Source organism: Pholis gunnellus, assembly GCF_910591455.1.
Source record: "Pholis gunnellus genome assembly, chromosome: 1".
In the NCBI taxonomy this organism is placed as follows: domain Eukaryota; kingdom Metazoa; phylum Chordata; class Actinopteri; order Perciformes; family Pholidae; genus Pholis; species Pholis gunnellus.
Genome location: NC_136528.1, coordinates 512,676 through 630,364, shown reverse-complemented (window position 1 = coordinate 630,364; position 117,689 = coordinate 512,676). Strand labels below are relative to the sequence as shown.

At 42.6% G+C, this 117,689-nt stretch overlaps 7 protein-coding genes across 9 annotated transcripts; 3 read left to right on the top strand and 4 right to left on the bottom strand.

Moving 5' to 3' along the window:
- The first annotated feature begins 1,004 nt into the window (after positions 1–1,004).
- On the top strand, positions 1,005–4,425 carry agrp (agouti related neuropeptide). Its single transcript, XM_079186481.1, has 4 exons — positions 1,005–1,020; positions 1,636–1,842; positions 4,016–4,113; positions 4,237–4,425. Exons 2-4 carry the CDS (start codon positions 1,716–1,718, stop codon positions 4,420–4,422), a joined length of 411 nt encoding a protein of 136 aa, XP_079042607.1. The 5' UTR covers positions 1,005–1,020; positions 1,636–1,715; the 3' UTR covers positions 4,423–4,425.
- A 316-nt stretch (positions 4,426–4,741) lies between these two features.
- On the bottom strand, positions 4,742–7,369 carry LOC306694110 (chymotrypsin A-like; the record flags this gene model as incomplete). Its single annotated transcript, XM_079156826.1, has 7 exons — positions 4,742–4,954; positions 5,039–5,172; positions 5,314–5,494; positions 5,587–5,665; positions 5,758–5,837; positions 5,964–6,067; positions 7,318–7,369. The coding sequence occupies 7 exons, from the start codon at positions 7,367–7,369 to the stop codon at positions 4,793–4,795; spliced, it is 792 nt and encodes a 263-aa protein (XP_079012952.1). The 3' UTR covers positions 4,742–4,792.
- A 4,179-nt stretch (positions 7,370–11,548) lies between these two features.
- Positions 11,549–19,183, bottom strand: LOC306696584 (transmembrane protease serine 9-like). The gene is made up of 14 exons (XM_079160241.1): positions 19,097–19,183; positions 18,677–18,780; positions 18,503–18,582; positions 17,972–18,053; positions 17,692–17,872; positions 17,213–17,346; positions 16,968–17,120; positions 13,462–13,597; positions 12,781–12,884; positions 12,565–12,644; positions 12,394–12,472; positions 12,121–12,301; positions 11,846–11,979; positions 11,549–11,761 (listed from the first exon to the last, which is right to left on the bottom strand). The coding sequence occupies exons 1-14, from the start codon at positions 19,146–19,148 to the stop codon at positions 11,600–11,602; spliced, it is 1,662 nt and encodes a 553-aa protein (XP_079016367.1). The 5' UTR covers positions 19,149–19,183; the 3' UTR covers positions 11,549–11,599.
- Positions 19,184–24,785: 5,602 nt separating this feature from the next.
- Positions 24,786–33,089, top strand: galr1b (galanin receptor 1b; the record flags this gene model as incomplete). Of its 2 annotated transcripts, XM_079156722.1 has the most annotated exons (3): positions 24,786–25,481; positions 27,762–27,827; positions 31,578–33,089. In XM_079156722.1, 3 exons carry the CDS (start codon positions 24,786–24,788, stop codon positions 31,893–31,895), a joined length of 1,080 nt encoding a protein of 359 aa, XP_079012848.1. In that variant the 3' UTR covers positions 31,896–33,089. The 2 variants fall into 2 exon arrangements, with proteins under 2 accessions (XP_079012848.1, XP_079012847.1); XM_079156721.1 differs by lacking the exon at positions 27,762–27,827.
- A 4,785-nt stretch (positions 33,090–37,874) lies between these two features.
- On the top strand, positions 37,875–63,557 carry LOC306696573 (transient receptor potential cation channel subfamily M member 1-like; the record flags this gene model as incomplete). Its single annotated transcript, XM_079160230.1, has 29 exons — positions 37,875–37,958; positions 41,930–42,006; positions 42,123–42,315; positions 42,569–42,782; positions 42,932–43,056; positions 43,556–43,727; positions 44,431–44,605; positions 44,799–44,922; positions 46,417–46,489; positions 46,651–46,751; positions 47,865–48,029; positions 48,175–48,309; positions 49,613–49,663; positions 50,157–50,297; positions 54,373–54,402; positions 54,503–54,792; positions 55,247–55,475; positions 55,563–55,694; positions 55,791–55,934; positions 56,216–56,344; positions 56,681–56,932; positions 58,219–58,393; positions 58,847–58,867; positions 59,192–59,336; positions 59,886–60,088; positions 60,498–60,630; positions 61,967–62,340; positions 62,803–63,290; positions 63,339–63,557. 29 exons carry the CDS (start codon positions 37,875–37,877, stop codon positions 63,555–63,557), a joined length of 4,794 nt encoding a protein of 1,597 aa, XP_079016356.1.
- Positions 63,558–65,733: 2,176 nt separating this feature from the next.
- tppp3 (tubulin polymerization-promoting protein family member 3) lies at positions 65,734–71,424 on the bottom strand. Of its 2 annotated transcripts, none has more exons than XM_079156753.1 (4): positions 71,265–71,349; positions 69,379–69,611; positions 69,099–69,252; positions 65,734–66,920 (listed from the first exon to the last, which is right to left on the bottom strand). In XM_079156753.1, exons 2-4 carry the CDS (start codon positions 69,564–69,566, stop codon positions 66,726–66,728), a joined length of 537 nt encoding a protein of 178 aa, XP_079012879.1. In that variant the 5' UTR covers positions 69,567–69,611; positions 71,265–71,349; the 3' UTR covers positions 65,734–66,725. The 2 variants fall into 2 exon arrangements, with proteins under 2 accessions (XP_079012879.1, XP_079012880.1); XM_079156754.1 differs by having other exon boundaries at positions 65,735–66,920; positions 69,379–69,582; positions 71,265–71,424.
- Positions 71,425–77,066: 5,642 nt separating this feature from the next.
- Positions 77,067–86,261, bottom strand: zdhhc1 (zDHHC palmitoyltransferase 1). Its single transcript, XM_079156686.1, has 11 exons — positions 86,070–86,261; positions 85,013–85,235; positions 84,732–84,907; positions 82,137–82,238; positions 81,367–81,491; positions 80,762–80,917; positions 80,557–80,681; positions 79,282–79,370; positions 78,419–78,497; positions 78,101–78,173; positions 77,067–77,808 (listed from the first exon to the last, which is right to left on the bottom strand). Exons 2-11 carry the CDS (start codon positions 85,232–85,234, stop codon positions 77,255–77,257), a joined length of 1,701 nt encoding a protein of 566 aa, XP_079012812.1. The 5' UTR covers position 85,235; positions 86,070–86,261; the 3' UTR covers positions 77,067–77,254.
- Between the last annotated feature and the right edge of the window lie 31,428 nt (positions 86,262–117,689).

Sequence of the window (117,689 nt, the reverse complement as noted above, 5' to 3'; positions counted from 1 at the left end):
AGCATCATTAGTGAGCTCCACAGGAACCAAAACAGGAATCCAGGAGAGATCTGTTGTTGTTCACTTTTGTAGTTTATATCATGTTTCCTGATTTGAGTTATTGGGCCAAATTAAGAAATGTTTAACTTCAATCACTTCAGAAATCAGTTTTATACACTTTACATGGACTCAGGTGGTCTCCGGTGGACTCAGGTGGTCTCTGGTGGTCTCCGGTGGACTCAGGTGGTCTCCGGTGGTCTTTGGAGGTCTCTGGTGGTCTCTGGAGGTCTCTGTGGGTTTCTGGATGTCTAAAGTGGTCTCTGGAGGTTTCTGGATGTCTAAAGTGGTCTCTGGAGGTCTCTGGTGGCCTCTGGAGGTATCATGTGGTCTCTGGGTTGATCTGCTGACCTCCTATCCTTTGTCTCATCTAATTTCCTGTCCTCTCTTCTCTAATAAAAACCAACAGAACCCTCCTTCAGGTGGAGGGTTGGGTCCTGGTGGGGTCTCCTGGGGGAACCATGAGCGCCAGGTGGGGGTTCAGAAGTGACTGCAGAACCCTAATGGATCCCTCTGTTGGAGCTCGTCCTGGACAGGGAGCTCACCTGGGACTGGGTCTCCACTAATGGGGGGTCAGTCTGAAGGGACCACATGGTCTTGGCTGTTGACCCCGGTCTACCAAAGCCAGATGTTTTGAACCGGAGCACACGGAGCCTGAGTCCAGGTCTCAGTTTGTTACAACAATTTCACAGGATGAAATAAAAACAAAGGTGGAAATATTAAGTACATAATAAACTAAAAACCAGGAGTTTAAATAAACATATCAAATAAAAAATTATCAAGAATAAATTCACTCCCATGTTTATATGAGTCTAATTGATCTGTTTCTGTGGCCATATAAATAAAGATAAATAAGAACAATGACATAATTATAATTAGATGATGTCATCCCTCCTCCCCCTCAGCTGGTCATGTGACCTCCTCCCTCCTTTAAATCACCCGTCGTCCCCTCGAAAGACAGACAGCGAAGAGTCACAGCTACAGGTAAGTCACCTCTGCTCCTCTGTCTCACTCTCTCTACTACAACTTCATGGACTTTGACTTCATTTAAAGAAACTTATATAAAATGTTATAATACAAATATGATTTATTATAATTTGATATGATGTCATTCAACGTTTATTATCGTTATATTTACAACAAAACATTGTGTTGTCGTTCTGACATCAAAATAATTTTAAAAGCACACGATAAATACAACAAAATAATGATACAAAATTAACCATATATAGTATATATTTATATACGTATACTGTAAGTACATATTAATATTATATTTAATTTAATTTCACTGTTCTTTTTCTGATTTGAGATATTATATATATATTACATATATATTTGTGTGTGTGATCAGGTCATTACTATACTAACAGACAATACTATAAATTAAATTAAGTTAGACAGTACGAAACACGATTATGTGTATATAATTCAACTTTTTATAACCTGAATATTTCAGAAATGTATGTGAATATGAATTAATATATATTAATGAAAAAAAATCATATTCAAAAAATGAATCTGTGAGATCACTTCAGACACTGAACTCTTATAATTAATAACTAAACTGAGCACTAATCCGGTTTCCTTCTTTCACAGGCCCTTGGAGGAGAAGCTGAGGATTGTGGGAGTTGTGTTGTAGACGATTTCTTCTTCTTCTTCTTCTCTGTGACAGCAGGATGTTGGGCTCTGTGCTGCTCTGCTGTTGGTCCTTCAGTCTGCTGCGTCTCTCTTCTTCTCTGGTTCATGGAAACATCCAGCTGGACGACGGCCGCCGCGGCGACACCTCCTACCTGTCTGACATCGGTCAGTAAACACCCGACCAATCAGAGAGCTCGCCTGTCACCTGACACGCCACAGCAAGGCTGAAAGAATGAGCCACTATTCAGTGACACAAACGTTACTGTGGGGGGGTTATTTCAACACAAACAGAAATAATATCAGAACTGAACTTTATTCAATTTTGTATAGAATGAAGCTTTGAGTAAGATGAAGTACTAAAGATACGACCCTAACTAAGATGTTTTGTTGTTTAAACCTAACTAAGTAGTGTTATTGTCTAAACCTAACTAAGTAGTTTTGTGTCTAAACCTAACTAAGTAGTTTTGTGTCTAAACCTAACTAAGTAGTTTTGTGTCTAAACCTAACTAAGTAGTGTTGTTGTCTAAACCTAACTAAGTAGTTTTGTTTCTAAACCTAACTAAGTAGTGTTGTTGTCTAAACCTAACTAAGTAGTTTTGTTGTCTAAACCTAACTAAGTAGTGTTGTTGTCTAAACCTAACTAAGTAGTTTTGTTTCTAAACCTAACTAAGTAGTGTTATTGTCTAAACCTAACTAAGTAGTTTTGTGTCTAAACCTAACTAAGTAGTTTTGTGTCTAAACCGAACTAAGTAGTGTTGTTGTCTAAACCTAACTAAGTAGTTTTGTTTCTAAACCTAACTAAGTAGTTTTGTTGTCTAAACCTAACTAAGTAGTGTTGTTGTCTAAACCTAACTAAGTAGTTTTGTTGTCTAAACCTAACTAAGTAGTGTTGTTGTCTAAACCTAACTAAGTAGTTTTGTTGTCTAAACCTAACTAAGTAGTGTTGTTGTCTAAACCTAACTAAGTAGTGTTGTTGTCTAAACCTAACTAAGTAGTGTTGTGTCTAAACCTAACTAAGTACCTAACTAAGTAGTGTTGTTGTCTAAACCTAACTAAATAGTGTTGTGTCTAAACCTAACTAAGTAGTTTTGTTGTCTAAACCTAACTAAGTAGTGTTGTGTCTAAACCTAACTAAGTAGTGTTGTTGTCTAAACCTAACTAAGTAGTGTTGTTGTCTAAACCTAACTAAGTAGTGTTGTGTCTAAACCTAACTAAGTAGTTTTGTTGTCTCAACCTAACTAAGTTGCTTAGTCGTCTAAACCTAAGTTGTTTCCTGTGAAGACAGAAGTTTATTTTGTAAAGACTGTTTTCATGTAACAAGCGGAAATTTACACGTGTTGCTGCACTTTAGCAGGAAAAAGCACGAAAAATAAATTGTATTGAGTTTCCTTTAAGTGAAATTATGGAATTTGAGTTCTCTCTGATGAACAGCTATGCACTGTATATGTCTAGTGCTTTTATTGGGAAAGGTACGAAAGAAAGGAGTTCTGGTCAGCGCTGTCTTTGTCAAGGTTGAAAGGAGAAAAAAAGTTTGCTGTCTTGGTTTGGATTATGGCGCTCTGATGTTGTTCTACACTATAGTTTACATATTGAATACGTCCGTTCCAAACAAACAAAGCGATGCGAAAGCCTCAGAAAAATCAACCGAAATAATAACGCCACTCTTCATCACTTAATATTCGTGTTCTGCGTGAAACTACTTATGACAGAAACAAAAAATATATTAAAGTGGTAAAGGCCTTAAGGAGGAGAGCGTTGTACATAGTGATGAAGACTTTCATCTTTAAAGATGCCTTTGTTCTGCTTATTGGCCACAAACCAGACGAGTTCATGAAGACCTCGGTCTCATGCAGCTTCCACAGAGTCCCACCAAAATAAGAAGACCTGGTTGTAGATATGTTAACCCCATCACCAACACATTTTTTTTTTTTAGAAAAATGCTTGGATTCAGTTTTTGGGGATATTTTATTAAGTCTTTCCACATCATCCGTTAGTCACTCTCTCTGAATATATAAATAATATATAACTGTATCATCTGTATACAGGCGGATTATGTATTTTGTCAGCTTTGTTGAAAGGTTATTCATCGATGCACTGTGTTATAGCGATTGTATACTGTGTTTTTATATATATATATATATATATATATATATATATATATATATATATATATACGACTGGATACTGTGTGTACTTTGTATGATATCATGTTAAGTCTTATTGTGAGTCAAATCATCTGTGATCTGGTGCAGCTGCCATTTCTTTAGGAATACAAACAGCAGATGCAGTTATGAAGGTGGACGGTAACCCATGCAGGTGTGTTTTCTCTGTCCTGCAGAGAGAAGCCACTCCCCCGACTCCCCGCATGACCCCGCCCTCTTACCTGTCGACTCAATGGAAGATCACTTCCTGATGGACGCAGTGTCTTACGACGAGGTGGGTGTGGATTCTTTCAAAAGACACAGTACGCTCTAATGATTTTGTTTCAAGAGCACAAAAACCTGAAGCAGTGAATTCATCAGTTTCCTGTTTCAGTACATCTGCATCTCTCTGTTTTAGGACTCGTCAGCAGCCTTGCAGCTGCAGGGTCGGGCCATGCGTTCGCCGCGTCGCTGCATCCCTAACCAGCAGTCGTGTCTGGGTTCCCAGCTGCCCTGCTGCGACTCCTGTGACACCTGCTACTGCCGCTTCTTCAACGCCAACTGCTACTGCCGCCGGGTCGGCCTCGCCTGCCCACCCACCTGACGACGCACCTGAGGCTGAGATGCTGCTGACAGGAAACATGTTGATGTTCCTTCTGTTACTCGTTGGATAAAATGTGTTTTGTGTGTAATAAACGACTGCTGAGGAAAATAAATATAGTTGTCAAGTCAATTTAACGTGTTTTGTGTCAGTAATCCTGAAAAGACAACATGTCAACATGGTTATTAATTAATTAAGAAATACATATTAATTGATTAATAAACTTTAGATGAACTTTGAGAAATGCTAGCTGAGAGAAAGAAGAGATTTCACAAGACGTCAACGTCTTTCTTTACATTACAAATGACAACAACAGATCCGGTTCAGAGTTTCTGTGTTTTATTGATGATCAGGTTTAAACTGTCTGAGGTGCTCAGTTGGCAGCGATGGTCTGATCCATCCAGGCGCGGAGCTCAGTGACGCGGGCGTACACGCCGGGCCTTGTGGTAGTGCAGGTTCCACTGCCCCAGGACACGATACCGACCAGAGTCCAGGATCCGGCCTTCTGACAGACCAGAGGACCGCCAGAGTCGCCCTGAAAAACAACAACAAACAAATAAACATCACAAACATCAGGATCAAACCCTGTTACATCTGTTTTTACGTATGCACCACCCACCATGCAGGAGGAGGCTCCGGAGGCTCCGGCGCAGATCATCAGGTTGGTGATCTTGTTGCCCCAGAAACGACGGCACTCGTCGTTGGTCAGCAGGGGGAGGGCGGCCTGCTGCAGCAGGGCGGGGGTGTCAGGAGCTGCAACGCACAAACACTTCAAACATCAACAGACATTCATACTGACACAGTCTGAGCTGGAGGTCGACATGCTGCATGCTGCCCCCTAGTGGTTAAAGGGCCCCGCCCCTTACTCTCCACTGATTGGTCAGGTGGTCTCACCGTTGTAGCGAGTCAGGCCCCAGCCGCTGGTCACGCACTTCATGCCTCCGGAGAAGTTGTCCGCGGTCTCGGCGACACACACGGGGGAAGTACGCATGTTCATCTGGGCGGGTCTGGCCAGCTTGATGAGCAGGATGTCGTTGTTGATGGTGTAGCCGTTGTAGCGGGGGTGCTTGAACACCTGACAGGAAATGACATCGTTACGACCAACGAACACACACAGGTAGACGTTGCTGTGGTGAGACCAGATGCAGACGTTTGTTTGTCACCCACCTTGCCGATCTTCATGACCTGGGTGTCCTCAGCGTTGGAGGAGCGGTCGTGTTCTCCGAGGATCACACGGTGGGACGTCCTGCAGGGGAAAAGGACGGATACATGAGGCGGCCATTTTGTTAAAAGAAATCTATAAATATTGCTGAATAATTCCCTGACAGACGCACTTACTTGACATTGCAATGAGCGGCTGTCACCACCCAGTTCTCATTGACGAGAGAGCCGCCGCAGAAATGGAAGCCGGTGTAATCCTGAAACAACAAGAACAACAAGAGTGAGATCACGTGTTTATTACCACAACCTGTGTGTGTGTGTGTGTGTGTGTGTGTGTGTGTGTGTGTGTGTGTGTGTGTGTGTGTGTGTATGTGTGTGTTTACCTGCAGGGACACCTGCCAGGGCCAGGAGTGAGGCACCGCCTCCACACCGTTCACGATACGAGAGTAACCGGTGATGACGGGAGCGATGGCGGGAGAGCCGCAACCTGGTGACATCATCATGACATCATTTACAACAACAACATCAAGGTGAAAGTTCGATCCTGACATTTGGGAATTACCTTTTTATTAACTTTTCTACAACGTCCCGTGTCCACTAGCTGGTGCTAGAGAACACACACTAATTATATGTCACATGGTTGTGTGCCGTGTGTAGACCACATTATATAATAAACATTATCACATAAGGCTGACTTCCTGTGGTAAGTGGGCGGGGCTATGACGGGCCTGTAAAAACTACAAGACCACCTGGTTAAAGCTGAGAAAAACTTGAACTAACCTGAAAGCCAAACGTCGTGGGGAATTTTTTCAGCACCAAAACTGGTGAAAATCAATATAAAAATAAAATATGACACAATCCCATCGGAGCCCCAAATAAAAAAAACTGTGTCCATCTCATCACATTTAAACAATGTGGTTTACAATATGTGGGTGAAACCAGCAACACATATCCTCGTTAGATTCACTCTAAAATGGGTTAAATATAAATATTATGAAAAGAGAAATATACATATACTCCATTAGTACAACACTTTCCTCAACATGGATGGAACTTTGTTGAAGCCACAGTAATACAGACCAAAACATGTCTGAAAGGCAAAGATCTGACTTTGGATACCAAAATGAGATACCATCCATCCCGAGGGCCTCAATGAGCGGCAGCAGCGTCATCGTGTGGAGCAGTGATGGAGAGTGCATTGGATGATGCAAAGCCAAGTTCAAGACGCTACGGCCACTCCATTGTACAAAAACCCAAAAGCTTCTCAATTTGGCATTTTGAAGGTCTTGAGATTATTGCAACCAAACTTGAGATGGATCTGTTGATTCCTCTAAGAGGAGTTTTGAAAAGATCCATTCCTGTTAAGGACCAAAATGTTTGTCACAAGACCTATGACATCATTGTTGGAGTAATCGACTATTCCTTCTCAATTAAGTGTCAGATTAGTTAGAGGATTGTATGAACAACATTTGTAACCAATCCAATCAATCCTCTAGGAGGTGTTCAAAAATGTTTGCATAAAATACATGAAAAAAATCATTTGAAATGAGCTGATCTGACTGCAGCCACAGCGCCCTTTGCTGGTTGTTAATGAAACCAATGAATCAATACGTCTTAGTTTACTGTTGATTGAAACAATCTGCAGCTACAGCTCTGTTCAGACTTCAGCCTCTCTACTTTACCCAGAATGCTTCACTCCCCTCAACTGTTACTTTGATGTCAAAGATTTAGTCTCACCGTAGGCGGCGCCGGCGAAGGCGAGACAGGAGAGGATCCACAAGAAGGCCATGACTAGATCGTGTTGAGACTGCGTGAGCGAGGAGCTTTTATACAAGCAGGAGGCGATGTGATTGGACGGGACAGGACGGGACAGGACAGGACAGGACGGGACATCTTATCAGAGACGTGGGAGTCAGAACAGGTGGAGCTGACAGAGAGTTTTCCACCAGATGAGGCTGGAACATGAAGGTTAGAGACATGTGAATGACTCTAACATGTTAGTTTAACATGTTAGATTATCAGAGTCCAGAAAGCTCTGTTCAAATGAGGTCTCTTCAATCTCTCCAGCTGATTCAGAATGCTGCAGCTCGTGTACTGACAAAAAACTAAGAAAAGAGATCATATCACTCCTGAATTAGCTTCTCTGCACTGGCTCTCTGTAACATCTAGAATATCATTTAAAATCCTTCTCCTCACCTACAAAGCCCTAAGGTCAGAAACCATCATATCTTAAAGAGCTTATTGTACAATATTATCCTACTAGAGAGCTACGTTCCCTAAATTCAGGGTTACTTGTGGTTCCTAGAGTCTTAAAAAGTAGGATGGGAGCCAGAGTCCTCAGTTATCAAGCTCCTCTTCTGTGGAATCAGCTTCCAGTTTCAGTCCGGGGGTCAGAGACACTCACCACAAGTAAGAGTAGGCTTAAGACTCTCCTCTTTGATAGTGCTTATAGTTAGGGCTGGCTCAGGCTTATAGTTAGGGCTGGTTCAGGTTTATAGTTAGGACTGGCTCAGGTTTATAGTTAGGCCTGGCTCAGGTTTACAGTTAGGCCTGGCTCAGGTTTATAGTTAGGCCTGGCTCAGGTTTATAGTTAGGGCTGGATCAGGTTTATAGTTAGGCCTGGTTCAGGTTTATAGTTAGGCCTGGCTCAGGTTTATAGTTAGGCCTGGCTCAGGTTTATAGTTAGGGCTGGATCAGGTTTATAGTTAGGCCTGGTTCAGGTTTATAGTTAGGCCTGGCTCAGGTTTACAGTTAGGCCTGGCTCAGGTTTATAGTTAGGCCTGGTTCAGGTTTATAGTTAGGCCTGGCTCAGGTTTATAGTTAGGCCTGGCTCAGGTTTATAGTTAGGGCTGGATCAGGTTTATAGTTAGGGCTGGTTCAGGTTTATAGTTAGGACTGGCTCAGGTTTATAGTTAGGGCTGGCTCAGGTTTATAGTTAGGGCTGGCTCAGGTTTATAGTTAGGGCTGGTTCAGGTTTATAGTTAGGGCTGGATCAGGTTTATAGTTAGGGCTGGATCAGGTTTATAGTTAGGGCTGGCTCAGGTTTATAGTTAGGGCTGGTTCAGGTTTATAGTTAGGGCTGGCTCAGGTTTATAGTTAGGGCTGGCTCAGGTTTATAGTTAGGGCTGGCTCAGGTTTATAGTTAGGGCTGGTTCAGGTTTATAGTTAGGGCTGGCTCAGGTTTATAGTTAGGGCTGGCTCAGGTTTATAGTTAGGGCTGGCTCAGGTTTATAGTTAGGACTGGCTCAGGTTTATAGTTAGGGCTGGCTCAGGTTTGCCTTGGACCAGCCCCTAGATAAGCTGCTATAGGCCTAGACTGCTGGAGGACTTCCTAGGATACAGTGAGCTCTTCTCTCCTCTTCTCTCTCTCCTTCTGGATGAATTCATGTCTCATTAATGCTCATTACTAACTTTGCTTCTTCTCCGGAGTCTTTGTGCTTTCTCACCTGGCAGGGTTCCATGGATCCTGGTTATATCTGGACCCTGGTCCTGCCTCTTGCCCTGGCCCTGCTGACACCTACTGCTACTACCATTTTTATTACTAACATTATTAATTATATTACCGATACCATTAATGCTCATTACTAACTTTGCTTCTTCTCTGGAGTCTTTGTGCTTTCTCGCCTCACTCAAATTTGTGATTTTGGGCTATACAAAATAAAGTTAATTTAATTTAATTTAATTGAAACTCATAGGATTTTATTTTTATTCTAGTAGAGATCAAAAAGGTTTCCAAAGAAAGGCTCCTACCAAGGACTATTTTCACTATTAATGAATCTGTTTCGTATTGTGTCAGCTAATTGATTATTCTGTTTCATAACATATTGAAACACTTCTGTCTCAGCTCCTGTAGAGTCCAAGATGATGTCTTCAAATGTCCAACAGTCCAAAACACGAAGAGATTCAGTTTACTCTGATACAACACAGAGAAAGTCAGTTCATTATCAGTTTTCAATCAACTAATCAATGACATAACTAATTATTTCAATGTTGCGTGACTCTGGGTCAGAACTGAAAGAATGAATTAAGTCTGTTTATGTAACACTTTTCATGCAGCACAAAGTGCTTTACAAATCCGCAGGAAAAAAACGTTGAAAAAAAACACATAATAAGGAAGGAAGCAAATGAGTGTTATGATTATCTAGAAATAAGAGAAAGATAGAATGTGAGTTGTCGTTTAAAACTGTCCACTGCGTAGAGGCTAACAGTAGCATGCTTCAAAGGGTTTTGTGGTGACTTGAGGAACAGTTCAATGAGCAGCTGAGGAGGATCCAAGGGTTTGTGGAGGAGCATAAAACAACAGGAGGTCTGTGATATGAAAGGGGGCGGGGCCATTAAGAGCCTTAAAACCTTGAGTTATATGATTCCTCATTACAGTTTTTGTTAAAACCCAGACAGCAGCATTTTGAATGTAATGCTGCAATGGCTGCTCTTGGTAGGCCGATATGAAGAGCGTTAAAGTAGTCAAGAGGAGTAGAAAGAAAAACATGAACAAGCTCTCCTCCATCCTGCTGCCTCAGTGGAGGTCTCACCTCTGCACTCATGATAAAAGGCAGTTTTGGTCAATGACTTGAAATGAGCTTTAAATGAGGTCATAATCTAAAATGACACTTTTCTTTGCGGTTGTGTCTGCGAGGCCAGATGTCCCAGTTTAGCAAAATCAGGATTCCTCTTATCTTTTGGGCCAACTAAGAGGATCTCAGTGTCATCTTCATTGAGCTTTGAGGAAGTTCTTGCTCATCCACTCGTTGATGTAGAGTCGGTTTATTTGAAAGGAGCATTTGGGTCATCTGGTCTCTGGTAATCAGAAGTAGCAGGATGTAGATTGAGAACAGCAAAAGGTCCAGAGGTCCTGCCTTGGGCCACACCGTAGTCAATGTTAAATTACAAGACATAAAATAATACCACATGTAAATATAATCCCAGATCTGCTTCGGAGTTCTTTACAATCCGTCCAACAAAAAACAATGAAATGTAAAACCTTCATGTTACAAACAGAAACGAGTCATTGCTGCATACCACAAAACATATGTTACACACAAAAGAATACAAATACATTATATCTAAAGCACTTTGAGCTTTCCATAACCCCCTTTAGTTTTTTTCTGAGTTGTAAAGAACTGTATCATCTGCATACAGGTGGATGATGCACTTGGTCAGATTTGTTGGAAGGTTATTCATTTCTATGTGGAATAGTAAAGGTCCAAGTATTCCTCCCTGTGGTACATCATGAGAGAGCAAGAGGCTGGACAGAACATGTTGAAAGTCAACCAACTGACTTCTTTCTTGTAGACGGAATTCAAACCATTTCATTGTCACAGATTAAAGCCAGGCTTTTGTGGTTCCACAATTTTTAAGTTTCGAAAGACATTTTAAGTGGAACACAACACAGCACTATTAACCTACAGAGGGTGTCATATTTGTTTATGTATTTTGTGTCAGTAATTCTTGAAAGACTAATTAATTATCAAGAAACATACGGAAGTTAGTTAATGAGCTTTAGATGTGTTGATAGGTATACTTTGACCTTTGAGCAAGGCGAACTGTTTCCCCCTGCCTCCAGTATTTATGCTAAGCTAGTGTAGTTGCTATAGTATGTCTGCTCATGGACTGAAGATATCCGGATCTGCAGGTCTATTCTACAAGAGTAGCATGGGGCAAAGATCCTCCCATGCTACATCCGGTAACCAGGATTTATGAAGACATTCATTCACTTAATATACCGTTGGCAATATATAGGAATTTTGACTTTATGTCACAAAATATCAAACTGAGAATGTTCAACAAAATATAAATGACATGATCGACATATTGACACAGCTCCACTCGGCTAACTCATTCTAACTCTGTACTGAACTCAGTGTTCAGGCTGATTTCTATCTGACGGTCTCACATTCAGAGAGAAAGAAGAGATTTCACAAGACGTCAACATCTTTCTTTTCATTACAAATGACAACAACAGATCCGGTTCAGAGTTTCTGTGTTTTATTGATGATCAGGTTTAAACTGTCTGAGGTGCTCAGTTGGCAGCGATGGTCTGATCCATCCAGGCGCGGAGCTCAGTGACGCGGGCGTACACGCCGGGCCTTGTGGTAGTGCAGGTTCCACTGCCCCAGGACACGATACCGACCAGAGTCCAGGATCCGGCCTTCTGACAGACCAGAGGACCGCCAGAGTCGCCCTGAAAAACAACAACAAACAAATAAACATCACAAACATCAGGATCAAACCCTGTTACATCTGTTTTTACGTATGCACCACCCACCATGCAGGAGGAGGCTCCGGAGGCTCCGGCGCAGATCATCAGGTTGGTGATCTTGTTGCCCCAGAAACGACGGCACTCGTCGTTGGTCAGCAGGGGGAGGGCGGCCTGCTGCAGCAGGGCGGGGGTGTCAGGAGCTGCAACGCACAAACACTTCAAACATCAACAGACATTCATACTGACACAGTCTGAGCTGGAGGTCGACATGCTGCATGCTGCCCCCTAGTGGTTAAAGGGCCCCGCCCCTTACTCTCCACTGATTGGTCAGGTGGTCTCACCGTTGTAGCGAGTCAGGCCCCAGCCGCTGGTCACGCACTTCATGCCTCCGGAGAAGTTGTCCGCGGTCTCAGCGACACACACGGGGGAAGTACGCATGTTCATCTGGGCGGGGCTGGCCAGCTTGATGAGCAGGATGTCGTTGTTGATGGTGTAGCCGTTGTAGCGGGGGTGCTTGAACACCTGACAGGAAATGACATCGTTACGACCAACGAACACACACAGGTAGACGTTGCTGTGGTGAGACCAGATGCAGACGTTTGTTTGTCACCCACCTTGCCGATCTTCATGACCTGGGTGTCCTCAGCGTTGGAGGAGCGGTCGTGTTCTCCGAGGATCACACGGTGGGACGTCCTGCAGGGGAAAAGGACGGATACATGAGGCGGCCATTTTGTTAAAAGAAATCTATAAATATTGCTGAATAATTCCCTGACAGACGCACTTACTTGACATTGCAATGAGCGGCTGTCACCACCCAGTTCTCATTGACGAGAGAGCCGCCGCAGAAATGGAAGCCGGTGTAATCCTGAAACAACAAGAACAACAAGAGTGAGATCACGTGTTTATTACCACAACCTGTGTGTGTGTGTGTGTGTGTGTGTGTGTGTGTGTGTGTGTGTGTGTGTGTGTGTGTGTGTGTGTGTGTGTATGTGTGTGTTTACCTGCAGGGACACCTGCCAGGGCCAGGAGTGAGGCACCGCCTCCTCACCGTTCACGATACGAGAGTAACCGGTGATGACGGGAGCGATGGCGGGAGAGCCGCAACCTGGTGACATCATCATGACATCATTTACAACAACAACATCAAGGTGAAAGTTCGATCCTGACATTCTGGAAGAGCTTCTTTCAAAAAATAATCGAAGGTCCGCTTACAAAAACCAGGCATGGTTGAAAGCTCCAGACAGCAAAAGATCGTAAGTGACCTTTGAGGTCATCGCGATTACTTCACTTATTGGATTACATTTTTTTATCCTTCAGTAAGTTTGCCTTCTATTATTTTGTGACCATTTAGCAAACAGTGATTGAAGTTTAGCATTAATAAAATGTTGAATGTATTCATTTAATGATTTTAAGAATGATCCCTCGACTGTATGAACCATTTTTATTCAACGGTTTCTTTACTTCACATCCAGTGAAAAGAAAGCGAAATATAAATAATTCAAAAACATGTATCAACATGTAAACGTGGTGTTTTCCTTCCCTGACTGCCCTCTACTGGTTTTTGAATAAACCAATAAATAACTAAGACATAATTTACTCTGTTCAGACTTCAGCCTCTCTACTTTACCCAGAATGCTTCACTCCCCTCAACTGTTACTCTGATGTCAAAGATTTAGTCTCACCGTAGGCGGCGCCGGCGAAGGCGAGACAGGAGAGGATCCACAAGAAGGCCATGGCTAGATCGTGTTGAGACTGCGTGAGCGAGGAGCTTTTATACAAGCAGGAGGCGATGTGATTGGACGGGACGGGACGGGACATCTTATCAGAGACGTGGGAGTCAGAACAGGTGGAGCTGACAGAGAGTTTTCCACCAGATGAGGCTGGAACATGAAGGTTAGAGACATGTGGACTAACATGTTGGTTTAACATGTTAGTCCACAAAACTCTTTTTAAACTCACTGAAGTTTATTTTTTCATCACCTATTTAAGGCTGATTTAAAATATTGAACCACTTCATGCACTGCAGACGCTCTCACATTCATTTACCTGAAACATCTTCCAGTGAACATCCAAAGTGCACATCAAATCATTTTACAATGAGCTGACACAACATGCAGCACTGTTGTCTCTTTCAGTAGTTTCTATTCATTTATTTATTCAGCATGAATAAGATTCTACGACAACAGAAAGACGATGACTTCTGTGACCTCACAGTTTCAATGAATCAGAAATGCTGCAAAGCTTAATGTGAGTCAGAGATTGAATGAAACTGAAGTCATTCAAGTGATGTAATAAAAAACTATACAGATTCACTGAACTTACTTTTATATGAGAGCGACATATAGAAATAACACATTTAATAACAGTCATCTCTGCCTCCTGCATTCAGCCACATCCCCTGATGTCGCCTCACTAAACCTCGTGGGAAATCTTTATTTTGATCTTCTGCAGCTGTCGAGACATCCGGCATTTTACTTTATTTTATTTTTTTGATGTAGCAGAAAAAAAACTAGAAAATTGCAAGAAATGTTGACAGTGTGGCTTCTAGTATACACACACGGCGATGTTACCGGTAGTGTCGTTCAGGTTCTTTTCTCCATTTTAGATAAAACTCCTGCCTCCTTTTAACAAAAGGTCTGAGTGCCAAAATATGGATATCATGAGAAAGATAAGACTCTGCCGAACGCGCTGATGTGGTTTTTATGTTTGTGGTGTTAAACATTTGAGCTCCAGAGCAATAAACAAACCTGGTACCGTCTGCTTTCTTTGAGAAATGAGTGGTGAGGTTTAACATGGAGTCTAATGGAGCAGCTGGTTGAGTTCATGTCGCTCTGCGGCTCTTTGAGCCACATGTGTAAATCTGTTGGATTCCACAGACACATGACTGCGACCAGCACAACATTTCTATGCTTTTGGCCAAAAATGGTGTATAAAGAGTAAAAATTGTGGGAGCTGGAGCAATTTGTTTGGAAGAATCACAGAATATTTTCCTGCTCCGCTCCACTCTGACCGTGATGTCATCACTAGCTCTTAACGCACACTATTCCCGGTCAGGCCGCACGTTTTCATGTGTTTTTTGCGCAGGTGTTGGCAACGCTGTGTGAGGAGAAGCGCGCCAAACCTTCTGGATAAAGATCATGATGAAGTCCGATGGATTATATAACAACGTCTAGTTATAGTAAAGTTTTCTTACATTTGGTTTTGATCTTAAATTTCACAGTTTTGACAAAAGTAAATGAACATGAAGTTTGGTTTTGTGTGTGTGTGTGTGTGTGTGTGTGTGTGTGTGTGTGTGTGTGTGTGTGTTTCCCAGCAGCAGGTTGTTTATCAGCAGCAGCTTGACCTGAAGTTTCCCATGTTGCATCATGACTTAAAAACCTGCAGAGACACGTGGACGTCTGAATATCTATAAATATGTACAGAATACAAAACAGTCTACATTCAAGATGGCAAAATGTGAAAAACAGGTTTAATATTGGCATTCAAAAGGATAGACCACCAGGTCTAGATCATTTTTGAATTTGTTATTTAGAATTTCTTAGAATTGTTGCCAATTTAATTGCTCGTCCTCTTTGTCATAAAAATGGGAGATTTTCAAAGAGTCAATCTGAACCATTTTCTTTTCTTGTTTCCGCCCTTTACGTTCGTTAGCAGCTTTAGGAAATGTAATGTTTTTGTTCAAATACAAACCTATTCTGATGTTAAAGAATCGGTAACAAACGTCTTTTATGTCAGTTAGAAGATGAACTGACGATGAAATTAAAGAACATTACGGATTGAACAAGAACAAGAGACACGACTCCTGGAGAGAACCTTAGATTATAAATGAGCATGTTCGAAACAAATACAATAAAACATCAGAACAAATGGGAATCTTTAAGAAGACTTTAAATTTAAAATGTTTAGATGTTAGGTCTGTTTGGTGATTTGTTTGCTCACTGCTTTGTTCAGCTTAGTCAGAAATGTTTTTAAGACATACATGTAAAACTAACAGTAGAACCTCTCCCTGAGGATGAAAAAAAATGTTTTTCAATGGATGAATGAATTATTAGGACATATAAGACATTTAGACATTTATGTTTATTAAGAATTACTGTTTATTACATAAGAAGAAATAATTAGTTTGCAATGAATTCTTGGCTTAATGTTTGTTAAAAAATATATCAATATAGTTTCTCCTACATACTTTATTGTTAATCTGCATACATATATATATATACTCTGCATATGTGTATATATATGTTTAACTGTACGTATGTGGACACCAGGAAGAATAGCCAATGCTAATGCTAGTGCTAATGGGAATGCTAATAAAAAAAAGAAACATTAGGCTGACGATGTCATCAGTCATGTGATGATAATTGAAGAGGTCAAAGGTCATGGTTCTCTGCCGTGAACAACCTTTGTGTGTTAAAGCTGCATTCTCTCTAGTGTCCACCAGGGGGCGACTCCTCTGGTTGTATAGAAGTCTATGAGAAAATGACTCTACTTCTCTCTTGATTTATTACCTCAGTAAACATTGTAAACATGAGTTTATGGTCTCAATCTCTAGTTTCAAGTCTTCTTCAATACAGCATGATGTTCATTTAGTAAATGATGGTCCATTTAGAGTCACACAGACCATAAAGCAGGGGATGCTTTAGGGGCGGGGCTACACAGTGATTGACAGGTCTCTACCAGAGACGTATACGGCGTCTCTACGTCACTCCTCCTCAGTCCAGATATGGTCACTTCCTGTTCACTGGTTGAGAAGAAGCCGAAACATCAGTCCACAAACCAACGGGTGACGTCACGACGACTACGTCCACTTGTTGCAGTCTAGATATAAAGTTCAACACACACACACACACACACATGCAGGTCTGACCATCAGTCTGGGGTTCAGTGTTTTTTCCACAGGAGGAGTCGGGGATCAAACCAGCGACCCTGTGATTAGATCTGCTCTCTGCTGAAGCCTCGCTAAGCTAACGTTAAGCTAACAGTTGGAAGTGCTCAAACCCTCCACCTGTTTCTACCCAGAAATCTACCCAGCATGCATTGTGCTGTGATCTAGCAGCATGTTGAAACAAAATGAAACAAACGACCAACACAATCAGTGATGTTCAGTGTTTTTATTTTCATTCACCGTCCACACACCCGTGGAGTGAAGGTGGAGGGGTTTGGGGGGGTTCGGGGTTCTTTAGTTGGCGGCGAGGATCTGGTCGACCCAGCCACGGAGCTCGGTGACGCGGGCGTAGACGGCAGGTGTGGAGGTGGAGCAACGGCTGCTTCCCCAGGAGACGATACCGACCAGAGTCCAGGCGTCGTTCTGCTGGCAGACCAGAGGACCGCCGGAGTCGCCCTGAAACACAACGACAACAACATCTCTTAATACACATCTGAGTGAGACAGGTGAGAGAGAGGTGAGACAGGAGGTGGTGGGCGGGGCCTCACCATGCAGGAAGTGGCTCCAGCTCCTCCGCCACAGATCATCACGTCCGTGATGTTGCTGCCCCAGTGTTTCTTGCACTGCTCGTTGGACAGCAGGGGGAGGGCCGCCTGCTGCAGCTTGTTGGGAGTACTGGGAGCTGTGGGAGACACACACGCACACACACACACACACACACACACACACACACACACACACACACACACACACACACACACACACAATCAGACACGTATCCTCCTCCCCTTTCAGAGTAAAAGCATGGTTGTTGCAGAGTTGAAGAAAAGGCCTCTTTAATGAAAACTGCAGAGAAGTATTTGAGGATGTGTTGTGTAGATTATATTATTATTATTATTATTATGCCAAACCTTTAGCACTTTAGCAACCAATGAGGCCGATCAGCGAGACTTTCTTTCTTTAGCCTCTTTCAGAGCGCAACATGGATTCATGTGCCCGTGACCAGCTCTTAGACCTGATATCTCACCGTTGTAGCGGGTCAGACCCCATCCGCTGGTGACGCAGGTCATGCCGGCGGCGAAGTTGTCGGTGGCCTCGGCGAGGCAGACGGGGGACACGTTGGGTCCCAGGCGGGCGGGGGAGGCCAGCTTGATGAGGGAGATGTCGTTGCTGATGGTCCTGGGGTTCCACTTGGGGTGGGTGAACACCTGTGGAAGGGAGGGGGAGGGGTCAGTGGTGGTGGTGTGAGTGTGTGTGGGGGGGGGGGGGGGCAGGTGTATTCTGATTGGCTGACGGGTGGTTCTCACCTTGGAGGGCTTCAGACGCTGGACGTTCTCGTTGGAGCCGTAGCCCTTATCGTGCTCTCCAGCGATCACAACGTGGTAGGTCCTAACAGGAAACAGGAAGTACTTATTTAAAGGGCCAGTACTCTCAAAACAAACATCCAGTTTACTTCAATGGTGTAAAAACAGTCGCACAAAGGTGATTTTCTTTATATTTCATGATGTTCAGACTCAAGTATTCTGATATCATTAAAACTGATCAATGAGCCTCGCTGTTCTTCCTTCATCATCATCATCATCATCACACTGTAGTTCCTTCTGACTCAATCCTACAAACACTCACGAGAGCACCAAATGTGGATTAAACCGCCGCTGAAAATAGTTTGTTTAAATAAAAACTACAGAGAATCACTGATGAATTTTATGTTTTGTGGATTTTAAAGATTCCCGTCTTCAGTAGAAACCAATGACATGCAGACAGGAAGTCAGACAGGAAGTCAGACAGGACGTCAGACAGGAAGTCAGACAGGAAGTCAGACAGGAAGTCAGACTGACCTGACGTTGCAGTGAGCGGCGGTCACCACCCAGTTCTCGTTGATCAGAGATCCTCCGCAGAAGTGGAAGCCGCTGGATTGCTGAGAGAGAGAAAAAAAACAGGAAGAAGAAAAGATGGAATAATAATTCAAAGAAGAAGAAGAAGAAGAAACAGAGGAGTGTCAGTGGACTCACCTGCAGGGACACCTGCCAGGGCCAGGAGTGAGGCACCGCCTCCTCGCCGTTGACGATGCGGGCGTGGCCGGTCACCTGGGGGGCGACGGCAGGGGTGCCGCAGCCTGATTGGACGACAGGTGACGGACTTTAAAAAGGACAAAGAGGCCAAACTGCTTCTGATGTACGATATCAGACTGAGCTGTAACTTCTATCATCAATTTAATATTTGATCCTAAAGAATAATCTCACGTTTATCATCAGAGAGTCACGACGAAACACTCGTTTCTTCTTCTGTGGATGTTTTTCACAGACTGAAATATGTTCTATATAATAATAGATAATATATAATATATAATATATAATAAGTTCTTCAGTAAATTTAGAATCAGAATTCACAGACGAGTCATTTTCTAAAAGTCTAAAAAGTGTTTTTCTCACCGTAGGCGGCGCTGACGAAGGCGAGGCAGGAAAGGATCCAGAGGAAGGCCATGGTGAGGATGAAGGTGATGAAGGTGATGTGCTGGAGGACCGAGCTGCTCTTTTATCCCTGAAGTCTGCCGGGCCTCGGCCAATCAGAGCGGTCGGTGGTTCGTCCAGCTGGTTATCAGACCGGAGGCGAAGGCGACGTTCTCACGGGTCACACGCCCCGAAATCCAGCTCTCTGATTGGCTGCTGACACACACACACACACACACACACACCAGTCTGCACATGTGGATTTCATCTCAACTTTATTTTAATTCAGATCTCAGATTTGTCACAAATATAATGTTACAATTATAAATACAAACATAATTTGCCTTCACTAAACAACAAAATAATACATTTTAATTATGTTCACCAAAAATAAAACAACATTCACAATTCCCAAAAAACGTGTCCTGTATAATAATAATGATTATAATAATAATAATAATAATAATAATAATAATAATAATAATAATAATAGAGAATCAGCATATTACTCATTAAACTGCACAAATAAAAATGTTTGAGGTAATTCTAGACTATAAATGCTGTGGTTAATAATAATAACAATAATAATAATAATATAATAAATACTACTACTAACATTAATATTAATATGAAATAGATACATTTAGGTTTTATACAGATGATAGTGTATTTTATGGTAATATATAAATGTGTGACGATGCGTAAAGGTGTAATAAACACTGTGTCATTACAATGTAACGAGTTAGCTTTCATGACGTGCCAACACATCTCAACACACACAGCTGTGGTCGGAGCGCGTTGAACACACTTATCGTACGTCTCTTTGATAACAGCGTCTGCTAAACGACTGTCATGTAATCATGTGATGTGATGTCACTGCTCAGTCCAGATGTGGTCTCTGAACATCTGCTGGGTTTTAATGTGACTCTCATTATGTCTCATTGTCATTTACATTATTATATATCATAAAGATGTGTTTTTATTTCACACAGCAGTCTGTAACGGGAAGAACACCTTTAATGAAGCTGCATAATATCCATCTCTAATATTTATGTCATATTTCATGATATTCATCTTTTCACTGGAATATGTTTCTGTTGTAAAGCTAAACTTATTTTCTTTGTATGAAATGTTTGTAGTTTAAATCTTTAAAGAGTCTAATATTATACACACACACATATATATATATATATATATATATATATATATATATATATATATATATATATATATGTATATGTGTGTGTGTGTATAATGTGTTTATATACAGATCAAATCATTTCGCCTTTTGTTATGTTTACATTGTTGCTCTATTGATAGAATTCAGTTTTGGATTAATGAATTCATATTTTATGAAACTTGATCATTTTATGACATAATATTATGTTGTGTTTTGCTATAACATATGTTATATGTAGATATATCTATATATCTACATATATATAGATAAATATATAATGTATATATATATATATAAACATATCTGTGAAACATTCATGTTCATGTACAGATTATCTTCACACAGATTGCTGACTGTACAGAGTGTGTTATCAGTCAACGTGTGTCAACATGGCGCACATTAACAGACACACATGGTTTTATATATATATAGATATATATATATCTATATATATATATCTATATATATAATCAAAATGAACCTCGCTAGTAATTTCCTGTGAATAAGGAAGTTTATTTTGAAAAGACTATTCCAGTATCAAGCTGAACTTGACGTGTATTGCTGGACTTTTGTAGGAAAACACACAGAAAATGAGTGTTAACTTTTAAGATATCAGACGAACTGTTGATGAGGATACGTTGAAATACGTGGTTTTGTTTGAATTTACAACGTTTACCGAGAACGTAGTGGAGCTTCACAGTTCCGCTCGCCGGTCTACCCGGTGTACCAGAATGTGACGAGTTGGGATGAGAAACACTAAAGTTGGTTGTGTTTGATGAATACACCACATGAGACATAAAGATTCACAGAAACATGGAAAAATAACGTGTGACGCATAGAAGTTAATGAAGCTTTACGTTTCTTTACGTTTCTAAATTCAAGCATGTCTAGTGCCTCCACTCTCACTCTCAACATGGCGACAGCTGAGCCAGTGGCTAGAAGCTAACGGTGCTAACAGCTAATGGTGCTAACAGCGCTTACAGTATTGGGCAATTTGTTAATTTTTAACAGAGGGGAGGACCCGGTTCGGAAAAAACCTTTAAACAACAACTGTGGCACCTTCTGGGAATCTCTGCAGCTGACAGGCCGCCATGTTCCCCTGCAGCTGGTTAATGATTGGTCAGTGTGAAGCAGGTAAAGGAGCTCAGTGATTGGCAGGAGAACACCTCCGGTTCTTTAAAGTGAAGCCGGCGCTTCACGTGTTAAAGCTGCATTCTCTCTAGTGTCCACCAGGGGGCGACTCCTCTGGTTGTATAGAAGTCTATGAGAAAATGACTCTACTTCTCTCTTGATTTATTACCTCAGTAAACATTGTAAACATGAGTTTATGGTCTCAATCTCTAGTTTCAAGTCTTCTTCAATACAGCATGATGTTCATTTAGTAAATGATGGTCCATTTAGAGTCAAACAGACCATAAAGCAGGGGATGCTTTAGGGGCGGGGCTACACAGTGATTGGCAGGTCGACACCACGGCGTTGTCTGGTCTGAGAGCTGTCCGTGTTTTTTCGTCTTAAAACTTTGACTCTGTTACAGTGTGTTTTCATTTCTTCAAAGTTAATTGTAACATTTTGGTCGCCTAATTGTTTTATGTAGCTCCGCCCTCTTGTTTCTCTTCTGGTTGCAAAAAAACAAGATGGTGACGGCAAAACTCGAGGATCTTAAACGTCAGTCCACAAACCAATGGGTGCTCCGTCCCCTTCTTATAGACAGTGCATGGTGATTGGCCAGTGTGAGACAGGTGTTGCCTGATGCAGTTTAGGGGTTTAGGTTCTCTTTGTATAGATCTTTGCTGACACAAAGTGAACTCAGTCATCTATTAAACTCATTGTTTGATTCAGAATTAGTTCAGAGCTGCACTGAAATGGAAAATGTTGTAAAACGTCATGACTCATTAAAGCTCCTCATTAGTCTCATTTTTCTCTCACTAATTTAATTTGTTCAGAAGTTTCCTTTGTTACAGGAAGTGTAGAAATGAATGTGGGAGAAGAAGAAGGCAGATCTCTGAACTAACAATTAATCAGAAGTTGAAACAAGTGGTCAACATAATGGTGTCTTTAGTGCTGCCGCCCAATATAAAGGTCATGAGGCGGTTTGTCACCGGAAAACTCTCAAAAGAACCAAATAGATTAGCAGGAGTAATGCAAGAAACATTTATTAACAATAAGTTTACTAAAATAAAGTCCAAGAATGAAATCTAACAGTAAATTAGACTGAAACTAAACTCCTGCCCGACTCCAGTGAACAGGATTTTACCTTCTCGGCCTCACGTGACTGGAACCACCTGCCTCAACACAGTCCACTTACATTAACAATGGCTGTTGCAACACACAGTCATAAACATGTTATTAATATTTGATATCATAAATCATCATAGAGGAAGCTAACTCTGTTGTCTTTAAACAGTTCGTCCAATCACCTTCTGTTATCTTTCATACGTCTGATGTTGTACAACACTGTTTATTCACACGTTAACATCCTGAAGTGACTGTACGACCTGTACTAACTGATGGTAACTAGTAACTACCAACTGTACTAACTGATGGTAACTAGTAACTACTAACTGTACTAACTGATGGTAACTAGTAACTACTAACTGTACTAACTGATGGTAACTAGTAACTACTAACTGTACTAACTGATGGTAACTAGTAACAACTAACTGTACTAACTGATGGTAACTAGTAACTACCAACTGTACTAACTGATGGTAACTAGTAACAACTAACTGTACTAACTGATGGTAACTAGTAACTACCAACTGTACTAACTGATGGTAACTAGTAACTACCAACTGTACTGATGGTAACTAGTAACTACTAACTGTACTAACTGATGGTAACTAGTATCTACCAACTGTACTAACTGATGGTAACTAGTAACAACTAACTGTACTAACTGATGGTAACTAGTAACAACTAACTGTACTAACTGATGGTAACTAGTAACTACTAACTGTACTAACTGATGGTAACTAGTATCTACCAACTGTACTAACTGATGGTAACTAGTAACAACTAACTGTACTAACTGATGGTAACTAGTAACAACTAACTGTACTAACTGATGGTAACTAGTAACAACTAACTGTACTAACTGATGGTAACTAGTAACTACTAACTGTACTAACTGATGGTAACTAGTAACTACCAACTGTACTAACTGATGGTAACTAGCAACAACTAACTGTACTAACTGATGGTAACTAGTAACTACCAACTGTACTAACTGATGGTAACTAGTAACTACTAACTGTACTAACTGATGGTAACTAGTATCTACCAACTGTGCTAACTGATGGTAACTAGTAACAACTAACTGTACTAACTGATGGTAACTAGTAACTACTAACTGTACTAACTGATGGTAACTAGTAACAACTAACTGTACTAACTGATGGTAACTAGTAACAACTAACTGTACTAACTGATGGTAACTAGTAACAACTAACTGTACTATCTGATGGTAACTAGTAACTACCAACTGTACTAACTGATGGTAACTAGTAACAACTAACTGTACTAACTGATGGTAACTAGCAACTACCAACTGTACTAACTGATGGTAACTAGTAACTACCAACTATACTAACTGATGGTAATTAGTAACTACCAACTGTACTAACTGATGGTAACTAGTAACTACCAACTGTACTAACTGATGGTAACTAGTAACTACCAACTGTACTAACTGATGGTAACTAGTAACAACTAACTGTACTAACTGATGGTAACTAGTAACTACCAACTGTACTAACTGATGGTAACTAGTAACTACCAACTGTACTAACTGATGGTAACTAGTAACTACCAACTGTACTAACTGATGGTAACTAGTAACTACCAACTGTATTAACTGATGGTAACTAGTAACTACCAACTGTACTAACTGATGGTAACTAGTAACTACCAACTGTACTAACTGATGGTAACTAGTAACTACTAACTGTACTAACTGATGGTAACTAGTAACTACTAACTGTACTAACTGATGGTAACTAGTAACTACCAACTGTACTAACTGATGGTAACTAGTAACTACCAACTGTACTAACTGATGGTAACTAGTAACTACCAACTGTACTAACTGATGGTAACTAGTAACTACCAACTGTACTAACTGATGGTAACTAGTAACTACCAACTGTACTAACTGATGGTAACTAGTAACTACTAACTGTACTAACTGATGGTAACTAGTAACTGTAGTAACCATTATTTGATGGACATTTCAATTTAAAATCCACTCATTCATGTTTCTCATGTTCTGGTTCCTTATTTAATTGACATACTGGCAATCAATGTTTTATTTTGAAATCCCTTGACAGGAAGCATGGCACCGTGCCTCCGTGCACTTGACGCGTCTCCAGCAGCTTGTCGGGTCCGGACTCCGTTGACAGACGTGTCTGATCCGGATCATGGACCTGATCTTTCAGTCAGTCAGTCGCGGTCTTCTTCAGCTCCTCCACCCAGCTTCCCCCGCGGAGCTCCAACATGCTGCTGCCGGGAAACAACTCCTTCGGCTGGGCTGAACTCCTGGAGTCGAACCGGTCCGAGGCGGAGGGCGACGGTTCCGGGCCGGAGGCGGCGATCGTGCCGGTGGTGTTCGGGCTGATCTTTGTGGTGGGGGTGGTGGGGAACTCTCTGGTGATGGTGGTGATCGGGAAGGTGAAGTACAACGTCGCTGGGAGACTTGGTGGGCGAGGAGGGGGGAGGCGCTCCAGCAGCCCGACCAACATCTTCATCCTGAACCTGAGCGTGGCGGACCTCAGCTTCCTCCTCTTCTGCGTCCCCTTCCATGCCACCATCTACTCTCTGCCGGAGTGGGTGTTCGGAGCCGTCCTCTGTAAGTTCGGACACTACTTCTCCACCGTCAGCATGCTGGTGAGCATCTTCACGCTCGTGGCCATGTCCGTGGACCGGTACATCGCCGTGGTGCTCTCCGCGAAGTCCCCGTGCGTCCGGAGCCGCAGGAACGCGCTGGCTGGAGTGTGCGTCATCTGGACGCTGTCCCTGGTGTGCTCGGTGCCGGTGGCCCAGCATCAGGTCGTAACCAACCACCCCAGCGCCCCCAACAGCACCTTCTGCTGGGAGAAGTGGTCCGGAGCCTCCAAACACACGTACAAGGTGACCATCCTGCTGATCGGATACCTGCTGCCGCTGCTGCTCATCAGCTGCTGCTACTCGAAGGTCAGTTCCCTGAGCAGGATAATGTTTGACTCCCCGCTGCTGTAAAACACGCATTCATACCAGCGCAGAGGGGCCAAAGGGCGCGCACAAAGTCCTGACGGTCATAAAAACTGTGCGTAAAAACCTGCTGCAAGCGCGCGGAGACAGCGAGAAGCCGGGTTGAAGTTTCAAAATAAAACACATTATTTCCCCAAAATGTGATTCTTTTTTCTTACATTTTCTTGCATTTCTGTCCAACAGACGAAATGATCAGAAATATTAAATGAGAAATATTTTTGACCAATGGTATCGTCGGCGCTGCTCCGCTCTGTCTCCATGGAAACACCTGTTGAGGGCTTTCTTCCTAAAATAAATCCTGGATGGTTTCTTCTGCTCTATGTGTTAGAATATCAAAGTCCTCTGAAGTGCCCCGTGTCCCAGAGCTCTTATTGTGAAGGCATGCGTGACCTCCTTCTGTGTGTATCCAACTGTGAGACATTAAGGCTCTCTGGACTTTAGCTCAAACCGCTGCTTCAGCAAGAACACTGACCAAACCACAGAATCACCACGTCCAGGTCGCTTGATGCCCCAAACGACTTCCCCCACAGACCTGCACCGGCACCCTTTTTTAAATCATTAGGTCCTAAAAGTTGTAAAATAGCGTACTTGACTTAATTTGGCATTAGTTATTTTCAGTTATAATTAGTTATAGTAAGTTATCATCAGTTATCGTAAGTTATATTAAGTTATCGTCAGTTATCATCAGTTATCATTAGTTATCATTAGTTATAGTAAGTTATTGTCAGTTATCATTAGTTATCATTAGTTATAGTAAGTTATTGTCAGTTATCATTAGTTATTATCAGTTATAGTAAGTTATTGTCAGTTATCATTAGTTATCATTAGTTATAGTAAGTTATTGTCAGTTATCATTAGTTATCATCAGTTATCATTAGTTATCATCAGTTATCATTAGTTATCATCAGTTATCATTAGTTATCAGTTATCGTCAGTTATCATCAGTTATCATTAGTTATTATCAGTTATCATTAGTTATCATCAGTTATCATTAGTTATCATCAGTTATCGTCAGTTATAGTAAGTGATCATTAGTTATCATTAGTTATCGTAAGTTATCGTCAGTTATAGTAAGTTATCATCAGTTATCATCAGTTATCATTAGTTATAGTAAGTTATCATCAGCTATCGTAAGTTATAGTAAGTTATCATCAGTTATCGTAAGTTACAGTAAGTTATCATCAGTTATCATCAGTTATCATCAGTTATCATCAGTTATCATTAGTTATCATCAGTTATTGTAAGTTATAGTAAGTTATCATTAGTTATCATTAGTTATAGTAAGTTATCGTCAGTTATCATCAGTTATAGTAAGTTATAGTAAGCTATCATCAGTTATCATTAGTTATCATCAGTTATCATCAGTTATCATCAGTTATTGTAAGTTATAGTAAGATATCATTAGTTATCATTATTTATAGTAAGTTATCGTCAGTTATAGTAAGTTATCATCAGTTATCATCAGTTATCATCAGTTATCATTAGTTATCATCAGTTATTGTAAGTTATAGTAAGTTATCATTAGTTATCATTAGTTATAGTAAGTTATCATCAGTTATCATCAGTTATCAGTTATCATTGGTTATAGTAAGTTGTCAGTTATCATCAGTTATCATCAGTTATCGTCAGTTATCGTAAGTTATCGTAAGCTATCATCAGTTATCATCAGTTATCATCAGTTATCATTAGTTATAGTAAGTTATCGTCAGTTATCGTCAGTTATCATCAGTTATCGTCAGTTATCGTAAGTTATCGTCAGTTATCATCAGTTATCGTCAGTTATCATCAGTTATCATCAGTTATCATTAGTTATCATTAGTTATAGTAAGTTATCATTAGTTATCATTAGTTATAGTAAGTTATCATCAGTTATCATCAGTTATCATCAGTTATCATCAGTTATCAGTTATCATTGGTTATAGTAAGTTGTCAGTTATCATCAGTTATCATCAGTTATCGTCAGTTATCGTAAGTTATCGTAAGCTATCATCAGTTATCATCAGTTATCATCAGTTATCATTAGTTATAGTAAGTTATCGTAAGTTATCGTCAGTTATCGTCAGTTATCATCAGTTATCGTAAGTTATCGTCAGTTATCATTAGTTATCATTAGTTATAGTAATCATAAGTAATCATTAGTTATAGTTATCATTATTAATCATTAGTTATCATTAGTAATCTTCCGTTATCGTTAGTTATTCACATTGTTGATTTTTTTTTCAGGTTTTGTTTCATCTTCATAAAAAGATGAAGAACATGTCCAGGAAGTCTGAGCGCTCCAAAAGAAAGGTGCACTCCTCCTCCTCTTCCTCCTCCTCCTCCTCTTCCTCCTGCTTAACTTCCTCCTCCTCTTCCTCCTTCTCCTCCTCCTCTTCCTCCTGCTTAACTTCCTCCTCCTTTTCATCCTCTTCCTCCTGCTTCTACTCATCTTCCTCTTTCTCTTCCTCTTCCTCTTCCTCCTCTCTGATGCTGTTTGTTGCTGTGCAGTTTCTGCTGTCGATGTTGATGAAGATGAAGATGAAGTCGAATGGTCAGTGTGATCCTGTCAGAGAGCTGTGGATCTTCAGACTGTGATGATGATGAGCAGCAGCTTCTTCTTCTTCACACAGTTACCATAGAAACACATCTGACTTCAGGGCTTTCTGCCAGAAAGGGTTCATTTTGACCTCATTGAACCTGGTACACCTGTTTAATCTGTTTTAAGCTCTTATAACCTGGTATATTAACCTCGTTTAACCTAGTTTGAACTCCTTTAATCCAGTTTAACCTCATTTAACCAGGTCTAACTTTTTTAACATGGTTCAAACCAATTTTAAACCACTTTAAACTCCTCTAACTTGGTATATCAACCTGGTTTAACCTTGTTCAAACTTCTTTGAACCGGTTTAAATTCCTCTAACCTGGTATATTAACCTGGTTTAACCTAGTTTAAGCTCCTTTAAACCGGTCTAACCTCCTTTGAGCAGCAGTATCACCACAGAGATGTTTAGCCAGAGCTGTCCAGGTGTCCTCAGACAGTGTACTGGTGTGAAGGTTTTCTGAATGATCAGAAACTTGATCTGAATCGTAGTACTATTTGTGGTAACGTAGTACCATGTACGGCTCCTTTGTACTCTGAATCGTAGTACTATTGGTGGTAACGTAGTACCATGTACGGCTCCTTTTGTACTCTGAATCGTAGTACTATTGGTGGTATCGTAGTACTCTGGACCTCCAGGGGAAAGCTGGCTGATGGGCCTCACTGAGGCCACCCTGGTTGACAGTGTGCAGACGTCCTGTTACAGCTGATCGCAGAACAAAGGCTGCTGGGTAAATATTTAGACAACAGGACTAAGAATAGAGGAGATTCGCTCAAAGTCAACAGAGGGAGTAACGTCCACAGTGGACATGTCTTAATACTTTAGTTATTAATACTTTTACAACACTGATGTTTGTTTTCATCAGGAAATGTTTTTCATAACCTGTAAATGAGTTTTCCTCCAGTGGAGACTCTTGAAGGTTTTTATGGTTCTTTATTGAGCAGCCAAATCATATAAAACACAAACTTAATAAAGAAGGTGAGATCAAGGTGCAGAGATATCAAATATCACTGTTTTAGTATCTGAACCTGAACACAGGTGTGAGTTCATCAGGTGAAACTTTATAATCAGACTCGTGGAGCAATCAGGGATTAAAAAAAGGTAATATAATATACTACCATGCTTGTATATGTACACACATGACGACACAAGTCTCTGTCCCTTCCAAAGTAAAATGTTAGGGCCGTAACTCCCCCCCCCCCCCTGCAGCCATGTGCTTCTGCATCCGTTTCCATAACAAAACAGCTGGTTCGAGTTAAAATCAAATGGATTTATTATCCTGCAAACGCAAGAACAGTTACAAACCGAATCACACGATTAATAATCTAATGTTCCATGAAACAGAGGCCTAATCCGGACTGGTATCTGGCCGATGGCCCGCAGCGAATCTCCAGATGTCCGAAGTTACACTGTCCCATAGTCTCTCATGTGCCTCCGAAGTGTTCCGTATCAGCTCAGTGATTGGCTGAAATCCAATAAGCTCCTCCTTGGCTTCATGACTTGTTCTTCTGGTCCGGCCCCCTCTCCTTCCTTAAAGCAACACACTCCACTCGTTCATATGGTCGTCTCTGAAAACCCTAACTAACCTAACACTTAATACATTTCAGCAAATCTTCACAGTGTTTAATACATCCAATGACGATGCTTTTTGGTTTAAACTTCTATAAGTAAATATACTGTAACATTTAATATCCACCACTAGGGGTGCTATTAAACATACTTATTAATTCCTCACAAAAACACATTGCTTTTACTGCTCCACACCTGTTTGAATGTGTTCTTTCTTAATGTGTTTTGTGGTGACCCTGTGGTGAAGAGTAGCTCTAACAATCCAGTTGTTCTACAGGTGTGGCTCGTCTCTTGTTTCCTGGTCTCTGACCTGCCTGTTTGAACCTACCTGATCTTTGGGTTTTGGATTCTCTGCCAGCCCGTTTGATTTCCTGTATGTACCAGTTAGACTATAAAAACCTTTGTGCCATTTGTCGCTGCCTGTGTGACAGAGGAGGCCTTCTTTTTATAACATTTCTGTAAAGTGGCACAAACAGAGCAGTTGGAGGATTAGCTTTGGAGTGCTTTGAAACATTTGTTGTGGAGGTTTGGAGCCTGAAGTCACAGCTGTCTGTGTAGGAGAAGAGTCTGTTTTTTAAACAGATTAAATATAAATCTGGACACAGATTGTACACATAACCGGTGCCACCGGGTCCAGAGTTTGTGGGTGTAAATATGATGGTGTCAAAGTTGGATGTGGGGAGTCTGCAGATGAGTCACAGGGATACAACAGAAAACTCTTTGCACACCACAGACTCAAAGCTGCATTCAGACACAAAGAATGAACTCACTCAAAAGGGAACGTTTGGTTGATTAATTCTTTAAATTTTCTTTCTTTTCTATTCTTTTATGACATTTTCTTTTCCTTTTTTGAAGTTTTTGTGTTTACTGATGTTGTGTTTGTATGGGCAGGAAGAAGGAGGGCAGTTTTTGGGGAGTCTTGACTATATTTGGGTAGTGTCCTGACTGTATTTGGGGAGTGTCCTGACTATATTTGGGGAGTATCTTGACTATATTTGGGGAGTGTCCTGACTGTATTTGGGGAGTATCTTGACTATATTTGGGGAGTGTCCTGACTGTATTTGGGGAGTGTCCTGACTATATTTGGGGAGTGTCCTGACTATATTTGGGGAGTGTCCTGACTATATTTGGGGAGTGTCCTGACTATATTTGGGGAGTGTCCTGACCGTATTTCGGGAGTGTCCTGACTATATTTGGGGAGTGTCCTGACTATATTTGGGGAGTGTCCTGACTATATTTGGGGAGTGTCCTGACCGTATTTCGGGAGTGTCCTGACTATATTTGGGGAGTGTCCTGACTGTATTTGGGGAGTGTCCTGACTATATTTGGGGAGTGTCCTGACTATATTTGGGTAGTGTCCTGACCGTATTTCGGGAGTGTCCTGACTATATTTGGGTAGTGTCCTGACCGTATTTCGGGAGTGTCCTGACTATATTTGGGTAGTGTCCTGACCGTATTTCGGGAGTGTCCTGACTGTATTTGGGTAGTGTCCTGACCGTATTTCGGGAGTGTCCTGACTGTATTTGGGGAGTGTCCTGACTGTATTTGGGGAGTGTCCTGACTATATTTGGGGAGTGTCCTGACTATATTTGGGGAGTGTCCTGACTATATTTGGGGAGTGTCCTGACGGTATTTGGGGAGTGTCCTGACGGTATTTGGGGAGTGTCCTGACGGTATTTGGGGAGTGTCCTGACTGTATTTGGGGAGTGTCCTGACTGTATTTGGGGAGTGTCCTGACTATATTTGGGGAGTGTCCTGACTATATTTGGGGAGTGTCCTGACGGTATTTGGGGAGTGTCCTGACGGTATTTGGGGAGTATCTGGTCAGTGTTTGGAGCGACCACAACCAGCAGATTCAGCATTCAGACTCTTCTTCTCTGTTGTCCTGCAGACGGCTCAGACTGTCCTCCTGGTCATCACCGCCTTCACCATCTGCTGGATGCCCCACCACATCATCGCCATGTGGGTGGAGTTTGGCACCTTTCCCCTGAATGAGGCCACCTTCGCCTTTCGTATCGTTTCCCACTGCCTCTCTTATGGAAACTCCTGCGTCAACCCTGTCCTCTATGCCTTCCTGTCTGAGAACTTCCGCAAGGCCTGCCGCCAGGTCTTCACCTGCTGCTTCCTGTACCCGCCGCCACCCACGGGCAAGGTGGTTCGTTTGCGCATGGAGAACTTCTCCACCACGCACTCAACCACCAACATATGAAGCACTCGTTTTGCTTTGGTAGAACAGAAAATGGAGGTTCATTATTGACAGAAAACTGCAGGACACTTTATTAACAAGTGAAGAGTCTGTATTTTATAAATAAACAAAACATCAGCCCAAGCATTTTTCAATTAGTCCTAAAAAATAGTTTTATTGAAATATATCATTCAAATATAGCTGCAGTATCATCAATATCATTTAGGTTAATACTTACTCTCCACCCACAAAGAAACAGAGGTTTAGCATACGTTTCACTTTATTTGTAATGTGTTTAATATATTTTATTATGTGTTGTATTCAAATTTGTGTGTTCCGTGTTTCACCTGGTGAAAGAAAAACTTCTCAATGTAATGGTTTTCTCTGAACAGCTACAGCTTGCTTTCGTCACAAGTCCATTACAATTTTATTTTAAGATTGCATTCGGACATTCTGGACATTCAGGGTTTGAAGACAGTTTCAAAGCTGTCCTGATATTCTACGTTACATTAAGTACTTGTACACAAAACACCTTTAATAACAAATATACAGACGACCAAACCTGACTGATTACAAATAAATAACTCAACAACCAAATTAGATAATTCATATTATATATAAGTGTTGGTATTAAAGTATTTTCTGTCGCCTCAGGATTTATTTTATATGTAAGTGAATGTGTGCCCTCATTCATTTCGGTTGTATATAATAATAAAGATCTCTCAGATATTTAACAATTTGTTTTCATGTTTTCTGACTATTTCAGGGATGAAACATTCAAAGATCGATGGGAACAATTGATCAATAAGTTGTGTACTTTATAATAACTTGTTTATATCTATAAATAATATTGGGAACATCCATTTATAAAAACATATAATCATGTCGGTTCAGAATATAGATTTACAGCTTTTATTGATGATTATGTTATTAAACATATACTTATGTTTAGATTAGTCATCAGTCACTAATGCTTTTGAAAACTACATGATGTCTGATTATTCATCACTGTCCGAGTCCGTGGCATTATTTAAACTTCTGTTCTTCTGTCTTCTGTTCACTCAGGTTAGGTCGTCCACAGTCCGACTCAATGTTTAGTTCATTTTAGAGATAATAAACCTTTTCAAACCATAAACGGTCAGCAATGAGCACTTTAAACGTGTATTTGTACACACGGACGTGATCAGGTTTAAATACTCCTCGTTACCACGTACAGACTGGGATCCATGTTTGATCACATTTTTACAAACGTGAAGGCTTTTTGTGAATAAAATGTTAAATGACATCAGAGGCTGTTTGACTCTTTTCTTGTGATGTATATTTATTCTGTGTGTTTCAGTGTCATGTATTATGAATTTCTGTTGATTCTAGCGTTAGGGCCCCAATTCTCAGTGATTTGTTTTCTCAGCAGCCTCAGAAGAGCCTCCTCTGAAGCAGAGTATTTCTTCAGGTCAAACACGTCCAGATCTTCTTCTGATGACAGTAAGATGAAGACCAGAGCTGACCACTGAGCAGGAGACAGTTCATCTGTGGAGAGACGTCCTGAACTCAGGGACTGTTGGATCTCCTCCACTAGAGAACCATCATTCAGTTCATTCAGACAGTGGAACAGATTGATGCTTTTCTCTGGAGACACATTCTCACTGATCTTCTTCTTGATGTACTGGACTGTTTCCTGATTGGTCTGTGAGCTACTTCCTGTCTGTGTCAGCAGACAGGAAGCAAACGTGCAAACGGGTCGGACGGCCGACGGGTTGACCAGCGTGTTAGGTGCGCACGCTTGTCCCGCTTTCCGAGGAACCTATTGCCGCGACGGTTAAACATTATCAGGGACTATGAAGACCGAACCAGAGATGTCAAAGTGGAGACAAAACTAAATCCGACAAAATGACCACAGCAGCTTAAAAAGAGGAGAACCGGAGCACAGTGTGTGTGTGTGGGTGCTGTGAGATCAGTCCGGTTATTAAGAATAACCGGACTGAGTGCAAACCATTTGCTCCTACAGGGAGAAATAATGAAGTAGTGTTCCTGCAAACAGGGCTATGAGACATGGGGAGGCTTAGAGTACTCCCACTGCCTGAAGAGCTGGAGGAAGCTGCACAAAGCGCCCTGTGTAGAGCAAAGAGTGGGAACAAAACCAACAGATTGTTATGGAAGCCCATTCCCACCAGCAAAAATAAATAAATAAATAAAATATCCACCCAAAAAATAAATAATATATATATCCACCCAGAAAAAAAAAAAAGGTTTTTTTTTTTAGCCGGAAAAAAGTAAAAAAAAAAAAAAAAGATTATGATGTTTTATTTTTTTGCTAGCAAAAGACATTAGAAGTGCGCATGCGCTTCAGTGACGATCTCCTCACAGGTCCCTTCATCCCCTCGCCAGTCTTTCCATGAAAAGTCTTTCTACATATTAATACTTATAATGATATATAACATCTAACATTTACAAAAGTCACCAGTAATAGTTACCTTGTGTAGAATTGCATGTCGTATTTTTTCCGGCAAAAAAAAAACTTTTCTTTTTTTTTTTTTTACTTTTTTTCCGAAAGAAACACGACATGCAAAAAAAATCTTTTCTTTTTTTCTGGGTGGACATATATGTAATTTTCTTTGGGTGGATTTTATTTAATTTAATTTTTTTCGGGTGGATTTTTTATTTTATTTTGCTGGTGGTAATGGGCTTCCATACAAAACGAACAGATTGTAATACCAGAAAATGAAGCGCACAGAATTTTATTGACTCTCCACTAATCACTCGGTGACATAAAAAGACAAATGTAATATTATGTAAAGAAGATGCGAAGATTGCGCGCTAAAAAGCGGCATGCCACGCATCAAATGTGATATGAGGCACATTCAAACTCATACAAATGGAGAAGACTTTTCGGCTGACGTAGCGGGACCTTTAATCACATCTGCCCTGGGTAACAAGTATGTTCTAGTTATCACAGATAACGGTGGAGATACAGAAGTGTATCCTTCTCGTACCGCAATCGCAAGAACTGTCAGCAGATGTATTGCAGACTTTTTACAGGCAAAGCCCCGTTTCTCTCAGAATGGATAACGGACACATTTAAAAATGAATACAGGTGAAAACTTTGCGAGCAGTGATAGAAGGCGTCCACCAGGGGACGCCCCTCGCCCTCAAAGCATCTCCCGTGAGCAGAGATGTTCAGCGCGAGATGATGTCAAAGCGCTCATTATGTCGAGCGGCTCTTTGAGTAGCACGCGTGGATCTAGTTCATGCTCGAGGATATTGACAGATATTTGCCTTCATGCAATCAGGTCGATTTAGTTCAAGTTGTATAAATATCATCAGATGATAACCTGCAGATGTTCCGTGTCTCGTTCTCTCCATCAGATGTCTGTGAACTGGAAGTGGACACAAACACAGTGAACAGACACCTCAAACTGTCTGACAACAAGGAGTCAACCAAATATTATCCAATAGCAGGACAGAATAGAGGAGCCTTTATCTTAATAGGGCAAAAACACACATTTGAAGCACATTCTACTACATGACCAATTACCTTTACTAATTACCTCTATTATATGGTAAACATTCTAAAGGGCATAACACTAATACTATTGCAATAAACATAAGATACAAAAAACTGCTAAGAATACAAACTGGCTCTTACAGTAGGTGTTTCTCCTTCTGACCAGAAACGTAGGCTTTTCTTTTGGGTATTCATCTCTAAGAAGTGTTTTTAGTTTGGTCGTAAACAGGAAAAGAATCTGTGTCGCAAACTTCGGTAAAAATTCTGAATGAGCTGAATTCGTGTCCAAAGAACGCTCCTGAAACCAGAATAACATCACGTCACACACGTCTTCATCTGAAAATGCTCCTTTCAGAACGAGACCTAATTCTGAATATCCAACCTGAATATGCGGTCTACATGAAACCTATCAAATTCTGAATATCGTCACATTCTAAATAATTGTAGAAACGAAATCGACCGCTTTTAGCCCGAGCTGTTCTGTAGCAGCGGATCAGTGAATACATGTTGTGTCTCGTGGACTCTCCAATCAGCACAGAAGTCTCATCAACTGAGGTTCAGATCCAACGTGAACTCTCAGAAATACGTTGAATGTCCTCTTCACGGCACATTGCGCGGTGACGGCGCGTACCGGTAGAATGATGTGCTGCCACCGAGGAAACCATTGAAGATGACTCAATGGTGACTTGAGTCACTGGGTGAAAGTCCCACGTTTGTCCTTTCAACCGTGGCAACTCTGGAAAAGGAGAACTTTTAGAGCCTCTACAAAATCTACAAAACTGGTTTCCACAGCAGCAAAGGCCTCTCGGTATATATATATATATATATATATATAATATATCAGACTTTGATGTGTACCTGGACTAAGAGGTTCTACAGGAAGACCACTAGGTGGCCCTGTTTACCTTCTTACCTAAAACTAGATCCCAGCGTCACAGCGTCCAGTGGAAGACGCACCGTTTCAATGATCACATTAAGTCTTCGTCTGCATCATTTCAAACCAATAAAAGTGATTTTTCTTTTTCTTTCAGGCGAACCTGAACATTTTTAATTTGAGCTGTGTGTTCTATTCATTCAGCATTAACCAGTAACATATACACTGATATGTACACATATAAAAACAACTATCACCAGTGTTATAATTCCATTGAAGTTATTCAAATAGACCTTGTAGTTAGAGAGATGAGCCCCTTTCAGGGCGGTAGGACATTTTCAAGCAGAGGTCTCAAAATAGGCCTAGAGGTTTAAGAGGTTAAGTCATTTATTTAGTACCTGAATGATCCATCCAGTATCTCTTTCTGAAGCACCAGGACCACATGGATCATCTGAAGCACCAGGACCATCATGGATCATCTGAAGCACCAGGACCATCATGGATCATCTGAAGCACCAGGACCACATGGATCATCTGAAGCACCAGGACCACATGGATCATCTGAAGCACCAGGACCATCATGGATCATCTGAAGCACCAGGACCATCATGGATCATCTGAAGCACCAGGACCATCATGGATCATCTGAAGCACCAGGACCATCATGGACCAACATTTTAAATGATTTCCACGTCACCTCCATGATGGGACAGTTTCCGTTCTGGTGTAACATGTAAATGAGCTGCTGATGAACTCATAACAGTGTTGGAGATCTAACAACCTTTAATCTTACTGTCAACTCTTTTCTTACGTTATCATTTCATGAATGAACTCTTGTGTTGACAAACGTCCCTCTGAGGACACGAGGACAGCGTCATCATGAGCATTAACCCCTCAGCTGCTCCAGCAGCAGAACAATAATCCTCACGGTTTATAATCTGAATCATAAAACAATTGTGTGTGTGTGTGTGTGTGTGTGTGTGTGTGTGTGTGTGTGTGTGTGTGTGTGTGTGTGTGTGTGTGTGCTGAGAATCACTTCAATCCTGTAGCTTCCTTAATAATTTACAGTCGAACATTCAATCGACATTCAACCGACAGATAAAAACCTGACAGATGATTTATGATTCATGAGGACAGACGAGGATTATTCAGTTGACTTCTGTCTGATGTCTTCTTCTCTAATGTCTTCTTCTCTTATGTCTGTCTCTTCTTCTTCTCTTGTGTCTTCGTCTCTCTAACCCTTTGACCTTTTTCTCTGACATGAGCTACAGAAGAATAAAGGTCTCATGACAGATGAAACCGTCCCGTGTCTCTCTGTCTTCATGACATTAGAGCTGCTCATCTCATCGCAACTTTAATGCAATGAATCATGAAATCACAATGTCTGTTTCTCGTCAAGTAGATTTACGTCCAATCACCATTTATTAAATCTCCATCCATTAAAGAGCGCCCCCCCCCCCCTCAGCATCGTCCACTAATCCTTATTACAGAGGGGGAGAAGAGGACGGGGTCTCCGCCTGTCACATCCCACCACTGAAGGCTGGACCACGGGAGAACCACAGGAGAGGACGGGGGACAGAGGAGACACGGGAGGATGAACGAGGAGGACAGCTGATCTTTTACCAACATGGAGGGCAGAGGGAGGAGAGGGACGAACGGGTCCTTCAAACGGTCGTCCATCAAACGCAGCGCGTCGTCTGGATCTCAGAAGGTAGGACAGATTCAAACCCACGACTTTCTTTACATGCTAAAGGAGACGGAGCGTCTCAGGTGGATCAGATGTGAGTCTGGTTCAGTGTCAACTCATTCCAGATGTTTAAAGGTCTCTCAAAGACACATCTGTACGGTTCCTCCTCCCACAGTCTGAGACCTGATCTCAGACTCCAGGACAGAAAAGAGGAAGTTCAACTTTCTGTCCGTCTTCAAAATCAATTCATGAATCTCATCTCTCAAAGTCCATCCCTCCTTTTCTCCTCTGTCCTCCTCCTCTACCCTCTTCTCTGCTTCTTTCTCCTCATCTTCCCCTTTTCACCCCCCCTCCTCTTTCTTCCTCTACCTCGTCCTGTTCTTTCTCTTTCTCCTCCGCCCTCCTCTTACAACTTCTACTCCTTTTATTCCTCCTCCTCAATCTCTTTCTACTCCTCCTCCTCCTCCTCCTCCTCCTCTTCCTTCCTCCTCGGGTCATGTGATCAGTTCAGGGTAATTGACTTCATGTGATCGGCTGTTTTTTTTCAGACAAACTTGTGACTGAATTTCTTTCTGGAGAATGTTTCTCAGCTTTACGATGTAAAACTCTACTTTAAAGGTTTATGAAACCGCTGCAGAGCTGAAACATCCTCCTCCTCCTCCTCTTCATCTTTACAACTAACATCTGTCGATAACCAAAAACCTTCACGATAAACACAAATCAATAGTAGAACCTTGTATATAACCACATATATGTATTTATAACGTCACCTTTATTGTTTTCATTAATTAATACAGTTTTGATTATGGTTTGACAGAAGTACTCAATCAATAAACTATTATTTATATATATATATAATATATCTCAGAGTGCAATACACATTCATGAGTCAACAGAAGCCTGATGGTCTTATTGATAATCTGCTGACACGTTTATACATCTGTTTCATTCTCAGATGAATTAAAATATTTTGTTGTCTGAACCTAAGAAGTGTTGTTGTCTAAACCTAACTAAGTAGTTTAGTTGTCTGAACCTAACTAAGTAGTGTTGTGGTCTAAATCATAATCTAAGTCATTAATTGTTAGCTTTAGACTAGTGTGACGCCATGGGGAAAACATTAACATTATCAAGAGTTTCGCAAAGTGAGGCTCGTTACCACGGTAAAGTTAGCCAGGACATTTCTTCCAGTATTCATCATGGCACTCAACATGTTATGACATTTTAATGTCAACATGACTGGATGCTGCAAATTCAAAATAATAACCTACATCATTGTACAAAACATAACTCATGAACGAGCACTGCTACAGCCTGCATACCTCGTCCATCAGGGTGAAATAACACGTTTCTACCAGGCGACAACCTCTGGTTCTAAAGTGAAGCCAAAGCTTCACGTGTTAAAGCTGCATTCTCTCTAGTGTCCACCAGGGGGCGACTCCTCTGGTTGTATAGAAGTCTATGAGAAAATGACTCTACTTCTCTCTTGATGTGGTAGAACATCCCGGTACTTTTTCAATACTATGTATGAGGACATTCTGAAGGGGAGAGGAGGAAACATGGAAATAGATTAATATATAAAACATGTTGAGCCTCTTGTGGACATTTGGACAAATGTTGGATGCATAGTTTATTTTGTTTGCCATTTTGTGTCTAAATAAATAACCAAAGAAATTCAACTTTAATGATTGATGTCATTGTAAATGTGTTATTCTGCACTAAAGATGTTCTAGTTCTACTTCTACTTATGAATGTTCTGTTTCTATAGAGGAGCAGGACTTTTACTTTGAAGTGAAAAATCAAAGCCACAGAGAGTAAAATGTGACCGGAGGGAAAAACGCCCCGAAACTGCTTGAGGTTCAGAGAGTTCACACCAAAAACACAAGAACATGAAGAAATCAACCAGAAAAAAACCCTGAAAAGTCAAAACAGAAAAATACAAACAGGTCAATACATAACTTTATTTTCAATATTCAGAACTTGTTCTGACAGGAAGTCGTTCTGTGATGAAGTTCACAACGTTCAGTGTCGGTTGATTCTGTGTTTTATCTCTGAGCTCAGGGCGTTCCTAATATTCTGACCACTTTGTGTTCGTAAACAGGAAGGACAAAATAATAGAAACACCTGGTCCCTTTTTCTCTGTGTTCGTTCTCAGTGAATCTCCTTTAGACCGCCGGTCGGAACAGATCAAACATTTGAAGACGTCATGAAGATGAATCATTATTTCTGTCATTTTACAGATGAAATGATCTAATTATCAGATAAAACAGTTAAAACATTTGTTACTTTTAGCCTTGAACTCAAAAAACTCAAAAACTAAATGGATCCAATAAAGTTGTTGTTTTTCCACCAGAACATTTCCAAAATATGCAGAAAATAAAGATGAACATTCAAATGAATGATCAACATATTTGGGATAACATTGTGTTGAGCTGGACTCTGATCTGATGGTGGTGATCTGAACTGGACTGAAGAAGACTCCCTTCTGTTGAGACTGTGGAGGAAGGATCAGCTGGAGGTTTGGAGGGATTTTCTCAAAGCAGATTTGTTGTGAATGAAAACACTCGACGGGTCACGAGTCTCCCTGAAGGATTACCTCGGACTGGAGTCATGAGACCGGCTGCAACAAAGAGCTCCGCTGCCTCACATGCTCGTCATATGAACCCGCTCGGCTGCATAGAGTCAACTCTGTTCTTATCTCCGGAGCTGCACCCACGCTGCAGACTGAGCCGGGTCCTGGTTCTCAGAGGGCAGCTGGGTCCTTCACAGAGCTGCTGGTCCTCTGCAGAGCTGCTGGTCCTCACGGAGTTCTTGGACCTCAAAGAGCAGCATGGTCCTTCACAGAGCTGCTGGTCCTCAGAGAGCTGCTGAGTCCTCAGAGAACTCTTGGTCCTCAGTCTGGCCCAGTTTCAGGACGAAGACGTCTGGACGTTGAGGTACAGACGGTAGTGTCCCTGCTGCAGGACGACCTGTCCAACACAGATCCGTGATTCTCGTCCTGCTGCTTGTTCTGAAGATGAAACGTCTCGCAGGTTGGACATAAAAATGATTAAAGCATCAGCTAGTTTGGGACGTTTTGGAGTTTAGAAAACAGGACAAACCAAACTCCTGTTTTCTTCTCTGTCCAATCAGAGGACAGCTCTGCCAGGACGGCTTCTGATTGGTCCATTTATATGTAGAAATCCCCACAGTCAAAATCAGTGGGAATAATTCATGTGGGTTTATCTCCGCGTTTCATTGAAATGATTTTCACATTTGAAGAGAAACGTAAAAGTAAATCAAATCGTTTTATTTCATCATCTTCATTTTACAGATTATTTCCAGTGATTCTGTCTTTTTAATTATTAGTATTAGTATTAATAAACAATCACATCTAACCGTCATATAACATCCGTTATGTTAACGTCCACACCGTCAGTCCTGAGACCTGAACAGAGACCTGAACAGAGACCTGAACAGAGACCCACAGAGTCCTCAGGCTGGATCCTCTGTGTGTTTTCTCTGCAGCAGCCGGATTAGATCCACTCTCCCAGTAATTAGCCAGATGCATCCAGCCATGAACAGTTAGTGGTGCTTTAATGTGGAGCTACAGATTAGTGTAATCCGCCTCTTCTGGTTTATCTGTCTGTTAAAGGATTCGTTCAATTTGTTGTCAACATCATTCTGAGATTTAAAGTCTGATCTTCGTTTGGAAAGATGATTTTTTGTACAAACATTTATGAGCAACACTTCCTGTAGAACACTGATCATTATTATCACTGTTTTTATGGGTCTGCAGTGCTTAATGCTTTGCATAACAGACATTACACTTCAGATTTAATCTGTATTATGAAGAGTCTGTGTTTCTGTGTTAGCGCCTCCTGCAGGTCAGAGGAAGAACAGCATCGCTGTCTTTATTCTTCATCGTTCGTCTTCTATCAGTTATTTATTTGAGGAAATGAACGACATTGAAGTGTTATGTTTGTGTGTCCTGATGTTTACTTCCTGTTTGTCTTCAGACTCAGAGAGCGTGGATCGAGAGAACCTTCCAGAAGAGAGAATGTTTCCAGATTATTCCCAGCAAAGACGCCAGCAGGTACTGAAGACCCTCAACGATATTAACATTATTATTATTATTATTATTATCATATATTCTGTCTTGTTTCTCTGCCGTCTCATTAAGGTTTTGTCCGTCTTTGTCGTATCGTCCAGGTGCGGTTGTGGTCTGCCGGTGACGCAGCACCCCTCCGTCCCTCCGGGGCCCAAAGAGGAGGCGGCCCCTCTGGTTCAGCTGGAGGTCCAGCCTGCAGAGAGATGGAGCCCCCTGAGACACACCCAGACCTCGTCCACCGACGCCTACGGAGTCATCGAGTTCCAGGGAGGAGGACACGTCAACAAGGCCATGGTGCTTCAAATATTCAATAGTATTATAATGAACTATATTTAATTTAATTACATTTTAATAGTAATATTTTTTTCATTGGAATATTTTTTATTTTGTATTTTATATCTAAATATTAAATATCAGATTTTATATATTAAACATCAATGTTTCTGCTGCTTCCACATTGGATCAATAACAGCTCCTCCTCTTCCTCCTCTTCCTCCTCTTCCTCCTCTTCCTCCTCTTCCTCCTCTTCCTCCTCTTCCTCCTGCAGTACATCCGGGTCTCCTATGACTCCAAACCGGACCAGCTGCTCCACCTGATGGTGAAGGAGTGGCAGCTGGAGCTCCCCACGCTGCTCATCTCGGTTCACGGAGGTCTGCAGAACTTCGACCTGCCCCCCAAACTGAAGCAGGTCTTTGGTAAAGGACTGATCAAAGCCGCGGTGACCACCGGAGCCTGGATCTTCACCGGAGGAGTCAGCACTGGTACTGAACTCTTTCTTTAAGTTAACAGGATGAACATCATCGAGTCAGTTAATATGAATATGTACAGCTTTATAAAATGATGTTTGTGAGACTACATGACAAAGCAGACCTGTTCCTCTGACTGGATCCTGGTCTCCGTGGTGTTTCAGGAGTGATCCGCCACGTTGGAGACGCTCTCAAAGATCATTCGTCAAAGTCCAGAGGGAAAGTCTGGGCCATCGGCATCGCACCGTGGGGGATCATCGAGAACAAGGAGGACCTCATCGGGAGAGACGTAAGATGAACCAGACCAAAACCAGACTGAACCAGAGTCAGACTGAACCAGAACCAGATGAACCAGACCAAAACCAGACTGAACCAGACCAAACCAGACTCAATCAGACAGAACCAGATAAACCAGACCGAAATGGACCAAACCAGAGTGAACCAGAATCGGACTGAACCAGTTTTATTGCCGAGCCCTCAGCCAGCTCTACTTCCTGGTCCTCTCATGGTGGTCTGAGGACAGACTGGACGCTACAGAGACTCACTATCGCCTCTCCAGGTTACAAGTGGTACTACAAGACAGGACGGGCTAGCTGGTTAGCATGCTAACATCAGTAGTTATCAGAGATCTGCTCCCTGCAGTAACGGCATGGACCAGGAGAGGTCCACATGTTCAGTGCTGTTTAGTAAATCATTACCACGTTATCATAAAGACGTAACATCTGACTTGAGACTCAATTGTCACTCCTCCTGATTGGACCAATCGCGTCGTTGTGTGTGCGTTCCAGGTGACTCGGCCCTATCAGACCATGTCCAACCCGCTCAGCAAGCTGTCGGTCCTGAACAGCAGCCACTCCCACTTCATCCTGTCCGACAACGGGACCAGCGGGAAGTACGGCGCCGAGGTCCGACTCCGCCGGCAGTTGGAGAAGCACATCGCTCTGCAGAAGATCAATACACGTGAGTCGCTCACCATGTGACACCATGTGACCTGTTTCAAGGGCCAGATCACGCAAACCACTACCAGTACAAAGGTAGATTTCATTGATGATGTCTTGCTGCATTCTCTCTAGTGTCCACCAGGGGGCGACTCCTCTGGTTGTATAGAAGTCTATGAGAAAATGACTCTACTTCTCTCTTGATTTATTACCTCAGTAAACATTGTAAACATGAGTTTATGGTCTCAATCTCTAGTTTCAAGTCTTCTTCAATACAGCATGATGTTCATTTAGTGAATGATGGTCCATTTAGAGTCACACAGACCATAAAGCAGGGGATGCTTTAGGGGCGGGGCTACACAGTGAGACCAGCCAATCATGTGACCTGTGGGTTTCCCTTTGTCTTCCTATGCCTGGAGGTGTCTGTAAGGCAGGGACAGCAAAGGGAGGCTCAGCCATCACTCACTTCAACCAGGAGAACACCACACCGCTAACCAGAGACACGAAAGACACTGGAGACAGACCAGAGCTAACCAGAAACACCAAAGACAGACTAGAGACACCAGAGACACTGAGAAAGATGTGCTCCTGTATTGTGGTCGTTACTGTTTTCGTCGTTGTTGTTTTCGACGACGTTGACGTTTTTGTTGTTGTTGTTGTCGTGGTAGCGGTCCTTGCAGGGTCTCCCCCCGTTACAAATACTGAATGTGTGTCCTGTGTTTCAGGTCTGGGTCAGGGCGTCCCTGTAGTGTGTCTGATCCTGGAGGGGGGTCCTAACGTCATCTCCATTGTGTTGGAGAGTCTGAGGGAGGACCCTCCGGTCCCCGTTGTGGTCTGCGACGGCAGCGGTCGAGCCTCCGACATCATTTCCTTCGCACACAGATACTGCGGCGAAGACGGGTGAGTGACTCTCACGGACTTCAGTCCGGATACACGATTCAGACTGTTAGACCGACTCTGGTTTGTCGGATTTCTGCAGATCAATCTTTCAAGATTCTGGACTCATTGAAGACCTGTTGAGGTGTTTCATTTCTAAAGTCCTGCTCTCACATTCCTCCTGGTCACCTGACCCTCCGCTGTTCCTCCTGCTCAGGTTGCTGAGCGACAGCGTCAAAGATCAGCTGCTGGTCACCATCCAGAAGACCTTCAACTACAGCCGCAGCCAGGCGCAGCAGATCTTCCTGATGGTGATGGAGTGCATGAAGAAGAGAGCTCTGGTAGGTTCGGATGGACTCGTGCCAGCGTTTATTCATTCATGTCCGTCTTCCATCATGTGCAGCAATATAGCTGCTGTGTTTATTCATCACTTGTCCTGTGATTCATCATCATTAACCAACCACCTTTATATCTTACTGTGATTGTTTTCCACTGATGTGATGACAAACGTAATCTCTGCCTGGATTATGTTCGGAGGAAGCATTCGTTTGACTGAATAAAGCGACACGTTTATGTCACAGGTTAGAGGTCAGGGGGGGATGGAGGGTGTGATCAGCTCTAGACAAGGAGGCAAACTCCGGTTCGTCAAAGCTTCATGTGTTGAAGCTGCATTCTCTCTAGTGTCCACCAGGGGGCGACTCCTCTGGTTGTATAGAAGTCTATGAGAAAATGACTACTTCTCTCTTGATTTATTACCTCAGTAAACATTATAAACATGAGTTTATGGTCTCAATCTCTAGTTTCAAGTCTTCTTCAATACAGCATGATGTTCATTTAGTACATGATGGTCCATTTAGAGTCAAACAGACCATAAAGCAGGGGATGCTTTAGGGGCGGGGCTACACAGTGATTGACAGGTCTCTACCAGAGACGTATACGGCGTCTCTACGTCGCTCCTCCAGCAGGGCGGACCTGCTGTGACATTAACATAATGGCCGCGGTGTGACTTTCGACCCCCTGAACTGCGCCTCTTAATGGAGATTGTTCTGTGATCCTCCCGCCCCTTTTTTATTTAATCCCACAATCCTCTGCTTCGTCCTGAGCTCAGCTGCTCCGTCAACTCACATAAAATCACATCAATTCACTTAAAACGATCCGTCATCAGATTAAAAGGCTGCAGGTTCAGATGTTTCTGCACAGATCTGAGATCAATATGTTTCTCTCAATCACGTGGTCTCCGTCCGTTAGTTTGGTTTAGCCCGTTAACGGCAGCGTGTCTCTGTGTCTGTGTGTGTCTTTGTCTCTTGTGGTATATTGTCCTAAAATAAAGGATTGTTTAGCACAACAGGATTTATAATACTTCCAAAACAAAGTTACCAGTTAAAGGTGAAGAACCAGCTTCATTTCTCTGTGATGATGTCAGACACTTAAAATAACAACAACCAGCTCTGTTAGTGGACGGACCCTCAGCGATCACATTACAGTCCGTCCTCCATCAGTACTGATTAAAGGTACTGGATCAGATTGAAGGTACTGGACCAGATTGAAGGTACTGGACCTGATTAAAGGTACTGGACCAGACCAGATTGAAGACATTGTTGTCCTCATTGATCTCTGAGACACAGAAACATGAGAAAATGAGGCTGAACGATCCCAAAGTTCCTCTTTGACTCTTTGACTCTTCTTCGGTGGTTCTCCTCCACCGTCCCTTTAGTTCAGCAGCTACTGAGTAACATGACCTCCACTAGTGTGTAGATCAGTGTGTGTAGATCACAGTATTGTGTGTTGTGTGTAGATCAGTGTGTGTAGATCACAGTATTGTGTGTTGTGTGTAGATCACAGTGTTCAGGATGGGCTCAGAAGGCCAGCAGGACATTGAGATGTCCATCCTGACAGCTCTGCTCAAAGGTAACACACCAACATTCCTCCAGTCTCTCTCACACACACACACACACACACACACACACACACACACACACACACACACACACACACACACACACACACACACACCTGAATAGAATAGGAGGTTCTGTCCTCACCTGTGTTGTCTGTTGATGTGATTTCAGGTACGAATGCGTCGGCGTCTGACCAGCTGAGTTTGGCTCTGGCCTGGAACCGAGTGGACATCGCTCGCAGTCAGATCTTTGTGTACGGTCACCACTGGCCTGTGAGTTCAGACGATACGTAGAATATGATCTCTGATCCATCTGTTGGGGGGAACGTGGACCTGGATCTGGTCCAAACTTGTCAACACTACCATCATCTACCTCTGTTTGTTTTGCAGAATGCATTTTTTAGGAAACAGTTTGTCTGTATTATTTTCTTTATGAACATCTTTTACAGTCGAAGATGTAACGTTCAGGTACCACACAGAACGGTGGATGTTTGGACTTTGATGGCAGGTTTACGTACTAAAACTTTAGCGTATCAGTATTTATCACTAAAGCAACAATCAAATCACAAAGAAAGTAGTTTTGGTAGTTTTCATGAAGAGTTGAACTCACCAGCATTTACCTTGTTCAGTATCTAACCATAAAGACCTCCATCTCTCAGTCTGCAGTATATTCTTTCTTCTTGTAAAATAAATCCCATGATCCCGTTAAGTATCTTCAGCACCAAATATGAACAATAATCCCCCAGAAAGTCGGTATTTCCTCCTGTTATTTTGATTGAAAAACTACAGCAACCAGCTGTTTTAATAAAACAAAAGTATTAAACTATTAAACTATAGCCTACAAAGGAGAGTGGGGCATCTTGTGACATCACACTCACTCATTTTACATATTACATAAATTAATAAAATCTAGTGCATAAATGTATAATTTCAAGATTTATACTTTTCACTTCAATATAGAGTATAAATGGTTACATTTCTTGCCCCCATCTCTGGGTAACTTGTCACACATTCTATACGTAGTAAATTGTCACATTATACGTTTTAACAGATAAAGGTAGAGGCTCATTTATACAGTTAATAGTCTGTGAACAGTGATTCATTTAGACAGATATTTGTAATACCATCAGTATCCATGCATTCAAAAATGTAAGTAAATATAAACGTGACCGAGAGGCATGACGACGTCTCTTCCCTCTCGTTAGAGTTGGAGGAACAGAAGGAGGAAGAAGATGGTCCAGAAACACTCAAAGACTTAGACAAGCAGAGAAGTTCATTTTCTCCATGAACGGATCACTTGTTCCCTCGGTTCACGTCTACGGTTGGAAGCGTTACTTTGTTCATGTCTGGTTCACTGACTGTGTGTTGATGGTGTTTGTTCTGCAGCCTGTGAGCTCATCATCCACCGACCGGCCTAAAAGTCCGGTGGCCCAGCGAGCGCCGACGGGAGGAGGCAAAGGAAAAGCCCGAGGAAAGAAAGGAAAAGGAGGCAAAACCAAACCTGAACCACCTGAAGAGACCGACCCCAGGAAACTAGAGCTGCTCAGCTGGGTGAGACGCTGGAATAAAACCGACATCATGATCCTTGATGGTGATGATGGTGGTGATGATGGTGATGGTGATGATGATGGTGATGATGATGGTGGTGATGGTGATGTCGATAATGATGACGATGGTGATGATGTCGTTGTTGCAGGTGAACTCTCTGGAACAGGCCATGATGGACGCTCTGGTGTTGGACAGGGTGGACTTTGTGAAGCTGCTGATCGAGAACGGAGTGAACATCCATCACTTCCTGACGATTCCTCGTCTGGAGGAGCTCTACAACACGGTGAGGCTCACCTGAAGACACCATGTGGTCCTCAGGGTGAAACATCACCTGTATTTAAACACCTGAGTCATTTCAGAGCAGTAAGGACACTGTGGCACGTTTAAATGTGTGTGTGGTCAAATTAAAATGCTTTATTAATGTGAAACAGCATTTCATAGTGATGACTTCAAATATGTGCTTTTTACATGAGACAACAACAACAAGAATGAATGAAATAAAATATTACATATATAAATAAAGAGATCAATAGATTCAGATTAATTCACCGGTACAAAATAAATATTCAGTGTTTGCAGCAGATTAGTTTACTGATTGTAGAGCAGCTTTGAAACAACATAATCTAACTTTAGTGAAGTGCTCTTCTTCTTATCGCAAAGTGAGACGTTCAGAGCTGGTTAGCCTAGCTTAGCATAAACCAGGGAGCTTTACATTGAGTGAAAAGCTTCTTTGTAAATGTTCGTATTTATTGTGCTCAGTAAGCTGATGTGGAAAATAAACCTCAAGTAGAGCTGCAATCATTAAATGAATACACTTTATTATATTTCTACACAGAATGAAAACTGTGGATAGAAACAAATAAAGAAGAGAGGAGCTCCGCACAGAAGAACTCCGTTAATTCAGATTTAGTTGAATATCTTTCTGCACAAGCTGCTGACCTACCTCACAATAAAGCTGTATTATTTCACTAGATAATGATCATTTATATGTAACATGAATATTATGTATTTTATGTGGTAACAGTTAGAATAAATCATACAACTGATGATATATAAATGATATGAACTCAAACCAGAGAAAAGGTTCACTTCCTGTTCATGAACAGTTGTGATGATGAGTTATGAAACAAAAGCTTTTAAACATTGACATGTTTATCTGCAGCTTAACGTCCATCTTGTGTTATATCACCGCTGTCTCTAATCTTCATCTGCTTCACTCAAAACAAGTCACGTTATTGTCAGATTAGAGAGGAGCTCTCTGCCGTCTGTGCGTCGCTACACTTATATTATTATGTCTCATTATTATGATGTTCACACAAAGTTAAACAAGTCCTATTAGAGAAACACACGTGTGTGTAATCACTCCGACAGCTGCCGTGTTCATCAGTTATCATGTCATTAATCAAGTATAATACTAGTATAATATAGTATAATACTAATATAATAATTTATAATATGTATACACAACAGGACGGAGCCACGATTCAATGTATTGTGTTTTAATTATATACATAATGAATGAAGGTCATTTATACAGTGGATCACAGTTCACTGCATTATTAATATTCATCGTTTCTCTCCTGTAGAAGTTGGGACCGACCAACACGCTGCATTTTGTGGTCAGAGACGTGAAAAAAGTGAGTTTTGTGTTATTTAAACATTAAAAAGTTTTTTTTTTATTTCTCCAGAACAATTTTAATGTTTATCATCTAAACACTAATAATGTATTTATTGATCTCATGAGTCTCCACAGGATTCAGTATTTATGTTACTCAATAAACTTTAATGTTGTTTTTTATAAGTTTATGATCTGATCATATGATCTTATATTACATAACTGCTCCCGTTTATAACAACAAGATATACACACAATAACAACAATGATCTATTATTATTATTATTATTTTAACAATGATGTACACGATATAAATAGAGTATTCTATGTATGTATTGTCTTTTTAATAATAAATCACTTTCAGCATTATCCTCATGTTATGAAGGTCAAGCTATCATTGATTAATAATGTTCTTAATCAGTTTTAAATAAATACTCATTTCACTTGTGATTTATTCGTAAAGTGTTTATTGTAAAGTGTTTGTTCATGTCCTTGCTCTGTGCTCTGTGCTTCAGGGGAATCTGCCTCCAGACTACCAGATCACACTGATCGACATCGGGCTGGTTCTCGAGCTGCTGATGGGCGGAGCTTATCGCTGCAACTACACCAGGAAGAGCTTCAGGACGCTTTACAACAACCTGTACGGCCTCAAGAGAGTGAGTGAGCCCACAACTACAGGATCATGTTAATATCATACAGGGTCATGTTAATAAAACTACAGGATCATATTAACAAAACTACAGGATCATGTTAATAAAACTACAGGATCGTATTAATAAAACTACAGGATCATGTTAATAAAACTACAGGATCGTATTAATAAAACTACAGGATCATATAAACAAAACTACAGGATCATGTTAATAAAACTACAGGATCATGTTAATAAAACTACAGGATCATGTTAATAAAACTACAGGATCATATTAACAAAACTACAGGATCATGTTAATAAAACTACAGGATCATATTAATAAAACTACAGGATCATGTTAATATCATACAGGATCATATTAATAAAACTACAGGATCATATTAACAAAACTACAGGATCATATTAACAAAACTACAGGATCATGTTAATAAAACTACAGGATCGTATTAATAAAACTACAGGATCATGTTAATATCATACAGGATCATATTAATAAAACTACAGGATCATGTTAATAAAACTACAGGATCATGTTAATAAAACTACAGGATCATATTAATAAAACTACAGGATCATGTTAATATCATACAGGATCATATTAATAAAACTACAGGATCATATTAACAAAACTACAGGATCATATTAACAAAACTACAGGATCATGTTAATAAAACTACAGGATCATATAAACAAAACTACAGGATCATGTTAATAAAACTACAGGATCATGTTAATAAAACTACAGGATCATATTAACAAAACTACAGGATCATGTTAATAAAACTACAGGATCATATTAATAAAACTACAGGATCATGTTAATATCATACAGGATCATATTAATAAAACTACAGGATCATATTAACAAAACTACAGGATCATATTAACAAAACTACAGGATCATGTTAATAAAACTACAGGATCGTATTAATAAAACTACAGGATCATGTTAATATCATACAGGATCATATTAATAAAACTACAGGATCATGTTAATAAAACTACAGGATCATATTAACAAAACTACAGGATCATGTTAATAAAACTACAGGATCGTATTAATAAAACTACAGGATCATGTTAATATCATACAGGATCATATTAATAAAACTACAGGATCATGTTAACAAAACTACAGGATCATGTTAATAAAACTACAGGATCATATTAACAAAACTACAGGATCATGTTAATAAAACTACAGGATCATATTAATAAAACTACAGGATCATGTTAATAAAACTACAGGATCATGTTAATAAAACTACAGGATCATATTAACAAAACTACAGGATCATGTTAATAAAACTACAGGATCGTATTAATAAAACTACAGGATCGTATTAATAAAACTACAGGATCATGTTAATAAAACTACAGGATCATATTAACAAAACTACAGGATCATGTTAATAAAACTACAGGATCGTATTAATAAAACTACAGGATCATATTAACAAAACTACAGGATCATGTTAATATCATACAGGATCATATTAATAAAACTACAGGATCATATTAACAAAACTACAGGATCATATTAATAAAACTACAGGATCATGTTAATAAAACTACAGGATCATGTTAATAAAACTACAGGATCATATTAACAAAACTACAGGATCATGTTAATAAAACTACAGGATCATGTTAATAAAACTACAGGATCATATTAACAAAACTACAGGATCATGTTAATAAAACTACAGGATCATATTAACAAAACTACAGGATCGTGTTAATAAAACTACAGGATCATATTAACAAAACTACAGGATCATGTTAATAAAACTACAGGATCATGTTAATAAAACTACAGGATCGTATTAACAAAACTACAGGATCGTATTAATAAAACTACAGGATCATATTAACAAAACTACAGGATCGTGTTAATAAAACTACAGGATCATATTAACAAAACTACAGGATCGTGTTAATAAAACTACAGGATCATATTAACAAAACTACAGGATCGTGTTAATAAAACTACAGGATCATATTAACAAAACTACAGGATCGTGTTAATAAAACTACAGGATCGTATTAATAAAACTACAGGATCATATTAACAAAACTACAGGATCATGTTAATAAAACTACAGGATCATATTAACAAAACTACAGGATCGTGTTAATAAAACTACAGGATCATGTTAACAAAACTACAGGATCATGTTAATAAAACTACAGGATCATCTTAATAAAACTACGGCTCATATTCATAACCTGCAGCATCACTTTCAAATGAACGTTCACAAACTGCAGCTTCACGTTGAAACGTTCCGTCCTGTTTGAATCCGACGTGTCTCCTGTGAAAAAAGCCGCCCTGTTTTTAGACCTTTGCTCGAAATTGCATACCCATACAGAAAAGACTGTAATTATGTAACTACAGGGTCTATTTTAATAATTTTGATGTTATAATAAAAGGTAACACTGGTGAGATTTGATCAGCTGTTTAAATATCAGTGTATATGTTACTGGCTAAGAGTAAATTAAGATGGCACACAGCTCAAAATGAAGTTTCAGGTTCGCCTGGAAAAAAAAGCACTTTTATTGTTATTTTTCTTGAAATGAGGCCCTGGCTAGCCTAAAAACTCACAAATCATAGCACAACATGTTAGCAGTCTTTCTGCAAAGTTTGACTTTGATAAAGTGAAGCAGAACGACATGAGAGATTTTAGTACAGAGAGGTTAGGCGTTTCCAAAATGTGCATTCGGGCACATTTGGGCACCATGTGTGCCATTTGAATTTTCTCATGTACCAAACTACATATTTCACTTGTATATTACTAATGGTGTTCAATACATCCCAATACAGCAGTTTTGGGCTTTTTTGGGGGTAAATTCAACCAGACATCCATCTTTTCCCATTCAAAATAACACAAATCAACTGAATATTGAATCCAAATGGAACAACACCCAACACTACAAACTACAAGCAGACCATGACTAGGCCAGGATTTTGGCCTGAGAACGCTAAAAAGATCGCAAACTCCACAACAATAAATCAATAAACCATTTATAAGAGAATCCATACAGTTTTATGCCTCCATCTCACACACACACACACACACACACACACATAACGATGCCAGGATTTTGGCCTGAGAACGCTAAAAAGATCGCAAACTCCACAACAATAAATCGATCAATAAATCGATCAATATAACATTTATAAGACAATCCATACCTTTCAGATGACGGAAGACGGTAATCCGAGTCACTCGAGGAGTCCTGTGTGTTGGCCGAAAACACGAGGTCTTCGTCGTCCGACGAAGAACCAGCCGGAATAAACTGACTGCTGGGATCTTCGTGCAGCAAATCCAGGACTTCCTCTGCGGTGAAACGTGTTTTGCTTCCTCGTTTCGACATCTTCGTAAAATTTAATGCCAACGTCTTCAAACAAACCGTAAAAACGAGGCTAAAAAAAGTCGCTGCGAGGCAAAAACAGGCGGAAGCGGCGAGTCAACAACGTGCAGGTGCTGTGAGACAAAAGGTGCTGCGCGTACCTGTGGTAGCGCGCGTACCTGTGGTAGCTGCGTCATCGCGATTCTCGTCTTGCTGGCTATTTTATATTTACGCGTGGCAATATCTCCCGAACCCATTGGTCGAGCTCCATGGTACATACCTCCCTTGAATTGTTAGAGCCAATAGAATTGAGTAATCCTGTTGAGAATGACTGACAGTACTGTTAGCCAGTCAAAATCAGCAAATCTCCGTAAATTGTGACGTGATGCTCCGAAAGCAGGGAGAAGGTTCCTCCCATCTCCCTCGCTCTAAATACCCTCCCAAGGAACAAGAATGAGGAATATATTAGACAGGAAGTCCGTTGAACTTTTACCGGCGAAAAAATGCGGCGATATATGCTTTTTCTTCATGAAAACGCCAAAGTTGAGGCATTTATATAAGGAGCCCCCCATCTGGACGGCCCGAGGTTTAATAAGATCTGCGACGTCGAGCATCAACAGAGGATTTAAGTAAAGTGTTGTTTTTTAAACATTAAATATCACGAAGCTTTAATATTAGTAGACTTCTGGAATAATGATTTGATCTTTTCATATTTTCTCTTCCAGCCCAAAGCTCTCAAACTTCTTGGAATGGAGGTGTGTTGTTGTTTTTTATATTTCTGAATCTCTGATATGAAAAGTATAAATAGTGGACTGAGTGTCTGATTGGTGGACTCATGTGGACCGGTTCCTGCAGGACGACGAGCCCCGTAAGGGCAAAGGGAAGAAGAGCAAGAAGAAGGAAGAGGAGGTGGACATTGACGTGGACGACCCCGAGCTCAGCAGGTTCCAGTACCCGTTCCACGAGCTGATGGTCTGGGCCGTGCTGATGAAGCGCCAGAAGATGGCGCTGTTCCTGTGGCAGCGGGGCGAGGAGGCCATGGCCAAAGCCCTGGTGGCCTGCAAACTCTACAAGGCCATGGCCCACGAGTCGTCCCAGAGCGAGCCGGTGGAGGACATCTACCAGGACCTGGAGAACAACTCCAAGTGAGTCACGCAGGAACCACGGAGACCAGGTCCCGTTCAGACCAGGGAGCCCACCGCAGGTCTGTGGCAGATCCAGACTGGGTCCATTAGACTGAACGTAAAACATAAAAAGTCAAAGAAAAGAGAACTTGAATGTAGAAATAAGCAGCTCATGAATCTGCTTCTAGCTCTGTATAGTTATAGTTAAAATAATAATCATAACACATTATAAAGCATCCTATAAAGCTGTATAAAGTGACGAGTCATAATATAATGGATCATGGTGTATTATAACTGCCATAGTCATAATGACCACAGAGAGTAACTTATAATCACTTTATAACGCGTTATAACACTGATTATTGTATATTATCTACATATTATAATGGATTAAAACTATGCAGACAGTGAACAGTGTTGTGTGTAGTGAAGCTGGGATCCTGAGGGGGCGCTGGTGAGTCTCTTCTGTTTGCAGGGAGTTTGGTCAGCTGGCCTACGAGCTGCTGGATCAGTCGTATAAACACGACGAGCAGGTGGCGATGAAGCTGCTGACGTACGAGCTGAAGAACTGGAGTAACTCCACCTGTCTGAAGCTGGCCGTCGCCGCTAAGCACCGAGACTTCATCGCTCACACCTGCAGCCAGATGCTGCTGACGGACATGTGGATGGGCTGCCTGAGGATGGGCAAGAGCAACAGCCTCCAGGTACCACACACACACAGGGAAGATAATCATTAAGAATGACATTTCATCAGCTGTCAGATATGATACTGAGGTGATTTATGTCTCCAGGTGATTTTAGGGATCGTCTTTCCTCCTGCGATTCTCCTCCTGGAGTTTCGTTTGGGAGACGAAGCTTCGTATCAATCGTCCAAAGAGAACGAAGAGAGCAAAACCAAAGAGGACGACAACAAATCCAGCAAGGTACCAAACCAGCGGATCAATAATAACTTCATTATTGATCAACAATAACTTCATGATTGATCCGCAGCAGGTTGAGTGTTTGAGGGTTTATTTCAGGACGCCGTCTCGAACGTCGACGCTACGTCAAAGAAAGGAGAAGAAGAAGAAGAAGACCAGAGTAAACACAAGAGGAGAACTCCCATCGGGAGGAAGATCTACGAGTTCTACAACACTCCCTTCACCAAGTTCTGGTTCAACACGGCAAGTTTCAAATATTACACTCAGTAATATCAACTGTGTTTATTTAAAAAGTAACCTCTGTGTTCTTTTGAACCGTGACCCTGTTTTCTCACGTTTCTAATGAGGACAACAGGGTTTTAAACTGTTGAAGAGAACAAACTGTAATGTAACGGTTTTATTTCAAGCTCAACTTGAAATGATGTGACAAAATAAAATACAACAATTATACCTTGTGTTGTTAGACAGTAGGGTAGTTTAGCATAATATTAATATTATAACCTGTGTGTGTGTGTGTATGTCAGATCTCGTACCTGGTATACCTGGCGTTGTATAACTACATCATCCTGGTCAAGATGGAGCGATGGCCGTCTCTGCAGGAGTGGATCGTCATCTCTTACATCATCACGCTGGGACTGGAGAAAGTCCGACAGGTAAACATGGAGACACACCTGAACCAAACCTTTACTGTTCACATCAGGTGAGACAGCTTCAAGTCCTGAGAGCCAAGTATTTCAGCTGTTCAGCTATGAACAGAGGTAATAATGATGCACTACCTAGTTGAGGTTATAACGCTGTAACCTTTGAAAACAAATCACGGCTGAGGCAGCGTTCTCTTCTCTAAAAACCAGCAGCCATATAAGAAGAGCCTAAAATCAATGAAATCAATAACTATTTGATGAAAGAATAAGTCAGACACTTTATGGATCTGATGAAACGGAGCTGATGTTACTGATGTCCAGTACAGTTAAACTCTGTCCCTCCATCAGATCCTGATGTCGGAGCCGGAGAAGCTGAAGCAGAAGATTAATGTGTGGCTGGAGGATTACTGGAACATCACCGACCTGGCGGCCATCTCCGTCTTCCTGCTCGGTTTGCTGCTGCGGCTGCAGAACGAGCCATCGATGGGCTACGGACGCGTCATCTACTGCGTCGACATCATCTTCTGGTACATCCGAGTCCTCGACATCTTCGGAGTCAACAAATACCTGGGACCCTACGTCATGATGATCGGCAAAATGGTACCGTATCACGTAAACCTGAGCCAGCCCTAACCATAAACCTGAACCAGCCCTAACCATAAACCTGAACCAGCCCTAACTATAAACCTGAGCCAGCCCTAACCATAAACCTGAACCAGCCCTAACTATAAACCTGAACCAGTCCTAACTATAAACCTGAGCCAGCCCTAACTATAAACCTGAACCAGCCCTAACTATAAACCTGAGCCAGCCCTAACTATAAACCTGAACCAGCCCTAACTATAAACCTGAACCAGCCCTAACTATAAACCTGAGCCAGCCCTAACTATAAACCTGAACCAGCCCTAACTATAAACCTGAACCAGCCCTAACTATAAACCTGACCCAGCCCTAACTATAAACCTGAGCCAGCCCTAACTATAAACCTGAACCAGCCCTAACTATAAACCTGAACCAGCCCTAACTATAAACCTGAGCCAGCCCTAACTATAAACCTGAACCAGCCCTAACCATGAACCTGAACCAGCCCTAACTATAAACCTGAACCAGTCCTAACTATAAACCTGAGCCAGCCCTAACTATAAACCTGAGCCAGCCCTAACTATAAACCTGAACCAGCCCTAACTATAAACCTGAACCAGCCCTAACTATAAACCTGAACCAGCCCTAACTATAAACCTGAACCAGCTCTAACTATAAACCTGAGCCAGCCCTAACTATAAACCTGAACCAGCCCTAACTATAAACCTGAGCCAGCCCTAACTATAAACCTGAGCCAGCCCTAACTATAAACCTGAGCCAGTCCTAACTATAAACCTGAACCAGCCCTAACTATAAACCTGAACCAGCCCTAACTATAAACCTGAGCCAGCCCTAACTATAAACCTGAGCCAGTCCTAACTATAAACCTGAGTCAACCCTAACTATAAACCTGAACCAGCCCTAACTATAAACCTGAACCAGCCCTAACTATAAACCTGAGCCAGTCCTAACTATAAACCTGAGTCAGCCCTAACTATAAACCTGAACCAGCCCTAACTATAAACCTAAGCCAGTCCTAACTATAAACCTGAGCCAGCCCTAACTATAAACCTGAGCCAGCCCTAACTATAAACCTAAGCCAGTCCTAACTATAAACCTGAGCCAGTCCTAACTATAAACCTGAGTCAGCCCTAACTATAAACCTGAACCAGCCCTAACTATAAACCTAAGCCAGTCCTAACTATAAACCTGAACCAGCCCTAACTATAAACCTGAACCAGCCCTAACTATAAATAAGACCATGAATGAAAGACATAAATGTCTCTGGTCCCATTGTCCTCCAGATGATCGACATGCTGTACTTCGTGGTCATCATGCTGGTGGTGTTGATGAGTTTCGGCGTGGCTCGACAGGCCATCCTCCACCCGGACGAGGAGCCAACATGGCGTCTGGCTCGAAACATCTTCTACATGCCATACTGGATGATCTACGGGGAGGTGTTTGCAGACTCCATAGACCGTAAGACTAGAGTTCATAGTGTGACCTTCAGTCAGTCAACTGTTAGTCCTCACCTGCTGTCCTCAAATCCTGTGTTATGTGTACATTGAAAACATGAAGCTTCTGCAAGGTAGAAATGTCCTCATGAGGTAGAAATGTCCTCATGAGGTAGAAATGTCCTCATGAGGTAGAAATGTCCTCATGAGGTAGAAATGTCCTCATGAGGTAGAAATGTCCTCATGAGGTAGGAATGTCCTCATTAAGCAGAAATGGCCTCATAATGTCCTCACTTAAGTTCACGAACACAGTGAAAGTGAACATAATGGAGATAAATGACTTATATTTTGTCGTTAATCCTCAAAATATCTTTTTTTTATTCTTCATATATTTATATATATTTGATATTTTCTGTTCATGTTGTTGTTATTTATTATTTCTGTCTCTTCTCTTGTCTCTCCTCTGACTGTTGAACAGTTTATGCGATGGAAATCAATCGTAAGTAACTAAATATACGTAAATGTACTCGCTAACAGCTCGTTGTTTAATTCTACCTGTAGAAAGAGGAAGTTTAGACAAATACATTGTGTTTCCTGTGGCTCTTTCATAATAAAAGCCACTGAATGGTTCAAAATAAAAATAACTACAGTATAGAGAGACTCTAAAAATGGAGTCTGACAAATTTGAGTTTTTCCACTTAATTTTACTTTCACTTTAAGTACAGTTCTAACTCAAACTACAAGAAATAAATGTCCTGTTCTGAGATAAAGACGTGTATAAAATGGAAGTTAACGGGAGTGGGCGTGTTTGTTTGTGTCTCAGCTCCGTGTGGCGACAACATGTACGATGAAGACGGGAAGAAGTTTCCTCCCTGTATCCCCGGAGCCTGGCTCACTCCGGCCCTCATGGCCTGTTACCTGCTGGTGGCCAACATCCTGCTGGTCAACCTGCTCATCGCTGTCTTCAAGTCAGTGTCACACACACACACACACACACACACACACACACACACACACACACACACAGAGGCAGACCTCAGATCAGCTACTGCTTAAACATCAGCAGTCATTTGAAATGTTCCCAGTTTGTATCATAAATAATCTGCATTTTAATCAAGTTTCAGTTAAAAATGTGTCTCCATATTACCTCTTTTATTCTAAATGGCTCAGGTATTAGCATGCTAACATTAGCTCTGTCATTTTACTGCCATCAGCTACATAACAGTTCCTCCAGCAGTTAGTGAATGTAAATATTTAGCAACAGCTAACAGCTACAACAACAACCTGTTTTTTATTTACCGATAAAAACTCTTAATAGTGGACGTGTAGCTAACTCGCTGTAGCTAGTTACTAACAACTCAAGAAGGACTTCACACATAAAGTTAGGAATGGATTCATGATAAACTGGTGAGAAGAGACAGCGAATCAGAATCTTTAAACAAATAGTAACTTAATTCAAATGTGTCTTTTTCGTCGGTCACAGAAAGTCAAACCTTCGTCCTCCTTCCTCTCCGCAGCAACACGTTCTTTGAGGTGAAGTCCATCTCCAACCAGGTGTGGAAGTTCCAACGCTATCAGCTGATCATGAACTTCCACGACCGGCCCATCCTGCCCCCCCCCCTCATCGTGCTCCCCCACATCTACATCGTCCTGCAGAGGCTCTGCTGCCGCTGCCGACGGAAGCCGGAGGGAGACCGGGACGACCGCGAGAGAAGACTCCGTGAGACCCGGTTCCTACCCGACCTCTGACCTCAGACTAGAACAAGAACCTGGTTCCTACCTGACCTCTGACCTCAGACTAGAACAAGAACCTGGTTCCTACCCGACCTCTGACCTCAGACTAGAACAAGAACCTGGTTCCTACCTGACCTCTGACCTCAGACTAGAACAAGAACCTGGTTCCTACCCGACCTCTGACCTCAGACTAGAACAAGAACCTGGTTCCTACCTGACCTCTGACCTCAGACTAGAACAAGAACCTGGTTCCTACCCGACCTCTGACCTCAGACTAGAACAAGAACCTGGTTCCTACCCGACCTCTGACCTCAGACTAGAACAAGAACCTGGTTCCTACCCGACCTCTGACCTCAGACTAGAACAAGACGATTTAACCCCGTTTGTTTCCTCAGAACTGGTGCTGAGCGCCGAGGAGCTGAAGAGTCTGCATGAGTTCGAGGAGCAGTGTGTGGAGGAATACTTCAGAGAGAAGGACGACGAGAAACAGTCGTCGAACAACGAAAGAATCAAAGTAACATCTGAGAGGTCGGGAAGAAACGTACTCACATCACACTGATTCAAATATAGTATTTCCAAAAAAGCTATAGATTATGTCAAAAAAAGGTTATGTATGGTATTTCCAAAAAATGTAATCTATACTATTTCATGAAACTATCATTCTAATGCATGTCATAAAGAAACCATAGTATTGCACAGCAAACACATTGTATAGTGTAGAGTGTCAACAAATGTCATGGTATAGTATGTCAAAGAGTATGTCAGAAAGAAATTAAGTATTTCCACAAAATGTCATAATAAATGATGTCATAAAACTGTCAGGGTATAGTATGTGTAAATAATTGTATAGTATTGTATGTAAAAAAAAACTTCACAGTATGACAAAAATAATAGTACAGTAGGTTTAAAATAATGTTATAAATAAGTCAGCATGTTGTTTTCAAAACATGTCAAACTAAATTTTGTCAATAAAATATCTTAAAAATATGTCATTGTGTAATATATCACAAAAGGTGTCATCAACAAATATGTCATATTATAGTATGTCGAAAAATGTCAGTTCAATATGTAAAGAAATGTCTCCTGCCAGATGGAAGAGGCATGAACAGGGTGAGAGGGGTCGGCTACAATCCTCCTCGCTCGCTTCAGGGTCCTCGTAGCGCCGCCTACCCTCAAGGGGACATGTTGGTCGGGTTTAGGAGTTCCTCAAAGTGCTTTTCCACCGCCCGACGATGTCCTCCGTCCGGGTCAGCAGCTAGAATATTTAAAAAGTAATATTATAGTATGTCATCAAAATATAAAAAGGTCATAGTTTAGTAAATCATGTAAAAGGAACAAATATGTCATAGAATACTATAATTATTGGAGTCATAGTGTCGTATGAACAATCTTTAAAAAGTAATTGTATACGTCATCAAAAATATAATAGTTAAGTATTTCATGAATAAGTCATAATATAGTATGACATCAAACATTTCATAAAAATGTCATTTTAGTCATCAACAATGTGAAAGAATACATAGTGATGTCATACAAAATGTAGTAAAACATAGTATGTCATGAAGAGTAAAAGAAATAATAGTATACAATGTCAAAAAAAGTAAAAAAAGTCATAGATGTGAGTCACACGAGTCATCGTCATAGTATATCATACAAATGTTTTTAAAAAGAGAAATGCACAGTATGTGTCACGGATGTTCCATAAAGAAAAATATTAGTAAATTAATAATATAAAGTTATTTTAATCTGTTTCAGGGTTTTAAAACTTTTATTTTTCACCACCTCCTCTGTAGTTACTGCTCTCTGCCTCTAGAGGGCAGATGTGTTGAGTTAAGTGAGGATATGGTTCTTTCTACGTTCTCAGGGTGGAGAACATGTTCATGCGTCTGGAGGAGGTGAACGAGAGGGAGCACTCCATGAAGGCCTCCCTGCAGACGGTGGACCTCCGCCTGGCTCAGCTGGAGGAGTTCTCCGGCCGCATGATGAACGCCGTGGAGAAGCTGGCGGGCGTCGACCGGGCCGAGCTCGTCCGCTCGCACTCCCGAGGGTCGTCCGTCTGCGAGCCGGCCGCTCTGCTGCGACGCGGCAGCATCAACAGCAGCGACGGTTACAGTCTGTACCAGTACCAGCTGGAGCACGAAGACCGGATCTCTGTCTCCGGAGACGCCGAGGGAACCGACAGGAGGGTCCAGCTGAGTCCAGAGAGACCCCCCATCGTCCAGGGAGGAAACACAACAGGTAGGACGACACAAAAGAACTAGTGAAGCTGATGCTTCATGTGTTAAAGCTGCATTCTCTCTAGTGTCCACCAGGGGGCGACTCCTCTGGTTGTATAGAAGTCTATGAGAAAATGACTCTACTTCTCTCTTGATTTATTACCTCAGTAAACATTGTAAACATGAGTTTATGGTCTCAATCTCTAGTTTCAAGTCTTCTTCAATACAGCATGATGTTCATTTAGTAAATGATGGTCCATTTAGAGTCACACAGACCATAAAGCAGGGGATGCTTTAGGGGCGGGGCTACACAGTGATTGACAGGTCTCCACCAGAGACGTATACGGCGTCTCTACGTCACTCCTCCTCAGTCCAGATGTGGTCACTTCCTGTTCACTGGTTGTTAAAAAAGACTAAGATGTGATGTAGACAAACTGAGACACCTGCTGGTGTTGATGTGAACTGTTTTTCCTCCTGTTTTCAGGTGATGTGAAGGAGTTCGGGTCGAGTCTGGAGGTCACACTGAAGTCGAGGACTCAGTCTCTGTCCAACGTCGACATCCTGATCTTTCCCTGCGACCCCGACCGCCGACACCCCCCCACATCGGGGGCGACGGCTTCGCCTCAGTCCGATGTGACGGACGCCAATGTGGAGAAACTGGTGGAGAAAACCCGGCTGGAGGCGGCGGTGTCCTTTCCTCTGGAGAGGTCAAAAGTCACACAGTACGTATCCTCCCCCTCCTCCAACAGGAAGTCCAGCTGCAGCAGCATCGTCTACAGCCCCACCCATCAGGACCAGGAGGGGCCGACCGGTTTGACCCCCCCGGGCTCACGGCGGGCTTTCGGATCTCCCAGCATGCCTCACCTGGGAGTCCATTCCTCCCTCAGAGTGACGGTGGAGAAGAACAAAGGCGACGAAACCAAACTAAAAACGGAGGAAATGTCGATCACGCCGGAACAGGGGGGTGAGACGGTGGACCATACCGATGGTAACAGAGGAGGGGAGGAGGAGCCGGAGGAGGAAGAGGAGGAGCTGCTGGTGGGGGAGGACAGGATGTACCCGACGCTGCGCTCCAAGAGTCTGAACGCCAACCCTTGGAAGATGAGAACGAAGAAGAAGGAGAGCGAGGAGACGCTTCACTCGGCCAGCAGCGTCAGAGACCTGGCGTCAGCGTTCAGCGGGGGGGCGGCGGGAGGAGGGTCACGGCTCAGAACCAGGTCCAGAGACTCTGACAGCTGATCCTACAGGACAGAGGTGACGCTGAACTGTAAACTCACACGGGGCAAAACCACCACAAATAGATTCCAAATAACAACGAACAGACTGAAAACGACCACAAAGAAACAAAAAACAACCAGAAAGAGACAAAAAAACAACCGCAAAAAGAAAAAAACGACCACAAGACGACCTCAAAGAGGCACAAAACGACTTCAAAGAGACAAAAGAACGACCACAAATAGATACAAAACGACCTCGAAGAGACACAAAACCAAATACAAATAACCAATAAAGGGAGCAAAATGACCTCAGGGACTCCAAACGACCACAAAGACTTTAAATTTGTCTGAATCTGTCGACGCCATGCACCACATATTTTATGTGTCAATATATTTACTGCTTGTTGTGAGATCTCTTGTGAGGGAACATAAATATCCTCATCGCTTGTAGTAATTTTACCAACAATGTTAAAAGATTAATTGTTCAGTTTTTGATAAGAACTATTTTTAAGACGTTCTTTCTTATAAAATATGTAAAGCAAAGATGCAACAATAGAATTAATTTTAGTAGAAATAAAAAATGAATGTAGTCTGAAACTCATCCCAGCTGTTAATTAAAGATAAAATCATTTTTTTATTTTTTAACTTAACGGATCAGGACACTGAACGTTCAACCTGATACGTTATTTGATTATATTATTTGTGTTTTTTCTTGTCATCTAATTTTCCACGTTTTGTAATATTCAGCATTAAAACGAGTACATTTAAACAATTTTCCTTTCATGGATAAAAAGGAAAGAGCTCACAATGTTTCATCAGAGTATATTTTATGAAAAATGCAAGAGAAAAATTCTGGAAGGATTAAAGGGAATAAATTCTACCTCTGAGTCATTTCTTCTGAAAATAAAAGACTGAATCATAACTTTTCTGAACTGTCTCCTTGTTTCCTTCACTTGTGTCCTTTTCTCACATCATGTGTTTGACTCACAAATGAAGGTCCCTCTAATCAAAGGCCAGTGAAATATCTGACAAATATAACAAAAGTACATGAAAAATATTAGGAAAAATTAGAAAAAATATACAACAAATATTAGTCCAGAAATGTGAAAAATATCAGCTTAAAATCCAAAATTATTTAATAAAAACAAATATCAGTAATACATCAAAAAAACCTCAGTACTATTTTGAGTATTAATATGAAAATCTTTGCAAAATATCAGACAAATATTAGTAAAATATTGGTTAAATATCCAACAAGATACACAAAAATTCTTATTAAAATTGTATCAGTAAAATTCAGGTTTTTAGATTTATATTTTAGATGATGATAAAAAACAAGCTAACCAATAAAATAATGATGTAATAATGTCATAATTGGTGGTCTAACAGTGAGATTAATAACGTAATATAGATAATAGAGATTATGAAGACTAATATAAAATGTTTCCCAGATCTGGATCTGATTAGACCAGTATCCAGACAGACACTGAGACCTGACCCTCAGCTGTTGTGTTGTCTCTGTAGATGCCATGACAACAAGGCGCTGCATCTGCTTCCTGTTTCTGGTGCAGTGGATACACACACACTTGTTTCTATGACTTAGGGGGACATTTAATCGATTTTCAACCTTGTGGGGACCTGATTTTTCTAGAGTCCCCACAATGTGATGTGTAAAACGGTATTTGTCCACACACACGCACACACACACAAATTCAAAAGTAAAGTAATATAAAAATGAATGAAGAATTCATTGAAAAATCTAAATAATTATTAAATATGTCAAAGTGACCTAAACTCAGTTTCTGTTGATTCTTAATGAACGATAAAGAGTTTAAGTGCAAAAAATAAAATGAGCAATGTCCTTTATATTTTTAGGATCGTCGGTTAAAGACTTGTTTTCTGTCTTTTAATAAATAATGTTAATAATGGAAAAAACAAACTATGAATCTTAATATATATTCACCTTTTATTTGTTCTTTGTTTTCTAGAATAATTCTCTTTCCTTCACTTTAATAAATAGATAAGAAGTTGAAAAAGTTGATGAGGTCATAATGTTTTGTTTCTGAGTGTCATGTGACTGAATTACACGCATCATCATGTCGTTAATCACCACCAACATTTACTGAACTCTCAGAAGAACCTGTAAAGAAACATTTCACCAACTTTACCTCGTTTGGAGAACCAAGGGTTCTAAAACATTCATGAGTTCCTCAAAAAGTTCCAGCAGTAAAAACAGAGAGAACAGAAAACATTTATTTAACCTTTTATTATTTAATAAAGTAACTTCCACTGAAGCTACGGTCCAGTTTCTGCTCCTGAATGAAATCCAGACATCAAAGCTTAAAATATCATTAATGCAGAACAAGAACAAGAACAAAACTACAGAATGTTAAAAAAACTAAACAAAGCAACAATATGCAGGATGAAGAAATAAAATGAAATCCCCAAAAATGTCCCAAAAGTTTTGAAACAGTGAGCTGAGAGGACGTCCGGTTGCTATGACAACAGCTCCATTCAGACCGGATCAACACATAGCTCATCATTTGCTGTAACCATGGTGACATGACAGGATATTATGGTCTGTAATAGACGTGGATACAAACATTCATAAAGACAAAAGAAGTGTCATGTCTTTAAAGGAACAACGTGTAACATTTATATGTAATTATAATATTAATATTTATTTATTGGTCTATAACCACCTAAAAAATAAGACGTTTTTTAGTTGGTTGTAATCTGAAACTTCAACACCAGATGGCGCCACATTCTGCACGCTGGCCCTTTAAGATGTATTCAGAATCACAGTAATCAGCTGATAGTTGATGGAGACACTTTGACTTCATGTGAACTAAAAAAAAAGACTGTTGTTCACAAATAGGTCGATACGTCGCTGTTAGCATGTTAGCATGTTAGCAATGAGCTGAAACCACTAACAGACAGAATCCAGTCTGAACGGAGCTAACGAACTCATGAAGACCTGGTGCAGCACAGTCCTGGATGTGATCCTCCAGACTGTCTGTCCGATGGGTTTATAGACTTCATCAGTCTGAACATGAAGCTGTGTCCAGTTCAAACACACACACACACACACACACACACACACACACAGACACACACACACACGCACACATAGAGGGGGGGGGTCAAAGTTCAAGGTCTGGTCCCAGACTTAAGGAACAGGTACTTCCTGTTACTTCTCAGCCTTCTGCTTGTCGCCGTACGTCCCGGCGTTCTTGTATGCTCCCACGTAGCCCGTCTTCTCCACGATTTCCTCGCGGCCCTCGCGACCTTTCCCCTTGCCGCTCTCGTCGAAGCGCTCCTTGTGAGACCCGGTGTAGCGGGACGCGTCGGTCAGCCGGTCCACCGCCTTCGCCTTCGCCACTTTCTGATGGAAACACAGAGAAAAGAAATGAGACTAAAGCTGCGTTTACAGGCGTTTCTCCATGGAAGCCGTTATCAACTTAAGCCATTTATTTCCTCCATCAACCCATGAAAGAAATAACCTCTATTTCTGCTTAGTACTCGTTGTAGAAATCCCAGATATCCTGAGAAACTAAACGTCTTGTCTGGTTCATAACATCATCTGGAAAAGTTTTGCCTGTATCTATCCAGACACACGTCGGCTGGTTTACTGCTGCTGCATGAACCCAAAGTAAACAGATTTTCCTGTGATTTAATTACAATAAACAGATAAAAGGGATGCTGAAATAACTACATCATGATGATGATTTGTAAAAAGTCTAAATTCATGTTTTGCTAGTTCTCTCCAAAACTTTGACAAGTAAATCACTTTTAAAATACTTGTTTTCTGAATGGAGTTTGGATCGATCTGTGTCATGCAATTTTTCACAATGAGGCTGATTCCCGTATTCCGCGCAGTTCGCTACGTCCGACTTTGGATGTAATCTACTTGCACGAAACATTTGCGCCTCGTTTGGTGTTAACACGGCATAAAGTCAAAGCTCCATTCAGCCTCAAACAGGTTTTCTTTGTATAAAGTTATTTATCCTTCTGGACTTATTCTTTGAATTTATCTGAGTGATTTAGCAAAGTTGTGATTGTTGACGTTACACATGAAAAGACAAGAACGTTTTCCTCTAAACGCATCTTTACAAAGTTTGAAATAAGCGACTAACACTTTAAAAGACTGTTTGCTGGGTCTCCTCTGTCTCAGTGTTTAACGACCCCAAGATGAACCAAACCAGCTCCTGGCCTCAGACTCTGATGACTTCATTATGATAAGAAACCCGTCTGATGAGGGTCCAAACATTTAGAGCAGAGTGAGACGTCTGTCTGTGGAGCAGCTCTGGACTTGTTTCCTGCAGCTGAACCATGAGACCTGAAGAAGAAGTAGAAGCCCGGGGGGGTGATGAACCTCCGTCATGCTGTCTGATCACGTCTGGAGGAAGCTCTTTGAGAGACAGACAGCTCAGCTGTCTTACCAGAGTTTTAAACGGCAACGCACAGCATCAGTACGTCGACATCCGTTTCTATGCAGATGACACACAGGTGTTTAACGCCTCAGGCTCCTCCCCCTCAACCCTCAGGGGTCCAGACTGATTCAGAGAAGGGGGGGGGGCATAAAAAAACGTTACATTATTAATAGTTGCAATGTTTTACTTTTTGTTATAAATTGTGGCAAATCAAACTAGAAAAGTAAACTCAAAGTCTAGATGGCGGCAAAAAAAACGTGATTTCTACAACTTCTTTTCGTGGATGTCAGTTGTGTAACAGACTAGTACGGTTTGTGTTAAGCCAAAGCAGATTGCCAGAAAAGCCTTTTAGCTACTGAAGCAGTTGTTGATCACTTGCGGCCCCTACTGGCCCTTTGGGAGAAGTGAGGAGTTAGCGGTCAATAAAATCTGTTTTCAAAAAGTTTGAATCTCGGCAACCGTGAGAGGTCCTTGAACTAACAGCGATGAATGAGCACAGAAAACATCAGGCCGACGGGTCCAGTGGAATGAAAGATTAGCCGTGGACAGACAATCAGACACACACACGACCCGGACGCATGAAGTAAGAGTCAACGATTAAGATACTTTGCTGCTGTTTTATCTAATCTATTTAAAACTATCCAGCTTGTATTTGTTTGATTACTTTCTCACCAACAGAGCCATCCTGGAACCTCTTCTGTTCATCTTATGAATGATTCACCGTCGGCCTGAACACGTGTGAAGTTCACTTGTATGCAGATGATGCTGTAATTTATATCCATGTGTGACACCCATCAAAACAGCTGCACCCACTGGTTTCTATGGAAACCTGAGCTCCAGCAGCATCGGGATGCAGATTCTCAGATTACTGCCTTCATACGTGTGAGACGTGTCCAATAACACCGATCAGAGTCTGGGAGGCCTCTAGTTCGATTTCAGTGGACTTTATCATTTTGAAAAAGTTCTTGTTTCATGTTGTGTTCATGTCAAAACATCAGAGACACAAAACAACCACAAAGAGACACAAAACAATGTCAAAACATCAGAGTTTTGCACATTTCAACAAAGAAAAGGTCCACAATCACTAGATAAAGAAGCTACATCTTTCAGATAAAAGCTTCTCATCTCACCGTCACTCCCACGTTGGTGGGCTCTCGGCCTTCCACCAGTTTGTAGATGGACTCCAGCGCCTCCTCTTTACTTTGACCTTTGAACCTCTTCGGGGCCAACTCTTCCAGAGCCCTCTGGAACTCCTCGTAGGTGACGACCCGAGATGTCTTCTGTCTTCACACAGAGGCAACAAAAACAACAGCAGAAATTACCAAACTGGAGTTACTGTGAAACAAGAGCTGCAGCTAATAACAACAACGGGATTAGCGTCTGTTCTGGATCCTCAAACTGTAGACTCACTTGACTTTGGAGAAGACGATGTCCACGTCGGTAGCGGTTACGTTCTTGCCGTCGGTGATCCTGCAGTCTTTGCACAGTTTGGCCCAGTTCTTCCCGTTTAGCTCCTTCCCCGTGGCCTTTGTGTCTCCGTGGACGGCGAACTTCTTAAAAGACGTCAGGAGCTGCTCCATGTCAGCGCTCTCCGCCATGACGGCAAAAATATATCTGCAAAAGACAAGACGAACAAAACAGAGCTGATGATACGTTAGAAAGGTTCCTCTCAGAATGGAAACAATCATCAGACAATATGTCACAGAACCACTGAGACAATGAAGAAGTAAACTCAGAGTTCTGTTTTATGACCATAGAAAGAGATTTTAGTGGTGACAGACGGACGGATAGAGGAGGACACCAACCACCAGAGATTGTCCTTTTTTCAGACAAGACATTTCATTATAAATGGTGCCAAAGAAGAGAAATGGCGTGCAACTGGCTGAGGATCCGACAACGTCCATAGATGTATAAAGAGAACTGGACACAGAGTCGGGGACAGACCAGGACCAGGATACCTGGCAGAGTCCTCGATGCCTCTGTGATCAGCACCACGTTGGCTATGATGACACACACACAGATCCACACGGAGAAAACAATACCAGTGTAGATGGTAACAACCACAAAGAGACACAAAACAACCACAAAGAGACACAAAACAACCACAAAGAGACACAAAACAACCACAAAGAGACACAAAACAACCACAAAGAGACAAGACTGGTTTATATTTCTGTCTGTACATTTTAAAAGGTGTTATATAAATAAAGATTTTGATCATGTGTGCCGTGAGAGCAGCAGCTACTGTTTGTGTGTGTGTGTGTGTGTGTGTGTGTGTGTGGTGTGTGTTACTCGGGTGTGAGACATGACCTCACTCTGGTTTCTCAGTCTCGTGTGATTACACACATTGATGCAATGGTGCAAACAGTGGTTGTCACAGTAACGGAGTCTCTTGACATTTATAATCCAGGTGTGTGTGTGTGTGTGTGTGTGTGTGTGTGTGTTGAGACGTTTAGGTTTTCGGGGACACCCCCCCCCTTAATATTTAGAACAAGTGCATTTGTACCCCCCCCCCCCATTTCAAACATTTCCAAAAATAGTTTGCCTCTCCGAGACCTCCCCCCTTCATGTGTCTCCCCCAATGTTGAAAGGAAGCCGACGCCCTGTGTGTGTGTGTGTGTGTGTGTGTGTGTGTGTGTGTGTGTGGGGGTGGGTGGGTGGGTGGGTGGGTGGGTGGGTGGGTGTGTGTGTGTGTGGGTGGGTGGGTGGGTGGGGGTGGGTGGGTGGGTGGGTGGGTGTGTGTGTGTGTGGGTGGGTGGGTGGGTGGGGGTGGGTGGGTGGGTGTGTGTGTGTGTGTGTGTGTGTGTGTGTGTGTGTGTGGGGGTGGGTGGGTGGGTGTGTGTGTGTGTGGGTGGGTGGGTGGGTGTGTGTGTGTGTGTTTACACTCAGGTGTCAGATTCCAGACAGTTGAGACATTTTAAGTTTCAGTTCAATGAGTTAAACTGAGTTTGTCCTCATTAAACTATGAAGTAATCCATCACCCGTCTGTCTCTCTCACCCGTCTGTCTCTCTCACCCGTCTGTCTCTCTCTCACCCGTCTGTCTCTCTCTCACCCGTCTGTCTCTCTCTCACCCGTCTGTCTCTCTCTCACCCGTCTGTCTCTCTCTGGACCTTTGAAACAGCTGATTGAAAACATCATCAATAATCAATAGAAATCTTTACCTTTAGATTAATAACAATAAAACAGCTTTTTTATGTTATATTTTTACTGTGTGCTGTGTCAGTATGTGTGTGTGTGTCTTTGTGTGTGTTTGTGTGTGTGTGTGTGTGTCTGTGTCTTCAGAAGCAGTTCTTACCCGTCTGTCTTCTGTGTTCCCGTCTGTCTTCTGTGTTCCCGTCTGTCCTCTGTGTTCCCGTCTGTCTTCTGTGTTCCCGTCTGTCCTCTGTGTTCCCGTCTGTCTTCTGTGTTCCCGTCTGTCCTCTGTGCTCCTGTCGGTCTCTTCTTCAGCTCCGTCTCTCTCGATCTCAGCGGCGGTCGCAGGATTCGAATGAGCTCTGCAGCGCTGAGGGCTTGTTGTCATCTGTTTACCCTGTTGCCATGACGACATCCTGTCCCACATCAGGGAGGGCAATAAAAAACGAAGGAGGGAGGAGAGGAGAGAAGGAGAGGAGGGGAGGAGAGAGGAGAGGAGGGTGGAGTGTTTGGTCCTCCGGTAGCTCTGTCATGGAGGTCAAAGGTCAGAGGGAACATTTCAAAGTGCTGCATGTTTCAACACCAATAAATCATCACGACATTAATACTTATATACACAAAAAGTGATTTATGTACGAATATAAAACACGTTACTGACAGATAAACATTATAGTTAATGAAGTAAAATCATTATTGAGCTCAATTCAGGTTAAATACAACAGAGAAAACAAGCAAAACAAAGAGTAGAAAACTAACAAAGAGACACAAAACCACCACAAAATGTAGAGAAACTACCACAAAGAGAAGAAGCCGCTGAATGAACCTTTGACTCTCAGACCTGCTGACCCGGTCTGACCAGGTCTGACCCGGTCTGACAGGACTCTACCGGACTGGTTCACCTGAGGAACACAGAAGCTTCGGGTTTGTTGACATTTTGTTAGTTTAAATAAACTGAATCCCACAAACCACATCGCTGTGTTCTGTGTTGTCACGGCAACAGAGAACACAAACAGTAGAAACACGTGTAACGGTGTGATGTCATCAGGAGGAGACAGGAAGTACTTCAATGTGAGGGGAGACAGGAAAAATGCTCCAAAGGTCGTCTGTAAGGGAGGACGCTCCAGCCTGTGACCTCTGTTTAATAAAGATCATCTGTCTTTATGGGATGTAATGATTAAAGGTTTATAAATACAACAGTGTGCTAACACACACTCTCTCTCTGAGGACCCGGGAGGATATGACCTCATCGTCAGTGGGTATGTCAGCAGGAAGCAGCTGTCAGTGTGACAGCACATGTTGTTCAGGGTGGGAGCGTCTCCAGAGACCAGAGAGTCATGTGATCAGGCGGGGGTGCAGTTCTTTCTCTGTGAGTTATCAGAGAGACCGATGGAAGGAACCCAGGGCACTTCCCAAGTCTCCTACTTGTCGTTTCCTTGCTCCTCGCTTGAACTGGAAGTTGTTCTGCTCCTCCATACTGACGGCCGTCCCAAAGCTCTTATGAGCGAGGAGCGAGGAGAGAGGAGAGAGGAGAGAGGAGAGAGGAGGGATCTCTGAGGAGCCATGAGCGAGGACCCACGAGAACAGACTTCCAGGAAGTGTTTTAACGGCCGACACGCCCCCTCTTTGTTCATCTGTCATGTGATTGGACGCTGCAGCCGATCGGACTGATGATGTTGTTCAACATGTAAACAGTGAAGACAGATCAGATTAAACTCTAGTTGTTGGAATGCTGTTAAGCAACTATTGTTATCCTGTTTCCGTCCCCCTTCCATTTTTTTGGCACTTATCTCCTTCAACATTTTTTAAGCTACAGAAACTTTTCAAATATCAACATGTTCAGCTTTTTCAGCTTATTTCTGCTATGACTTTTCATATTTCTAATCTTTAAACTTTTTGAATTATTAAGCTTTTTGCAACTTTTTTTTGAATGGGTTTCTATGGAGAATATTTTCAAATCCTTCAAATACTTCTTCAACTTTCAAATCCTTCCTCATACTTTCAGCTACAGACACCATTTCAACTTTAAAATGTTGAAAAAACCCTGATCTATTGCCGCATAATTCAGCTTTTTGATATCTTTTTAACTTTTTGAACTGTCCCATTTTAACTTTTATGATTTTTTCAGTCCTTTTCTGCCTTTATAATGGGTGTGTATTGCGCAGCTTAGAGTGCGTGATGTCATCGCTAGAGTGAAGAGCAGCTTCAGATTCTTGTGAAAAAAATTTGTCTTTTGCCTTCGACTCCACAATTTTCACTCTTCATATATATTTTTTAGATTTTACAGTAGCTAATCCTGTTCTTCTCGTTAAAAAGTGATCCCACAGATTTACACATTTGGCAGAAAATGACTTAATTGAGAGGAAAACCAACGTTCTGCTCCATAGAGCTCAATGTTAAATCTGACCACTCATTTCTCAAAGAAAGCAGACGGTACCAGTTTTGTATATTGCGCTGGAGCTCACATTTTTAACACCACAAACATAAGAAATACATCAGCGCGTTCGGCAGAGTCTTATCTTTCTCACGGTATCCATATTTTATTGATTAGTCTCATGGTTTTGGTATAAAGGGCATATGTTCGACAGGTAGTTTTGTTGAAAATCACTGTTCACTCTAATCTCTCACACAGGTGCTGCAATCACCAACCAGTGCACCCAAGCACACAGGTGTTTCTATGAGCTCGTTAGTGATGTTTATAAACATACAGAGGCACTGAGACACACACGCACACACGACTTGGAGATATGCGTGATGCTGCTCAGCCAATCAAATATGGGTATTCTGACAAGTTTCCTGATTCCAGTGAGATGTACACACACCATGACACAAGTGGGCGAGACGAGGAAAGACCTGGCAGAGCAGGACAATAGTTACTTCAGCTGTAAATGTTAAAACATAGGACAATCTCCAGATGAGAAGGATTGCCAGAGAGATCAGAGTGTCTGTCTGTCACTCTCTCCCTCTGTCTGTCTGTGTCTCACTCTCTCTCTGTCTGTCTCTCTACGCACATGACTTGGAGGGATTGTTAGACCTCCTTTCTGTCTGTCTGTCTCTCTCTCACACTCACTCAGTCCATCTAACTGTCTGTCTGCCTGTCTGTTCTCCATGAACAGGCTGCTGGCACACAGGTGCTTGTGATTAAGGTAATCAGCAATGTTGATAAACACACAGACTCACTCTGTGTGTCTCTCTCATACAGTCATTCAGGTCTTGGATACTTTTAGAGGACCCCCCCACACACACACTTATTCTAATGCTACTAATACTTCTACTACTTATAATACTTCTACTACAACTTCTACTACTACTACAACAAATATCACTACTGCTGACATTTTTTAAGCCACAGAAACCATTCAAATATTAAAATGTTCAGCTCTTTCAGGAGAGGGGTGCTATGACTTATCATCAGCTTTTTGCAATTTTTTTTTAATTGCATATCTATTTTCAGCAATGTTTTTGTAATTCATTTCAGCTTTCAGCATTCCAACGCATTTTCAGCAGGAAATGCATTTTCTAGTTTATGTTTGATCTGTTTTCTGATTCACCATCTGGTTTAAATAGATGTTCATTGTAGTCTGAACAACAAAAGAACCACAAACAACTTTCTTCATTTATAGAAAGATTTGTGTTTTCATGATGTGATGTTCCCTCAATAACTTCATGATGAAAGGATTAAAGTGAGAGATCTTTACATCATTGATCATCATTTCATTCAGTCACATGAGGCTGATCATTCAGAGTTTTATCATTTAAGAGAAACAATAATCATGTTCTGGTTATTTAATAATGACGTCACAATCACAATTTCAAAACGTACAGACGCAAATAATCATAAATAAGACGAAAACATTCTGCCGGTAGAAATGATCCTGATCTCATAAACACAGTTTAACAGACTACAGAGATGATCACTGTGTGTCTTTATGAGTTATTAGTGTTATTAGTTACTATTATTAGTCCAGTGATCATGTGAACAGACACAAACTTCTCTGAAGTCTCTCCAGCTGTTAAAGCCGACTGACAGCTGATCCAGATGTGATCAGCTGATCCTCGTCATCAGAAACAGACTCGCTTCACGCGACGCAACTGAGGAAAGAACGAAAGGACGTCTCATGTCTCTTAAAACATGTTTCCTAATTTCCTCTCTCCTTGCATGGTTTCCTCCATGCATCCCTGGTTGGAGGGATTAAGACGCAAGGAAAGGGCTCAAGTGAGGGAAACGGGGATGCAATGAAGAGACTTGGGATGCACCTCCTGAGTGAGAGATTGAGCTACAGAAGCTGGTGGAACAGAGGGGAGACAGGAAGTGATGTCAGGTGAAATGTGAGTCACTCTGCTTCCAGTGAAACATAAGAGGATGTGACATTGTTACTTGTTGTGGTCGTAGAAATATAAAATAAAGTGGACGTAGTGAAGTCAAAGCTTCACGTGCTAAAAATGCATTCTCTCTAGTGTCCACCAGGGGGCGACTCCTCTGGTTGTATAGAAGTCTATGAGAAAATGACTCTACTTCTCTCTTGATTTATTACCTCAGTAAACATTGTAAACATGAGTTTATGGTCTCAATCTCTAGTTTCAAGTCTTCTTCAATACAGCATGATGTTCATTTAGTAAATGATGGTCCATTTAGAGTCACACAGACCATAAAGCAGGGGATGCTTTAGGGGCGGGGCTACACGGTGATTGACAGGTCAACACCAAGGCATGTTTACCTGCACACTGCAGCATCACGTTACAGATCAAACAGTTCAATGGAAACCAGTACGAGATTGTTGGTGAAGTGAACACACAAAGACCTCTGTGTGTGTGTGTGTGTGTGTGTGTGTGTGTGTGTGTGTGTGTGTGTGTGTGTGTGTGTGTGTGTGTGTGTGTGTGTGTGTGTGAGAGTGACATACTTCTCATTGCCGCTCCTTTTTGATCAACATTGTTTTGATGTTGTCGGGGCTCGTTGCCGAAGCAACTCCTCCTCTCATCGCGGAGGGACGGTGACATGTAACACACACACACACACACACACACACACACACACACACACACACACACAAATATATTTGGATATAAAAGTTTTTTTTTTTTAAAGTGATCAGTTTTCAGTCATTTATTGTTAAACAGGTAAATTCAGCCGACGGCTGTAAAAGATCAACAAACATCCTGTTTGTGAACACAAACTGCTGAACTCAGGAGCAGATCAATGCTGAGACAAGATTAGCTTAGATTAGCTTAGCATAAAGACTGAAAATAAGGGGGAAACAGCTAGCCTAGCTCTGTCCAACAGTAACACATTCCATCTCCTCTAAAGCTGATTGTTTTTATCTGGTGTCGGACTATTTACTAGCCATGTTGTCAGGCTAGCTGCTAACTAGCTGCTCGCTTTAGCTTCATATTAACTCTTCAGACATGAGAACGGTTTCACTGCGACTCTCAGAAAAGAATGAGAAGAGGAGGATGGGGGGGGGGGGGGGGGGGGTGATACACAACAATGACATCCCACTAGAGGAGCTGGTGGCACGTGATTGGCTGAAAAGTGGAAAAAAGTGTCACAAAGTGTCACAACATTGCTGTGAATAAAAAAAGAGCTTTTTAACATGAAACTATCAGATAAACTGTAATATTTTATAATGAATGTGATGGTTCATTTGTGTTTTAGTATAGACTTTAAATGACTCATGATTAAAATGAATATTCAATATTGATCCGTCGGCCATCATGTCAGGAGTGTGTTAGCGTTAGCATTAGCATTACTGTACTTTAGCAGCGTGTTTCGGGTTGTTAGTTCTGGACAGGAAGTGATGTCGTCCCAGTGGCCCTGGGTTACCATGGAGACAAACTGGGACACAGTTAAAACAACTGGGAGTGATGGCGTCTCATGGGGGGGGGGGGGGGGGGGGGGGGGTAGTACCATAACGAGATACAAACACACTGAACAGCCTCTCAGTGACGTACAAAGTTAAGGTTTTCCAGGTTCAGTAACTTCATTTATAAAGATTGTGCACAAACATGACCTCGGCTTTGGCATTCAGAATTAAAAAGTCATCGTAAAACAAAAACAATAAATAGTCAAGAGACACAAAAACAAGTCTTTAGAATTAAATAAAGCGTGGCTACTAAAAAAGAGAGAAAAAAGAGAGATTGGGATTAGATTGTTCCGGGTCACAGCTCCATCCAGGACATTGCACCTGAGCCCAGTGACGCCCGAGACGCCGGTCTGGACCCAGACCTGGACCCGGGTCTGGATCCCGGCAGTCTGGAGCTGGTCAGCAGCCTCCTGCCCAGACTGAGGCCTTCCTCCCAGGGCTCGGAGGCCTCTCCGCTGGCCCGGCTGACAAACACCACGGGCGGCTGGGTGGAGGCCATCTCAAACCTCAGCTCCACGGTGCTCTTATTACCGCGGAAGGAGGAAGAGGAGGAGGCGGCCTTCCTCTTAGTCCTGGGCTGGGGGGACGGGAGTGGGAACGCTGGGACGACTCTGTGTGAAGACGAGGAGGCGTCTCCGGCGGCGGAGGACGAAGAGCCCAGTTTGGCCAACGCCACGGGGATCTCCTCCAGAGACTCCGCAGAGTCCGAGTGGTACTCAGCAGGAGGAGCGGCGGCCTGGACGGGGCCAGGGATCGGGACGGGGGCCAGGGGGGGCAGGGAGGCCCTCAGAGGGAATGCTGGGAAAGGAAGCCGTGGACCCAGAGACACAGAAGACACACTGGTGGGCTCTAATGGGAGGAAAACACACCATCAAATGTCCATTTATGAACCAACGTTTGGTCATTGTACTGGTCATTTTACTGGTTATTGTACTATTGTAGTGGTCATTGTACTGCCATTGTACAGGTCATGATACTGGTTATTTATACTGGTTTAATGTGTGTAAATTTGTGTAAACTTGTGCAAATGTGTGTTTCTGCTGAAAACAGAGCCCTTGTTGTTTGAGGTCACAGGAAGGCATTACATGAGTGACGGTCCTCACAAGGTCAGAAAGACAGACATGTTTGTGTGTGTGTGTACCGGGGGGCGGGGCTGAACCTGGGCCACGCCCTCTGGTGACCTCTACTGGAACTTTACGGACCTTCTTCTTTTTCTGTAAAAAGCACAAAGACACACTCTCATTGGCCAATCAGGAGACAGCATTCATGTGTGACGTCACACCGATTATTGACACATGAGTGACGTCATAGACGAAGATGAGAACCAGAAGGAAACAAACACATTAACGCTTCACACTAATTACAACACACCCCCCATCTCTTCTGTGTGTGTGTGTGTGTGTGTCTGTGTGTGTCTGTGTGTGTGTTAACCTGTTTGTGTGTGTGTGTGTGTGTTTACCTGTGTGCGTCGGTGTGTGTGTTCTGCTGCTTTCAGCTCAGTAGACGTTGTGGGCGGAGCTTCTTCCTCCATGACAGGACTGGACACGGTCCTCACTCTGCCGTTAGACAGGAACCTGACACACACACACACACACACACACACACACACACACACACACAGACACACACACACACACACACAGGTGTTACGAAGACAATTATTTTCCTATTGATCGATTAATCGTTGGAGCTCTAAAGTTAATAAATAATGTGACATAATGGTTATTTAACAAAATCAAATATTTAAATAAAAATACAATCTTTAATTAATTAGAATTGTGTTTTTTTATGCAAACAATCACTAAATATGACAATAACTAAGTAAAAAGATGACATTTAGAATATGACATTTGTTTGTTTTTAGTACAAATCCCTGTTGATTTTATTTATGTTTTAATAAGCCGACATTTTACATTTTGGTTCAAGTACAACACCCCGACTACTTGTCCTGCTGACCGACCAATCACAGCACAGTAGTACCATCCAATCACAGCACAGTCTCTTCTCTTTGTCTCTCCTGCTGGACTCAGCGCTCTGAGAGCTGCAGTATAAATAAAGTCACTCCCAACAGACGAAGGTTCAGAGAGTGGAATTATTTATGAAGGCAAACACACACACACACACACACACACACTTCGTTTGCTTCCTGGAGGTCACGGCCAAAAGAATTCTCCTTTAGCACACATTGTTTTTGGTGTTTCCATGGCTATCTATTGTGTTATGAAATGAAGTGTTTACTAAAAAGGTGTCGGGAGATCAATGGCAGCGAGGCGTGTTGACAGGACCAGGACCAGAACCAGAACCAGAACCAGAACCACTCACTCTGCCTCCCCCTGCACAGACACAGTGTTCGGTTCCTCCACGTCCAGCTGAGGGTTGGTGTAGCCCAGAGTCCCCGAGTAGTTCACGTCCTGAGGGGGGGTCAGACCAGAACACATATTTACTGTAATTAAGAGTTATTGTGTGTTTTTGTATTTCAGCTGCACAGTCAGGCTAATAACGAAGCTAACGGCTAACAGGAGGAGGTTCACTTCAGTTACATTATGAAAATGAGTACTGGCTGAAGGTAAATTATAACGTCCTTCTTTCCTTCCTTCCTTCCCCCCTCCTCCTTTCCCTCCTCCTCCTCTTCTTCCTCCTATTCCTCCACCTCTCTCCTCCTCTTCTGTTTCTAGTCTCTGATCTCTGATAATGTTTCATTGTAAACAACCAATCAGAGGAGAGCTAGTAACATTAGCAGCACCGCTAACGGCTGACAAACGGAGGTTCAGTGACATCATGATGCCTTCAGGCTCTGCTCAGTGAACATGAGGACTGGCTGAAGCTACATTATAACGTTATCATGATGTGTTCACATGTAATTTGTAAAATGTAGTTTTGGTGATAAACTAGAATAAATCCAGTAGTTTGAAGGAGATGTTTACACGTTAATATAAAATAGATATTAGAGATGAATTATGAGCTGTTGAACTTCCTAACACAAGCTCTAAACACATTATTATACTTCATTATAAATAATAATGACGAGATTTATTTATCAATAAAAATACAATCTTTTATTCCGTTATCATTTAAATTGTGTGTTTCTATGAAAATAACCACTCTAGACAGTAACGTTAAAGGATAACATTTATATTTTTTGATGTTTGTTTTTTTTTGTCGAATTGTTACATTTTCGGTTTATTTTATTTATCAATAAATTAGTCCTCCATTTTCCCATTTCTTTACATTTCTGATAAGTTTGTCTATCAATCATGCAGCCGAGCTTTTTTCATGTCAAACCCTGAATACGTTTATTTTTTTAAGGCAACGGTTGATGATGATGTCGTTTTGTGTAGTTTGTAGTCACAGTACTAATCACTACTCTACTAGACCATAATATCCTGCCATGTCACCATGGTTACAATGTCCTGAATGAGGTGTTACATTTTAAAAAGGATGTAAAGGTTCATCCTGTGTTGATGTCGCCCCCTACAGTCAGAGAGAGGAACAGCTGCTGCAGGTTTTTAACTTTACGCCAGTTAATTGTGTGTGTGTGAGAGTGTGTGTGTCGTGTCACATCAGAGCCAACATGGCCGCCGGCGGAGCCTCAGTTACCTTGATGAGGTGGAGCGACGGTGGAGCCGCCGGCTCCTTCACTGATCCTGGTTTCCTGGAGTCTCTGCCGTCCTGACGGTGACGCTGACGCACAATGTACTCAAAGGTGCTGAGTCGGTTCCACACTGTAACACACACACACACACAGGGATGATGTCACCGCCACACAGACAGACAGACGTGGTGTGTGTCTGTGGCGTCTTACTCAGGTAGAGGTGGAAGCAGAGCAGGTGGCAGAGCAGCACGGACGACAGCAGACCCAGAGCGACGGTGACGGCGGCAAGACCGGGAATCACTGCAGCAGCCGACCGGACCGGAGCCACCGGCAGGAAGAGAAACCACACGGCTGTCTCGTTCCTCACTACGCACACGCACACACACACACACAAAGAGGCACTCACAATAAGTTGATCGGGATGAAATTCTGTCATCATAATGAAAAATGAAGTGAAAAACAGGAGCCTGATTTAAGAAAGAACAGACTCACAATGTTGCTATTGTTAAATAATAATATTCTATTATTGTTCATTTTTATTATTATTTATTATTATTGTCATATATAATTATAATGTATTATTATTATTAATTATTAATTATTAATTATTAATGTTTTCTTTTGTTTTATTATTATTGCTATTTTGTTCTTATTGTTATTATTATTATTGTTCAAAATGCAAGGTAAATTGGTTCCGGTGTGTTTTAAGCATATTTTGAGGATTATCTGGATATCGATCTGGTTCATCGTGATCACAATGAACCAGATCGATCTCATGCTGGGTCAGAGGTCAGAGGTCAGAGGTCAGGTCTTACCCATGAAGTGTTTGTCAGAGCGGAGTTTAGACGGATCCAGAAAGAACTCAATGAAGACATAGAAGGCAACGACCAGAACCAGAGAGACCCCCAACAGAGCCGAGACCACACTGTGGAGGAACAACCTGCAGGATACACACAGTACTGCTAAATACACACAGTACTACTGAGCACACACAGTACAGCGGAGTACACACAATTCTGCTCAGTACACATGAAACTGCTGTGTACATACAGTACTGTTGAGTACACGCAGTACTACTGAATACATATTTCTTGTGTATTTACACACAGTAACTTCCTCTGAGGAACCTGAAATACATTTAAACTGTTTCCTTTGTAAGTGTTTTTTTTGTGTTATTTGTAGTTTATCATGTACAAGTACAATGTGTATCAGAGTTGTAATAACTACACAAACAGGTCACAATGTTTTCTCAATAACCTGCATTCTCTAAAATCATAATTATACAAAAAGGTTTTGGTTTTTCAATATTAGAGACATTTTATTCTGAAAATGACTTCCTGTTTGTGGGTTATGATCAGCTGGAGCTGACATCCATCATTGTAATTTACATTATCAGATATTTAATAAAAGGACACAATGATTTTAAATAACATTAAAATACAGATGTGCACACTAAAGTTTCTATTTGTTGTATTACCATCATGGTGGAAAGTACAAGTATTTGCATTTCCTTCACATTACCAAGAGAGAGACGAGCCTGACGCTGTGAAGGAGAAGTTGTGTTATTTGTTGACATCAGACTTACTTGTAGTTCCTGCTGCCCACACAGTTGTTGAGCCAGCGACAGTGATGGTCGAAGTTAGAAACACACTTGTTACAGGCGCTGCAGTGCTTCGACTTGGGACCCCTGAAACCACACCAGAGGCCCAGGTTTAAAATGCACTGAGTAGTAGTACTAGTCTGACTGTAGTAGTAGTCTGACTGTAGTAGTAGTAGTAGTCTGACTGTAGTAGTAGTCTGACTGTAGTAGTAGTAGTAGTCTGACTGTAGTAATAGTAGTAGTCTGACTGTAGTAGTAGTAGTAGTCTGACTGTAGTAGTAGTAGTCTGACTGTAGTAGTAGTAGTAGTCTGACTGTAGTAGTAGTAGTAGTCTGACTGTAGTAGTAGTCTGACTGTAGTAGTAGTCTGACTGTAGTAGTAGTAGTCTGACTGTAGTAGTAGTCTGACTGTAGTAGTAGTATTAGTCTGACTGTAGTAGTAGTAGTCTGACTGTAGTAGTAGTAGTAGTCTGACTGTAGTAGTAGTAGTCTGACTGTAGTAGTAGTAGTAGTAGTCTGACTGTAGTAGTAGTAGTAGTCTGACTGTAGTAGTAGTAGTAGTCTGACTGTAGTAGTAGTCTGACTGTAGTAGTAGTAGTAGTCTGACTGTAGTAGTAGTAGTAGTGTGACTGTAGTAGTAGTAGTAGTCTGACTGTAGTAGTAGTAGTCTGACTGTAGTAGTAGTCTGACTGTAGTAGTAGTAGTAGTCTGACTGTAGTAGTAGTAGTCTGACTGTAGTAGTAGTCTGACTGTAGTAGTAGTAGTAGTCTGACTGTAGTAGTAGTAGTAGTCTGACTGTAGTAGTAGTCTGACTGTAGTAGTAGTCTGACTGTAGTAGTAGTAGTCTGACTGTAGTAGTAGTCTGACTGTAGTAGTAGTATTAGTCTGACTGTAGTAGTAGTAGTCTGACTGTAGTAGTAGTCTGACTGTAGTAGTAGTAGTAGTCTGACTGTAGTAGTAGTCTGACTGTAGTAGTAGTAGTCTGACTGTAGTAGTAGTAGTAGTAGTAGTCTGACTGTAGTAGTAGTAGTAGTAGTCTGACTGTAGTAGTAGTCTGACTGTAGTAGTAGTAGTAGTTTGACTAGTAGTAGTACTAGTCTGACTGTAGTAGTAGTCTGACAGCAGCAGTACTAGTAGTAGTAGCAGTAGTCGTACTAGTAGTAGTAGTAGTCGTACTAGTAGTAGTAACATTTTTTAGTAACTCAGACGCTGTCAGCAGACTGCAGGTCTACGTGTGACCCAGTTCCTCCAGGACCTCTTGGGAGAAACCAGACCACTGACCTGGTTTCTAACTGCAGCTCAGGATCAAATCCATCACAGTGACTCACATCAGACCTCAGTGAGTACTTTCATTATTTACACTGAGGAAGTGAGCTGCATTAAACATGGAGAGACCCAACACTTCTTAAAGGGCCAGTACCTCCCTACTGTCTAAATGTTACTACAGACTGCCTTCAGAGACGACCTGATGACGTCTGTCCAACTCTCTGGAGGACACACAGGCTCCTGCTCAGGTAAACGCACCTGAACCTTCATCATTAGCCACGTTAGCTCGACGTGAAGCTACGCTGAGTCATCTCAACAACTATGGAATGGATCATCATCAGATGTTCAGACATTCATGATGAATCCTGAGATTTTATTTTACTTAAATTTGTAATATTTCAAACTGTTTAACTGACAGCATTAATCTTATTTTCAGTTCATTAACTGTTAAACGGATATTTATCCGAATCAGGAAATGAATACTGTAGCCGTCTGTGTTCACCCAGAGCTCTACGATCCCTCATATCAGTAGAGACCGGACTATGTGTATACATGTGTGTGTGTAAACCATATGGTGCAAACATGCCGTATTTACGTCTATATGACGTTATGTTGAGTTTTGATGGAGCTGCTACAATGTTAGCATAGCACCGATCGATCCGAGCTCCATTGAGTAAACAAGTATTTTAAAAGTTATTTGCTTGTCGTCTTGCGGAGAGAACTAACGAAACATGAATTCAGACAAATCGGCATCATTGCGTAGTTTTATGAGTCCCTTTTTGTCGGTTTATTGCCGTTAAATCACAGCCAAATCAATTTATTGTGTGTTCATACAGCTGTAGTAAACAGCCGACGTGTGGCTCGCTAGACACAGTGAGCTCGATGAAATCCACGGAGCTCCTCTGGACTATGTTATGAACGAGACATGACGGCGTTTAGTTTCCCGTGAAATCTGGGACTTCCACAACACGTACTGAGCAGAAATAGAGGTGATTTTTCCACGGTTGATGGCGGACAGTTGAACGGCTTTCAGGGTGATAACCACGCCCCCTCTCCAGCGCGTCCAGCGCGATTCACGCGAATGAATACAAATAGTCCCCGGAGAGACCAGCGGCGCGAATGATGCGATTAACGCGGCGCGTTTGGTGTGAACACGGCATGATGGTAGTAGTATCTACATAGATATATGTTTCATTAAAACATGTTAGGTTTCTGGGTCATGTGACGTCTCCATTCAAACGCTATTTGAATGGAGCTTTTTAAGTGTCTGTTATTACTGATGTTAATTCATCTAAACATTCTACAGTCTACTCACACGTCCACCTGGCAGAGGTAGCAGTGGCAGTTCTCGATGACGTGGGCGTGTTTTGAGCGGTCGAACTCTGGCACCGGACCTCTGTCGCTCTTGGTTCTGACGTTGCGGTCGGCCGGGTCCACGGACACAGCCATCAGGTGGACGCACAGGTGACACACGAAGGTGACTCCAGTACACTGAGGCTCAGCATCAGGACCACAACAAGATACTAAAGGCTACAACCAATAAACCAATGAGCATAATCAATAAGTAACACCGGGTCCATCGGGTCTAAAGGATACGATGTAGCCTGCAGGGATCCAGTGGGGGGGCAGCAGCGGGACGAACACGCCGAAGCCGGTAACGGCGAAGTAGACGTAGAGCAGCCAGGCCAGCAGCTGGAAGGGGTGCGGAGGCCAGCTCCACCCGTTGGTCCGGGAGCAGAGCGGCGCGTCGGCCCGCCGGAGCCCGTCATCGTCAGCGACCGGCGCCGTGCGGTTCGGGTTCCTACTGCACGCGTCCATCCTGCAAACAAACACAGAATCAAACCCGCTGAGAGGTTGCTTTCAGCCAGAGAGCATGGTCTTCATCACGTGATATCTTCTATCTGCTCCGTCAGATATTGATACAGATATTTATTTGATCAATAAATCAAATAATCAGCAGATTGTTGCATAATGAAAAACACCTGCTGAACTAATTAATAGTCATATTGCTAAATATCCACCTGGAGTTTGAGGCTATACTACAGGTCTGGATGATGGACAGCTCGCGGCTACTACAGGTGTGGATGATTGACAGCTCGAGGCTACTACAGGTGTGGATGATGGACAGCTCGAGGCTACTACAGGTGTGGATGATGGACAGCTCGAGGCTATACTACAGGTGTGGATGATGGACAGCTCGAGGCTACTACAGGTGTGGATGATTGACAGCTCGAGGCTACTACAGGTGTGGATGATTGACAGCTCGAGGCTACTACAGGTGTGGATGATGGACAGCTCGAGGCTACTACAGGTGTGGATGATTGACAGCTCGAGGCTACTACAGGTGTGGATGATGGACAGCTCGAGGCTACTACAGGTGTGGATGATGGACAGCTCGAGGCTATACTACAGGTGTGGATGATGGACAGCTCGAGGCTACTACAGGTGTGGATGATTGACAGCTCGAGGCTACTACAGGTGTGGATGATTGACAGCTCGAGGCTACTACAGGTGTGGATGATGGACAGCTCGAGGCTATACTACAGGTGTGGATGATGGACAGCTCGAGGCTATACTACAGGTGTGGATGATGGACAGCTCGAGGCTACTACAGGTGTGGATGATGGACAGCAGCATTAACCCGGGTACTCACGTGTTTAGCGCGAGTTAACGGGCCCTCCTCTCCGCTGCATCTCGAGCCACAGACCCGTGTCAGACCCGGGTCAGAGCGTTAACTCACTTCCATCCCGTGTTCGACCCGGTGATTAGCTTCACTGCTAACAACAAACACACAAAGGTTAGCGTGCTAAGCTAATCACTCGCAGTGTTCAGAGCTCGGGCTGCTCTCAGATCAGCTCCTACAGACAGTGACGTCGGGCCTCAACATTAAACGTTCATCACGGAAGATGATTTAAATATTTAAGATCAGGCTCTAAGAGAGTCAACCGTGAGCTAACGAGCTAGCTAGTTAGCCTGTTAGCATAGCGGACGCTGCCTCCCAGCTTCTCCCAGCTACGGCTCTGTGCGTCGTTTCCGTGGTAACGCTCCATGGTCCGCTCTCATTGGTCAGAGCAGACCCCGCCCACTGACAGCTGTGTATAAACGAGAGCCGTGTACACTGACGGCTGTGATGACGCGTAGAGTCCAGCAGGGGGCAGCAGCCTCATGAACATTTAAACACTATTAAAGATATTCACATTTAAACCGAATAAACAATAAAAATACACTATTAAAAGATACACTATTAAACAGAAGTGTAATGTATGCACAGTATATGACTATTTATGTTTATAATGTCATATAATATAATACCATTTGATAGGATATAACATTAGAGGAATCAAAGCTTCATGAGTTAAAGCTGCATTCTCTCTAATGTCCACCAGGGGGCGACTCCTCTGGTTGTATAGAAGTCTATGAGAAAATGACTCTACTTCTCTCTTGATTTATTACCTCAGTAAACATTGTAAACATGAGTTTATGGTCTCAATCTCTAGTTTCAAGTCTTCTTCAATACAGCATGATGTTCATTTAGTAAATGATGGTCCATTTAGAGTCAAACAGACCATAAAGCAGGGGATGCTTTAGGGGCGGGGCTACATGGCTCTCTCTAACAAATGAGAGTGAAAGTGTGCTGTCGGCCTGAAGTAGAGTTAAACAGTGAATGTAATGAGAGACGATCTCTCCGGCTTTTTTATACAAACCCTGTAAAGAAACAAGTAATAAATGTATAATAAAGAAACTATGGTTAAATATCATATAAACTATTTGATTTGGCTGCAAAATATTCACTCAAATATGATCAAAAAGCACCAGCTGATCGTTCACGACAGCGCAGAACGTACGTGCTTTCACGTCAGAGTCAAAACACCAGAAAAGTCTCCAACAACACCAGAACAAGTCGCTAGATGTGTTGCTAGTAGCTTTTGACAAGAAAAGTTGCCATGAGGGCTAAATATGTCCCCAGAGCAACACTGGACCTAACAATAGTTCCTATCACATATAAAACCAAACAAAAATACATCTTCATAAAAACAAGTTGTACAAATAATAATATATAAACAAGCATATTAAAGCTACTGCAGATGTAAAAACAAGAGCAGTTCACTTACCAAAGCTGCTGTTCACTATTTAGAGATAAAGTCCATCCTAGGCCAGCTAGCAGCTCTGACACGTCAAAGAATACGCCCACCATGTCAAACTAAAGATCTGATTGGTTGAACACTATGACGATCAACAACATCGTCCCCATTCACTTAACCTGCACATGGATTCACTGGTGAGTCTGCAGGCCTGGGGCCTCTCTTCTACCTAGAGACACAGAGGTGAACTCTGATTGGATCAAAGCTCTACTTAAAACAAGCTGCACTGAAGCAGAGCAGCTGAGGAGCACAGTAGCTGTGCAATGAGAACATAAGATAATGGGACAAATATTTATATAAATTATGATACATGTAGTGTATTTAAGAAAAATGATTACATTATAAAATAGATATAACTTTGTGATTCTGTTTAGGCCAGCAGAGAAGGCTTTGCAGGCCCTGACGGCCACCACTGGTGTGATCTGGATCTCTGCAGACCCCTCAGAGTCCACATGGACTCATAAAGTGGAAATTGAAGGAGTTGAAATATACCAGAGGTTCCCTTTAATGAGGGTGTCTCTCCAGGTGTTTGAGGAGGTCCAGCCTGATCCTGGGGGATCATCTGGAGGACTCCTGCTTCATTGGAGGCTTTTATGGGTGTAAACATGTTTACAGACAGATTAGTTCAAACTTCAGACTGAACACCAGTTAACTGAGGACAAAAGTCGGGTCCCTGTTGACTTCTCGTCATTGTTTACGTTTAGGGTTCAGTTAAGTCCCCAAAAACTGAATGTAAGTCAATGTAATGTGTGTGTGTGCCTGTACTTGCTGCATAGTGGGGACCGAGAGAAGTTTCGGCTGATTTGGTTTTAAGGTTCAGGTTAGAATCAGGTCCTCTACCTGCTGCAACGAGCTCACCTGGATGAACCGGTGGCTCTGTGAGAATCACTTTCTTTGACTTCAGTGCATTCAACACCATCCAACCAGTGCTGCTGAGTGAGACGCTGTGGGTGGTGGTGGTTAACGCGTCCACCGTCCGACTGGGCCGTGTGCCGTCTGATACGGTGGTCAGTGGTACTGGAGCTCCACAGGGAACCGTTCTGTCTCCTTCCTGTTCACCTTGTACTCCACTGACTTCCAGGACAACTCGGGCTCATGACCTCTGCAGACGTTCTCTGATGACTCTGCAGTGGTCGGGTGTATCAGGGACAAGAGGAGGAGTACAGGGCAGCAGTGGAGGACTTTGTGGAGCGGGCCGGTAGAATCACCTGCTGCTGAACGTGGCCAAGACCAGAGAGATGGTGGTGGACTTCAGGAGGAAGACGACGGCTCCACAACCGCTGAGAGTTCTGGGAGAGGACGTGGACATGATGGAGGAGGACAAGTTCCTGGTGTCTCCATCAACAACAGACTGAACTGGAAGACCAACATCAACGCTGTGTACAAGAAGGGGAGGAGTCGACTCTTCTTCTTGAGGAAACTTCGATCCTTCAACGTGTGCAACAAGATGTTGGAGATGTTCTACCAGTCTGGTGTGGTCAGTGCACTTTACTGCTCCGTAGTCTGCTGGAGCAGCATTGGAGCCGGAGACACCGACAGACTCAACAAACTGGTTAAGTAGGCCGGCTCCATCATTGGCTGCAAACTGGACAGTCTGGAACAGGTGGTGGAGAGGAGGACACTGAAGAAACCAGGACCCCCCTCTGCACCACCTGCTGCAGGGACAGCCTGATGCAGCTCCGCTGTCACAGGACGGACACAGGAGAACCTTCTGCTGTCAGACTCTATGATGAATCACCTCTGAACACATCATCCTCCACACGACTACAACACGCTGCACTGTTGTTTGATCTTTGATCTTTGTACTACTGTTTAGTTTACCTAGTTAGTTCATTTAATACTATTCTATTTCATTGTATATATTGTGCATTTTTCATACTTAATATTTTTGCTGCTGTTACAAACAAATTTCCCCCTGAGGATGAATAAAGTATCTATCTATCTATCTATCTATCTATCTATCTATCTATCTATCTATCTATCTATCTATCTATCTATCTATCTATCTATCTATCTATCTATCTATCTATCGATAGGTTTAAGTTGGGTTCAGGCCTTTAGTCCTGATTAGGGGCTCGGATGCATTAAGTCGTTGTGGGTCCTCTCAACAATAGAAGTACAGGGATCTGTGTGTGCATGTATGTGTGTGTGTGTGTGTGTGTGTGTGTGTGTGTGTGTGTGTGTGTGTGTGTGTGTGTGTGTGTGTGTGTGTGTTTAGATTAAGAATAAATGCAATCAAGTGTGACTTTTGGAACATGTGCTGGTGTCCTTACTGGAAACCCCCCCCCCCCTTCACCCCCCACACAGACATACACACACACACTAATACACTAACACACACGCACACACACACACACACACACACAGTTAATCCTGTGAGGAATGTGGATGTCCGTGTGCAGACTTGTTGAAGAGTCGTGAACTCAGACACTAAAACTTTGTCTCTAAAAATAAAGATATCGTTCTTCTATTATTTTAAAGCACACTGTGGATTCTGCAGCACGTGGTCTGACGTGGTCTGACGTGGTCCCCCTTCTCCGAAAACCATGTGGCCTGTTTCTGGTCCGTCTAGTCACGTCACGGTCCACTGCAGGCAGAATATACATTATGTAGGTCGATGCACGTAATGTGTGGAACCGAATTATACTGTTAGTGCTACGCCGTTAGCAACATTTAGCACAAGCAGCTGATTGGCTTAGAGAGCGTGAATGAAACAGGAAGACCCTCCTGCTGGATCCTGGTCTGCTACAGCCGTCCTCCAACAGAATTAAATAAATAATACTCACACTACAGATGTAGAAAATCTAAACATCTGGTTCTGATTATTTCATGAGGCCAAACAGACCCGTGTTTCACACATCTGTAAGCGGACTCGTCAGCTGGGAAGTTAGGTAATACTTTTACAATAAATAAAATATATTGTATTTTAATAGGTTTCCTAGAAAGAAACCAACTAGTGTTTAACTGTTTCACATCCATAATAATAATAAACATTACCAGTTTGGTTCCCTTCTTCTGTCTCCTTACTACAGACATTTTATATCATACGTATAGATATATAATATTTCTCATTAACAAGTGCTGGAACCAGGTTTAAAGTTTCTATTCTGGTTCTGTGGATGTGATCTGATGAAGAGCAGGAATAGAAACTTATTTTCTCATCTTCTGGTTGTGAAATAGAGTCAGTGAACTCATGAAGTCATGTGACCTGTTCCTCTGTTGTTCTGGTTACACTGGGAACAGAGTACCTGAACAGGTAGAGAACAGAGTACCTGAGCAGGTAGAGAACAGAGTACCTGAGCAGGTAGAGAACAGAGTACCTGAGCAGGTAGAGAACAGAGTACCTGAGCAGGTAGAGAACAGAGTACCTGAGCAGGTAGAGAACAGAGTACCTGAACAGGTAGAGAACAGAGTACCTGAGCAGGTAGACAACAGAGTACCTGAGCAGGTAGTGAACAGAGTACCTGAACAGGTAGAGAACAGAGTACCTGAGCAGGTAGAGAACAGAGTACCTGAGCAGGTAGTGAACAGAGTACCTGAACAGGTAGAGAACAGAGTACCTGAGCAGGTAGAGAACAGAGTACCTGAACAGGTAGAGAACAGAGTACCTGAACAGGTAGAGAACAGAGTACCTGAGCAGGTAGAGAACAGAGTACCTGAACAGGTAGAGAACAGAGTACCTGAGCAGGTAGAGAACAGAGTACCTGAACAGGTAGAGAACAGAGTACCTGAACAGGTAGTGAACAGAGTACCTGAACAGGTAGAGAACAGAGTACCTGAACAGGTAGAGAACAGAGTACCTGAGCAGGTAGAGAACAGAGTACCTGAACAGGTAGAGAACAGAGTACCTGAACAGGTAGTGAACAGAGTACCTGAACAGGTAGAGAACAGAGTACCTGAACAGGTAGAGAACAGAGTACCTGAGCAGGTAGAGAACAGAGTACCTGAGCAGGTAGTGAACAGAGTACCTGAACAGGTAGAGTACAGAGTACCTGAACAGGTAGAGAACAGAGTACCTGAGCAGGTAGAGAACAGAGTACCTGAGCAGGTAGAGAACAGAGTACCTGAACAGGTAGAGAACAGAGTACCTGAGCAGGTAGAGAACAGAGTACCTGAACAGGTAGTGAACAGAGTACCTGAACAGGTAGAGAACAGAGTACCTGAACAGGTAGTGAACAGAGTACCTGAGCAGGTAGTGAACAGAGTACCTGAGCAGGTAGAGAACAGAGTACCTGAGCAGGTAGTGAACAGAGTACCTGAGCAGGTAGTGAACAGAGTACCTGAGCAGGTAGAGAACAGAGTACCTGAACAGGTAAAAACAGAGTACCTGAACAGGTAGAGCTACTCTGAATACTACCGGCTCTACTAGAGAACAGTTGCAGCTCTGAATCCTGTGAGTTCTGTATAATTATTAAATCCTCTCCAGGTCAGCAGGTGAGTCGACCTGCAGCCTGATCTCAGGTCAGTGCTCAGCTTTATATTTTCAGGTCATGTTCTGAACGTTTCTATAACTGTTTGTGAGTGAGTGTGTGTGTGTGTGTGTGTGTGTGTGTGTGTGTGTGTGTGTGTGTGTGTGTGTGTGTGTGTGTGTGTGTGTGTGTATGTGGGTCCATATCACTATAAAGTGCCTTTGGTGTCCTCATCAGAATCACTCAGTCATCATGAACATGTAGTTGAATAATGAAACTCTGAGGTCTTATTCTATATGGCCAAACATTTACACACATATCAGAACAATGATAAGCCTCTTGAAATGTGTTTCCTTCATTTTATACCGTTGTTTTTCATTGGATGTACGTGATCATGTCCCACACACTGCTCTGCTAACTACAGTGTGTGTAATAAGCTTAACATGTCCACCCTGTCATAGAGAAATATCAATTAATATAAATACCTTTCAGAAATTTGAAATATATTTGTTAAACAGTACACAGTCACCTTGCCAACTGAATCATGTTGCTAACTGAAGGTCCACCATGTTCTCATTAAATGCTAACATTAGCCAAAAATGTCCACCCTGTCATTGACAATGACAGGGTGGACATGGTTCGTGACAGGAAGGACATGTGCGTAGTTTATGCCACATGCTGATAATGTTACACATATTACAACAGCTATTACACACATGTTATAACAGTACATGCTATAGCTCAGTGGTTCTCAGTGGTTCAATGACATGTGACAACGTGTCCACCCTGTTATTTTCATGTTTTATGAAAATAAACAAATTATTTTCACAAGTTAGCAAAACTTTTTGTGTGATTCCTTTATAAACAAATGAGGGACAAATAGTATTGTTTGAGAGTTTGACCAGATATCTTTGTTGTTAGATTTTATTTAGAGAAGAAAGTGCAACTCTCGCAGATTTTATAGTGAAACAAATAATTTGCCATAACTTCATTATTATCCAAATACTTTCCCATTAACTAAAATATATTGTTGAGAAAGTGACTAAATAGCTTTCTGAAAATATACATTTTATAATCACTATGTAATTACGATGTATTTACTCTACTTTGAATGTTTAGCTGTTTGCATGTACATTATCTGCTTGCAGTTCATTTTTAAAAAGTGTTGGAGCTTGACCAACATGCATTTCTAACAGCAGAACATCTACTTAATACAATGAATATGAAGTTCTATGGAGAATCTCAGCTTTTTATTTTGGCGATGGGGAAGTCTCAAAGGCACCTTATGGTGATATTGACCCATATGTGTGTGTGTGTGTGTGTGTGTGTGTGTGTGTGTGTCTCCTCCACTCTGAATATTTGGGAACAATTAGCACATTATGATCAGGATTAGGCTCCATAAGAGGTCCATGATGCCGGTCCTCGTGCTAACTCCTGATCTGTCATAAGCAGGTCAGAACGTTTAGTTCACAGGTTTAATGGTGTCGGGTCAAAGTGAACACACTCTCAGGAGGAAAGGTTTGAAAGAGCTCAATCGCTCCAGAGGAGCTTTGTTCTTTTTACTTTCAGGGTCTTTTCTTCAACTGGATTTTAAATCTTTGTTTCTTCCCCACACTGAGAAACAAGTTCACTCTGAAAACACGTCTCATTTAAAAGCAGCTTTCTATAAACAGATGAAGTCTTTGTTTACTTTATGATTCAATTATCATCCAGTAAATATTGACCCGAACTCAGTTAGTAGTATTAGTACACTTAATTACAGGTAGAGTAACCTAGATCTGTGTGTGTGTGTGTGTGTGTGTGTGTGTGTGTGTGTCTTCTGTGTCCTGTTTGTCTTTTATAAATATGTATTATAATAAATACATTATTTTAATCATTATTAGTTCATCTTTTTATAAATAATAATGATGATGAGTCATTTATTGAAAGGCAAAACGTTTACTAGTTACACTAGTTTACATGTTAACTAGTCCTGTCTGACTAGTTAGTCACACACACACACACACACACACAGCGAGGACGGGGCTCCTTCGTCCAGGACAACATGTTCTGTAAATCTGTGTCACATTCTCTGCTGACACCTCTGAGCAGAGCGACAACAGGAAGCTGCTGCAGCAACAAGAAAACACGACTTTAATGGGTTTCTTCTTCTTCTTCTATCACTCCGGTCATTACAGGACTACCTGTGTTATTAAGGGATTTATTGATGTTTTATTTATGCAGAAAGACACAATAAATATCCTCTGATATGATTAATAGTTTGTCTTTTATTATTCAATTAAACATAAATGGACTTGTATTTATAAATCTTCTTTCTTGTCTCGACCGTTCACACCCCGATGGCAGAGGCTGCCGTGCCTGTATATGTTTTTATTTATCTATATGTATCATTGTTTATTTCTACTTTCTTGGATTCTCATTTTTACTTTTGTGTTGTTGTTTTTTTAATATTTACCAGCATCATTGTTGGATTAAGTCTGATAAACCAGTGTCATTGTTTTACATTTGACAAAATAAAAGTGCTAAATTTGATTTGTTCAGAGCAGTTTCAGCAGATAACACCATCTAGACCGACGGCGTCGTCGTGGAAGTGTAACGAACTCTCTCCAGTTCCCCCTCAAGTAAACACTGTTATCTCTGTTAACACTGTTAGCTATATTAGCACTGTTAACTCTGTTAACACTGTTAGCTATATTAGCACTGTTAACACTGTTAACACTGTTAGCTATATTAGCACTGTTATCTCTGTTAACACTGTTAGCTATATTAGCACTGTTATCTCTGTTAACACTGTTAGCTATATTAGCACTGTTAACACTGTTAGCTATATTAGCACTGTTAACTCTGCTAACACTGTTATCTCTGTTAACTCTGTTAGCACTGTCAGCACTGCTAGTCCTGTTAGCTCTGTTATCTCTGTTAACTCTGTTAGCACTGTCAGCACTGCTAGTCCTGTTAGCTCTGTTATCTCTGTTAGCTCTGTCAGCACTGCTAGGCCTGTTCGCTCTGTTAGCTCTGTTAGCTCTGTCAGCACTGCTAGGCCTGTTATCTCTGTTAGCTCCGTCAGCACTGCTAGGCCTGTTAGCTCTGTTAGCTCTGTTAGCTCTATCAGCACTGCTAGGCCTGTTAGCTCTGTTAGCTCTGTTAGCTCTGTCAGCACTGTTAGCTGGCTCAGCTGGCTCCATGTTGAGAGCCGTTAGAGGCAACAGAAACACTCCCAATCTCATATTTAGCATCTTAAAGGTGAAACTTGTCATCGACCAGCAGCCACATGAGGAACGTTAAACTATTCAGAACTAAAAGCAGCTTTTTGATTGGTGTTCATGCATGTATAGAAGACATCATGCAGGTTTATGGTGTTTCTGGGACAATGTTCTGCTTCATGAAATGTTTTTTATGGCCCACAGAGCCCACATAGTCATAAACAGAGAGTTTGTCAAAAAGAGTCTTGACATGCATCATTTCAACAGACTGAACTCTGCTGCTTTTCATTTTCTGGCCTCTTAAAAATGTCTTTTATGACTCAGTTAAAGTTCAGTGAGTCACACTGTATATGTGCCAGTCGAGTTCAGACCAAAAGACTTTATTAAAAAGATGATGAAGTCTTTGTTGAGTAAAACAGTCATTATAGCTTTTTAATAAATACATAATAAATACAGACACACTTTTGGTGTTGAACAAAAACTGGCGTTCAATAGGAATTCATGAGAAACACATGGAACTAAAGTTTGTCTCTCTTGTTTCGGCTGAAGGTCAATAACTCAAGCGACCGTAGTGACAGCAGGTTGAAGGTAACACACAGCATGAAACTGTTCAACAGGAAACGATTGTTATTTATTTAATCAAATTTATTTAAAAAGGACCATGTACAGTTTAAACATAAATGTCTCCATTCGATGCACTGTACCAGATTGTAGCTTAAGCTAATTTGCATCTGCAGTCCCTTATAGTTGCAACAGGCAGTTTACAGCTGTGACAGTGAGACCTGAACCGGACCCCCTGAGACCTAAACAAGACTCTCTGAAAAGTCTGCAGCAGCAGATCAGAAGTAAACCAACAGGTATTTTTAACATCAAACAGGAAGTTGTTGTACAGATCTGAGAACTGGACTGATGTGGTGGTCTCACTGCGGACAAGATCTCCCATTCAGTTCAATCTGATCCGTGCTGATTGGTTGGGTCAGGAGGACACGGTGTTCATGTTACACACACACACACACACACACACACACACACACTAATCCAGTCCTTCCTGGCAGCTCTATCACTTTGGTCGCATTCACACTGTTCTAAGTAATTGACGAGAGAAAAGCAGCATGTTGCCCCTGATTTGATTATCAGTATAGGACTGTGTGTGTGTGTGTGTGTGTGTGTGTGTGTGTGTGTGTGTGTGCATGAGTTCAGGGCTGCTGGGTCATGTGGTGTGGTGAGTGCTTGGCGTGTGATGGCAGAGAGACCAATGATGTTTGAGGAACGCAGCCATTCTGTGATGTCATAGCAGGAGAAACACACGGTGTGATTGATAGAATGAATTATGGTCATAATGTATTCAGTGAGTCACATCCAGAGCTCGTTACTACACTAGAAATGAATGCACTGTAATTAAAACATATCCCATGAAACCAATTGCTATGTTATCAATCGTATTCATGAACCAGGAAGTATCAAGACAACTAAACTACTTATTTAGGTTTAGACAACAAAACTACTTAGTTATGTTTAGACAACAAAACTTCTTATTTAGGTTTAGACAACTAAACCACTTATTTAGGTTTAGACAACTAAACCACTTAGTTAGGTTTAGACAACAAAACTACTTAGTTAGGTTTAGACAACTACACTTCTTATTTAGGTTTAGACAACTAAACCACTTAGTTAGGTTTAGACAACTAAACTACTTAGTTAGGTTGAGACAACTAAACTACTTAGTTAGGTTTAGACAACAAAACTTCTTATTTAGGTTTAGACAACTAAACCACTTAGTTAGGTTTAGACAACTAAACTACTTAGTTAGGTTTAGACAACAAAACTTCTTATTTAGGTTTAGACAACAAAACTACTTAGTTAGGTTTAGACAACAAAACTTCTTATTTAGGTTTAGACAACTAAACCACTTAGTTAGGTTTAGACAACTAAACTACTTAGTTAGGTTTAGACAACAAAACTTCTTATTTAGGTTTAGACAACAAAACTACTTAGTTAGGTTTAGACAACAAAACTTCTTATTTAGGTTTAGACAACAAAACTACTTAGTTAGGTTTAGACAACAAAACTTCTTATTTAGGTTTAGACAACTAAACCACTTAGTTAGGTTTAGACAACTAAACTACTTAGTTAGGTTTAGACAACAAAACTTCTTATTTAGGTTTAGACAACTAAACCACTTAGTTAGGTTTAGACAACAAAACGTCTTATTTAGGTTTAGACAACTAAACCACTTATTTAGGTTTAGACAACAAAACTTCTTATTTAGGTTTAGACAACAAAACTTCTTATTTAGGTCTAGATAACTAAACTACTTAGTTAGGTTGAGACAACAAAACTACTTAGTTAGGTTGAGACAACAAAACTTCTTATTTAGGTTTAGACAACTAAACTACTTAGTTAGGTTTAGACAACACTTCTTATTTAGGTTTAGACAACTAAACCACTTATTTAGGTTTAGACAACAAAACTTCTTATTTAGGTTTAGATAACTAAACTACTTAGTTAGGTTGAGACAACAAAACTACTTATTTAGGTTTAGACAACAAAACTACTTAGTTAGGTTGAGACAACAAAACTACTTATTTAGGTTTAGACAACTAAACTACTTATTTAGGTTTAGACAACTAAACTACTTATTTAGGTTTAGACAACTAAACTACTTAGTGAGGTTTAGACAACTAAACTACTTATTTAGGTTTAGACAACTAAACTACTTATTTAGGTTTAGACAACTAAACTACTTAGTGAGGTTTAGACAACTAAACTACTTATTTAGGTGTAGACAACTAAACTACTTAGTGAGGTTTAGACAACTAAACTACTTATTTAGGTTTAGACAACTAAACTACTTAGTGAGGTTTAGACAACTAAACTACTTATTTAGGTGTAGACAACTAAACTACTTAGTGAGGTTTAGACAACTAAACTACTTATTTAGGTTTAGACAAGAATCGATTTAATTTGACTTGTGATTAATGTTGAATTTGGACTATGGAGTCTTTGTCAGGATTCCTGTCTGAACCATTACAATTTCCATGGCCACACCCCTGATTGGCACCCAGCTGCGGACAATCTGGATCGTTACCAGCTGATCCTGATTCCACTGATCACCGCCTGGCTGCTTATCAACCCTGGCCCTGCAGGCCTGGGTTGTCAGTCCGTTTCGTCTTCTGCCTCGGTAGTCTTACCTCTGTTCCGTGATTTATCTGTTGATGTTTCCCTGGACTAATTTCCTTCCTCTCCACTACGTTGTAGAATATTCGCTGTTCTGCCTGGCCTCCGGTGTCGAACCACGGGACCTCACACCGTCGATCTGCCTGCCTCCGGTGTCGAACCACGGGACCTCACACCGTCGATCTGCCTGCCTCCGGTGTCGAACCACGGGATCTCACACCGTCGATCTGCCTGCCCTCCGGTGTCGTGCCACGGGACACACATCGTCGATTTGGCTACCTGTGTCGGACCACGGGCTCCACACAGCCTCCTTTAAATACTGGTGAAATAAAATCTGTTTTGCCAGACTCTGTCTCCTGTGGTCTTGCTATTGGGTCCTCATCTTGACCTCCCGTGACAGAACGGACTGACCAGTATGGATCCAGCAACCACAGGAGCAGCTACGCTGACCGGACACAGCGCTCTGCTTGAGGTACACCAGCAGATGCTCATGGACATGCATGAGGCACAGAGATCCATGGCAGCTGAGGTCTCTCAGATTGGCCTCATCGTGCAGGGACTGGCTCGGACGGCTCCATCTCCGCCGGCTCCAGCACCGGCTCCAGCGCCTGCACTCCCTTTTCCACTCCTGGTCCCGCCGGATCGGGAATCCCCCGTGCCGTCTCCGGATCACTATGACGGAACTCTGGGGAGGTGCCGGGGCTTCCTGTTCCAATGCCGACAGGTATTTGACCGTCAGCTTCAGACTTTTGCCTCTGACAGATCCAAGGTTTCTTATGTGGTGGGATTACTGCGGGGAAGGGCTTTGGAATGGGCCACTAATACGTTGAGCATCGACCAGCCTAATTCCGTGTCGTATGTGGACTTTGTGGAGGATCTAAGGAGGGTTTTCGATCACCCGGTGGATGCCGAGGATGCAGCTCAGCGTCTTCTCCGCCTACGTCAGGGCCAAGCGAGTGTAGCGGAACATTCGGTGAATTTCCGCATTTTGGCCGCCGAGTCTGGGTGGAGCGAGACGGCGCTCAGGGGAGTGTTCATCTACGGACTATCGGAGGCCATAAAGGATGAGTTGGCCATCTGTAATAAGCCCGGATCGTTGGAGGGACTGATTAAGCTCACGATTGAGCTGGACAATCGGATGCGGGAGAGGCGACGTGAGAGGAACTACCGGTCCCAAGGGGAATTCCCCGTGACGTCATCTTCCTCCAGTTTTCGCTCTCGTGCTTCGGCGTCAGCCTATCAGGGCGAGCGAATACATCTTCCGGCTCCGAGCTCGTCTTCTTCTTCCTTCCCGGAGGTGGAGCCCATGCAGCTTGGCCGTGCTCACCTTCCGCCACAGGAGAGAGAGAGGCGGATCAGAGCGGGTGAGTGTCTGTACTGTGGCCGCCTGGGACATTCAGTGTCCTCCTGTCCAGTTCGGCCAAATGGGGGGCGCTCGCCAGTAATGGTTGGGATACTGGTGAGCGGACCCAAACCTTCTCTCAACTCCCTACCAAGACTTTTGTTGCCTGCGTCTCTCTCTCTGCACTCCCGCTCTCTCTCTCTCGCTGCACTAGTGGACTCTGGAGCGGAGCAAAACTTCATGGACACGGAATTTATAGCTAGAGCCCAGATCCCCCTAGAGACGTTGGAGTGTCCACTAGTGGTCAATGCCCTAGATGGCAGCTTCCTGGCCAGGGTCACTCACCGGACCCAGCCGCTTCAGCTCATCCTGTCCGGTAATCACAGAGAGAGACTTCAGTTCTACATTTTTTCTTCTCCCCAAAACCCTCTAGTTCTGGGCCACCCTTGGCTCACCACCCACAACCCTCAGATTGACTGGGCGGCTGGGAGTATTGCCGCATGGAGCTCCCACTGTCATGCTAACTGCCTTAGGTCTGCGCAACCCCCTGAAGGACATCTCCAGGGCCCCACCTTGCCGTCGCCAGATCTCTCCTCCATTCCCACCATCTACCATGACATTGGGGAGGTGTTTAGCAAGGCTCGGGCCCTCTCCTTACCACCTCACCGCCCCTACGACTGTGCTATTGACCTCCACCCGGGCGCTTCGTTCCCTTCCAGTCGGTTATATAACCTGTCTAGACCGGAGAAGGCGTCCATGGAGGAGTACATCACACAGTCTTTGAAGGCTGGAATCATTCGTCCATCCTCATCACCACTCGGAGCCGGATTCTTCTTTGTTGCAAAGAAGGACAAGAGCCTCCGGCCCTGCATCGACTATCGAGGTTTGAACAGCATCACCACCCGGAACAAGTACCCTCTGCCACTGATTAACTCTGCATTCGAACCCCTGTCTGGAGCCACAATCTTCACCAAGCTGGACCTTCGCAATGCGTACCACCTGGTGCGGATCCGAGCAGGTGATGAGTGGAAGACGGGGTTCAACACCCCCCTCGGTCACTTCGAGTACTTGGTCATGCCTTTTGGACTAACCAATGCCCCCGCAGTTTTCCAAGCGTTGGTGAACGACGTACTCCGGGACTTCCTGAACCGGTTTGTGTTTGTGTACCTAGATGACATCCTCATCTATTCTTCTGGTCTTCAGGAGCATCAGCGCCACGTCCGGATGGTCCTCCAACGCCTACTGGAGAATAAGCTGTTCGTGAAGGCAGAGAAATGCGAGTTCCATGTGACCACAGTTCAGTTCCTGGGATTCATCATTGAGAAGGGTCAAGTAAGGGCTGATCCAGAGAAGGTCAAAGCCGTAACTGAATGGCCAACTCCCTCCTCTCGGAAACAGCTCCAACAATTCCTGGGATTTGCCAACTTCTACCGCCGGTTCATCAGGAACTACAGCAAGCTGGCATCCCCCCTCACTGGGCTCACCTCCTCCAAGACCACGTTCGTGTGGACGCCGGAGGCTGGTCTGGCATTTAAACGACTCAAGGAACGGTTCTCCTCCGCCCCCATCCTGATTCAGCCCGACGACACCCGACAGTTCTTCGTTGAAGTGGACGCCTCTGACACGGGCGTGGGGGCCATCCTGTCGCAACGTTCTGAAGCTGACTCTAAGCTTCGCCCTTGCGCCTACTATTCCCGCCGATTGAACCCGGCAGAAAGAAATTATGATGTGGGAAACCGGGAACTGCTGGCAATCAAGCTGGCTCTCGAGGAATGGAGACACTGGCTAGAAGGGGCTGTTCATCCGTTTGTGGTCTGGACGGACCATAAGAACCTGGAGTACATTCGGACGGCTAAGCGGTTGAACTCTCGTCAGGCTCGGTGGTCACTATTCTTTGGACGTTTTGACTTTTCCATCTCCTACCGCCCCGGCCACAAGAATACCAAGCCTGATGCTCTCTCTCGCCAGTTCTCTCCCGAGGGTCACTCCTCCAGTCCTGGCACCATTCTCCCGGCAACCTGTGTGGCAGCCGCTCTCACCTGGGAGATTGAATCGGTGGTGCAGGACGCTCTCCGGACCCAGCCAGACCCCGGAGGCGGACCTCCAGGCCGCCTCTTTGTTCCTCCGCCTGCACGCTCCCAAGTGCTCCAATGGGCGCATACCTCCCGGTTCTCCTGTCACCCGGGCATCAGACGCACCATTGACATGCTTCGGCGAACCTTTTGGTGGACATCACTGGAGGCAGACACTAGAGCCTTCGTCCTCGCCTGCTCAACCTGTGCCCGCAACAAGACGTCACACCGACCCCCCGCCGGCTTGCTGCAACCCCTTCCGGTGCCACATCGTCCCTGGTCCCATATCGCTCTGGACTTTGTCACAGGTCTGCCACCATCGCAGGGGAACACGGTCATTGTTACGGTGGTTGACCGCTTCTCCAAGGCGGCTCACTTCCTCGCGCTGCCCAAGCTTCCCTCTGCTCAGGAGACGGCTGACGTGATGGTCAGCCAGGTGTTCCGTCTGCATGGGATCCCTGTGGACATTGTTTCTGACCGAGGTCCGCAGTTCGTATCCCAGGTCTGGAGAGCCTTCGGTCGGGCCCTCGGCGCGACCATCAGTCTGTCTTCTGGGTTCCACCCCCAGTCCAACGGGCAGACAGAGAGACTGAATCAGGAGCTCGAGGCCTCGCTTCGCTGCGTGGCGGCATCTAACCCCTCCAGCTGGAGTACTCACCTGCCCTGGGTGGAATATGCCCACAACTCTCACACTTCTTCGGCGACTGGTCACACTCCATTCGAGGCCTCCCAGGGTTACCAGCCACCTCTGTTCCCCGCGCAGGAGGTGGAGATAGCCGTTCCCTCTGTTCAGCTCCACCTTCGTCGCTGTAGGAAGGTGTGGAGGGAGACCCGGGCTGCTCTTCTCCGTACCGCTGAACAAAATAAACGCCTGGCGGATCGCCGCCGCATCCCGGCTCCATGTTACCAAGTCGGTCAAGAGGTGTAGCTCTCCACCAAGGACATTCCATTAAGGACCGAATCTCGGAAAATGTCCCCCCGGTTCATCGGTCCTTTTGAGATCCAGGCCATTATCAACCCTTCCGCAGTTCGTCTGAAACTCCCCTCGTCCATGAGGATTCACCCGACGTTCCACGTGTCGCTGATCAAACCGGTGTCCACCAGTGCCCTGTGCCCTCCGGCCAGACCCCCACCTCCCGCCCGGCTCATCGACGGAGGCCCGGCGCATACGGTCAACAGACTCCTGGATGTTCGTCGCCGGGGTCGGGGTTTCCAATACCTGGTGGATTGGGAGGGATACGGTCCAGAGGAACGCACATGGGTGCCCCGCTCTCGGATCCTCGACCCCACTCTGATTCGGGATTTTCGCCGTCTGCATCCAGACAAGGCTGGCGGACCGCCTGGAGGCTCCTGTTGAGGGGGGGGGGTACTGTCAGGATTCCTGTCTGAACCATTACAATTTCCATGGCCACACCCCTGATTGGCACCCAGCTGCGGACAATCTGGATCGTTACCAGCTGATCCTGATTCCACTGATCACCGCCTGGCTGCTTATCAACCCTGGCCCTGCAGGCCTGGGTTGTCAGTCCGTTTCGTCTTCTGCCTCGGTAGTCTTACCTCTGTTCCGTGATTTATCTGTTGATGTTTCCCTGGACTAATTTCCTTCCTCTCCACTACGTTGTAGAATATTCGCTGTTCTGCCTGGCCTCCGGTGTCGAACCACGGGACCTCACACCGTCGATCTGCCTGCCTCCGGTGTCGAACCACGGGACCTCACACCGTCGATCTGCCTGCCTCCGGTGTCGAACCACGGGATCTCACACCGTCGATCTGCCTGCCCTCCGGTGTCGTGCCACGGGACACACATCGTCGATTTGGCTACCTGTGTCGGACCACGGGCTCCACACAGCCTCCTTTAAATACTGGTGAAATAAAATCTGTTTTGCCAGACTCTGTCTCCTGTGGTCTTGCTATTGGGTCCTCATCTTGACCTCCCGTGACAGTCTTGATTCATAGAGATCCGAAGATGAACGTTTTTTATACCCGACAAATGTAATCTTTATCAAATGTCTCTTTCAAAGGCTGCATGTGCTCAGACGTGATATGTTTTAGTCCATATGGTGACATTTAAATAATGTATTTAATATGTAAAAACTTATTTCACCAGCCGGTTGGGAACAAACTGTTAAACATCTAAAAGAAGTGTTTAGCTTTAGATTTAGCTTTTTCAAGGACAAACATGTTGACACATGGCGCGTAGCCATTAAATTATGAATAATAGTACAAAGTCAACAAGACAACAAGCAAACAATTAAAAACTTAAAATCAAATAAACAACGATGACATTGAGAGACATAGAACAGCATCTCTTACCAAGGATCAGGTTTTCAATCACATCCCCAATAAAAGATTAAACTCTTTCAATGGTGCGATGGGAGATTTCCCATTTAATCCAAGAAGTCACCATATCTTGTAAAACATTATTAATTTCAGACAGAGAGACGTCTGATTTACATCTGACTTAAATTTGATCATTTTTTTAGCAGTGGCCAGCCAGATTTCTGTGAGCTTCATCTTGTGGCAATTTCTAAGGTTGGATTTAGTAAAGTTGCCCAATAAACAATAAAACGTCGACACCATGAATACTGGATGGGGTGTCACATCCATAGCTGATGGAGATAGTTAAATTAACTCAGTCTATTCTCCTCATAGTTCCCCATCCAGATATATTCCCCCATCTAATTCTGGATCTATTCCAAATCAGTTAATAATAAAGTCAACTCAAAGGCTTCATACACTCTAGAAATTGTTTTAAACATCAGTTGGTCGGCGTGACACAATTGTTTAGGTTTGTGTTTTCAGAGCTTGGAGCTGCAGAGTGTTGTTACCCAGATGCACTGATCCGGGATTGTCTCGTTGGATATCAAAGTTACGTGTTGATGATGTTTTCCTCAGCCGGTTTATCTGGACGTTTAGGTCAGCTTGTCTTTTGGAAAGGTTTAGTTCAATCCTGCTAAAGCTGTCTTTTATCTTGGTACACTCCACCTCCGCTTGTTGCAATGAGTTACTACTGCCAACATGCTTATCGGCTCACCTACTGCCTCCCCATCAGGAACATTACGTTTTGGAATAGTAGCCATGAGAAGTAGTATTTACACCTCCGTCCAAAACAACAACTGGCCTTTATGTAACGGCCATGTTGTCCCCGGCCTTTAATCCAGTTTGGGAACTCTTGTTTTCACAGCAGATTATCCCAAACTGTTTCCTCAGAGGGAACACAAGGCTTTCTCTAAACTCCTGCCAGTCTGGAGTAAACACACAACAGTTTGTTTTCATTAGGAACGTCTCGGTGAGAAACTGCAGGGACAGAAAAAGTTAGAACTTTTCTTTTGAGTGCTCAGCTTTGTGAAGGTCAGGAGTGAGTTTGGGGAAACTAAATACTGCAGTTTACAGAAGAGCCATGATTAAATCCTCAGAACCTCTTTAAAACATGTTGAAACCAGTTAAAAGAGGAATAGAAGAAGTAAAGTATCCAGATTACAGCTGGTTCATTACTTCAGTCTGAAGCTGCTGATATTCGTCCAATCGTTCAAACAGTTATGAAATCACTCCTGAGCGATGTATTAAAGATCATTTATGACTGAACATTTTCTAAAGCTTCCACCTCAGGTCATTCTGCAGGTAAATCCCGGTTTCAAGTGAAGATAAACAGGCCGCTAACACTGTGGTGACACCTCAACCTGCATATACCACTGTAGGCTTATGTAAATCTGTCTGGCAGATCCTTTGAGCCATTTATATCAACCTCATTAAAATAAAGCTTATAAAGAAAAACTGTAAAAAACAATTGATCTTCTTCATGAAATTAATTAGACTTTTATGAATCTCCTTTAAATCTTAATGTTTACATTCTGTGTGTCAACGAAGGACCAAAAAAAGGCCCATTGTGGATAATTGTAGACCGGCCGCGGGCCGACAGGAGGCCGGCAAAACGCTGCATGCTGTCAGGTTACATAATAATGAGGTAACTTCTGCTGTGAATGAGCTCCTAAAATGTTTAATTGAAAAAGCTTTTCTCCATCATTTTGTATTTGTTTCACTTTGTCTGAAAGCGAACACAGTTCTTAGCTTAGTTTACAAACTTCAACCATCAGCCCAGAAGGGATTTGGGGGATTTTGGGGGATTTGTGGGCACAACAACAACAACAGGAAGTGTATCTTTAATAGCAGCCTCCCACGGGCCAACAGGATGAGATAACTACAGTAAGACAGACCCAGTGAACCGTAAAACAGGAAAGAGTTTTTACTGAATGACTAAACAGATCAGATCCTCCGCTGGACGGAGGGAAACCTCTGAGGTGTCGGAGCAGCAGAGTACATAAGCAGAGCCTCCAGGAACAGGGTTTTGGTTTGGGGCCGGTATTAGTGTCTCGGTCATGGACACTAATGGTCTCAGGATCAGAGGCTTTGAGGCTCAGCTGGTGCCGTAATCTGTTGAATAATCTGACAGATTCCTGTGTTTACTCTCACTGTTGATGTCCGGGACAGACCTGGGTCTGATCCCTCAGAGGACACCATCACACAAAGACCCTTTAACTCGTTAACTCGTTAAGTCTTCACGAGACGATGCTGCAGCAACACCACAGCAGGGGGGAGGTTTCCTCCTGAGGATTAATGAAGCGCCTCAGGTTACACTTCACATTATTTTACACTCGTCAGAGTGAAACTAAATTCATATAAACTCATCTGTCAGAGTATAAACAGACAGGAGGGCATCAGACAGCTGTTAATACACATGAGGGCACTCATTGTCCTGTTAGCCACCGAGCTAACGCGCTAGCTGTCGACCCGCTTTATGGAATGAACTGATGAACTAAATGTCTAAAGGGAGTAAAACAGACTCTTTACGCTTTCATACATTCACAAATCTCTGGTTAAAATGACTAAAAGTGATGTGACTTCAGAGCAGCGGTCTCCTGGGTGTAATGCCCTGCTCAAAGGTCGTGGTCACTTCACGTATTTCTGCGCGATGCTACATGCTTCCAGTCTCTTTATACGTCCACGGATGGAAACAGTGTTGCTGGTTGGTTAACGTGTTAGCGTGTTAGCGGTTAGCTCAGTAGTTAGCGGATGAACTGTGTCATCAGTCTTCTGTTTGGAAAAACATGAACTCACATTTTTTGTTTGTTTTATTTTGTCTGAACCTAAATTAGCGTTACATTTTATTTTCATAAATAAAGTTTTATAGGCCTATAATCACCTTTATCACTCTATTACACGAGAACAAACTGGTTTGAAACACGACAAAAATGTAAAATAAAATCCCTTTAACACCGTTTCCCTAAAAAAAATAAAAAGGAACACATGTATATATGAGTGTATATGGACACGTTGAGCGTCTGATCCAGAACCAGCAGAACGTGAGTTCACGTGTGAACCGTTCAGACATGTTGTTTACTGCTGAAGCTGCGATTGTGAAACGAAGCGTCCTCGGCTCTTTGTCTCTGTTCCTGTTTACTGCGGACGGGTTTGTGTCCTCGCTGGAGGTCCTCGTGTGTCACGCCATCCTCCAGTCTGACCCTCAGACACAGACCTCCACCCCCCCCATGGAGAGCATCACTGTGCATTGTGACGGGTCGCCCCTCCCCCGTTCACACGTTCACCCCAATTATGTCTGAATCAAGAAACCAGAGCTGAAACCAGGTCAGTGTTCACAGTCGGTCCTCCTCGTCTATTTATCACAGAGCTGCTCCTCAACAGGAGGACGGCGGGAATCGAACCACCGACCCTGTGATGATGCATTTCCTCTTGAGGGGCAATTTCACAATAAACATATTATTTGAAAGGGTGACTTTTAATTTGACGGGGTTCAGGTGACATTTAGAAACAGACTTGTTTTTAACCTTCTTTGTTGATCGTATCTTTACGTTTCATATTCTTAAATGATATCTTCTACATGTCGTAACTTAATATATTGATCATTTCAAATCACCACTTTATAAGTGTTGATGTCTGAAACTCGTTGTTTTTATGCTTCATGTTTATACTGAACATTACTAAACATCTGCAAACTGTATTTCACAGAAAGAAATGTGTTTGAATTGTAATAATAATAAATACGTTTCTCACTTCAAAGTAAAAGCAGAACACGTCAGAGTCGTTCTGATGTTGGAATTTCAAAATGAAAGCCCTTTAAAATGTTAAATACACGAGCTGAGTTCAGAGGAGTTTAATAGAACGATGGTGAGGGTCGAGACGTCTTCATCTGTCTCTGTGGAATGAAGACAATAAAAACAATCAGATGTATTTGCTTCATCTAGAATCCGTCCTGAGACTTTGTCTTCATTGATCTCATTATGTTTCATGTTGTCTGATGTCACAGCTCTTCTTCTCCTCTTCCTGTAAACTGAGTGATGTGACAGGTTACTGAATACAGGCGTATTTATATAATAAGTATGAATATAAAAAGGATGCTTCATCTCACTGCTCTCCACCATCAGCTCTGAAGAGACGTGAACTCGTGAACTCTGAGACGACTTAACGTGATGCAACGAGAAAACCTCCAACGTTTAAAAGAAAAACTAGCGGAAGCTTCTGTTCTTTACAAACAGATCGACTGTTATAAATCCTCTTTAATCTCAAACATGAATATAATCTTCTTATGATTTACTCAGCGAGGGTTTGACTTTAAGTAGCCGAGGTGTTTCACTGGAACTAAACTGAACAGAGATTTAGTCAAGTGCTTCAGTTCATCAACGTACAAAACATACAACAAACATGTATGTGTATATATATATATATACATATATATATATATATGTATATATATATATATATGTATATATATATATACATATATATATATATACATATATATATATATATGTATATATATATATATATGTATATATACAGCATATCGAGAAAAGACTGTATGTGAGGAGCAGACGTGGTCGTTATGACGTCACTCATGTGGATGTTTTGAAGCCTCCAGTTCAACATTTTAGTCGTCGCCATCTTGTTTTTTCCTACCAGTGAACAGGAAGTGACCATATATGGACTGAGGAGGAGTGACGTAGAGACGCCGTATACGTCTCTGGTAGAGACCTGTCAATCACTGTGTAGCCCCGCCCCTAAAGCATCCCCTGCTTTATGGTCTGTTTGACTCTAAATGGACCATCATTTACTAAATGAACATCATGCTGTATTGAAGAAGACTTGAAACTAGAGATTGAGACCATAAACTCATGTTTACAATGTTTACTGAGGTAATAAATCAAGAGAGAAGTAGAGTCATTTTCTCATAGACTTCTATACAACCAGAGGAGTCGCCCCCTGGTGGACACTAGAGAGAATGCAGCTTTAAGACTAATCTCCCTCAGTTGGAATTCTTCCTCAGAGTCAAACACAAGTCGCCTGCAGCCAGGAACGCTATCAGAGACAATCAGAAGAAAGGACCTTTGTGTGGTCTCTCTTTGTGTTTCTAACCATAAAAACATCTCGTTCTGCAGCAGCTAATAAACAGCAGCTGTCAGCAAACGTTAAACCAACACACGAACAGCGTGAACAGTAACACCGCCCGTGTTTTATAACCTGAACTTCAGAGAACTGAACTTCAATAAAAAGCTCAACGAGGACACAGGTGGTCTCTCAGAATAGCTCGGGGATGTTCTTCTTTGGGGGGTCGTGACCCCCAATAAACAGCAGAGAATGAGTTAAATATTCAGGAGGATGAATGCCGTGTTTGTATCTGGCGACGTGTTCTGTCCTCCGAGGTTAGAACACACTGATATAGATTCTCGTGCTTCGACCACATGGTGAGCAGATCCAGACTGAGACTCTGTTGTTCATCTAAAGAACTCAGACCTCCAGGAGACCAGTTACACAACATGAGGGTCTTTACACTGACGTGGGACAGAAATCACAAAGAAGATGAACATTAGAGATGATATAATTGAATAGAATAATTGATTTGTTAATAGCATCAACTGAACTGTGAGTCTGATCACATGTGATTCAGCTGAGTCTGAATGTTCTGAATGTTCTGAATGTTCCTGCTTTTGATTCCGTTTGTCCTCTTTTAGTCAACATGTGGCCCAGACAATGACTTCCTGCTGCTCTCAGAACATGCTGATGAGGATGATGAGGATGATGATGAAGGTCTTCTCTTTGTTTTGATGTATTTCATTTTATTTTATTTGTTCCTCTGTGTTTTGTTTCGTACCCTCTGGAAAAGTTAATTCATGTCTTTTAAATGCTCTTAAGAGCACTGAACAGGTCCTGACCTCTCAGATGGTCTGGACCAGGACCCTGAGGAGCAGAAGAGACTCTCAGGAAACCTGTTCAAACTCAACAGGTGGTCCTGGTCTAAGAGGACCCACAAGTCTGAGCCCCCCCTCTGCAGAGACCTGAACTCTGAGTAAACGGTTTATGAAAACAACTTTAGATTTTGGCTGAAAAATGATGCAGAAATATAAAAGAATGATCTCGTTTGTTTCTCGTTAGTGATATGAGACACATAATGTCCTGCAGGGTGTCCGTTATCAGGAATAATGGTATACAAGCATAGAGTGTTACAGTCCCGTATGACGGAGTGAAGAGAGGAGTTTATGAGTATTATGTATCGAACCCTTCCAGCTGCGGATGGTCTTTGAGATGTTAAGACAGTTTCCTCTTTGAATGCTGATGTTCCCGTGTGGAGGTTTTTTGGGTGGAGGATCCGTCGCTCCACCTGTAGAAGCAGCAGAGGATCGCTGGCCCTCTACAGTCTGGACCAGTTGGTGTCCCCCTCTGTGATGCCGCCAACAACGTGCCCCGGAAACAAACAGAAGACCGTGTCCCCGGTCTGTATTTATCCAGTTCTGCGAACAACACGCGTCTGATTCCCGGAGCGGCCCCCGGACCGGAGGACGCCGTGCTTCGTCTGTGGCTGCCAGCCTGATCTTGGCTCAGAGACGCCGCGCTGTGATTGGCTGCTTTTATTTACCCAGCGAGCCCGGAGGCATTGTTTGGCACCACGAGCTGCAATCAGACCCAGATCCACCGGATCGGACCAGAGAGGTCTGCTGGGGGACGACGTGGTCCTGAGGACAGACGCTCGCTCGTTACATAACAGCAGATTATCTTCCAATTACCTTCTAGGAAACGTTTCTATGAGGAGCCGACATCGTTCAAACCCACAAACTCTATTCAACCACAACACTCTGACTGCAAAGTGCTCAGAATATTCACAGAAATGTTGAATATTTTATCATCCTCATCCCACAAATTCATCCATCTATCCATGTTCCTCCTCTGATCCGGGTCGGGTCTTGGTGGCAGCAGGCCGACCCAGACTTCCCCCTTAACATGTTGCAGCTCATTCTGGGGGATCCCGAGATAGAATCCCTCCAGCGTGTTCTGGGTCTTCCCCGAGGTCTCCTCCCAGTTGGACGTGCCCGGAAAACCTCCAGTGGGAGGAGTCCAGGAGGCATCGTGATCAGATGCTGAACCACCTCAGCTGACTCCTTTCAACGTGAAGGAGCAGCGGCTCGACTCCAAGTTCCCTCCTGATGTCTGAGCTCCTCCCCCTCTCTCTAAGGCCGAGCTCCTCCCCCTCTCTCTAAGGCCGAGCTCCTCCCCCTCTCTCTAAGGCCGAGCTCCTCCCCCTCTCTCTAAGGCTGAGCTCCTCCCCCTCTCTCTAAGGCTGAGCTCCTCCCCCTCTCTCTAAGGCCGAGCTCCTCCCCCTCTCTCTAAGGCCGAGCTCCTCCCCCTCTCTCTAAGGCTGAGCTCCTCCCCCTCTCTCTAAGGCTGAGCTCCTCCCCCTCTCTCTAAGGCTGAGCTCCTCCCCCTCTCTCTAAGGCTGAGCTCCTCCCCCTCTCTCTAAGGCTGAGCTCCTCCCCCTCTCTCTAAGGCTGAGCCCGGACACCCTACGGAGGAAACTCAGTTCGGCCGCTTGTAGCCGCGACCTCGTCCTGTCGGTCACGACCCAGAGTTGGTGACCACAGGTGAGGGCAGGAACGTAGACCGACCGGTAAATTGACGGTCCGGTGCAGCGCCGGTTCTACTGCTGCAGCCGCACCGATCCGCCTGTGGACCTCCCGCTCCATCGTACCCTCACTCGTGAACAAGACCCCGAGATCCTTGAACTCCTTCGCTTGCGGTCGGCACTCCGTCCCCACCTGGAGGGAGCGATCCACCGGTTTCCGGCAGAGCACCATGGCCTCACTGGGGCTGCAAACCGCCCCAGTGAATGCTGGAGTACACGATCCGAGGAGGCCAACAGCACCACATCGTCTGCAAACAGCACAAATTCATGTTCCTTACAAATGTGGCCGTTTAAAAGGGAAATAAACGGACTTTCCAACGGTATGAGATTTACTGCCATGAAGCATCGTTACAACAAATAATCTACCAAACACAAATGTCCATACTTTGTGTGCTATGTTTATATATAATAATAAATATAATACATATATATAATAAATAAACTTGTTTTCGTTAAATGATATTATATTATTATTCTACAGATATCACAGCATGTTCCTGTAAAATCATATTCTGCAGATCAAAGGTTTTGAATAATAATATTTCAGATCTTGATACAGAGGTTTGGTCTCTCACATTATTAGAATTACAAAAAGTTAAAATAATGAAGAAATAAGTTAACAGCTCTGGTTTATAGAACCCAAATGTTATTTGTCAAAAAACAAACGTAATCCAAAAGAAAATATGTTTGAAACGTAGTTGATGGTGAAGAACTTCCTGTTCATGAGTCCAGCTGCTCACTGATCATTTCACAGGTTCCTCTGGTTCTAACATGAACTCTTCTTCATGTGATGAAGAGATGGAGGATAGAGTCCGCTGGGTCTCTGCTGTGGTTCACAGACATTTCTAATATTATGCATTCATATAAATATTCTACATTTTCATGTTTAAAACAAATCTGCTGCTCATTTCTGAATGATGTAAAAGCTTCTGCTCATAAAGCTGCCGGCTGACGGAGCATTTTATCTGAAACATGTTTCCGGACTTTTTAATTCAACAACTATTATATTTAACTTTGAACTAACGATGAAACCAGAAGGTGACGTGTGACGGATCTCCTGACGGACATGAAGTGAGTTCTGTACGTTCCACCTTGAACAAAGGTCAAACCTGGAGGACATCAGATAAAACATGACAGAACGTCCTGATCCTAGTGTGATGGAGATGAACACACTGTAGCTCATTATGACTCAATCACACACACGTGGATTCATCCGCCGATGAAAATAGTCCCCTACAAAGTCTCTATTTCCTTCTTTAACCTCTTTTAGTGAAACCCTCTTCTTCTCTTTCTCTCTGACAGATATTCAGGTTCTGTTTAGCAGCTGGTTAGCTTAGCTTAGCATAAATATGTTAACTCTGGATGAAGAGCGGGAACAGTTGATTGGCTGAGAGAGAGTTTGTGATATCCCTCTGAACATCAACCGGAAACAAGAACAAAAGTTTAGAAAAAGTGAAGTCAAAGCTTCACGTGTTAAAGCTGCATTCTCTCTAGTGTCCACCAGGGGGCGACTCCTCTGGTTGTATAGAAGTCTATGAGAAAATGACTCTACTTCTCTCTTGATTTATTACCTCAGTAAACATTGTAAACATGAGTTTATGGTCTCAATCTCTAGTTTCAAGTCTTCTTCAATACAGCATGATGTTCATTTAGTAAATGATGGTCCATTTAGAGTCACACAGACCATAAAGCAGGGGATGCTTTAGGGGCGGGGCTTACTGTGATTGACAGGTCTCTACCAGAGACGTATACGGCGTCTCTACGTCACTCCTCCTCAGTCCAGATATGGTCACTTCCTGTTCACTGGTTTATAAAAAAAAACAAGATGGCGACGGCCAAGAAGCTGAACTCGAGGCTTCAAAACGTCACAAAGCAACGAGTTCACGACTACGTCCACTTCTTGACGCGTCGCTTCACATCAGCTGAATGTGATGATTCTGAACGTGCCTCCTCCTCGTCCTGCTGGAATAGTTTGGTTGACTGTGTTTACGTGCACAAAATATTACTTTAACAAATAGTACAATGTTCCTCTGGATCTGTTTACATGCTGATGACCATTTAAATTCCACTAATATTCCGACCGCTACCTCCTTTAAATAAATCCATAAAGCGGTTGATATCATAGTCTTTCATAATGTTTCTGCTTCTTCTCTTCTGGGCGTCCATCTCTCCTCCAGTGTTTAAACTGTTGACTCGTTGATTTGATGAACAGGACTAAACTAACCACAGACTCATTTGAGACTCATATTTTTTATTGTGCTTTAAACAGAATGCTCCTAAAACCTAAATAATGTCTGAATCTGAAAATACACATTCAGATTGAGGTTTAATCATGAACATCCAAACAAATCACCCATAACTCACTATAAACGTTGATGTTATTAAGGGTCAGAGTTGCTAACTGTGTGTGTGTGTGTGTGTGTGTGTGTGTGTGTGTGTGTGTGTGTGTGTGTGTGTGTGTGTGTGTGTGTGTGTGTGTGTGTGTGTGTGTGTGTGTGTGTGCTTCATCTCCAGAGCAGCAGATGTTTAACTATCAGCTTCACAAGGTGACCCGGCAGCCTCGTCTCCGTGTCCTCGTCCCTCTGCGAGCCGTCTGAGACCTGTTTGGTCCTGCGGCGTCTCCGGTCTTTAATCTGCAGGTTGAGGGACATCCGGGGGGGGGGGGGGGGGGGGGGGGGGGGGGGGGGGGGCAGCGCTCAGTGGTTAAAGCCGCTCTCTGTCGTACGGCCGCTCAGATTAAAGGGGTCAGAGCGGCTCAGCAGGTGTGCTCACAGCGGCAGGTAATCGTGTCAGACGGGTCGGCGGCGCTCGCTGAGCCGATGGTCACGGTCAAGAAGACAAGAAGAAGAGCCGTTTAGAAATACTGAGGCGGTAAAAAAGAAAATAAAGAACATAAAGAATTGAATCCTGGAGGGTAAATAATAACGTATTGATGGATCGTTGGCCTGAATATGGACTTTGTATTCCTCCTCCAAACTTCTCTGACTTTATGTTTCTTTGTACAAATGTTTCAACTCTGAACAAACACACTGGAGGCGTATGAAACGTTCATACATTCAACGCAAGGCTGATCATTAAAGCACAGCAGCTGAGACTCTATCACACAGAAGGTACTCTGGTGAACTCAAGTTCAGCAGGTGGAGATTTAACTGATGAAGTACAGTTTACTGACTTTACTCGTGGTGGCTGATTTAAACACAACAAAGCTCAGCAGCGTGGAACAACACCATCACAGCAGCAACCAGCACAACGGTTACGTTACACAACACTGAGCGGGACTCAGCGCTCACTAAGAGGTTACAAACACACTGTGACCTGCTCAAACCAAGAGCCTCTCACTTGAGATCTCTCAGTGGTAATTGATGTGCTCTCTGAACTTTTTCTAGGCCCGGGGACCGACTGGCTCTGAGCTGATCCTCCGTGTGACAGCAGGAGGATCAGCTCCTTCAGACTTGTTCGGAGGAATTCCTCCACATAGAACTCGTCTGTCGCCGGCACTCACCGGGGTTCCCGTGGCTCTCGCCCAATGAGGCACCGGTGTTGTGGTTTGAACCAAATCTCCCACTCAGGTGAGATTTTGAGGCCTGTTGGCTCAATTTCACAATCTTAGAGGCCTCTCTCTCTGTCCCGACATCATGACGAATCATCTCACTGTAACTCTGTCGGACTCGATTGAAGGCTCTTCAAAAAGGATCCAAAGCGATGCAGCACAACACACATTGCTGTTCTTCGTCACAACCTGCCAACTACATTACCCACAATGCATCTCTCACTCTGACAGCTGTGTGGTAGATTGTGGTGTGTTTTGCTTGTATAAGCTAACGTAGCCTGCAGCAGAGATGACCAGCAGCTGCAGAGGTCTGGACAGATCACTTCACTTGAGGACATTTATCAGACGACACACAGCTCCCTCTGGAGACATTAAAGACTTTATACTACTTTAAACATCTGGAGACATTAAAGACTTTATACTACTTTAAACATCTGGAGACATTAAAGACTTTATACTACTTTAAACATCTGGAGACATTAAAGACTTTATACTACTTTAAACATCTGGAGACATTAAAGACTTCATACTACTTTAAACATCTGGAGACATTAAAGACGTTATACTACTTTAAACATCTGGAGACATTAAAGACTTTATACTACTTTAAACATCTGGAGACATTAAAGACTTTATACTACTTTAAACATCTGGAGACATTAAAGACTTCATACTACTTTAAACATCTGGAGACATTAAAGACTTTATACTACTTTAAACATCTGGAGACATTAAAGACTTCATACTACTTTAAACATCTGGAGACATTAAAGACTTTATACTACTTTAAACATCTGGAGACATTAAAGACTTTATACTACTTTAAACATCTGGAGACATTAAAGACTTTATACTACTTTAAACATCTGGAGACATTAAAGACTTCATACTACTTTAAACATCTGGAGACATTAAAGACTTTATACTACTTTAAACATCTGGAGACATTAAAGACTTCATACTACTTTTTATTATTTTATAGTGGAATTTTACTTTTTTTACTACTTTTTTACTTAGTTCATATCCTTTACTGTTTACTTATTTATGATACTTTATTTTGATACATTGTGTTTTACTATGTCTCTTGTTTGCATTATCCAATATGCTGCTGTAATCCTGTAAATTTCCCCACTGCGGGACTAATGAATTATTTTATCTTATCTTATCTTACTTTAAACATCTGGAGACATTAAGTACCTCACCGACCCCCAGATGATACTCTGAGACCAGAGACACAGTGAAGATAAGGTTAACCCCTTTTAGTGGGTTTTTTGGACAGTTTGGCTAACAGCTAACAGCTAACAGCTAACCGCTAACGGAACTACCAAAAACACTGCTGAGTACCTCGCCGACATCCAGCCACTGCTAAGCTCTCAGTTTCATTTTGTTTTGAAGCGACTGTATGACGTCTCATACGACAACTTCTTGCCGATTGGCAGCATTCATCGGCGCTTGTTTTAAAGTCAGAGGATGTCGTATTAGTTGTGAAACCCTCAGAGGCAAATTTGTGATTTTGGGCGAGCAGGTTAACAAGGAGTAAAGTAAAGTAACATGGTAGTCTTCAAAATGTTTGGTAATCTACCATAAAGTGTCCCAAAGTACTTAACCTCACCGTGTTTAATGTTTCTGCTGTTAAACCTCTGTCAAGAAATGATGTATTTGGTCACGGATGTGAGTGTGTGAGTGTACATCTCTGTGTCTGTCTGTCCTTCTGCTAATCTCTCAATACTTAGCATTGGACCCTTCAGCCTTTAAACACATAAGTTACTGACTGTTTTGAAAGGTAATTGACTGTCGCTCAGCTACATGACAAACTGAACGGAGTCCTGACTACAACGTGGAGGAGGAGAGCTAGTTAGCTGTTAGCAGCCGGTGGAAGTAACGCGGTGTGTTTGGCTAACAGAGCTAACAGCTAACGGGGCTAATACAGCTAACAGAGCTAACGGAGTGACAGTTTCTCATCAGAGGAAATGTTGCAACCAGTGAACAGGAAGTGACCATATTAGGACTGAGGAGGAGTGACGTAGAGACGCCGTATACGTCTCTGGTAGAGACCTGTCAATCACTGTGTAGCCCCGCCCCTAAAGCATCCCCTGCTTTATGGTCTGTGTGACTCTAAATGGACCATCATTTACTAAATGAACATCATGCTGTATTGAAGAAGACTTGAAACTAGAGATTGAGACCATAAACTCATGTTTACAATGTTTACTGAGGTAATAAATCAAGAGAGAAGTAGAGTCATTTTCTCATAGACTTCTATACAACCAGAGGAGTCGCCCCCTGGTGGACACTAGAGAGAATGCAGCTTTAACACGTGAAGCTCTGAAGAACTTTAAAGAACCGGAGGTTGTCTCCTGGTTTTACAGTTGAACCAGTCTTAGTTTGGTGAAGGAGAGAAACTTATTCAG

Excerpts from the sequence above, each read along its gene's own strand:
- agrp (XM_079186481.1), top strand. The coding sequence starts at position 1,716 with ATGTTGGGCTCTGTGCTGCTCTGCTGTTGGTCCTTCAGTCTGCTGCGT. Across the intron at positions 1,843-4,015 it reads CTCCTACCTGTCTGACATCG|AGAGAAGCCACTCCCCCGAC; the intron begins GTCAGTAAACAC and ends TCTGTCCTGCAG. Across the intron at positions 4,114-4,236 it reads ACGCAGTGTCTTACGACGAG|GACTCGTCAGCAGCCTTGCA; the intron begins GTGGGTGTGGAT and ends TCTCTGTTTTAG.
- LOC306696584 (XM_079160241.1), bottom strand. The coding sequence starts at position 19,148 with ATGGCCTTCCTCTGGATCCTTTCCTGCCTCGCCTTCGTCAGCGCCGCC. Across the intron at positions 18,781-19,096 it reads CTTCGTCAGCGCCGCCTACG|GCTGCGGCACCCCTGCCGTC; the intron begins GTGAGAAAAACA and ends TCGTCCAATCAG. Across the intron at positions 18,583-18,676 it reads CCTGGCAGGTGTCCCTGCAG|CAATCCAGCGGCTTCCACTT; the intron begins GTGAGTCCACTG and ends TCTCTCTCTCAG.
- tppp3 (XM_079156754.1), bottom strand. The coding sequence starts at position 69,566 with ATGGCGGAGAGCGCTGACATGGAGCAGCTCCTGACGTCTTTTAAGAAG. Across the intron at positions 69,253-69,378 it reads ATCGTCTTCTCCAAAGTCAA|ACAGAAGACATCTCGGGTCG; the intron begins GTGAGTCTACAG and ends CTCTGTGTGAAG. Across the intron at positions 66,921-69,098 it reads CCACCAACGTGGGAGTGACG|AAAGTGGCGAAGGCGAAGGC; the intron begins GTGAGATGAGAA and ends TGTTTCCATCAG.
- zdhhc1 (XM_079156686.1), bottom strand. The coding sequence starts at position 85,234 with ATGGACGCGTGCAGTAGGAACCCGAACCGCACGGCGCCGGTCGCTGAC. Across the intron at positions 80,682-80,761 it reads CTGCTTCCACCTCTACCTGA|TGTGGAACCGACTCAGCACC; the intron begins GTAAGACGCCAC and ends TGTGTGTTACAG. Across the intron at positions 78,174-78,418 it reads ACACACACCGACGCACACAG|AAAAAGAAGAAGGTCCGTAA; the intron begins GTAAACACACAC and ends TGCTTTTTACAG.